The sequence below is a fragment of the Macadamia integrifolia genome, unplaced genomic scaffold (assembly GCF_013358625.1).
Source record: "Macadamia integrifolia cultivar HAES 741 unplaced genomic scaffold, SCU_Mint_v3 scaffold924, whole genome shotgun sequence".
In the NCBI taxonomy this organism is placed as follows: Eukaryota; Viridiplantae; Streptophyta; class Magnoliopsida; order Proteales; family Proteaceae; genus Macadamia; species Macadamia integrifolia.
In genome coordinates this window covers 112,712-239,233 of record NW_024870582.1, presented here as the reverse complement: position 1 = coordinate 239,233, position 126,522 = coordinate 112,712, and the positions used below count along the sequence as shown (strand labels likewise).

At 41.7% G+C, this 126,522-nt stretch overlaps 1 protein-coding gene across 2 annotated transcripts; it reads left to right on the top strand.

The window, feature by feature from the left end:
• Positions 1-21,422: 21,422 nt before the first annotated feature.
• Positions 21,423-66,059, top strand: LOC122070441 (afadin- and alpha-actinin-binding protein-like). Of its 2 annotated transcripts, XM_042634593.1 has the most exons (18): positions 21,423-21,581; positions 21,668-21,873; positions 42,915-43,172; positions 44,091-44,211; positions 44,296-44,324; positions 44,409-44,520; positions 44,625-44,722; positions 45,025-45,121; positions 45,233-45,322; positions 45,445-45,507; positions 45,906-45,980; positions 46,072-46,137; positions 46,387-46,464; positions 63,984-64,094; positions 64,176-64,253; positions 64,464-64,583; positions 65,540-65,583; positions 65,676-66,059. In XM_042634593.1, exons 4-18 carry the CDS (start codon positions 44,179-44,181, stop codon positions 65,743-65,745), a joined length of 1,164 nt encoding a protein of 387 aa, XP_042490527.1. In that variant the 5' UTR covers positions 21,423-21,581; positions 21,668-21,873; positions 42,915-43,172; positions 44,091-44,178; the 3' UTR covers positions 65,746-66,059. The 2 variants fall into 2 exon arrangements, with proteins under 2 accessions (XP_042490527.1, XP_042490528.1); XM_042634594.1 differs by lacking the exon at positions 42,915-43,172.
• Positions 66,060-126,522: the final 60,463 nt, after the last annotated feature.

Genomic DNA, 126,522 nt, shown 5'->3' with positions numbered 1-126,522 from the left:
CCTGAGCATGCAGTGCCGCCGGCACCAATGCATGCACCAGCATCAACCGTTGGCCACCCTGCACCCTAGTCACACACACACACACACACACACACACCCTGAGCATGCAGTGCCGCCGGCACCAACCTTTGGCCACCCTACACCCCAATCACACACACACACACACTCACACACTCACCCTAAGCATGTAGTGCCGCCAGCACCAACCATTGGCCACCCTACACTCTAGTCACATACACACACACACCCTGAGCATGCAGTGCCGCCAACACCAACCATTGGCCACCCTGCACCCCAGTCACACACACACACGCATAACCATAATCCACATTCTTATGCCACATCAACACTTTCCACAAGGAATAAGATAATAAAATGAAAAATGGCATGATTCACCCACATATGCGATATGATGCAAGCATTCCATAAAAACCTATAAAATCCCCTCACCTCGAGTTGTAGATGATGGTAGATAGTTGATGGTTTCAGGTTATGTGCCCCTGTCACTTCTCGATTCCACTCCTGGGATACAAAATGTTTTTAGCTTATTCGGTTATTCAAAGAGGAGTGGGACACTAGGACCCGTGCCCCAATAAAAGGATAAAAATATAGCTTTAAAATGGTTCACCAGTGGATGATTATCGGTGGATGCTCATCCGCTGGTGAGTTCACCGGTGGACAAATTTAAAAGGGGTTCGCATCCTGTAATATTTTCATCGGTGGATGGTTACCAGTGGATGATCATCCACCGGTGAGTTCACTGGTGGACAAATCCAAAAGGAATGAACATCCTATAATATTTTCACCGATGGATGGTCCCTGCCTTCACCGGCTAGCCAGTGACCATTAGCCAGTGAAGAAGAAATTGGGGTTTTATTACCTAGATCAGCCCTATTGGCCCTGTGGCCTCTGTGTATGGTGGTGGAAATGCATATTTTTTAGTGGGGTGTCATTTACCAACTCCATTCCTCCCTTCTCCCTCTTTTGTATAGTTTACAAATTGGGTTTTGTGATTTTTGGGTTGGTTTTAATGTAGGGCATCCTCACACACTTCACTTAGCTTAGGTTTAGTGAGATTAGTGAGTGGATCAACATTGGGTTTCAAGATACACCCAATTTCCTCAATACACAAGTCTAGGTTAAGTTAAATTGGGGAAGACTTAGGTTGAGCTCATGGAATGGTCATTAATGGCTCATGAAATCACTCTCACACACCATATGTAGGTTTAATTTCATTTACCCCAACTTAGGATTAGGTTAGGATGTTATGTCATCGAGAATTTACTCAAATTCCCAATTCCTAGGGTTTTGGTTAGAGGTTTCATAGGGATTTGTCCTTAGACCCAAGGTTGAGTGAATAACCTTGCCAATGTAGGTCTCTTACTTTAATTCCCTCCTCGCATTATGTAGTCTTTATGGTTGGGTAGGTGGGATTTGGTTGGGTCTCCATTACTTCAAATAAAGAGTGAAATGGGAAGGAGAGAGAGAGAGAGAGAGAGAGAGAGAGATTTATGTGTGTGTGTGTGTGGAGAGATGAGCATGTGGGCTTACCTCAAGAATGGAGCCCTAGCCTTCCTCCTTCCTTCCTCCCTTGCTCTCCTTCCCCTTCTTCTTCTTCTTCTTTCTCCCTTTCCTTCTTTCTATTTTGGTAGGAGAAGAAATGAATGGTAAGAGCCCTATTTATAGCCACTTAAGTCTCACTCAGGGCTGTTTGGGGAATTAATGGGTTTTTACCCAATATTGGATTATTCCGCTATTCGGTACTAATGGGCCCGCTTCGAGATGTCCCACCACATTAATCAACTCCCTAACACATTGTTCCATCAATGTGGATGGGTTTGGGGTGCACGATGAATAACCCAAAACTGGCCTGTGCACTCATCGTATGGTGTTCACCGGTGGATGTTCCGTGAAGGCTGAACTGGTCACTTTGTATGGAGATCTCTCCTCTGTCTAAGTGCGGCCTTCTCAAGGTGTTTTCGGTGTGTGGGCTCCACCTCTTGGTACATTTCACTAAGAAGGTTCGGGGAAATTCTCTTCAATGATAGAGTACATACCTTAACTCCTTCAATGGTTTGTAGTTCTTCCATGTAATGAGCTGGGAAAATCCATAAGTTACTAGTGGTTGTCACCTGGTTGCATCATCCATGTACAAAAGTTAAAATTAGCTCGGGTTTTTGGGCATGGGTATAACAACCCCCCCACCTTATAAGAATTTCATCCTCGAAATTGAACGGCTATTACGTGATTGGGAACATCATCGGGGAACTCACGCATTCCCGCATAATGTCAGTTCAAACGTATGTGGTGCTCGATATCAGTTCACATACCTTCAAAGATCCATACATATGCAACTTGGATATGGTGAAGATATCATATAATACCCCCGACTTAGGTAACCTGTCCAAAGTTCCTACTTTGTATATTGGGGTTATCTATGAACTTAGGTCATTGACCCATTTAACTTAACAACTACTCACATTTCTAATATAGTGTTCTAAGCTTCTACTATTTCTATATGGAGCTTAGACACAGATGCTGCTACAGAGGATAAAGTCAATAATGATCTATGTTCCTCGGTCCGAGGATGGTCTAACCAAATCTTCAGGAAATGCATTTAGAAACTCCTTCATTATCTCTATATTTCCTCTAAAGATTTGTTTATCTTGGTTGTATATACGATGGGTTCTAAGTAGGCTTCATACCCATAATTTAATAACTTTTATACTCCAAATGCAGATAATAACCAGCTTCCTATACTTCTTTATCCTTCTTTCATTTGTAAACAACTTCACTTCCATCTTGAGGTTTGAATGTAATGCTCTTCTCAGCACATAGTGCACACGCAAGATAGGCGGATAACTCATCCATACCTAAAATGACATCAGTTATATCCTATCCATAGACTTGTATGGGGTATGGCTCATACACTTCCTCCAAGACTACTTCATTCCTAATGAGTGTTTTGACAACTAATTGTGTGTAAAAAACCTTTAGTCTACCATTTATCTTAGCCATAATGGTCAGAGATACAAATGAACCTGATGTACTAAAATCCAGTAATAAATATGAGGGTGCAATCAATATCAACAATATACCTGTGGCTACCTCAATTGTAACCCCAGCCTCTTCCGCTATTATAGCAAATTCCCCTCCTTGCGCTTCGATACTTTGCTGTGTCTAAACCCAATGACTAGTTGTTGGTGTTAAGGGCATTACATATGAGTCTCCTGAGATATTTTGTGGACATAACCTAGCTATATGTCTAAGCTGATTACATATAAAACATTGCTTCATCCGTAGACATGATCTGGTCTTATGTCCAAGTCGTTTACATGCATAACACTATTGCTCTTGTGGTCTTACTTGCTGAGGTGTTGTTGCTGCTGGCCTAGACTACTGTGATGCTTGGCCAACTTCTAATCTATTGTATTGTGGTGTAGCTGGAGTAGTGTAGGGTTCTCTAACTACTCTAGTGAAATCTCTGCCACCAAATAGTGTCTATTCTCCTTGTTGCCTAAGCTTGATAATTATTTCTTTCTGTTTGTCTTATATAGATTTGGCTATTTGAACCACCTGTGCACAGATCTGCAAGTGGTGTACTACTAATAACACACTAATTGTTGGCCTCAGACCATTTTAAAACTTCTTGGCCTTAGCCCTACCTGTCTTCATATGCTCTGGTGCAAAATAAGACAACTCTTCAAACTCTTAATGATATTCAAGAATAGATTTTGGCCCTTGAGTTAGAGCTATGAACTCCACCTCCTTTATGTCCCTTACACTCTCTGAGAAGTAGTTCCCATAGAAAGCCTCAATAAATTGGTCCAAAGTAGGATTGGGGTGAGCAACTGTCGATATGGGCTTTGGGGATTTCCACCATGTATAGGCTTCATTCTACAACTATGGTAGCACATATTATCTTCTGTTCATCAGTGAAATCCAGTATCATAATTTTTTTTCCCCCACACCTTCTACCCATTTAGCTGGTGTCAATGGATCATGGGTTACACCATTAAAGTAGGGAGTAGTCCACACAGGCACCGTAAATGGGTTTTGAGAAATAGTCTGTCCAGGTGGTATAAAAACTTTTGGTACAGTCTGAGACGCTAGCTATACATTGGTATGAGTCCCTTGCATCGATGGTGGAGCTGACTGTGTAGTAGAAGGTGTTGGTTGCATAGGTAGAGGAACCATTAATGTCCTCTAGCTTGGGTGGCAATAACAATCTAAGTGTGCATCTCATTCATAATTTCACACTACTGCTGCCAAATTCTTTGCATTGTACCATTAATGATGACTACATCCTATGATCCTTGGTGGAGTAAGGGAAGGAACTCTAGGTGGTAAAGTCTCAGACATATCTTCACCTTCAGTTTTGGGCAATGGGGACCCATTTGGATTGGCCTTTGTGGTATGCTGTTGCCTCCCCAATTGCGGGTGATCACTGATATGGTTTTATTTTGATGCTATTAGGAAATCTTCCTGTGAGATGAACATTCTGATAAATTTCCCAAATTTACTGACTCATCCCATTTGACCACACAACATACTTTATACCTTGCATAATCATTAATTGAATACCTAAGAGATAAGGGTCATTTGCTTAGCCAACTGGCAGATGGCACTAGCTGACTGGGAAACCAACAACTCTAGCCTTTACAAATCCCTAGTTTTCAAATCCTAGTTTGTAGTATGTCCTTTGCACCTGTCTGGTTTTAGTTGTTATTGTCTTATAATTAGTATTATTATTTATTTATTTTAACTACATACAAGCTTATGCTCTTAATGAAGTTATTATTAGTGTTCAGTTTTTGCACCTAGGCTAGTCTCTTAGAGTGTGTATTAAGGCTTATGCATTTATCTTGAATGTTTAATTTTAATCCTAATCCATCACCAGTATATCCTAGGATTTTGTGCATTCGTGGATTAAGGTAGAGCATTACACTCTGATACCACTCTGTCACACCCCGCCTCCTCTATACCAAGGTATATGCCACTGGATACCCATATCCAGTCAGCCTCACCCTTCAGGATCACAGATACAGTACCCCAATCCGTAAATGCCCCAAAATCACAACTAAAATCAGAGTACACATATAAGATTTGTAAACTTTACTACTGGTGATTCACTAAATGATAATTACCATATATCAAAATTCATTTGAATTCTGATCCTAGGTATTACAAGATTATAAATAATACATAAGGATAAATAACTGACAATAAGGAAGTGATGTCCATTAACACGGTGTCTCATGGACACAAGCCTTACCATTGCCACTAAAGTCCTAAGCCTGCCTCTACACTGGTTCCACCATCTAAAAAGGTTGCGACAAATGGGGTGAGCTTCCACGAAGCCCAATGAGGGGTACACACCCATGCATCCACAACAATCAATAAAATAGAAACAAGTATAAATGCTCACCCACAACAATATTAATGCAGTTAGATGAATGCAATTAAATGAATACAATGACATGATTCAGTTTTAGCATACAATTCTAAGCAACTATTTCTAAATCCAAAGGGGTATAAGTGCTACTGTAACATAGGTGTTATCCCCAATCATGAATGTATGCTATCGGTCCCCAGGGATACAAGCTAGTTGCGAGTCAGGAGCGTGCCGATTTTAGAACCACATCATTTCCTAGAAAACCCCTATTAATAACCCTCTCATAATACCACTACATTGAATCCAACATCACATGTACAATATACCCATTACTGAATGAAACATCGTATGCAGATCTGTCATGAAGTTGGCATCTTCGCACCTCAGTCACCAAAAATCATCCCCAACCACAGACTGTCAGATGAGAGGATTAGCCAATACATAAACCCCTATTGGCAAGGGTTGCAGCACCAGGGTGGTTATCCTAGCCCATTGCATTCTAGTATGCCAAACACAATTCAATCACACTCACACACTCACACACACTCTGAGCATGCAGTGCTGCCAGAACCAACCATTGGCCACCCTGCACCCCAGTCACACACACATTCACCGTGAGCATGTAGTGCCGTCGGCACCAACCATTGGCCACCCTACACCCCAATCACACACACACACACACCCTAAGCATGCAGTGCCACTAGAATCAACTGTTGGCCACCCTGCACCTCAGTCACACACACACACGCACCCTGAGCATGCAGTGCCGTCAGCACCAACCATTGGAAACCCTGCACCTCAGTCACACACACACACACACCTTGAGCATGTAGTGCCACTGGCACCAACCGTTGGCCACCCTACACCCTAGTCACACACACACACACGCACAACCATAATCCACATTCTCATGCCACATCAACACTTTCCACAAGGAATAAGATAATAATATGAAAAATGACATGATTCACCCACATATGCGATATGATGCAAGTATTCCATAAAAACATACAAAATCACCTCAGCTCGAGTTCTAGATGACGGTAGATAGTTGATGGTTTCAGGTTGCATGCCCCCGTCACTTCTCAGTTCCACTCCTAGGATACACAATATTTTTAGGTTATTCGGTTATTCAAAAATGAGTGAGACACTAGGACCTGTGCCCCCAATAAAAGGATAAAAATATAGCTTTAAAATGGTTCACCGGTGGATGATTATCCGTGGATGGTCATCAACCGGTGAGTTCACCAGTGGACAAATCCAAAAGGGGTACACATCCTGTAACATTTTCACCAGTGGATGGTTATCGGTGGATGATCATCCGTCGATGAGTTCACCGGTGGACAAATCCGAAAGGAATGCACATCTTGTAATATTTTCACCGGTGGATGGTCCCTACCTTAACCGACAGCCAGTGACCATCAACCGGTGAAGGTAAAATCGGGTGTTTCTTACCCAGATCAGCCCTATTGGCCCTATGGCCTCTATGTATGGTGGTGGAAATGCATATTTTTCAGTGAGGTGTCATTTCCCAACTCCATTCCTCCCTTCTCCCTCTTTTGTATAATTTACAAAAGAGGCCACCACGTATATTTTGTATATTTTGTATGATCCCGATCCCCGAATTGGACCATCATCAAAACCCCAATCTCTAATGATTAATTTTACACCCTTATGAAATAGGCCACCACGTATCTCCAAGTGATGATACAACGGTGTGGGACCCACAAGCAAAGCACACATGACTTTAACAACCCTCCCCCTCACCACGAAGGTGAAGGGAGAGAGAGGAGAGAGGGCGGGGATCCATCTACGGCCACAACCCTCATAGGCCGGCAAGCAAAGCACACCATGACATGAATCCCATCCCCTCATAAGAAAGTGAAGAAAGAGAGAGGAGGGAGGATGAATGGATAGATGCATAGTCTATTTCTCCCGCCGCGACCCTCACAGTAAGTCCTCAACTTTAAAGTAGTTAAGAGATATTATCTGTTGTATTTTTCAACTCCGTCATAAATGAGCAAGATGACGGCAGTACATGCTCCGGGTGACAAAATGTGGTTGTTCCTTTCTTTGCCCTTCGGCTATTGGCACAAGCCTCGACCAAAGAGGGGCATTCTGTAGACACCCAATTTTGTCACCCTCCTTTGGCTATGATGAAATATGGATCTTGGACATAACTTCCGGCTTCCAATCAATAGAGATGATGATGGAAAAATTCTCCTACGCAAAACCATGGAAACCCCCACGCGGGAGAGAAGAGGTTCTAATTTTTACTTTCTATATACTAAGGAATCTGGTCAAGATGACCATATATAGTGCTTGGAAATATGGTTTTGATGATATATGGCATGTCAAAATTAGATCAACGGATCTCCCGTGATCATCCCCAAAAAATTACACTCTCTCGCACGTATACTGTGCACACAGACAATCCTGCTGGAAACCTGAAAAAATCCCCTACCTACCCCAAACACCTTAAAATTCATCCTCTACCCACCCAGATAACCCTGAAACACTCCCCTACCTGAAACCCTAGAAACCCTTGAGCATGAGAGAAGAGGGTCCAATTTTGACTTTTTATATACGAAGGAATCCGATCAAGATAACCGTACGAATGGATATTACTCGAAAGTAAGATTCTGACGATATATGGCATGTCCAAATCGAACCAATGAATCTCCCGTGATTGTCACTAGAAAAATTCATAAATCACACGTGCTTGCTGTCCATAGCTACTGCCCATGGTTGCTACCCATGGGCTACAGCACATGGTGCCATGTGCCATGCACCCTGCCAGCCCCACCCAGTAGCCCCTATCTCCATGTGCACAGGCCCATGCCCCCACCCTGCACATATACATGTTGCCTATGTGTGCTGCCCTTGCCGCCCATGGGTACTGTCCCTGCCACCTATTTGTGCTACCACTGCTGCCCATGCACGCTGCCCATGTGTGTTGCTACTGCTCGCACACCCATGCCACTGCCCCACATGCCATGCGCCGTACACTCATGACTGCCCGCACTCCTTGTACACATCACCTGCCCGCCTCTACTGACCATGCCTAGTGCACTTCGGCCCAATCTCGCGCACTGTCGTCAATGACCGGTGTTGATATTCCCTTAACCTGGTGGGTGAAGAAATTCCCTCTTCACCCACTTAAGACCAAAAAACCCCTTTTTTACTTAGGGTTCTCTCTCCCAAAAAACCCATTTTTTACCCATCATATAAAAGCCCTCTTTACCCATTTTGGTCCGAGAACCCCTTTTTACCCATTGTATAAAAGCCCTCTTTATCCACTTTAGTTAAAAAAGCCTCTTTCATCCATTGGACAAAGATGTCCCTCTTTCCCATTGATCGGAAAAACCTATAAATACCCCTCCTCCTTTAGATTTTACACACCAAAAAACCCCATCTCACTCCATAGTGAAGCTTTGCTCTCTCTCCTCCCCTCCCCCTCTTGATTTTCTTCGAGTCTTCAGAGCGATCTTCGTCAAGATCCGAAATCTCATTTGGATCTTCGAAATGTTCTTTGGGACTTTGAAGATCTTTAATCCTAGTTCTTAGTCCAATCCAGTTTTTACCAAAAATAGTGTGTTCTTCAACCCTCTCCTTTGAGTGTTCTGAAGTTTTACCAGAAATAAAAACCCCCTCTTGAGGTTCTTCGGGTCTACGAAGAGATCTTTATTAAGATCTAGAACTCTATTCGGATCTTAAAAGTGTTCTTCGATACTTTGGAGATCTTTAGCCCTTTTTTAGGTCAATCTATTTCTTTCCAAAAATAGTTTTTCCTAGCGGAAGCCCTGTCCGAGTGCCCCTAGAATCTTTTCAAAAATAGCCATTCCCAGAGGAAGCTCTGCCGAAGTGCCACCTTAGCCTAGCCCACCCCTAGCTTATCCCCAGCGGAAGCTCTGCCAGAGTGCCACTTCATCCTAAGCCTAGGAATAGCCTTCCCTAGCTGAAGCTCTATCCAAATCCAAAAATAGCCTTCCCTGGCAGAAGCTCTATCCAAATCCAAATCCGAAAGTAACCATTCCTAGCCAAAACTCTGTCCGAATATCATCACAATCAACATCCCTCAAGAAAGGAAGTTGGAGGTCAAGACCATCTTCGCTTGAGCCAGAAGAACATGAAAGACAGTCAAAGCTAGTACTAATAAGGGGCCCACCCCTCTTGACCCGAAACAGGGGTCAAATTCAGGTATAATCTCTCTCCTCATTTAAGCATAATGTAGATATCTAATAGACTTTGTTTTAATGTATATGGTAGTTTAAATTTAGTCAATGTATATATGTGTGATAACTTAGCCATGCAAGTCAAATAGTAATAATTGTGAAAAATGTTCATTCTTAAGCATCTAGTAGGAAGATCGATTGAACCGAGAAGATTGGATTCCTAATATCTTCCCAACTCTGTAACCTAACACTTACCCTAAATTTCTAGACCAGACCAATTATCGGGCCCTTTTCTCTAGAATTGGGCCCACCCCTGGTCCTAGGCCTATAATCCTAGGTGGCGACTCCAAACCCCTTTTTATGATCCTGATCCCCGTATTGGACCATTATCAAGCCCCCCATCTAAATGATGAACTTTACATTCTTGTGAAATAGGTTTCTATGTATCTTCGAGTAGCGATACGGTGGTGCAGGCCCCGCAAGCAAAGCACACATGACACGAACCCCTCCCCTCACCACAAAAAAGAAAGAGAGAAAAGGGGACGGAATCGATGCATGAGTCCAATTTCTAGCAACTACCCTCACACCCTGCAAAGCAGCCCTCGCACGTGCACTTTGCACCGTGCCCGAAACCTTCCAGAATCCATCAGTCCCCTACTAAAAACTTTTCAGTGGGCCTCGGCACTTACTTTACGGGGAAACCTACAAAATCATCTAAAATGGTGTATATACAAGGGGTGAGATCACTAGCTTAGTAAATGGAAACAAAGACGCAAACAAGCAGTCACATTTTCAATGATCCTATATGCATGCAATTCATTTTAGGCCTATTCGCCTAGGTAACAATGCTAAGTCATAGGTTACGTGCTACTCACAACCATAGTGCGTGTATGCCCCTGGTACAAGTCACAATTCTCCATCCCATTATATACCCATAGGGTTATCGAAGAGGGCTGGCCGTGAGTACCTAGAAAAGTAAATCGTGGTTGAACCATAGCATAAAAGTAAATTGTGGTCGAACCACAGTAGAAAATAAATGTAATATGCTTGGTCCTCTGAATATCACTAAGGTTTCCAATTATCCTAATGATCAGCCAAGCATACTTCTAACCACCACGGCAGTCTGCGACTGATGCTTCCCCCCAGTGATAACCCAACACCTAAGCCCATTGGGAAGGTTCGTAGCACAAGGGAATGTCAACCTAAACCCAATGCATCTATATGAGATAGTATGACTACATAGTGTTTTCGCGTCCGTTCCATGGTGCACCAATGCATTTGTTTCCAAGCTGACTACGGCGTCTAATCTAGCAATTCATCACATATCCAACAAATCATCATCATCCAATATTAAAATAATCCATGCTCATAATCCAAATCAAGTAACATGTATTTGGAAATTTAAAGACATAACATAACAATTCATAAATGCATCCTACAGTAGACAAGACATATGCATGAAGATGGCATTCATAAATGGCAAGATGATGTATAAAATGAAAATGACGAAATAAACACTCCAAAAATAAAACCAACATCCTCTCCACACTTACCTATTCACGTATAAGATTATGCACACACGGTATGAGTGAGATCTGACGTGCTTAGACGAGGGTCACAAAAACCTAACATAGAAAGGAAGCTTAGAATACGTCCAATCCGGGACAATAAAAATGATGAAAGACACTATCACAACACATTTAATAACACAAAGGAGGTTGTCAATGAGTTTGAGCTCGAACAGAGCTCATTGGACCACAGGTGGGTCATATAGGTGGGTAGGAGGGCCCACCTATGCAAGCTGCCCACGCAGACAGCACCCAGACCACACTAGCGGGTCTAGGTACTCACCGGTCATATCTGCCAGTAAGACCTTGAGGCCCAGCCAGGACCGCTGGGTCTAGGTACCCGCTAGTCCTACTTGCCGGTAGGCTTTGAAGCCTAGGCAAGACTGGAAGGTCACACTAGTGGGTCTAGTTACACACCGGTGCTACCCACTAGTGTCCAACGGGTTCTGTTGTCCTACTTTCCTTCTTCACCCCACCTTTTGGGAACCCAAGGGTGTTGTTTCCTTCTCATTTTCCACACATAGATCTAAGTTTAAGATTTGGGAACAAATCATACCTTTAAGCTGAAGAAACCCCAAAACCTAAGATCCTTCCCCCAACTCAAAATATCACTAAATGCTTTTAGATCTTGGTTGCTCCTCCTTTAAAACCTTCAAAGAAATCACATAAAGTCTCTCTTAACTCTTTGATTTGACCACACAAGAGGTTTTCACCAGATTCAAGGGATTGTGGCACTTACCTACCTCAAATTGTAGATCTCAAGGTGCCAATCAATTTTCTAGTGTCAAAATGGCGAGGTACGGCTTCGACAACAAGGGGAAACACTTTCCCCACACTTCCTTCCCTTCTCTTCCTTCTTCTTCTCCCTGTTCTTTACTCCTCACCACCAACCTTTGCTGAAATAATAAATGGGAGAAGAGTAAATGCTAGTTATAGTTGGGTCATAAATATCTACTAGGGTGCATTTGGTTTTTGACACTCTATGGCCTGAATCCCATTCAACCGTGATACCAGGAGAAGAAGTCAGAAATGTCAGGCACACATGACCCTACTACGATGGGGAACTTGAAACACATGTGATCACCCAAGTTGGGTTTACTGGGGCCTATATTTGCCGTACAGGTGGGTCGCACTAGAGGGTCATACCCACCTGTGACCACCCACCTGTTGGCCAACATATGGCCAACCTTACTGGATTTTAGTGGGAAATGGGTTATCAATGCTTTTTCACTCCCACCACTTATCGTGAACCAAGTTCTCATCATCTAGTATGACAACATACCTTCCCTACTCGTACATAGCCTTATAATACGTGCAAGGGCATGGCTTAGGCGTGCAAACCACAATGGGCATTGGATCAAATTTGTCCGACCACCCTAGCATTCGAAGTCACCATTGCTATCATATACCATAGGGCACCCGTATCAACCCTTGCCAGTTCGGACCCTACATGACTAAACCAACCAACCGATCAATAAGCCGGGTTTAGAGAGTAGTGCACTATATTTACCTCCCCTTTTTAAAAATTTCATCCTCAAAATTAAAGTTACTTGGTAGTCTGAATAGATGAGAGTATTTAGCCTAGATTTCATCTTCCTTCTCACAGGATGCCTCCTCAAGTGAGTGGTTAGCCCATTGCACCTTTACAAAAGCAATGGAGCAGTTGCAAATGGTTTTTATCTTTCAATCCAAGATTTCAACAGGCTGCTCTTCATAAGTCATATCAGTTTCCAGGTATTCTAATTCCACAACTAACACATGTGATTGATCATGGATGAACTGCTTCAACATTGAAACATGGAATACATTAGGAACGTTACTTAGTGAAGGCAGAAGGGGCCAACATGTATGCTACGGATCCATCTCGGACTCAACTTGCCCTTCCAGTGGAACCTATATAAACCCTTGGTAGGAGAGATTTTAAGAAATACCTTCTCCCCTATCTGAAACTCAATGTCTTTTCTGCAGTTGTCTGTATAGCTCTTTTGATGTGATTAGCCTTAATCTTCTCCTGAATGACATCAAGCTTATCACATGTCATTTGTATCATCTCCAGCCCAAGCATTTAATGTTCTCTCACATTATCCCAATATAAGGGTGTCCTGCACCTCCTGCCATGCAATGCCTTATATGAAGCCACTCCAATGGTGGCTTGATAACTATAAGCAAACTCTATAAGAGATTTGTTTTCCTCCCAACTACTACTCATTTCCATTGCATAGGCCCTGAGCATATCTTGTAGTATTTATATGGTCTATTCGGATTTCCCATCAGTCTGTGGATGGAAAGCAGTACCTAGGTTCACCTGTGTTCCCAAGGCATATTGGAGGCTCTTCCAGAATTTAGATGTAAATCTTGGGTCTCTGTCTAATACAATACTCACCGACAGCCCATACAAGAGAACTACATTATCCATCTAAAGTTGTGCCAACTTGTCCATGGTATAGGTAGTCTTGATTGAAATGAAATAAATAATCTTGGTAAGCCTATCAACTATCACCTAGATTGTAGCCATCCCCTTAGGTGTACGTAGTAGCCTAGTGTCAAAGTCCATAGTAATCATATCCCCCTTCCACTTAGGTACTGGGAGGGGCTAAAGAGTGCCATATAGTCGATGTCACTCCGCGTTGACCTTCTGACATGTGAGACACTATGACACATATAGGGCCACAGTAATATTCATCCTTAACCACTAGTAACTTTGTTTAAGATCCTTGTACATTTTGGTGCTTCTGGGGTGAAGCATGTGCTCTGAGCTATGTGCTTCCTTTACTATCTTGTCCTATACTCTAAGTCATTAGGCACACACAACCTGCCCTGAAACAATAGTGCTCCGTCACTAGCTATTGTGAAATCAGGATCATCCACTATTTGCTCTTGAATCCTAATTCTACTCTTCTGTAACTCAGGATCCAAGGGTTATTTCATGATCACCTCCTGCCTGATAGATGGTTGTACCTATAGATCCACCAGAGATCAAGTTAGATACTTAATACCATCCGGCTGATGATCGAGCTCTAAGGTTGCTCCCTCATATAAAAGGACTTCACCCATTAATGTTGTTTTCACTTAAGTTGTAGGTTGGTGGCCAAGTTCGCAAGTGATACAATCTGAGCTTTCTGACTTAATGCATCCACCACTACGTTAGCTTTAATCGGATGGTACTAGATGTTACAGTCATAATCTTTCATAAGCTCTAGCCATCTCTTCTGCCTCATGTTCAAATCCCTTTGGGTGAAGAAGTATTTGAGACTTTTGAGATCGCTGAATATCTCGCACTTCTCCCCATACAAATAATGGTGCCAGATCTTCAAGGCAAAGATGACTATAGTCAGCTACAAGTCATGGGTGGGGTTGTTCTTCTCATACTCCTTTAGTTGTCTAGATGCATATGCCATCACCTTACCATGTTGCATGAGAACACAAACCAACCCAATCTTGGAAGCATTAGTGTAGACCGTCATTCCACCCATGCCTTTTGAAATTGTCAATGCTGGAGCTAACACCAATCGACTCTTCAACTTTTGGAAACTATTTTCACACTCCCTAGACCATTCAAAACTCATTCCCTTTTTGGTTAAATTGGTCATTAGAGGAACAATTTGAGAGAAATTCTTCATGAAGCACCGATAGTGACTTGTTAACCCCAAGAAGCTTCTAATCTCTGTCACATTCTTGGGTGTTTCCCACTCCATTACTACTTTTACCTTACCCGAGTCTACTTCAATTCCATTCTCAAACACTATATGTGTAATACCCTACTTCTTAAACCCGGTCTGATTATACGGTTGACCCGGTTTAACTATACAGGACCCGAACCGGAGGGAGTTAGAGCGGGCTCCTTATGGACTATGATGGCAAGGGTGACCTTAAACACTGGCTGGCCCGACAAGTCTGAGCCAGTTCCAGAAGAGACGGGAGTGCCCAAGCCGTGTACATGCACCTACCATAAGGCCATGTACGGATAAAGCAGGTATTGTAGCCGTATATTAAGGTATATACGTATACTACATCGTATGCCAGGGGTGGGGTTCGCACCGAGGCCCGAACTCTGTCAAAATTTCAAGTTTGGCCCTCAGGTGGGCGGGCAGGTGGGCGGACAGGTGGGTGCCCCCACCCACCTGAGTGACCCATCCATGTGAACTATTTAGTTATTTAAGAAGTATATATATATAATTTATGATTTTCCTTTCTTTTCATTTATGACACTCGTACGTTGGTGAGGATAGTAAAGAGGAGAGAGAAAAGAAAAGGAAGAAGAAAGGAAGAGAAGGAAGAGGGAGAAGAGAAGGATTTCAGCGGTGCTAAAGCTTGATCTTCCCATTCCAGTGCCGGAAGAGTGATCTTCAACTCTAGATCTACATTGAGAGGTAAGCAAAGTTGGATTCCTTGAACATTCACCACGACCAAGCATAAACCCTTGATTCAAGTAGGGTTTCTTGAGATCTTGTAAATCCCCTTTGAAATGATGAATCTAAGGTTTAATAGATGATTTATGTGTTGATCTTGAAGGATTTGAAGAGGTATTGACAAGGTGGAAGAAGCATTGTGGTTTGAAGTGATTTGGAGGGTTTGAAGTTGTTCTTGAGCAAAGAAGGTAAGATGGTTTCCCATCACTTGAATCTAACCTAGATCTAGGTTTGAACCCTTCTATAAGACATTGAAAGTGTGAAGAATGAGTTGGGAAAAGTCCCATTTGAATCCCCAAAGAATGGAGAAAGTTGGGAAGAAACAGCAGTTTTCCCGCCAAGACCAGTGGGTAGGACCGGTGGGCCATCTGGCCCACCTGTGAGCACCCACCTAAGAGGGCAGGGCCTTCGGGCACAACCGGTGGGCCAGACCGGCGGGCTAACCGGTGGGCCACCCTACCCGCCGATCTTAGCAGGGCCCCCTGGCCCAACCGGTGGGCCAACTTGCCCGCCAATCCAAACCGGTGGGCCAGACCGGTGGGCCAGACAGGTGGGCTGTCTGACCCACCTGAGAGGCCCCGAATGTGATTCTTACGTCCAATTGGACCCAAATCGGACGTGCGACCTTCTTTTAACGTTCTAAACATGATTTTGTCATCGGATCTCGTTAATTTTTATTCCAAAATGGTGAAGTACTAACCCCACTCAATCATGTTAGGTTCACCAAATCCTACGCGTTTCCCATTGGATCTCACCCGTACCGAACGGGAATCCTTGTACACTACAAGTAAGTGGGGAGAGGATGTTTGGCCTTGTTTCAAGGCATTGTTTGGAATTCATTTAAATGTATCTAGTCTAATCATGCCATCATGAATATGCTATGTAGATTAGTCATCCTCACATTGTTATGCATGTGTGTTATGTTACTTTCTAAATGCCAAGTGATGAGATGCTTATGTGATGAATGTTGGCATCATTGTGCACAATGCATTAATAGATTAGATGTCGTAGTCAGCTTGGAAAAGAGTGCATTGGTGGCCCGTGGTATAGGACGCGGTGGCACTATGCAATCGTATTATTGTCATATAGGAGCATGCGGTTTAGGATTTTCACCATCCCGTGCTACGACCCTTCCCAATAGGGGTTAAGGTATTGGATTACCATTTGGGGGGAAGCAGTGGTCACGGTTTTCGTGTCACTGTGGCGGTTAGACATAACGCCCGGTGGGTCAATCGGACAGTCGGCAACCCCGGTGGTACATTCAAGAGGGTTAATCATACTACTTTTAAATTGCTGGAGTCAGCACCTTTAATTTCAATCATTTACTTTTCTGTTGAGAGCCGGTGGACGGCATTATTTTTACTTTTCCGAGTACTCACGGTGGGCCTTCTCCGACAGCCCTATGGGCGTATCACGGGATGGAGTTCGCGGCTCGTACCCGGAGTATACGCGCACTGTGGCTGTAGTAGCACTAAACCAAAGACTTAGTAATGTTGCTTAGGTGGATGTGATATAAAATGTATTGCATGGCATGTGGTGCATATGATTGTGTTTTGATGTGTGGACTGCTGTGTGGTCCATCTTACCATTTACTGAGCTAGTGAGATCATCCCACGTGTGCACCCCCTTTTTAGATGATTTTACAGGTCATACATCTGAGGAGCACGGGGTGGGTCCCACATTCGAGTTCCCTGAAGAGGACTGGTGGGCCCCTGAGGAGTTAGAGCACGGCATTGACTGCTCGTGCGAGAGTTGTGCGAGCTGAGCTCTAGCCTTTGATACCGAGCCAAGCTGTGTACCCTGATTATTTTGATGGTTTCCTTTATGTACTTGATATGTATCATGCCTTCGGGCCCACATGTATATAACTATTGTATCACAATTCGGGTATCAAGTATTATGGGATTAGTCATAGGTAAAACTTAGTCTTCCGCTGATCTGATGAGTTTATATTAGTTGTGTGTATGCTGTGGTGGAATACAGTATCAGATGATCCTGGTAGGTTTGGGTTAATCGGTGTTAACCCGGTCACTGGCCCGGTTCAGTGTGAACGGGGTGTGATAATATGTCCTAGGAATCCAATCTGCTTGAGCCAAAACTTGCACTTGCTGAATTTTGTGTACAGTAGTTGTTCTCTCGACCTATGGAATACCATTCTCAAGTGTAACACATGTTCCTCTTTAGTCTTGGAATAGATTAAAATGTCATTAATAAAAACAATGACCCACTTATCAAGAACATCATGAAATACTCAATTCATTAGATCCATAAAAGCTATCAGTGCGGTGGTTAACCCGAAAGATAGTACTAGGAATTCATAGTGATCATACCGAGTCCTAAAGGCCGCCTTTGGTATGTCGTTGCTTTTTATTTTGAGCTGGTAATAGCCAGATCTGAGATCAATCTTTGAGAATACCTTAGCACCTTGCAGTTGATCAAAGAGGTCATCGATGCACGACAACAAATACCGGTTCTTGATGGTTAATTTGTTCAATTCCTAGTAATTAATGCACATGTGCAGACTCCCATCCTTCTTCTTAACAAATAGAGCCGGAGCACCCTAAGGAGAAACACTCGAGCACATAAACCCCTTTTTTAACAAGTCTTGCAACTGTGTCCACAACTCCTTCAACTCAAGTGGTGCCATTCTGTACGAAGCTTCAGACACTGGGGCAGCTCTAGGAACCAAGTCAACAGCAAACTCCAATTCTCTGTCAGGCGGTAGCCGGATTAGATCATTCGGAAAGACATCAGAAAACTCCCTAACTACTTTCAATTCCTCTAATGGTATGACCTTCGTTTTCACATCTTGTACTAACGCTAGGTAGCCCTGACGTCCGCCTCCCAAATTTTCACCACCTGCAGGGCTGAAATGAGAACTTCTCTAGGTCATTTTGCCTTATTTGCTTGATACACTAGCTCTTCCCCTTCATCACTCACCACTTAATTTTTTTTTCGCGCACATCACTTTCACTCGGTGAGCTGACAACCAGTCCATGCCTAGTCTAACATCAAAATTCTGCATGTTGAATTTGATAAGCTAGGCATCTAGCTTCTTCCCACCAATTTCAACTGAGCATGGTCCATACACTTCATATAACCATGATACTTTGCCTATAGGTGTATTAACAATCAATAACAATCAACTTGCCCTCTAGAGCTGTTTGAGATTTTAAAATGTAATCGCAAGCGTATGGATCAATGTAGCTACTGGTCGAACACAGGGAGAGCAACCACTTTATTTTTTTGCTTCTTTTAACAATGTGAAAGTGAACCAATTAATAGTTGTGATCTAATTCTAATTACCGTCCTAAACATATGTATCTAAAATAACGTCCTAACCATTCGTCATCTAAGAATTTAAATACGCAAGCCACGTAATTAAAATTTAATATATAAATATCTAAAAATAAACACCCCACGCAATTAAAATGAAATAAAGAAAAAAAACTAAAATAAAAATAAAGTAAAATAAAGGGGATAAAGCTAGAGAGAGACTCATAAGTAGGTTTCTCTACTTAGCCCAAGGGATGCATCATAATATGAGCTTCCCTACTTGACCAGAGAGTCACTCTTACAAGGGTTACTCTACTTGGCTTTAGGGAAAAAGAGACAATTAAAATAAAAGAAATAAATTAATGGTTCTATGGCTAGGAGTGGCAAAGCCAACACATACACTAGTCATGAACCTTGGGGGAAAGGGATAGCAATAATGTAACGACTAAAATTAATATTGAAATTAAGAAAGAAAGGGTAGTCAGAAGAGGAAATGAGAGGGGGGAGAGAAGACTACTGAAGAAGCCTAGTTACTTGAACTTCAACCCTTGAATTGAAAACTTGATCGATTTGAGATACTACCAGTACTAAAAACCAGATCTGGAATAAATCAAATATGAAATTTCTAGTACTAGAGAAAACAAATCTGAAGAAAAAATAAAATGAACTTGAAAGACATGCTTCATAGCTTGTTCTTGTCACCTAGAACTAAGCCTAAAACTAGAACTTGAATTATTTAAACAATAAAAATAAAAAACTGAATCAAAAACAAAAATGATTTCATTAATTGAATAAAAAAAACTTACAAAGTGTTTAAAGCATAAACTTAAAACTAGAGCTAGAGAAAGAGAAAACTAGAGAAAGAGATAGAGCAACTAAAAAAAAAAAAAACCTAGAAGAAGAATGAAGTGTCTCCCCTCCTCTTACATGAGTTGTATTTATAGGGAATGGGGAGGTAGGGTTTCTCTTTCCTAAAAGGGAGAAACCCACAATTGGTAGTGAGATCTTTTGAGACCAAAAGTGCTAAGGTGGAAGAGAGAGAAGAGAGAAATAAACTTGGAGAAATTTTCTATAATTTTTTTTTGCTTATTTTCTTTCCTTTTTTTTTTTCTCTTCTTGCGCGGGAACCCCTTCCACGATTATCCTTGCTTCTAATTTGATGTGAAAATCCCCTCCATGCCCTTAGTGCTTTAGTGAGTGAAAAGTAGAAGATCTTCAACAAAATTCTCCAAAAAAAGACAACCATGAGATTCGAACTTGAGACCTCCAGGTGAGAAAGGGAATTTTTCACACCATAGCTCACCAACTACACTAGGTAGTTGTTGTTAGAGAGATATGACGTCCAATAATGCTTAAAGCCTTTAAAATACAAAACTTGCAAAAAGAGAGCAAAACCCAAGGTAGCTCCATTCTAAATATATAAAATGCATGTTTTATTACCCTAGATTTCACACATAAATGTGCTCATCAATGGCAGCCATGACTTTGGAGTCCAAAAAAGGGGCACAAAGCCGATCATTTATCTCATTACCAATTGCATTAGGGATGGGGGACAGGATTGATGCAATATTTGGGGGATGGGAAGAGAAGAGAGTAGAAAAATAGGACCTGACATGGTTTTAGAGCTTGGATCACCTTAGAAAGTCTTCTCCATTGATCAAAAACATAGATCGTGTTTACAATCCGTGAGTCATCATAGCTGGGGGAGAGTGACAAAATTAGATGTTTGCAGAATGCCCCCTTTGGTCGAGGCCTGTGCCATAGCCGAAGGGCAAAAAAAAGAACGACCATATTTTGTCACCCAGAGCATGTAATGCTCTGTCACCTTGCTCAAGGATAGCAGAGGTGCAGATGTGATGCATAATTGGATAAATCTTTTAACTATAGGAAGTTTAAGATCTAACTTGGATTAGTGGCCATGGGAAGGAAACTTTTGATGCTTCAATCCTGTAAAAACGTTAGTAAACATGCAATTTGATCTTCCTAGCCTAGGTCACCTGGGACCAAGGGACTAGGTAATGGATTTGGTCTAGGTCACCTGGGAATATAGGACCAGGTAATGGATTTGGTTTGGGTCACTTGAGACCACAGGACCAGGTAAACAAATTGGTCAAGGCCACTTAGGACCACAAGACTGGGCAATGTGAGTTTGGTTTAGGCCACCTGGGGCCACAAGACCGGGTAATCAAATTGGTCGGGGTCCATGCAGGACCACAAGACCGGGCAATCAAATTGGTCGGGGTCACTTGGGACCACAGGACGGAGTAATCAAATTAGTCGGGGTCATGCGAGACCACAGGACCGGACAATTAAGTCTAATCAAGGTCTTGTGGGACCACCTTAAAAATTTTGAATTTTGGTGGGGATGGTTTTAATAGTTTAAATTTTGAAATCATGGGTGGGGAATTGTTCCCTCCACAGTAGTTTTTCACATGGCCACCAATCATTCCCAAGGCCGCTACAGATTTTCACGAGGCCGCGAAAAGGGGCCCATCTATATAAGGATTGGTCCCCTCATTTGTCTCATTCTCCTATCAGAGTAAAAGACTCTCTTTCTGGTTTTTTGAATTTCTTTAGTTCTCTGAAAGTCATAAGTGAGCAGGGGAAGAAAAGGACCCACATGGGTTACATACTGGAGGAGTTGTCAAGGTGACACCCAGAGCCCGGGGGAGAGGAGGAGGGGCCGGCCTTTTGGTATGCTGGAAACACCCTTCGAGGCACACGGAAGCACATCTGCAGCTTTGCTTGGGGTCTTTGGGTAAGTCCTTTATAGCCTTTTATTATTGATTTATTTTTTTCTTTTTGGTTCTTGTATTTATTTTGCTTTTATTACTCCCTTTGTAGAAGCCCCCTAAGGGTGTCCCTCCCACCTTAGGGAGGTACAAATTTCCAAACAAGGTTCGGGAATCGTACCAAGAACTTACTACGGATCCGGAACAGCCGTCTACGCCAGTTGGTGGATTTGGAGACAAAGAAGATGGACACAGAGTTGATGAAGGCGATCATCGAGCGATGGTTGCTGAACATGCACTCCTTTCATCTTCCAGCAGGTGAGATCACCATTACTCCCTTCTGTTTTTACACCCTGACCGGAGTCCCATTTGGAGAGAGACTAGTTTCTATCTTTTGATATGGTTAATCAATGCCACAACATAATTCTATAGCCTATCAGTTAGCTTATAAAGCTAGAACTGAATCTATTTGTAACCTTGTATTACTGGATTTTCCTTCCTCATTTCTTGAATAAAGTTATATTTATATTTTTAAAATAAAAATAAAAAGTTCTTGTGCACAACTAGGGGTGGGAACTGATTGGGCTCGGTCGGGCCTAGTTGGGCGTGACCAATTTCAAGTCTTGCACTGTGAACGCACGTTTAGCTAAACGAGCTTAATTTTTGTGGGCATGGTATGGTTATAATCGGGTTGATCAGCCCTAGGCTATAATTGAACTGTCATAAATAGGCCTTAATCAGGCCTTAGCCGAATTTAAGTCTAAATGGGCATCGACCGTAGGGCTCTAAACGGGCCTTCCCTAATAGAAAGAGGGAAATTGGGGAAAGAGAATTAGGTTAGGCGGTTAAGGGTTTTTTCTTTTTCACATGGCCATTTGACTTGGGTAAGGGGTTTTATTATTTTAGGCTTTTAATCGTTAGTGTAAATGGTTTAGGCTTTTGGGTAGATTAGGCATTTCCCATTGGGAGGGTCGGGTTGGGTGATGGGTGTATAAGCTGGGCTCGGCTAGGCACATAATCAGTCGGCTTGATCGGCGCCCGTCGGTTCATACCCCTACAACCGTGAACAGGCTAGTAAACGGGGTCGGGGCTGGAATTTTACTAGCTGGGCCTGGAATTGACACAAATTAAAAAAAAAAAAAGAATCACTATTAGCGGTGATCGAACCCAGGTCACCTGTGTGACACGCTTGGATACTTACCACTACACTATAAATTAAACCAATTTTGTTAAAATAATTAATTTCTAAATTCATTCCCAAACCCTGACGATGTTAGAGTCGTCCAAACGTAGAGCAAAGGAGAAAACCAAGAAGAAAAGCTTTCACAAATCATGGTGTGATCTCTCTCACACACACAGTTACTTCTTTTGTTATATTTATTTGATTCTTCTAAATCTGTTCTTTTGTTCCTTCACCATCCCTTGTCATAAACCCTTACCTGTTTATAATGTTTTGAGGTGAATAATCACTTGTTTCTGCATATTGATTCAGTTTCACTTCAGAAACTGTTTTCAATCTCCAGCTATGGCAGCCGTTCTGCACCCCATGTCTCCCCTCATTTACCCATCTTCAGACAATACAAGAAAATCTTGTTGCTTCTTCTCTCAATTTCAAATCTTCAGATTCATTCACTGAACAAGGGGTTTTCTAGGGTTTTAGCTTCTGGGCACATCAATATATCTCCTATTGAGACTCTTTTCACTTTGCCCAATTGGAGGTATGGGAGAAATGATCCAAGAACCAAAGAACTCAAACTCAATGATGCATTTTCTTATTTAGAGTTCATGGTAGGTAAGGGGGAAAAGCCGGATTTAGTTCAGTCCACTCAGCTATTGCATGATCTGTGTAAGGCCAATAAACTTAGAAAAGCAATGAGAGTTATGGAGATTATAGTTACTTCTGGTAATACTCCAGATCCTGAGTCTTATTGTTACTTGGTGAACCAGTTGTCTAAAAGAGGGAATGTTGTGTATGCAATGCATTTGGTGGAGAAAATGGAGGAACATGGCTGTCCACCCAATGCAGTTACTTATAATTCACTTGTTAGAGGGCTTTGTATCCAAGGGAACCTGCAACAAAGTTTGCAGCTTTTGGATAAACTTATGCACAAGCGGATGGTCCCAAATGTATTTACTTGCTCATTCTTGCTTGAAGCTGCTTACAGGGAGAGAGGGGTAGATGAAGCAATGAGACTGTTGGGTGAGATAATTGCTAAAGTTGGGAAGCCTAATTTGGTTAGTTACAATCATTTTGGCAAGTTTGGTGGTTTATGAATCATATAACCGCCCATTAGAGATGGTAAGCATGTTGGAACAATATAAAGGAAGAGGAAGCACTTGAAAGTTATAAGCTTATAACAGGAAATAGTGTCTCTTTTTCCTCAATTTCAGATCCATAATAAGAAGAATGCTGAAGATGAATGGCTCGCAGCTTCACCTGATGGGGTGGTCTACCAGGTTGTTTGTGGTTTACCTTCTAGTGGGGTGTTGGAGATTAAGTGCCCATTTTTTGGTGGTGACATGCAGAAGGCTTTCCCATGGAAACGAATCCCTCTTTACTGCACTCCACAAGATCAGGGATAAATGGAGATATTGGATCAGGACTGGATGGATTTCAATGTTTGGACTCCTAAAAGAAGCAGTTTATTCAGATTAGAAAGAGATGTAGAGTACTGGAACCTTCTGAAGGAGGTTCAATCTGATTTTTGGTGGGAGCACGTCCAACCTGCACAGGAGCTCTGCAGTAAGTCTGAGATCGTAGATCCTCTTATTCAGTTGAAATCACTCATACCAACACCAAGGCATAGACTGTGTCCTGCCATTGTTTATGCTAGCAAATACCCTGTTGATGATTCCAAGTTATTATAGCAAGAAATTCATGGAAAACTTATAAACTAAGGTATCATTGAATTTTCTGTTAGGGATATGCCCACACACCTATAGTTGGTTTTGATGATAACAAACATATAAAGGTATTTCACAATTTGCCTTCAAGTATTGTTTTGTAGAGACTTCATATCAAAGATCGAATTTGATGAATGAAAGGAAGAAATGAAGATTGAAGCCATCAAATGAGGAGTATCAACAATTTGGTATCAATACTTGAAGAAGGTATCAGAAGAATTCAAGCTTCAAGTTGTCAAGACATGAAGCTCGAAGACTTGGAATTACAAACAAAAAGAAAAGAAGATGAAGTGCCAAAGAGTGGAAGGTTCAAGTGAAGAAGAATACCACTAGGATAGAATGGTCATTTTTAATGTAATTTGTAACTTCCACATATATATGTGCACTCACCACATGCATGTGCATTGCATCATACTAGAATAACCATAGAGCATACCTTGACTAAATATGGAAATTCTCTAAGTGGTGAGGAACATATTAGGAAAAATGTGTTCAAGTGAAATTCTGTGAAAACCACATTGACCTGACTCAAGGGCATTTTGGGCAATCTTAGAATTGGTATTAGGAGATGAAACCTTCATGGAAGTTTTCAAAAATTAAGTCACGATTCTAATGCAACTGATTTCAATTTAATCTAAGTTTGGACTAAAAAGTTATATTCAAAAAACTGATGATTGGTCAGTATGACAATAAATTTGTCAAAACAGAGTCTGTCATGTTGGCGGTCGATCGACTGGAAGCTCCGGTCGATCGAAACTATCTGAGACCATAGCCTATTGATTGGCGAAAAGTCTCAGATCGATCAGTGACTTCCTGGAAGTGCCCCAACGGCTATATTTTGCTATAACAGCTCTTTCCAGTCGACTGGTTACCTATGGCGTCGACCGGTGGACCCAGAATATGACTGTTCAAGTGAGATTTAATGCCTGAAATGCTCTCCTAAGCTCACCTATAAATACCTCTAATGGTACTTATTAATTAATAATTAATCTCAACTTTGGAGAAGCATTATTTGAGCATTAAAAGTGAGAATTGGTCTACACCATCTCTTGAGTTCAAGTTCTTCATTTTACATTCAAGAGGAACTCAAGACCATTTACAAGTCTTCGTCTACATCTTGGCATTTACATTACAAGCATCAAGAAGACTTCAAAAGATGCATTCATTCTATCATCATTGCATATTTCATTTACACCACACCGGAGGTAATCCTCTTTTATTCCACTTCTCCATTTTCTATTTTACATTAAGTTTAGACTGTACTTAGGCTTGTATAAGAACCCTCTCATCCTTAAGAGATTGTAAGGATCCTCTTATCCTTAAAAGAGTGTAAGGTGCATCTCTACCTTAAAGGAGATTGTAAGGTGCCTCTCTACCTGCAAAGGAGATTGTAAAGGTGCATTTCTGCTTGTAAAGGAAATTTGTAAGGATACTCTTATCCGTGAAAAAGATTGTAAAGATTTTTCTTCCCTTCCTACCATACTGAAAGGGAGAACTAGTGGAGTACCTTGCAAAAGGATTCTTGTAGGGAGTGGACTAAACTCGGATTGAGTCAAATCACTATAATTCTCGGTGTTGTGTGATTGTGCTAGTTTCATATTCATTCCGTATTTTATTTACAATCACATTTGGACCTATACATCAAAAAGAATTTAATTTCCATTAGTATAACCTATTCACCCCCTCTAGGTTATTTCATTTTCATGTGTTGAAACATAATTGAGTTGTGATTTCTAGAAATGGAAGGATGTTTATAAAACTTTCTATATGTTTGGAAAAATCGAATTGATTTCATTGAGACTATCACGCAACTATATAATGGAGAGCAGAGGCTACAAGTTGGATAGGGAATGGAGGGTGGGTTGTTAAGAACAGGACATATGATTTTCACCTCGTTAATTAAATGTGGAATTGGCTTCTCGGTGTCAGCTATTGAAGCATAAAAAAATTGATCCATATGAATGGTACATGATGATCTAGATGAATCCTATACGATGGGAAAGGTTTCCAATTTTTAAAAAATGGGTAAAAACTAATTTGGTTGATCTTACTATAGAATTCAAAGTTGCATCAGCAATCACTTTAGTGGATGGGGTCCTTGATGGCAAATGGGTGTCAGGACTCGGGAGAAGGAGAAATGGAAAATGGTTTTCACCTTGTTAATTTAATGTGGAAATGACTTTTTGTTGCAAGCTACTAGCTAGAGGACAAATTTTTATACAAATGGGATGTGATGGACAATGTTTCCTATTTTTGCAAAGGCACCAAAAGATAATATATTTGTTAGTTACAATGTTCTATTAACTGGCCTTGAGATGCACCCATAAGGAGGAGTGATTTGATTCATATTGAAGGAACTAAAAGGGCTAGGTGCAGGCCAAAAAATACCTTATAGAAGAAGCATTGAGGAAAGACATGCATAGTTTAGGTCTCCTCCCACGTATGACTTCGAATAGAGCTGATTGGAGGGCAAGGAACTATATAGCCGACCCCATTTAGGTGGGATTATTCTGAGTTGTGTTGTTGTGTTCCTCCTCTTTTACTTCACTTTTACTATTATTTCTTGTCTTTGCTTGGATCCATGTAACTAACCCCATTTAGTTGAGATAGAGCTAAGTGGTTGTTGTTGTTGATAGGGGGAGTGTCCCCTATCGTGGATTAGTACTTCTAACTATAGTTTTCTTCTTTAGTTGGGATAAGGCTGAGTTGTTATGGTTGTTCCTATTTCGGCTAGATTGTAGTTTCCTAGTAAGGTTGTACTTTTATTCTTCTTGCTTAACAAGGAATCTCTTTCCTTTCTATTCTTGCTATTGTGGAGATATATAAATATATGTGGGGGAGGACTACTGTGAGTATCAACCGTAGTTACTTGTCAGCAGTCTCTTTTTTCGCTTCTTCATCCTCACTTCTTCTTGGGTACATTAAAGGATCAAGTAGCATGAGTATATAAATCCCGTCAAGGATAGTTGGTTCTATCCTATTGCATCCACTACATCCTCACATCATGTAGGAAATAGACGAAAAACCCTTAGGAATGCCACAAACTAACTAATTAAATTTGCTTGAGATCTAACTAATTAAATTTTCTCAAGTGATTTTCGGTTAAAGATTCCTTCCCAAAAGTAAAAAATGTCACCTTGATGGTTCAGTATGTATAACTATGGGGTGATTCCCATTAAGTACGAGATAGTGAATCATCAATAAGATGCATTTTATAGATATCCGGAGGAAAGGATCATCAAGTGGGGTAAACTATAGAGAGCAGAACATAATGGCATATAATATTTTGTAAGAATACTCTTCATCGGGGTCATTGTATTTGTTTCTAGGTGCCTTGATATGGGCTTAACCAAGAACTCAAGTTATGGTTAAACCTTTATCATCACGTGAATTAATTTTTTTGTGAATCATTTGAGTGCTAAAATTAAAGACATTAAAAAAAAAAAAAAAAAAAAAAAAAAAAAAAAAAAAAAGAACTTAAGGTCAAGCCATTTTTGTGGATCAAGCACAATTCCACTTCTAAAAGATTTTTTGCCATCTATGTGGACTCATCAGGGTAAGAGGTTGACTCGCCTAAGTCCAACATCATCCCTTTTAGATAACTTTTATCAAGATTCAGTCTTAACGGAGCCTATTCTGAGAGATCAGGTCAGCAGTGATGCACCAGAAGCAGCATAGGTTCACCCAATAGAAGCAATGCAAGCCAAAATAACTGAACTCAAGTGAAATTTGGCACAAATCTTACAAGAGATTTGAAACCCACCTTGGGCTGACTCAATCCCTACTCAAAATCAGCATGTGATTCAAAACCCGATAAGGATAGGTTTTATCCCTACCATAGGAGAACCGAGCTTGCTACACCAAGGGGAGAATCCACAATGCCCAAGGCCTCCTATGTTTGTGATCGATGGGGCAAGGAGGATTTCGTTGCTCATGTCCAAAATGAACCTCTGGAGATGGAAAGAGAAAGGAGAATGAGAGAACATTTAGAAAAGCTGGAAAATATTATCCAAATTGGCAAGAATCAAGAAGGGTAAACCACAGATCCTAGTGAGATGAGCTTCTTCTCTAAAGCACGAGTTTTTAAGAATTTTAAGTAGCAAACCGATAGATTTGATGAATCAGCAGACCCCAAGGCTCACTTGAAAGTACTCGTGAGTATCACCAAATTATGGCAACTCATCGATGAACAGATGGGGTTAGGCCTTTATGCTAACTTTATTAGGACCAGCCATGAGATAGCTTACGCAATTGGAACCTACACTATCTCAGAGTTGGGCAATAGTTGTATGAGCGTTCACGAAGCAATACTGTTATAATATGGAGGTTGATGTGAAGCGGCATGAGTTGAAGACTTTAAGACAGCAGCAAAAAGAAGGATTCACAGTATTCCTAATGAGATTCAGAGATAAGGCCACCAAAATGGTGGATCGCCCATCAAAGGCGGAGCAGGTGGAGATGTTGATTGAAAATATCTCCAAGCCATACTATGAGGTCCTCTACTACCAACATTTACAAATTTTTGACGCTCTGATTGCCACAGGCACTTGTGCAGAGAACAAATTTTAAGGGACGCCCAGAATCAAGTAGTTTCTAAAGCTGGGGAAAGAATGTGAGGTTTGGGCAAGGCAAGGATTCATATACAAGTATAGTGGATGCGGTTCAGCAATCGGAAACATCAGCAACCACATCTCACCCTCAACCATTTGTGATACAAGCAAATCCTCTGACACAAAGAGTCCCTCGGCCAAAGAGGCAGTTCGCAGACGTAGGGATGCCTTTGGCTACAGTATATGAAAAGTTGAAAAAGTGAGGCCTCCTCGTTGTTGTTGTTGTTCCCATAGCTATCAACAACCCTCCACCACCTTGGTATAGGGAGCATGAGTTTTATGCCTACCATAATCGAAAGGCTCACACTACAGAGCGGTGCCTTAATCTGCAACATGCAATCCAAGATTTGGTGGATAATGAGACTACAGAAGTGAAGATCAAACATGCTCCCAATGTAACAACTAATCCACTCCCAAATCATTGGAGGGTTAATGTATTGGAAAACAAGGAGGCCGAGAATGATCCGACTCAACTCATCCAGCTAAAAGTCAAAAAAGGTCTCATGAATTCTCGTGTCTACAGGAAAATCATAGGAGACAGAGCATGAATGGCGAGGGATGAATCTGAAAGGGCCTCAAAATTCACAAACAAAAGAGTATTGGGATTAGAGGAGAATCACACACTTATCCATTAGCTCCATCCCCAGTCCTTTACCATTATCTTGGCCACTATCACCATCATCCGAGGTCCCAACATTTCACACCACTTTATATTTACTTGCTACACCAAAGCGTGACCCTTCCTATCACACACCTTTGCCACCACCACCATCATCCCCATCATACCACCCAAGGTCATATTCTTCATTACCATCTTACCATCCAATATCCCTAGCAGAATAGTCAACTTCCCACATAATATCCCTTAGCATCCCACTTCATATCCATCATCTCCACCGTATTATCCCAACTATCTCCACCAAATTATCCTAACTCTCAATCATCGTGGGGTTTAGGATTGGTATACGATCCCCTTTTTCATGATCCGAAAAAGGATGGGTGGATGGCTATAGTTGGAATGACATTCTTACATTATCAAAATCTTCATATTTTACCTCATCAACTGAATCGGTGAATGTTTTGGAAAAAGAAGGTCCAGGAATGGATCCTACCTCATTGAAACGTCCCATTGAGAGTGAAAAGAACCCTTTCCTAGTAATCAAAGAAGTCATAGATGAGTTGCATATGACACTGATAGCATTGGTAGTCAGTGAAAAAATCAAAGAAGAGGCTTGTTTGATCTATATGACAAGTGATACCGAGATGAATCCGACAATGTTATTAATGAACTCCAAGGATATGATGTAGAATCTGATACGCTCAGAGTATTACAAACATCTAGAGGTGGAAGGAATTACTGACAATAAAGAGACCAATGAAGCGTAGGAAGATGAGGATGAAGATGAAGGATTTGAAGAGGAATATGACAGTGAAGGCTACGAGGTCTGGAACACCGATAAGTAGGATGTGTTTGGATATTTTTTCATATGAAGATCCACCTGAGTACGTAGTATGTGCCATAAGAGGAGATGATTCAATTATAGATCCTACAAATACTATTCATTCAGCACTACCCATCCGAATAGAACAAGATTGGTCGGGCTCGAAGGAAGACCTCAATGGGGAGGATGATGAGGGCAAAGAAGAAGGAGATGTCAATCTTGAAGTAGCATTTGAGGAACGGATGATATGTGTAGTTATATAGTTGGGTATAATAACATACCATTCAGATGAGACTAAACAAATATTAGGTGATGTTACCATCAGTCAACGTTACTATACTGAGCAAATGGAACTTCTCAAGAGACAATGGAAGGGGACGCATTAGACAACGAACTTCAGTGTCTCTTAAATGTAAAGAAGATAGTGTAGGCAAGAGCCCCCGACATTTACAGAGGCCCTTCATGATTGAGAAATAAAGTAATACTGCAAGCGCACGGGCTGTGTGTAGCTACAGGTCGATCATAGGGAGGTGAGCTCTATAAAAAATTCAGTTCTAACCTAGGAAGAATGTACTAATTAATGGGGTAACAAATTAAACTAAACTAAACTAACAATGATAAAAGACAAGAATTAACTATGGAATTAAATTAAACATGCAATAATAAAGTGAACCTAAGATTAAGGGTAGAATGAATTAATGAGCCTAAAATTATGCAAGCACTAGAGAAGTGTGAAAATATGATGTGGGGAAGCACTTAGGAATTAGAATCCACCATGAGATTTAAGAACAATCTACAAACAATCTAGCCCTATATCGCATGCTTGAATAGGTGAATAGGAAATATAGATTTTTAAATCTAACATGTCCCATGAGTTATTCAACACATACATAGCATTAGATTATAAGCAAGACTGTATTGGAAGTTGATAATTAAGCATACGAAAGGTAATTAATAGCATATATAATTTTTGACTTTGCAATAGGTTTTGGTTACATGAGACAACAAGCATCAATTGCTTACAAGTTGCTCTTCATTTTATAGTTTCATCCAATCACAAAGTTGTAGGATTTAGTTACCCATAGGGATGAGGAAAAATGAAAAACAACTAGAAGATGGACAAGATATAATGTGAACTTAAATCTAAAATTAAAAAGAAAATAAAAAGAGGTACTTTACTGAATATGTATTGCCAAATCCAAGCTTAAAAACTTCAAACTTCAAACTTCAACTTCAACTTCAACTTCAACTTCAACTTCAATCTTTACTTACAACTCAAGAGAAAAGAAAAAGCTCTCCAAAATTTTGTGCTTCTCAAGTTGTGAATTAGGTCCCTATATATAGTCTAAGGAGAGTGTATTAGAAGTAGTTTAGGAACGGGAGAGATACTTGTAAGATAAGGGAGTGGAGAATTAGAAACCAAGTAGGAAAGAGAAAGATACTTGTAAAAGAGAGAGAGAAAGGAAGAATGAAACCAAGAGGGAATAGGATTTGGACATAGAGAGTTACGTCTAGGAGAGAGAAGAGAGATAATATAGTTAATTTTTAAAAATTCTAAAATTTAACTTAAATTCCAACTTAGCCCAAAACGGTTTTTGGGCTATTCTCTCCATGCTGACCCCGGATTGACTTGAACCGAGAATTAAAGATGCATCATTTTCAATTATGAATGCAACGAGCCAATATCCAATATGTTCTGATGAACTTCTTATCTTTCATAATTATCATTATGCCCCTACACTTGTGCAAGTCCTCCCGTGTCTGATTCTTTTTTGTTACTCAATCTCTTGGTCAAACTTCTAAATTGAAGTGAAATTCCTCACTTTCCCTTGATTGTTTCGATGAAACTTCTTCCCATCTTGTCCTGGATTACATGTGAATCGATCCATGGGTAAACCGGTGTCTAGATTGCATTAGATCCTCCCATTTAGCATCATTTTTGTGCATGATCCTATAACATGCAAATATGAGAAAATCACATTATGTAGTCACTTTTATCATTGATCTAGAATCAAAATGCTCAATTAAAATAGTTTTTGATGTATAAATACGGTCTAATCACACTCCCCCTCCAACTCCAAGCCGAGAAGGAGAAAAATTGAAGAATATGCTGAAGAGGACACCCCTATGGTTGGAATCATTACCATTACAGATAGTGATGATGAAGGTGATGGGTACCCCATGGAGATTGTTATCAAAAAGCCTATCCGATCTTTACTGGATATACTAAGGTTCCCAACCCCTTCCTCGGACCACAACTTGATATGAACCCTAACTCATGGTTGGACAATACGTATGGATTAATTTCAATTTTTATTTCAATTAGTGATGGGTCCTAGACCATCTAGGTGGCTACTCCTAGTAAATAGAGACCGATCGATCCCAAACCATTGTTCCACATAAGTGGGGGAGGAGGTCCATAAAACCCCACACGATCCTCACACCGATCGAGATCAACTGAGACCGACTCATTCCTTAAATAGGCATGTCATTGTGTAAGGGTACATGCCTACCAGGCCTGGCTAGGCCCAATTGAGACTGACCTGGCCCAACCAATTGACACCACTAACTGTAGTAATTCTTATTTTTTAATCAAGATAATTGGGATTAGAGTTGAGTCGTATTAGAATGATACTATACTCAAGGTTCGTAAATGCCCCTAGTACAAATCGGGTTGACCAATGCATTTGTGCATATAAAGTGCACCCCTTAATGCGATTACACAGGAATCCCGAAGGCTATACTTAGAATATTGGATACATAAAGAGACTAAGAAGAACTGAACATAGAGTTCGGAAGGACAAAAACATTTGTTAATTCCCCCTTGTCAAATATTCAAATCATCTACAGTTCATATAGACAATGTACCCTTTCACATATGGGTGTATCTCTGTACATAAACAAATGTCTCTATATGTGTACAAGAGATATTGTATATATGCCTATATGTGTATAAGCATCCCTATACACATACAAATATGTCTGTACACCTGTATATAGGTGTAGACCCATACCCACTATTACAGTCGTACCCAAATATGGTATAATTTGAACCTTTTATAATAAACAATACACTAGTTATTGTTAGCACCAGTGACTATTGGATTGCAATTATCTACTGTAAAGAGGGACGAGATGACCCCTCGTGCAAGTGTAGATGTTGTTGAGACAACCGAAAGGGTTTCAGACCTCTAAACCCTTGGTAATGAGTAACCTAACCTTACAACTTTATTCTACTCAAGTATGATAGGTATACCCCATTTATTATGCTCAAATCCTTATAGAAACCCCCTCCCCAACTGGGCAAAGGCACTAAATAAATTAGTTAAAACAAGCACAACAAAGTCTACCGGTTGATCATCTACTGGTGGATCTGTATTGTCCAAATCAGGTTATTGGTTGTGGGACCTAGTGTATCATGGTTGCACTTTTCAATATATTTCCCCATGTATGGAGCACCACTCCTGTCATCCAATTAATGTCTTATGGAGTCAAAATGGTGGGCCCACATGGTCTAATAAAGGAATTAAGGGGTTTGGGTATTGGGTCAGCCAAGGCAAACAGACGCTAGTTGCGTTGCCTACATAAGATAATGAGCCTTTAGGACTCACTATTTCTCAAACATAAAACATTGAGGGAGATAAAGAAAGGAGAAGAAGAAGGAGAAAGAAAAGAAGGAAGGAAGAGAGGCTGGGGGCTCGGCGGTTTCCATCCACACTTACTCAACCAAGGTAGGTGGTTCATCTCCACCTCTCCCTCTTCATTTTCATGTTTTAAAGTAGCATTGGTTTTGGGTTTTCGTTGAGTTTGGAGCTTGACGTTTGAATGGACACACCCCCTTGTGTTTGTAAAACCCTAATGCACACCTAGAAACCCAACAAATAAAGCTCAACCAGCTTAGGATAGGTGGTTTGGGTAGAAAAGCCATTTTTAGGATTTTAAATGGAGATTCAGCGGGTCTCCAGATTCCACCATTGAAAATGAAGTCCAATAGGTTTGAATGAAAGGTGGGAGGGACCCTCTACAATCTATATGGACCCAAAATGGCCTTAGCTAGGTGGTGATTTGGATTTGGGCTAAAATCCAATCTATCGACTGCCACATGTCAATCACCATCGGAAGATCTCTGACCTACCAGTGAGATCAACCAGTGGATAGATCATCAGACTTCTGAATGATCCATCCACAGGTGAGACCTACAAGTGGGACCTGATCAACTGGTGGCATCTATCGGTGGATCCTGCTGAGCTATTTTTAACTATAGTTCTAGAGATTTTTGGGGACCTTCTTAGGTACCATTTAAGACATTTTTTAACACTTGAATACCCTTGTATATAGGCCAGAGATAATCACTTCAGGTGAGGTCTGGTCAGGTTGCTTTGGGCATTCTTCTTTGGGGATTGTTTACCAAGTTAGTAGACGAGGTGAGTGGTGGTTTGATTTCTTTTGGAGTGTTTTAAATTTATAGAACTGTTGAATGCCATATCATACATGTGTTTTAAATTATGATCCCATGTATACTTTATTTTAATTATATCAAATGGCTATATATATGAAACTGTTGATGTAAACATGGGTTTCGTATCGCATGCTCATTTAGGGTAGGGATTGGGTCAGCCCAAAGTGGATTTCTGATTTCTTGTAAGATCTGTGCCATTCTATTTAAATTCGGCCCTTTCAGCTTGCATTTTTTTCAAGTGGTGAACCCATGCTGCTTCTGGTGTATGACCATTGACTGAATCTCTAATAATCGGCTCCATTCTGACTGAGTCCTAACTACCTGATAGAAAGTTGTCTAAAAGGGATGATATTGGACTTAAGCGAGTCAACCGGTTACCCTGATGAGTACACGGACGCTGAGAAATCTTTTGGAAGTAGAATCGTGACTAATCCACAAAGATGGTTTGATTTTAGATTTACATATATATTAGCAATCAAATGTTTCACACAAAGTTAATTAGCATGATGACAAAGATTTTAAGTTTCATAGAAACTTAATTAGCATGATGATAAAGATTTAACTATAAATTGGGCTCTTGGTTAAACCCATATCAAGACACTCAGAAGCAAACACAATGCTCCTGGTGAAAAAGAATTCTTATAGGAAATTCTATGTCATTAGGTTCCGCTCTTTATGATTTACCCCACTTGATGATTCTTTCCTCCAGAGGTCCATAGAATGCACCTCGTTGATGATTCGGCACCCCGTACAAGTTGATGAGAATCACCCTAGAGTTATACTTATCAAACCATCAAGATGACATTCTTACCTCCATGAAAGAATCTATAGTTGAAACCCACTTGAGAGAGCATTTTCCCAACTACTCGAATATATTATAAGAAAATTCCAACCTAGATCTCAAACAATCTAATTAGCTAGTTTGTGGTGTTCCTAGGGGTTTTCCATCTACTTTCTATGTGATGCAAGGATGCAGTGGATGTAATAGGACTGAACAGGCTATCCTTGATGGATATATATACTCAAGGTACGTGATCCTTTTATATACCCGAGGGTATGGTGTCAAGGGTGTAGCATCATTGCCCATTACTCATGACTACAAACAAGGTTAAACAACTAGCCATGGAGCTGGATGGAACCACCGTACCGTGAGTAGGTACAAAAAGTGTAATGTAAAAAGTACCACTGTTCGATCATAGAATGCCATAAAGTGCACAGACCTCCCCGAGGGTGCTTGCACAATAATGGACATCCTCGTTATATGATTGTGCTTTGAACATTCTTGTACAGGAAGTGGCTATCATATAATCTCAGAATACTTAGTATGTTAAGCACGGACCTCCTCGAGGGTGTTGGAACGACATGGAGTAACCTCGTCACATGATTTCACTTCGAGCACGATGCATGATGCAGTTAGTGCATACAATTACAAGAATGGATTAGCCAACCATGTCTTCAAAAACAAGATAAATTGAAGGGGAATATTCTTGTATTTAATGGTAGCATCTAATGCTGGAAGTTTGACAATTCCCCAGTGGAGTCACCACTATAAGGGTAGGGGTAAAAAATGGTCCCTTTTGATGGACCACATCCGTGGGCCCCACATCATTGTATCACTGCTCGAAAAATAGGTGGAGGCCTAATTCATAGAAAAAAAAGAGGCTCTTTCCCTTTTTGGGTTGTTATTCAATAATAATTTTATGGCCAATTCGAGGATAGGGAATCATAAAAAATTAGGGTCACCACCTAGGGTTAATGCCTAGGACCGAGGGTGTAGGCCCGTTCCATAGAAATGGACCCGAGATAGATTCGGTTTGGTCCAGAGATTAGGGTAAAAGTCAGATTATGAAGTTAGGAATGTGTTAGACACCAACCGGTCATCCTATTAGATGCTTAAATATGAATATTCCCTAATATATCCTTAAACACATGCATGACTAAACATTTAGTATATAACAAGTAAAATGTCTATATTATGCCTACTTTGTTAAGAAATTATACCTGACCTTAACCCTTGTTTCGTGTCAAGAGGGGTGGACCCCGGTTGATGTGTACATAATCCTAGTGAAAGCTCCCAACTCAAGTGGGAATAATCTCGGTTGCTTGCTCTTTTTCTTTAGAGAATCTAAGCCTTGATGACACCTCAAAGACCTAACAAGCTTCTCGAGAATCTTTGGAAGTTTCTCCAGAATTTCGACGTGAGGAAGTAAAATTCAGACCCAATAGGGCAGAACTTTGGCCTTGAATCAGACGTTGGGCTAGGCTAAAAATGGAAAGGGCTAATGGTTGGGTGAAGGAGCATAGTAAAAATGGCAAGGGAAGCTACTAATTTGGGAAAGGATCATTCTCTCCACACTAGGCTCGCTCACAAGGGAAGGAAATCATGAGACAGGGGGAGAGGGTCTCCATATTCCTTTCACACAATAAAAATGGTAGAAAGAGGTACTATTTATAGGTTTTCAGACCCATCGGTATGAAATGTGATGGACCTACCAACAATGGAATCATTTTTTACCAGTCCGCCAACAAAAGAAAGAGTATGTTTCACGGACCCGGCTAAATTTGGTAAAATTTCAAACAGAAATTTGGTTTGGCGGGCCTGGGAGGAATCTTGGTTCTTGGGTTGGTCCTGTCTATCCCAATCTAACTTTTGGGAGCTATTCTAGGAGATCCGATGGTTCTATTTTTGCGTATGATATATAGTTGAAATTGTCTTTCCAAGAACTATCCAATGGTGTGGGTTTCAAGCTCATTTTTGCTCGAAAAAAATTGAGATTTGTAAGGAAAGATTTTCTACCCTATTGTAAGCTGGGGGTTTTCCGAAAATCCTTATTCATGTCATTCCTGCACCATCAGAGGGTACTTCGAATCGATTCTTTAATATACAACACACTAATATCACGTGCAAAAAGGTCTAGGGCCGGATTAGGATTTTGGGCCTGATTAAGGTTTTGGGCTGAATTAGGGTTTCAGGTTATTGCTGGGTTTCAGATTGGATTAGGGTTTTAGGTTGCTGTCGAGTTTAGGTTATATTAGGGTTTGGGGTTGCTGTCAGATCTGAGTCATCATAAAAGGCCTAAATTCTCCTCTAATGTAGAGTAAGAACCGATCATTCTTCAAGGTGGATGGCAAAATTGGGTGCTTACACTCATCCAACTCACGAATACGGCACTCCAAACTCGTTTCCCTTTTGGGACAAATGACTTCAAACTGAGTGGGCTTTGTTTGAGCAACTCTCATGCTTTGGATCGCTCAAGGGATTGATGCACTTCATGCCTAGTCAATTCTCTCTTGTGGTCTTCATGACCACTTGCCTCTAGACAGTAATTTAGTTCCCACATGGTCTCTCTGGAGTTTGATGATAGTCACAACGTCGTGGATTTTCTTCTCTTCCTTGACATTGTTGATAAATGCTTTGATCCTGATCTGGGGCTCGAGGAGAACTATATCCCGAGTAGCTCGCTCTTCTGATCGGGCTAATCCTTAGTGGTAGATCAACCTTCTAGTATTTTCTTCTCCAGGTAGGTCGATTATGTGAGTAGGGCTTCGAGCCCGTGAGGCGGATCTTCTGACTGACCCATGCGGGGTCTGTACTTCTATCACTCGGGTTCCCTTGGTCTTGCCTTGCGAAGATTTGCTAACGGTCCTTGGGGTGTGGAGGGCTAAAGGTTCTACTAATGATGTCCACTTGGAGGTCCCGTGCAACTCCCTCATCTCCTTGGTGATTGATGCACATTGAGTTTGGATGATGATGTTTACAAAATTCATCCATCACATGTTGTTGCGGTCAATTGCTGGCCTCAGATGTTGTGCAATGGCCGACGCTTTAGCTGGTGGTCTCCCTTCGGGTATGGCAGACCCACACAGACAGAGAAATCTTCAGAACATTTCATTGGTTTGTAGCACTTGGAATTGTAAGTCATGTATGCATTGGTAGACGATGCCTCAGGGTTCCACAAAGTGAGCAATGTTAGTGGAGGCAAGGTCTCTCTTGTTGGTGGAACCTGACCATCCACCGATTGACGAGGTCCTTCACAATATGTGCTTGTTCTGCTTGATATTCATGGCCTCCTTGGCCGGTGGGAAGGGTAGATATAGAACATTCACTATGTAGAATCATTGCTTGAGCGGGTGGCTTAATAAGTAAGTCTTCCCCAAAATGCTGCCAATCTGTTGCGGCAAGAAATCTTCCTAGGCTGCTCTCGGAACTTACACAGAGGAATAAACACAAGAGAGTGAGCATTGAGCTAATCCAATGGGAGACTCTCTGATGCCTAAGTTAGATCTCTCTGCAAATATTAGTTCCAATAAGAATGGAAAAGTGTCAATCTCTTTTAAAGGAGTTTTACCTGCCTATTTATAGTTGAGGAATGACAGCAATGGAGAGAGCCCAATTTGGAGTGCTTCCCTAGTTCTAGTAGGAGTCCATATATAACAAGAGATGTACTAAGAGAGTGAATCTAGAAGACATCCTACTTATGGGAGCCCTTCTCGTCCCACTTATCTAGGGAGATATCTTTCCTTCCAGGGAGGATTTGGATTTCTCTTGAGCATCCTTCTCCAATTAGGACAGATCTGATCTTTGCTTAGGGGTTATATACTAGATTTGGATGGTTCCTCTCATTAAGGGCATACTCCGCTGAGGAATCTCACAAAGATCAAATGTCGAGTGACCTGTATTCGATGGCTCGATTGTTGACCTACTCATCCCCAGCGCCTGATGGTGGGTTACTTGTAGCTAGGTTCAAAGCGTGGCTATAGCGGAACCGTTTAATCTTTGCTTAGATAGCTCCTAGTTGTAGCTTCGATTTCGATATGGCGTGGCTGTCCATGCACACCATTCCTCTTATGTAGGTGTAGACCAATCGCTTGGTAATTGGTCCGATCACGAATGTGGGTTGATCGGAGACCAGTTGCTTTGTAACTGGCCCAATATGAATGTGGGTCGATCGGGTTATATCTGACCGATATGACTTTTGTCAACTGGGAATGTAGGTCGTCCATGACTAGGGCAATCGATTGGTCCAAACTGAGACCAGTCGTGCTTGATCACGTCGTCCTGCTAAGTCCAGATGTTGCGCTCCCAATGATGAGCACTTTTTGCCATAACAGTATGTTTTATGTTTGAATGACAAGCTGTCACACCGCACCTTAAGTTATCTAAAGGCCGGTGACTTGGACATGATCTCATATCCAAGAATCCAACCAGGATCTCCAATGTAGTACTTTAAGATAAAAAAATTCATGAAATGAACTAAAATAAAAATAAATTATCTAATACCTTTTCCCCTACTGGCAAGGGTTGTAGCACATGGGTTTGTTATCCTAACCCAATGAAATCTAGTATGCAAAATAAATCACATCACAATAGTAAGGTGGTTATGATTGGAATGTAGAATTATTATTACACAAGTCTAATAACAATCAAAGTCCAGATGGGTTCTTAGTGCTATTGCAACATAGGTGGTATCCTTGGTCTCAGAATGCATCATCAGTCATCCAACTATAGAAGCTAATTGCAAAACAAGAGCATACCGGTCCCTACATTTGTACTCCGGTACCTGGTAAGCCCTATTAATAATCCTTAGTTGCCTCAAAACCGGAATTACTATCGGCCACGTTGTGTATGTCTACCTCAACAACAATCACCTCATACCGCGGACGTGGTATTCCAAAATTAGATCATCGGACCTATCACATGTGGGATTAGCCAGTACCTTTTCCCATATTGACAAGGGGTTGTAGCACCTAGATCTGTGATCCTAACCATACTACATGATGTGCACAATTATCAATCATCCATAATCCATACAAGGAGACACGATGTCGAAAACCACCCTCGGCCACCCCGTGCTCCACAACAACATTCGTATACATCCACTCTCAATGAGATAACAATGTTGAACCATTAACACACACAAAAACGCACACACACACACGCACACACACACACACATACAACAATATACTTCAACTTAAAAAGGATTGCCATATAACATAGATTTAAAGAAACAACATGATCATGCATAAATAAATTAAAAGTAAATACTCCATAAAATGAAACACAACACCCATTCGCCTCTCATCTCCACGAGCCGTATACTATCGATGACCTCACGACACGTAGCCTCACCACTTGAAGGTTCCATTCATTGGAAACAAAAGGGGCTTTTAGGTCAAAATTGTGTATGCTTGTAATTCCCTTTTATGGTGTTGATTGTACCCCCAACACATGGTTTGCCTATTCTAAGGTTAGATTTTATGCATGCAACACATGCATATACTAATCATCTTAGAAATGATGTAATTAGTCACATATGTTACATAGATTTTAGAGTTTTGGTCATTTTTCCCAATTTAGGATTTTGTGTTACTCAATTGGGGGAAAATTGGTTAAGGTTTGCATATATTGGGTTTCTAAGCCCAAATATAGTCACCTCATTCCTCTAATCTATTCTTACATCAATTACCCAAATTTATAGTTGAATTAGGGTGGTATATCATAGGGATTTTAGTTAATTTCCCCAATTAGGGTTTAGGTTACCCAATTTAAAAAATTCGGTGAGGGATTCCATGGGTTGGGTCCCCAAACCCAAATGTGACCACCTAAATCCCTTAGTCTAGGTCTCCCTTCACCAATCCTCCAACCTACAGCTAAGTTAGGATTCTAGATCATAGGGGACTTGGTCAATTTCTCAAATCTACAGTTCAAATAGCTAAATCTAAGGTTTTAAATTGGGGCTTTTCTTTATTAGGTCTCCACACTCAAAGGTGAGTGGTTCAATTAGTTAGATTAGGTCTCCTACACAAAATCTCCACTTTAATTTGTAATTCAATTAGTTAGGAGATGGAGATTTTGGCTAGGGTTCCAATTAGCTAGCTTGGGTGGAGAATGGGGTAAAAGAGAGAGAGAGAGAGAGAGAGAGAGAGAGAGAGAGAGAGAGAGAGCAAGTAGAGGTAGAGGGAGAGAGTTTACTCACCTTAATGTGTAGGTGAGTGGAGGTGATCTCCTCCCTTGCTTCAAGCTCCTTCTTCTCCCTTGCTTCCTTCCTTCTTCTCTCTTTCTTCTTCTTTCTCCCTTCTCTTCTTCTCTTTCCTTTAAAATTTGTGAAACAAATGAGCTAATAGCTCCTTATATAGAAACTTAAGTTCACTAAAGCTTGTTTGGGGAAATAAATGGAGTTTTTCCCATTATTGGATTAATTCCCCAATTGACACTAGTGGGCCCACTTTGGGGTAATCTAACCTATTAATCCACCCATTTGTAAGTTGTATCACCTATTGGGGGTGGTCTGAGGTGCATGGGTGCGTGGGCCCAGGCCCCATGGCCAAATAACTTATTTTGTCACAATACTCCTACCGGTGTGGGTACATGTAACCACCATAGTTGGGACAACTTCACCTTGTTGCACTGGGGGTTTCTAGGGCCTGTACAAGGGTGTGGGCCAACCTCAGTGTGATTCAATTCTCGGGTTTAGGTGAATCCCCTTAATGACAGAAGACTTATTTTGACTTCCTTGGAGATCTATAACCCTTACAATTGCCTCAGCACGAGTAACACTTGCAAATAGGGTCATTCCTTCCCTCGTGTCAGAAAAATGATGCTAACGAGTAGTCCTTGACACTATACCCCTCTTGTGGTTCATCTATAGTCAAGCACACAAGATATGTTTAGGGCTTGAGTATAACACAAGCCATGTTAGAAGGAGGTGAAATAACCCATATGAAGTTACACTTCTCCTTCTTCCCTGTGGCCCTTTTTTCCTTTTTTGTGTTAGTTCATGGAATAGTTGAATTGTTCTTGGTCTGGTTATTGTTTCTTTGCACTTTCTTTTTCTTTTTTCCTTGGTTAGAAATTTTGATTCATATGCCTTTTTTTTTTTTTAATAAAATGAATTTTGTACATGGATGAATTGGATAAGTTGTAATCTTGATTTTTTTTAGTAATATATTTTTTATAGGGCAAGAGAACGCTACCAACCTAATGCAATGTATGCAAAATGCACGGGTCAATAGGAGGGTCCATAGGAGCATCTTCTATACATACGAGGGGCAACACTATCTTTTTGTGCATGCACCAATCTGGGAGTTCCCTGCGCCCGACTGGTAGGGTTTTGTCCCCCTTTTTTGTAACTTCAGTTTCAAGAAAGGGAGTAAGAAGTAGATGAGGATCTTGACTTTAGCGCACTCAAAAATGGCTTTGTGAGTAAGAAGCGACCCTTTAAATTTTTGTACCTTGTCTTTCTGTCCTCTGATTGATTTATATTTCCTTCTAAACAACATGTTGCAGTTATTTCTCTATCATTATCATCATATGTTGAATCAAAAACTCAAAGATATATATTTGATTGGATTGTTGCTGCTCTTTTTAGAGACCAATAAACCTTGTTTACATTAACGTGGTTGGTAATTCAGTGTACATTTAAAGTTTTAACAATAATTATAATAAGTACATAATACAAGTAAGTAGTGTAATCAAATTAATTGGAATTGATGGACATACATTAAATGTTATAATATCCAACAATAACTGTGCTTGATTCTTTTACCTTCCAATTGGGCCTAACTCATATTAGTCATAGGAGCTACTCCGTTTATATAGGGACGATAATGTATTAATGTATGTGAGAGAGAGAGAGAGAGAGAGTGTGTCGCCAATGTAATCCACTAGGAATTTGCTGAATCGCCGTTGCAATAAAAGATATGGTTGGAGATTGAGAAGATGAATCAAACCGCTTAGATAGAGACTCATTGATGCCTGACATTCACTACTATCACCACGTCCACCACCACTACAAAATATACAATATACTTATGTTAATATGCATTCCATACATGTTTTTATTCTCTTTTAATAGCATCAATACTTATTTTCCAATTAATTATAGAACCTTTTTTGTACAAAGGTAGTCCATATGAGCAGAAACGCAAAAAATATTTGACTTGTACTAATTTAAAATAGACATGTTGCCATACACACTAATCACCACTCTCGTCGTGAAATGAACAGCAGTTGACCACATCTAGTGACATATATATTTTATTTCCACATTAATCCATCCGTTCTATTTCTAATCACGATTTCAAATTTCCCAACAGTGACAACTTCTGTTCTTTCAGATCTTAAAAACGGAGGCTCGACCTTGTAAAATCCCTCTCTCATCGCTCTGTTTCTTCACGCGCCACAGCCAGCTTGAAGAGATTTAAAATGTCTTCAACTGATTCAGAATTCGATCTCCGGGTATGATCTTCAATACTCTCTAGCAATGGGTTTGAAGTTAAGCGCTTTGTTTCAGATTTGTGATTTCTTCCTAAATCGATGCAGGCTTCTATTCAGTCCGGATTTGGCATCGGGTAAGTCTTCCATCGTTTTCTCTTTGATTTTCTAGGGTTTTTTTTTCTGTATTTTTCTTTCCTAGGGTTCTGATTTGTTTTCAGGCAGTACACATTTGCTGATGCTGGGAACTTGGAGCATTGCGCAAAATATCTGAATCAGACATTGGTTACATTTGGATTCCCAGCATCTCTTGATCTATTTGCCACTGATCCGGTGAAGTTTACTGATTTTCTGGCTCTTCTTGCAAATATTCCGTCTTTTCTGGACTGTGTTGTTCTGATCGACTTGTGCTGTTTTCTCTATGGTTTGTGCGGTAGGTTTCTATTGCCCGTACATGCAATTGCATTTACTCTCTGCTTCAACAAAGACAACGGGATATTGAATTTAGGGAATCCTCGAATGAACAGAGACAAAGGTGAAAGCCATTCTAGTGTGTCCTTCGCAGTAAAGTAGAATTTTTTTCGTTTTGGGTACAATGTATGTTGCATTGTAGCAAGATCTTAATTTTCTCCATTATTAATTTTTACCACAGTTTTTTCAATTAAATCTTCTTTCAAGTTTTTCTTGAATATGAAACCTTAAAATTTTTTCCTTCTCATCATAAAATTCTATCTAGCTCATCCTGATCCCTTTTGTGCGTATCCCAATAGTCTTAGGACAGCATGATATCCTGAATTTCATTTTACTTACTAAATTTTATGGCATTTTCTGTTATAGGCTGTTATCTGACATATCAAGATTAGAGGCCAAAGTGGAGAGGCTTGAGGCACAGTTAGCTGCTAAAGATCGAGAGTTGGCCACTCTTGCTCGAAATGTCAGTGGCTAAATATTTTTTAGATTCAATTCTTTGTTTCAGTATTACTATCTATCATTTCATATAAGCTCTGTGTTGTGCTATTCCTCTTATTGTTTTTTATATAAACAGGAAGCCAAGGCCACTGCAGCTTTAAAGGCACAATTAGAAAAATTGCAGCAGGAACGGGATGAATTTCAAAAAATGGTCATTGGTAATCAGGTTAGGATCTAAGTATGCTTTGTTTCCTTCCTTACTGGCCGCATTATTTTCTGCTTGAAACATTGACATGAATGGGTCTTGAGTCCTGAAAATATTAACCTTGACCATTGATACTTATAAAGCAAGTACGAACTCAGCAAATACATGAAATGAAGAAAAAGGAAAAGGAGTACATAAAGTTGCAGGTACGATCCTCTCCATTTCCTTTCCATATTTTTCCTAAGTGACTTTATGTGTATGTTGTAACTGATGGGGCTCACGCAGTGAGATCATGATGTATGAATGGCAATTTGGCCGGTTAAAGTGGTCGCACACCCTGTTCTGCCCCCAAGGGTTTGGGTATGGTATGACTTTTACCGGGTAATGGTGGGATATCTTATTTGAGAAACCTCAGTTGTACCGCCTCCACTCCATTTACCCACCCTGGTTTTCTTATATACTTGGGAATCCTTGTGCATGTCTGTCTGGGTGGTCGGGTATGGTTTTGGTGATACTGGTTCTGAATCTGCTCCATTGTCATCCCTGTCGTGAAGTAATGAAGATAGTATAAAATGAATTCTTTACAAAGCACTCTGCTTTGCAGGAGAGATTGAACCAAGTGTTGATGGAGAAAAAAAAGGAATCCAGGTCAGGCATGGAGATAATGAATTTGCTTCAGGTATTCATTGGTCAATTATTAGTTGCATGGATATATTGTGTAGTTTGGAGAATGTGATGACATTCAATAACTGTGTTGATGATGTCTACAGAAAGAAGGGCGACAACGTGGGACATGGAATGGAAAGAAGGCAGACAATGACTTCTACAAGATGATTGTATGAAAGATGGATATGTAACATTTTCTTTTTTAAGCTTTAATTAATTTAGGAGTGGAAATTAGTGTGATGGCACAGGATATTTATGGGCTGGAATTAGATTTCTGAGCGGAAGTGTAATTCAATTTGTTGTATACATCTTAACACATGTTAGGGGTGCTCTAGGTGACTGAGCATTTATTGAATTTTTGTTTCTAGTGTTCCCATAAGGTCACACCATATGTGTCACACCATATGTTTAACTGGCAGGTGGATGCTTATGAGGTGAAGAAGCAAGAACTAATGGCAGAAAATGCAGACTTAAGAGCATTACTGCGTTCAATGCAGGTATTATGTGAATGTCTTTGCTGTTGTTATTGTTATTTCATGCATGATTCAGTATTTTATAACAATATATCTGTCAACTGAAGTATGTTTAAATAGTTGTTTCAAGCAATGGTCACTTTATGTTTATGGGGTTCCCCTTCTGATCATGAGAACATAGTTGTCAAGGAAGCTTGGCGACCCAAGGAAGTGGAGCGGTGCCTAGGCGCTCGGCTAGGCGTTGCCTAGGTTCCCTTTTCCCTAGGCTGCATTATACGTGGTATTTATGCCATAAATATAGTTATGATAGTAATGCAATATGATCAATTTAATGTAAATATGTAAATTCAATGTGATGTAATTATGCTAGTAATGCCCTAGGATGAGAAACTAACAAATAATAAAGGGTAATTTACATCCCCTTCCCCTGTATTTTGTTCTTATTACATCCCCCTCCCCTGTGTTTTCAAAAATTACATCCACATCCCTTGTAGTATGTTAAATTTTACAAGTAGGCTCACTCTGTTAATTTTTTACCGTTTAATTTGTACAATATTTTTTTAATACCCATATTACCCTTATTATTGTATTTTTACATTTTTACCCTTTACCCTGATATCATCTTTCCCATTTCTGAAAATCTAATTGGTGAGAAACCTCATCCCTTCCTTGTCGACGGCAATCGAAGCTCTGTTGTTGCCGAGACTTTTGGACCTTCGGCCCTTCTCTGTTTTTGTGGATCATTGGCAGATGACATATCTCTAGTCTCTACTTTCTTCTATTTAAGGTTTCGTCTTTCCCTTAATCCTTTGAATTACTAGTGATTGTCTGAATCCCCTGCGTTGGTATTTTTGGGTGGTATTGGCAGTGGAAACTCCATAATAGTAGTAGTATTAGTTGCCGCAGTAGCATTTGTAGTGGGAGTTTGTGGACTCCTAGTTGCCGTACTTGAAGCACTACTCTTGCATGGTAAATTTCTTAAATCGAGCATGGTTGTTACAAGAAGCAAAGAAAGTTGATCATAAAGTCACCATTGTTGACCATTATCCATAGTTATAGAGAATTTTAAGGGGCTCCTGTTATATTTACAAGAACTTGAAAATTGGAATCCATGCTGCTTGCTTTGGAGAGATGGGATGCTGTTGCAGAAATAAGGAAAATAGATCGAGAGATTGTTATTTGAAAAATATAAATCCTACACCACCAAAACCAACTCTATTTGGGTTCAAACCAGCATTTGATCTCTGAGTTAAGCTACCGTCATTGTTTCGGTCAAAGGAGCAAAATATCTCCTGTAACTCTGCAATCTGCTCATCATCGAGCTTCGCTGGCTCATTTCCGTTCATATCAGCAATTAACCAATCCTTCTCCTGATCTCCTGATCACTTCAATCAATCTCTTTCCTATCTTGAAAATACAATAATAAGATACAACCCATTCCAATCTTCGATTCTTCTGCAAATAATCCTTCCACAGATCACTTTCCAATGCACCTCAGTTGTGCCGATCAAGCTAAATTCTATAATTACCTTCCTTTTTTGTTTGGGTAATCTATGGATCTATCTCTGTTTTCTAGAAAGACCCGAATGATGAGCGATTTACCCAACTGATCTTCCAATTCGTCTACGTTTTCTGTAAATTAGACCAGATCTGGTCTTCTTGATCCAACTGATCAAATCCAACCCTATTTGGGTTCAAACCACCAAATGTTAAGCAAGTAAAGATGCTTGTGCCTTTGTCATATAGAATCACTGCCCCCATGAACCAAAATACAATAAAAAAGAATTAACAGTACCAGAAGAAGAAACTCAGAACGAAAGGAGAGAGAAAGAAGGAAAACACCTCACCGTCACCGTCGCCGTCGCCGTCGCCTGCAACTGTCTCACCTTCGCCGGAGATGGTGAATATCTCATTCACTTGATACGTTTGGTTTTCACAACCATTTTGGGGAAAATAGTTTTTAGAAGAAATATAAGGTTAAAATAGGTATTTGAATTGTGGTTGAATTACAAGAGGCTAAAATCGTCTTTTAACATCTAAAACTAACACCCTACTAATGGTGTCATCTGACAGGGGAGGTTTGTGTAATTTTTGAAAACACAGGGGAGGGGGATGTAAATTACCCTAAGCATATGAAAAAAAAAAAAAAAAAGCAATACACAAGATCATGATACAAATAATTAAGAAACAGAATTGTAGAGCATGCAACCATGTAAGTATGATTCCATTTATAACATGTGCTTCATAATCTTGTGCACAAACCAATAATAGGGTTAGAATTAGAATTAATTTTATATAATGTAAAAAATAAAAATAAAACACATCATAGAATATGACGTCTTCCCAGGCCACAAGGCAGGTCAAGGCAACACCCAAGTGACCAAGGCTATCGCCTTTCCTGCATCAAATATGGCGTGCTGCTGCCTTGGATTGGGCCTGGACACCTAGGCAACGTGTTGACAACTATGCTCGAGAACATGGAAAAGGTGTCTAGTCAGCTGAGCTATTTTTATTCAAAGAAATTCAGTCAGTTCGTTGATAATGAAAGATTGGTTTGGTTACATGATGGATTGATAGTTTTGTTAAAATGGTTAAATTGCCGCCATACACGTTTTCCTCAGACAATGCACAGGAGTCATTTGGTCATAAATTGTATTAGCTTTCTAACAGATGAATAATTTAATCTATGCTAGAAAATCCTTTGTGACAGGTGGAAAAAATCTGACATGTCTGACAAAGCAGGACTGTTAAGGGAGTAAATGAGAGTTATGAAGAAAAAACTAGCAATTAACAGGTTTCTGGATTTTGAGAAATAGCTCTGGAATTGATAACTGTTGCTAGCTTTTCTGAAAACAACATGATCATCTGAAGTTTTTAAATCCAAAAGGCGATCAATTTAAGTAAAATATGAACTTAATAAAGTGATTGGTTGGGTCAAACATAAATGGATAGACTGATCAATTAACAATCAACGTGATAAAGTGGGTATGACAGGAGCCTCTAGAAGAATCAATTTAAGAAAATAAAATAAAGAAAGGGAAAAGAAAAGAGAAAGAACTGGGGAAGTCCCTTGATCCCCTAGCGGACTGTATTGAACTCACTCTAATATGATCAAGGCTTAGATCATGGCCATCATCTAAAAGTTATTGTGTGAATTTGGGTGAAACATAATGAGTTTCCATTTAAAATGTTCATAATGATAAATGATAAATATAGGGATTAGGTGGTTGGTCAGCCTTTAAAATCTGACGTGATGTACTTTGGGGAGTGAAAACGGGTCCTGCCAATATGTTCAGTTCTTAGTTTGGTTTTCATCTGCCTTTTCTTTCTTATCGAAATGCTCTAATGCAGAGATCATTCCTTAGAAAGGCCAGGTCATGGGTCTCTGGTGCAGCTTTCTACTTCACTTGCTTAGCTTATGTGTCATAGATAAAATGTATCAAAGCGAATACCCTCTATGTAACACTGAGAAATCTCCCATTATGAATTGATCCTGGTTCTTCAGAGTCCTAACATCTAAGAACTCAAATTGAGTGACAAAGCACCGAGGGAAATAAATTAACACCAAATAAAAGAAATTAAGGACTTTTGTTAAGATATTGGTGTCAGTCCAGTGGGAAATGTAACCATTAAAATGAAATATTAATTATGCAACAAAGAACAAACACGCTCAATAGGTTTATCAGTAAACATTTAAATAGCTGTAACATCAAGGAAATGAAGAAAGGGGTAGGGAGAACATCTCATTATGTAACAAGGAGTGAAGGATAACATCTCATTCTCTTGGTGACCTGGAAGTGCAAATTCCTTGGCAGATGCTATAGCCTGGGAAGGGGTTTGGAGTGAGTTTGCATATGTAGGTCCATATCCAATTGTGCAGTGAGAGAGTGTATTAAAGAGATTCTGGTGTTGGGGCTCATGGAGGGCAGTTTTGGGGCTGGAGTTATACTTTGTAAGCTCATGTATATCACTTGTTAGATATAAAGTTCCTGTTTTGGCATAGTTTTACCAACACATCTATGTTAATTGATCAAAAAAATAATCTTTTTCTTTTTTTGGGGGGGGGGGGTGGGAAGAAAAGCTAATCGACATGAGCCATTTGAGACATATATGACAGAAAGCAGAGTAGAGCTTACTATTGCGAGGAAGATGGGATGAATTTGAAGAATTTAACTTGTAAAATCTTCATTGACATACTTATAGTGCTCAAAAGCTGAATCCTATCCAAAGGGCATTGCTGGTCCGATGGACCACACCAATGTGAAGCATGAAAAGCTGTCAGGGACTATAAATGGAGATTTCCATGCTCTCTTTTCTGGGTTCCCATGATATTTTAAAGATTTAGCAGCAACTTTTATGTCTGTCATGGCTGGTTGAATGGTTTGGGAAAGTGATGTTATTCAAATCTATAGCTTGATTAAGTGCAAGCTTGTTAGCTTTCTTGAAGAACAGATGATTGTGGGAGTTTATGGGCCGAAAGATTCCTATATGAGGGGTGTAATTGCAGCACAATTCAAGCAGTGGGAGTTTTCTGTTGTATCTAGGTGGTAATTTTAGTACCACCAGATTCATATATGAAGGAAGCCCCAATGAACCATTGCTATGGGGTGATGTTCTGGAAGGTTGAAACCCCATTCACCCATTTGCTGGGAGAGCAGGTGGCCATCACTGGGTTGACCTGTGGGTTAACTGCTAGTTTTTTCTTTGTACATAATTTTTATGGAAAAACTATGCTTCGGCACAATGTCAAAGTGTTGTCAACTACTGATACTAAGAAGATCATGGGCACAAACCTTTTTGGAACTTGTTGAATGGGGTAATGACTTGTGTCTAATATGACACCAGCCCTCTTTATTTATAACAATGGAGAGAAGGTTCTAGAGAATTATAAAGACCATTAAACCCCTTAGGGTCCATTTGGTAATTGACACTTTTCCTAAAACCCATAAAACCCATTATTACAACACTCCCCCTCAAGTTGGTGCATAGATATCACTTATGCCCAACTTGCAGATAATAGGATGAAACATCTTACTACTAAGACCTTTAGTAAATACATCAGCTAGTTCATTACTGGGAACAAAAGGCACAGTGATAAGGCCCATATCCAACTTCTCTTTGATGAAGTGTCGATCGATCTCCACATGCTTGGTTTGATCATGCTGGATAGGGTTGTGAGTAATGCTAATGGTAGATTTGCTGTCACAAAAGAGCTTCATAAGAAGGTGATGCAGTTGCACGATGGACATAGGAAAAAAAAAATCTTTTGATTTGATTCTCTTTGGATTTAGAAACAATTTCTTTTTGTATTAGTTAGCTTCTAATTTTATATTAGTTTCTATTTTAAATTAGTTACCATTTTGATACTTTGAGTTTTCTTTTATAAGCCATGTAATTCACTAGTAAGAGACAGAATTCAAGTTTTTGAAGAATTAACACTTGGTTGAAGAATTTTTGGGTGTAGAACCATGACTGCCAACTCCTTTTTCCTCCCTCTCTGAAATCTTCATATCTCTTCTATTCCTCTTCTCCCTCCCCATCGATCTGCTATTATTGCTATTTCTCTTTTCTTTTTCTGTTTTCGTTAACCGATACTACTACTCTATTTTCTGGGTGTTACTTGCAGCCACAGTTTTCTTCCATCAATCTGTCTTGCTACACTTCAGATCAGTTTGAGGTTTTAAGGGCTCATCCCTTTAATGGAAACGACTTACTCTACATGGATGCGAGTGAAGATTTGATCTTTGCTGGAAGTTCTAACCAGAACTTCACATTTGATTCTGTCTTTGCGTTAGACCTGAGTTGCAGAAGTTTTACTTTCTCTTTGGTTTCTGTTTGAACACCCATCGGTTGGAGACTGTAGATCTTGGAATAATCAAACCCTTCCATGAGTTTCAGCCCAATTGAAGGCCCCATTGATGAGTTCTCTTGTCTGGTTCGAAGGTTATTTCCACTGATTTCTGGTTCTCACAAGGAGAAGAAGCTTAAAGAATCGTGGACTGCTGTTTAGGGCATTTAACCCCTGGTTTGACCTTATTTCCCTTCACTTCCTCATTATTCTCCTTAGTCCTAAATTACCCTTTTACTAGCATATTGTAGCCTAGGCCTTTAGTTCCATCTAATTAGAAGTCTGCCACTCCCTTCTAAAGTTCTATTTATTTAGAAAACTGCCACCTTCATTGGAAACTTCAGCTTAATTACAATTCTGCCATTTAGTTGAAGCTTTATTTCAATACAATTGTTATTGGGTGTTGCCTTTGTTTTATTGAGTGTTTAAGTGGGCCCTAAGTGATTCGATTTCAGCCCTTGGGATTCGGATCTGCATCAAGTGGTATCAGAGCAAAATTTCCTGCACTTCCCTAACCATGACAGGTAACGTTACCAATGCTGAGTTGAACAAATTGTATCGCAAGTTAGCCGAGAACCAACAGAATACTGATGCTAGGCTTGAGAGGACTGAAGCCAAGTTTGATAAGTTTATGGAAGAGATGATTGCCTTTATGAAGAGATCCGACAAGCGAGCTGAAGAAGGATCCTCTACATTACCTCCTCAGCTCAACACTTTACGGATCGAAAACACCTCAAAGGTAGCAACTTGATTCAATTGTTCCCTAAGATGTTACCTGGCAATTTTCTGAGAGAGATTATGGCATCAAAGTTGAGGTTCCCGAGTTCAGTGGTGAAAAGGGACCTAAAAAATTTCTTGAGTGGCTTACCAAAGTGGAGAGAATTTTTGCGTATAAGTCTCTTCCAGACGTGAAGAAGTGTGAACTCATTATCACCAAGTTTATTGGGTATGCATGTTCATGGTGGGATGATGTATTACATGCAAGGTTTGTCAGAAGACTTAGACCCGTTACCAATTGGGAGGTCATGAAGCAAATCCTGACTGAAAATTTTGTTCCTCTTAATTATGAAAAGGTAATGTTCCATAAATTACTTAACTTGCAACAAGGGAACAAAGATTTGGATTCCTACACCCTCGAATTCCACAAACTGTTTCAAGGTGTTGACTTCAAGAAACAGACCAGCAACGAGTGATGCGATATATCAGTAGGTTAAGTACTGAGATTCGACTTGAGTTGGCTAACACTGATTTCAGGTCTGTTAATGTGGTAGCGGCTCATGCCAAGATAACTGAAGAGAAGTCCATTTATTAGAAGGGTATGCTCAAGACTTCTTCAGTTTATAGACCTCCACTATGTATGGAGGAAAAGAAGCCTAAAGCTCGCAGAGTTGAAGAGAAAAGATCAGAGTTCAACAAGGATAGTGTTGGGGTGAAGAATATCATATGCAATAGTTGTGGCGAGAAGGGTCACTATTCCAACAAGTGTCCCAACAGGACTCGTTTTGTGAACGTAGCTGAGAAGCAACCGACAGAGAAGAGTGAAGATGAATCTCATTTATATCCTTATCCCCTCGAGGACGATGATATTGTCAATGATGAAGATGAGGATGTAGAAGCTCATTCAACTAGCCTTTCATCCTTTTCGAATAAACTAGTTGATAAGGCTCCTCTCTTCAGACAGAAGGGTACTCTCCTGCACGGCTCCGACCATACTGATGTTCATGCAGTTGTTGATACTGGGGCAGAAGCAAACTTCATATCTGCTGAATTTGTTCGAGCACACAACCTTCCACAGAAGCAACTTTTCAAGAAGATTCACGTGCGAGGTTTTGGACCCACAGCTCGAGAAGAGGCCACTGCAGTTGTTCGAGTACACTTACAGTTTGGGCTGATACAGTACCATGTCATTTGTTTGGTCACCCCATTGGCACACTGTGACATTCTTCTAGGGTGACCTTGGCAGTGACATGCAGGCATTCTCTATGATGGCGCACAGAACACCATCAAGGTGAAGCAAGGAGGTCGTATGTACTTAATGAGGTCACACGCATTATCCGACATGCCATGTCATCGATTGACTCCTGCTCCAGTGACACGTCAGTCTACTTTCCTTCCTCTTGGTGTTATGTTTCCATCTCCTGCTTCGAGATACGTGCCAACTCATCAACGAGCAACTTACAAGGGTATCTTGGGAGCACTACCTAACTCGACGGAGTCGAGTTCTTTTAAGACCGGGAGAGCTGATGTAGTTGCACGATGGACATAGGAAAAAAAAATCTTTTGATTTGATTCTCTTTGGATTTAGAAACAATTTCTTTTTGTATTAGGTAGCTTCTAATTTTATATTAGTTTCCATTTTAAATTAGTTACCATTTTGATACTTTGAGTTTTCTTTTATAAGCCATGTAATTCGCTAGTAAGAGACAGAATTCAAGTTTTTGAAGAATTAACACTTGGTTGAAGAATTTTTGGGTGTGGAACCATGACTGCCGACTCCTTTTTCCTCCCTCTCTGAAATCTTCGTATCTCTTCTATTCCTCTTCTCCCTCCCCATCGATCTGCTATTATTGCTATTTCTCTTTTCTTTTTCTATTTTCGTTAACCGATACTACTACTCTGTTTTCTGGGTGTTACTTGCAGCCACAGTTTTCTTCCATCAATCTGTCTTGATACACTTCAGATCAGTTTGAGGTTTTAAGGGCTCATCCCTCTAATGGAAACGACTTACTCTACATGGATGCGAGTGAAGATTTGATCTTTGCTGGAAGTTCTAACCAGAACTTCACATATGATTCTGTCTTTGCATTAGACCTGAGTTGCAGAAGTTTTACTTTCTCTTTGGTTTCTGTTTGAACACCCATCGGTTGGAGACTGTAGATCTTGGAATAATCGAACCCTTCTATGAGTTTCAGCCCGATTAAAGGCCCCATTGATGAGTTCTCTTGTCTGGTTCGAAGGTTATTTCCGCTGATTTCTGGTTCTCACAAGGAGAAGAAGCTTGAAGAATCGTGGACTGCTGTTTAGGGCATTTAACCCCCCTGGTTTAACCTTATTGCCCTTCACTTCCTCATTATTCTCCTTAGTCCTAAATTACCCTTTTACTAGCATATTGTAGCCTAGGCCTTTAGTTCCATCTAATTACAAGTCTACCACTTCCTTCTAAAGTTCTATTTATTTACAAAACTGCCACCTTCATTGGAAACTTCAGCTTAATTGCAATTCTGCCATTTAGTTGAAGTTTTATTTCAATACAATTGTTATTGGGTGTTGCCTTTGTTTTATTGAGTGTTTAAGTGGGCCCTAAGCGATCCGATTTCAGCCCTTGGGATTTGGATCCGCATAAGAAGGGTAGCAGGAACAGCCAAATCAGTGAGAAGACCATGAAGCCATAGGAGCTCACAAATGCTTTGTGCCATAGCGCAGAACTCTGCTTTAGCACTTGAACGGGCAACCACAACTTGCTTCTTGCTACGCCATGTAATAAGGTTACCACCAACAAAGGTGCAATAACCAATAATAGACCTGTAGTCATCAGGGGAACCTGCCCAATCCGCATTTGTGAAGGCCTCCATTCTAAGGTGATCATGAGGAGAAAAAAGGATGCCACGTCTTGGGGCAGATTTCAAGCACTGGAGAATACACAACACAGCTTCCATGTGAGTCGAGTAGGGATCATGCATGTACTGACTAACCAGGTTGACGACAAATGCTATGTCAGGGCGTATATAAGTGAGATAGATCAACCACCCCACTAATCTCTGATATCTCTCCTTATTTGCCGGATCACCTTCCTTGCTACTCAGGTGACCATTTGCTTCAATAGGAGTGTCTGCCAACTTACACCCTAACATGCCTACCTCAGAGAGAAGATCAAGCACATACTTCTGCTGAGACAAGTAGATCCCACGAGAAGACCTGGCAACTTCAATGCCGAGGAAGTAACGAAGTTGTCCTAGGTCTTTGATCTCGAATTCCTCACTTAAGTATCCCTTGAGGCGAGAGATTTCTGCCAGATCATCACCAGTAATAACAATATCATCTACATAGACTGTTAGGATAACAATCTTCCCACCAGATCTCTTGATGAACAGAGTATGGTCGGCATAGCTTTGAGAGTACCTGTAACAACTATAGTCTAATGGAAACGTCCGAACCAAGCACGAGGGGATTGCTTCAGCCCATACAGAGCACGCTTCAGCTTGCACACCTTCCCTTGGGTTCTGGAGCAAGTGAACCCAGGAGGAATGTCCATACACACTTCCTCCTCAAGTTCCCCATGAATGAAGGCATTCTTCACATCTAATTACTTGTTATCCCAATCTAAGTTGGCGGCACAAGCCAAGATAACACCAATTGTGTTCATCCTAGCAACTGGAGCAAAATTCTCCTGGTAGTCAATCCCATAAGTCTGTGTGAAGCCTTTGGCAACAAGTTTGGCCTTGTACCGATCCACTGTACCATCAGCCTTTTGTTTTACTATGAAGACCCATTTGCACCAAACTGTCTTCTTTTGTGAGGGAAGACACACCAGATCTCATGTGTCATTCTTCTTCAGAGCCTGCATCTCTTCAACCATAGGTGCTTGCCATTGTGAGTCTGCTCTCACTTTCTGCCAGGTACTAGGAATGGACACAGAGGATGGAGAAGACACAAAACTATAGTAGGAAGGAGAGAGTGAGTCATAAGAAACAATTTTAGCAAGAGGATTTAAAGTACAAGACCTAATGCCTTACGAACAACAATAGGCAACTGAAGCGACTGATCAACAAAAGGAGAGGGAGAATTACCAGGGTCCAAGGGGACAAAATCAGGCTCGAGAGGAGACGACTGGCATGGTAAGGTAGATGCTAGATGTGTAGTGGTCTGAGTCTGCTCTCTGCGACTATACACATATATCTCTGGCCGAGGCGCAGTAAGAGAAGTAGGAGTGTCACTCTCCCCCTGAAACGGGATACTAGCAGGGATAGCAATTTCATGAGATGGAGGCACATCTTCCACAATTGAAGGAGACTCCCCCTAAAGAGGTGTCACAGTGTAGTATGACGTAGATTCATGAAAGACAACATCCATAGTCACAAACCAACGCTGAGTAGGAGGATGAAAACACCGATAGCCTTTTTGAGTAGGAGCATACCCCAGAAAAATGCGTCGGAGACCACGAGGATCAAACTTTCCATGAGGATGATGATTGCGAGCATAGCAAACACTACCGAATCCTTTAGGAGGAACATTAAAAGCAGTGGAACCTTGGAGAAGATCCAGAGGGGAGCAGAAGGCATAGACCCGAGAAGGCATTCGGTTGATAAGAAAGGCAATAATGAGAATTGCGTCGCTCCAATATTGGGGAGGAACATGCATCTCAAACATAAGAGAGCATGCTACCTCACAAAGGTGGCGATTCTTCCACTTAGCAACCCCATTCTAAGCTGGAGTATCCACATAACTAGTTTGATGAATCATCCCATGATCGGAAAGGTAAGCTTGAAAGGACCCTTTAAAGTATTCCCGGCCATTGTCGCTTCGAAGGATCTAAATGGTAGCACTGAACTGAGTCTGAATCATGCGGTGAAATTGCTAAAAGCAATAGGTCTTACCCTTGGTTCGCATCATATAAACCCAAGTCGTCCGAGAATGACAATCAATAAAAGAGACAAACCACGAATAACCATTGACAGACACAGCGGGATGGACCCCAAATATCAGAATGTATTAATGAAAAAAGAGTGACACTTTTATTTCCAGAAGCAGAATAAGTGATTCAAGTTTGTTTGGCCAAAACACATGCCTCACAAAAAAAACTGACTCGAATTACAATTTTTAAATGAAGGAAAAACTCTAGCTAAAGTTCCCAAAGGGGGATGTCCCAACTGACGATGCCACTGCAGTAACTTAGAGACATAGTTGTCATGGCGTCAAATCAATCCAAGGTGGTGGAGGGGTGGCTAGTCGATTTGGCGATGAATTACCCGTTACGGCATTGCCATGGCGGTCAAATCGCCCATGTGTCATTTTTTATTTTCCCTATTTTCTAAAGTTATTTAGTATGCTAGTTTTTTATTTCCCTTATTTTCTAAAGTTATTTAGCATGCTACAAGCCTACAATGTATACACTATAACATATAAAACCAACATTAAGCAACATCAAATCATCGAAAATCAACATAGCCCTATCAAAATCACCCTGCATTTTATAAAAAATCGACTGCTTAGTGAATCAGACATGACCTGGAATCCATGGCGGTGCCATGGCAACGCCTATCAGCAATGGCGATCGCCATTTGTGAGTTATGTAAATCGTAGTATTGCCATGAACTTCTTTTTCCACCAGGACGCCAAATCTCCGCCTTGGCGATGCCTAGGTGACACTATGACAATTATGCTTAGAGATGGGAGGTGACGTAGAAGATGTTTGAAGAGCCTGACCAAAAACCAACGTCGAGTCATCATCAAGTAGATACAGGCCACTACATACCCTACCAGAGCCAATCGTTGCCCCTGTCACCAGATCTTGAAAAACACAATGAGATGGGAAAAAGATGACTTTGCAATTAAGACTGGAAGTAAGACTCCTAATGGACAAAATGTTAGTGGGAAAAGAATGAACATCCAATACAGTATAAAGGGATAAAGAGGGGGTACAACCCACAGAGCCCTTCTCTAGAATAGTGGAATAAGTCCCATTAGCCAATTTGACCTTATCATTACCAGGCATAGTTGTCACGGCTCTAAGGCGAACCAAGGCGGTGGAGGGTTGTCTAAGCGTTTAGGCGAGAAGGTGCTCGCCTTAAGGCGAACAAGTGTTATTTTTTATTTTTCCTATTTTCTAACATTATTTAGTAAGCTATATATACCTTGTATCATAAAAAATAAAGATTAAACAACATCAAGTTATTAAAAATCAACAATTTGCCATATTAAATCATAAAAAATTAACATTAAGTCATATTAAGTTATAAAATATCAACATTTAAATAAATGCTCTTGTTCTATAATAAGTTTGACTGGTCAAATGATTTTATTTTTACATGAGACTTTTTGTATTAGTTATAACATAAAACCAACTTTCTAACAAGTCTAAGATTACTTAAATCTGAGTTGTAATGATAAAGTTATGCTCCAGTCAAACTTAATTTTAAGTGCGTGAATATTGTTAAAATCGCATAAATGAAAATAATTTTATAGATATCAAAACAAAAGATTATTTTACCGGACTTTTGGTTTTTAGCAATGTTTTAACATGATAGAATTTATAAAATTTTCATAATTGAGAAAAACCTCAGCATTTAAAAGTTGAAAATCGCCCATATAACCAAAATCTAGTTTTTATTCTTGGACTGGGGGGTTGACTTTTTATCCTTTTGGAATTTGATTTTTAAACTATTTTTATTGGATTCAAATAGGGGGTATTTGCTTATTTATGAATAATATCTTCAGTAAATACTTAAATGATATTTGGCATAAATAAGGGTAAAAACACAAGGCAACATGCAGTGCAACAAGGCAACTATCGCCTTGCCCCAGGCAAACCGCCTGGATGCCTAGCTAGGCGACGCCTTGACAATTATGTTACCAGGACAAGTAGTGTACTGTGAAAAAAGCGACAAACGGCCAGTCATATGATCAGAAGCCCCAAAGTTAATCTAAAGGGTAGAAGGGACAGACATAATATGGCCACAAAAGGAGATACCTGACCCATAAGGGGTGGAATGAGCAGAGCTCGCAGTGGCAGGTGCAGGAGAGTCTAGATATGTCAAGAGGCGCCGGAGGGCAGTAAGCTCGTCAAATGATAGCGAGACTACTGAGGAGCTAAGAGTAGAGTTAGAGTTAGGGCTCTCAATATGGTCGGTCTGCCCAGAAGTACCAGCACGACCTTTCCCTCTCCCTTTTCCAGATGTATCAGTAGGACGACCATGATGCTTTCAGTAGTGCTCTTTGGTGTGATGCTCCTTCTCATAGTAATTGCACTTCATTGGAGTCCTAGTAGAGGAGCCACCAGATTGTGGGGTTGCACCAAGGGATTGAGTGCCAAAAACAAGTGCAGATCTCTCAGTAGGAGTGGTAGCTTGTTGTGGAAGCATAGTGGTACGTCGACTTTCCTCAAGTTGGATCACAGCATAGGCTTGATCCAAGGTAGGAAAGGGGTCACGACTTAAAACCTAGGACCGCAACTAATCAAACTCCACATTCAGACCTGCCAGAAAGTCATAGACCCTGATTTTGTCCTCTCGCTTCTAAAACTTGGTGACATCTTTAGCGGTGGAAGGAGTATACTCATAGAAATCCAACTCAATCCATAGTGACCACAACTCATAGTAGTACTGTGACAGAGTGAGCCCTCTCTACCTCAGATCACGAACCTTCTTGCGAAGGTCAAAGACCTGAGCATCACTCCTTGCCTGGGAGTAGATATCTTGGACAAACTTCCAGATCTTCGCGGCAAAGTCGAGGAGATAGCCCTGCGAAAGCTGTGGCAACATGGTGTTAACAAGAAAGGCCATAAACAGACAGTTGGCACATTCTCACTTGTTAATCTAAGTACCTGTTGTGGACGCTTCGTGGTTCCAGTGAGGTACCCGTAATAGCCACGGGACTTGATGGAGATGCTGACTAAGCGTGACCACATAAGGTAGTTTGTGCCATCAAGCCTGATAGCACAAGGATGAAAGGTAGGAAGAGCCGTGGTGTCTCCGCCAGTAGAAGCAGATGAGATGGTAGACATGGTTGCTACTTAAGGGGGCTGTGCAAATAGAAGAGACTAGCCGGAGATAGAGAAACACCAAAATAACCAAAAAAAGCTAGAAAACCCAAAAATCGATAAAGGGTAAAACCCTGGGAAAGCGGTTTTGGGGATAACTCTAGAACAGAGACCTCAAACGAAAAACTAGTCGATATATACCACCATAAGGATAAGTGGCATCAATCGCATTAAACATCAAAACGATCGGAGCATTGAATGGGGACAATGAAAAAACGTTCTCAGGGAGAAAACCTTGAAAAAGTGATGAAAAAAAGGTTCTGGATCTCTCAAATCATTATAGAAGAGAGTCTGAGAGCCCAGGGGAAGGATGGGTAGAGGTTAGAAACCCTCTTGGTAGTTTAAGAAGCTCCCGCCACGAGAGAGAAGCAGATGAAGAGAGATGGAAGGTGGCACAGATGAAGGAGGCGCTGGGAGAGAGAGAGAGAGAAATGAGAAAGAGGCAAAGAAATGGAGAAGAGGGAGAGCCTTGGGGTTTTGGATCCTAAGGCTCTGATACGATGTTGAATGAGGCAATGACTTGTGTCTAACATGACACTGGCCCTCTTTATTTATAACAATGGAGAAAAGGTTCTAGAGAATTACAAAGACCATTAAACCCCTAAGGATATGTTTGGTAACTGACACTTTTCCTGAAACCCATAAAACTCATTCTTACTACAGAACTTAATATGAGTAAATTTTTAACATTTAGGTTACCACATATAGCATGTATATAATATAATATGGGAAAAAGAACTCTCTTTGGTTGCGTGGCCCCTGTCCTAGCATTGGGGCCAATGAGCTGGTGCACATGGGCATAAATAGAGGTGGTTTTTTTGTGTTTAATGAGGGTGGGGGGTCATTTTTTCACTCTCTGTGCTTGGTTACAGGGGCCGCACGTTCAGGGAGCATTCATTTCCCCATATTATATATCTTTTGTCTCGTTAACATAAACAATTTAAAGTTTGAGTCTTTAGTCAAGTCTCTCAATGAGCGGAATGAGCCAAATCCATTAAAATTTAAGAACACTTTGTCTGAGCATCTAGTTAGTTTATGATTGGGTTGCTTGTTTCAAGAAATAGTTATTCCTTTGACATGACAGGAGTAATCGTAGGGAAGGTTCTATTTCGGTCGAAACCTAGGAAATTTCGAGGAAACCAGAAACTTTTTCCTGGCTTGGTGGAAACCATGGTTTCAACCTCTAGATAGTGTTTTTTTGGTCTTATTTTTTGTGTACAGCCTACTTTTTACATTCCTAACCTAATCCATGGACTATTTTATTTAAAAAAAAAAAGGGTACTTGTGGTGTTGACCCAAGTTTTTTTGGTGTACACCGAGTGGCTGAGTACATTGTACACTATCCTACGTCTAGATATAACTTACATACTGAAATGGAAATAAGCTATTAAAACAAGAAAAACATATTTTAGATTTGCAAGACAAGCAATGATGTGATAGGGATACAACTCTCACCACTCAATTCCAGTCGAAGTTTTTAGGCGGCTCCAATCCACAAGCGACGTACCATTGCAGATATCGTAGCCGCTCATCTGAGTGCAACACATATGAGTCTCATGACATGTTTTGGGTCCAATTGTTTTCAAAGTCTGTTATTTCCCATTTATAAGACTCATCATCAATATCTTGAAGGTATCCCTATTTCCCATTTATAAGACTCATCATCAATATCTTGAAGGTATCCCAACCTAGGGAATGGCTCACTCAGATTAAAAGGATGTGGAGGTGTCACACATGGTTGGGCCGGAAATCCGAATTTGTTGTTAACAAAAGATGACCCACCACCTAAACCCCCTCCATGTCCAAATGAAGAAGAAGATCCCCATGCCCACCACCATATCCAAGTACTCTTCTATGGGTAAGATCTTCCTTGGTGATGCAAGATATGGGAGTAGAATGAAGGATTTTGTCAGAAAAATGAGTTTTTTTTTTTTTCTTCAAAGAGTTGTTTCCCACTTCCCAGTCGAAACCCACAAATAGTGGAGATAGGAGTTGAAATTTAGGGCTGGTCCAACTGAAATGGTTGAAACAATCGAAATTTTGTTGAACCCTCAAAAATTGGTCGTAACCAACTGAAACCAGGTACATTTACATTGTAGTACCTGGCTTCGTCTTGGAGTGGGTCGAACCGGGAAACCTTGCAAAATTTCACTCATAACCTGGGAGTTTTAGAACCATGATTTTAGGCTCAAATTTATGGCTCCAGCATCCAAGGGAGAAGCTGAATGAGTGGAATGAACAGGTGGTTCATAGAATAAACCAGAGAAGCTTACCTTTTAAATAGCATTGGCAATTAAGCCGAAAAAAACCCGAGTATTTTGTAATTAACAAGCTTCAACATAATCTTGGCCATACTTGTCATGGCGTCCAGGTGCCAAAAGGCGTTGGAGGGGGCCTAGTCCCAAGGTGACAACAACATGGAGCCTGGATGACCAGGTGATGCCTTGACAATTATGATCTTGGTACACTTAGTCAAACAAGGTGATACCTTGACAATTATGATCTTGGCAGACTTGGTCAAACAAACGGGTTTCAGTCTGTAGGTGCACCAAACTGGTTTCAGTCTATAGGTGCACTACTCACTTTGGTTCCATATATATATATATGTATGTTTTTCCAATTAATTTTTGTCTTATATTGTTATATTATGTCAATGAAATTTTATGTTATGTAGTTTAGTAATGTAAATATTTGTCAGTGGGCCCTGATCTAACCTTTACATTGTCCTATTAGGCCTCCCTGAAGTGTACTGATGCTCTTTATAGTTTATTTTTATGACTTCCTTTCTGAAACTGATTACTTTATGCACCTGCACTACATGTTTTCTTCTTGGATGATTATTCATCCTCTCCAATACTGTAACGGTTATAAGATCTTTAAGTTTGAAATGAACATCTCAAATTGGTTTTTGGGATTTTATTATTTCATTGTTTCTAACAGATGGATATGCGTGACTTTTTAAATGCTCCAAATGGGTCATCAAAGCAAACTTTGGCTGTCAATGGAAGACCTGATGTGGATCCCCCACAGTCCCCATTGGGTGGTAGAACGGTACAGCCAACTCCTCTTGAATGTTAGAAATGGGTTGTTCTCAATGTCAGATGTGACGCTGAGGTTTTCTTTGATTTACAGGATGTCTTTGACCTGCCTTTTCACATGGCTAGAGATCAAATAGAAGAGAGTCTGCGAACTAAGATGGCTTCTATAAAGGTGAGTATGTTTTTCATTTAGGAGTCATCCCTCTATAGTTTATATATTCATGGTTGCAACTTCACAACAACAACAACAACAACAACAACAACAAAGCCTTATCCCAACTTAATGGGGTCGGCCACATGGCTGCAACTTCCAATCCATTTATTAGTTGTTTTTGTGTATCTTTTAAATATGAGATTTAGTTATTTATCTTCTATTGTGAAGGAACGCATGATTCAACTGCAAGATGCACAAAAGGGATCGGAGGTCTCTTCTGAAGCAACTGAGAGAGAGCTTGAGCTTGAAGCTCAACTTGTTGAAGCTAGAAGCATCATCCAGGAACAGGTAACTCTTGTTTCTGGTTAGCAAGTTCTAAAAATGAAATTGTGCTTTTTTAAATTCCAATTTTAGTTTACAGGAACTCTGTCATTGGATCTACTGCAGTTATTGTTTGTTTTTTCTTTCTGATGAATGATGTGGTATATTGTCTCATCAAATTGCTCGTCATCTTCAGAATCTTGCTCTCATCTTTGTCACCTTCCAAGCTCCACATACTTTTAACTATTATGATGAAGAGATTCCTAACTTTCAGGATGTTCTAATCTTGTAAAAATTCAATGCATAAGTGAGTGTTTTGAGTAATGGCATAATGACCTGACTCTCTTTATAGTTGGATAATGCATAGTTGAGTTATATGAGTAAGAGCAACAAAAAGCAAATGAATGTTTTTTCTCTAATTCTTACGACTAGTTATCTTTAACTACTTACTATCTAGTATGTTTCAGGTGTTACTAGGGTATCTGTATTATTATGGTGCTTTTTGAGGGTTCCTGACCATCGCGATTTAGTGCCGTTGTTCTTGTACAACTTCTTTGAATCCTTCGCTCCTTCAAATGAATTAGTTTATTAAAAAACAAAAAATACTACAGACTATTTTCTTCTTTCAGTACTTTCTCCTGGAGAGAAACTGTGTATTTGATTTCAATTAGAATTATTCCACACAATTTTATATTATATTCCTTTTTTTCAAAGAATATATGAACTTATCCCATAAAACTTCAAGTTTGTGTCTTCAAGAAGGGTGTTATTAATGGGATTTCCATAATCCAACTCATCCCAGATAAAGAAATTGCTTTCTGCTGTGTCACTGTACTTGGTTGAATTCTGGTGCAACCAAACATCATTTCCAAGAGTTTTATAGGAACTTTTTTTTTTCTTTTTTTAAAGTTTTGAGGAGTCTTTTTTTATTTTCCTCCCGGTGTGGGGTAAGATCAGTAAAAGTAATTTGCTTCTAAATGCAGGCATCAATAATGTCCAAACATCTTGCAAAGTCTGAGAGGCCAAGGTATTTGTACAAACTTTTTGTGAACTTTTTCTTTTAGATTATTTTTGTTCTTCAGTCATGTATCTTGAACATTTTCTTATTTATTTATGCAGGAGAGTTAATGGACACTTGGATTCTGATAGGGAATCACTTCTCTCTTCACCAACAGAGGCCTGTACTTGAGAAAATTTCCCTCTCCCTTTCTGAGCTTTGCTTCTAGAGAATGATCGTCAAAATGACAACTATTTTCAAATCCAGCGGGACTATCACCAAGATATGCTCTCATGTCAGTGCTGTTGATTGAAGCCAGGTGCCCGGAGAGCCAGGCAGAAATGCTCTACCATCAGGCTGTTTGGTCTGAGGATCATGGTCCAACTCCATTGTTTGATTTGGAATCTCTAGAAAACTTGTCTTCTTGATTAATGGAAATTAAACCTGCATTTAGTGAGAGATAATTGGTAATTGATTACTAGAGTCAATTAATTCCTATTAGGCTATCACTTGTCTTTCCAAAATGATAATGTAGGTGAGTTAGTTGCCATTATTTCATAAATCATACGAGCATGCATGTTTAAAATATGCTTGAGGTCATTGGGCTTAATCCAGGATGGACTGACAACAAAACTGAGCCCTTTTTTGATTCTCTGTTGTAGTTGGGTTTGACAGCATTTAAGGGCCAGCATGATAACCATTCTGTTTCTTTATTTCTCATTTTTTTTTTGTTGTAAAGGAAAGAAATAAAAATCTTGTGAAAAATTTGTGTCTTCATCTTAATAATTAATATAATATGTAACTCAACCCTGTCTTAGGCTCATCGCATGGGGGCTTATGAACACTTGATTTTAGGCCTGTTGTTTTGCCGGCCTTATATACTGGATTAATCTGGCTGTTTAAATGGTTTATGTGGTCTTAGTGTAATTCCTGTCTGGGTTCAGATCATACCATGAAGAAATACTAGTTCTATGACAGTCCTAATTTAGGACTGTCAATCCAGCTGCTAACTACAGGGGATCCCATAGTGTAAAAAAGTGGGACCCAGTGGATCACTGGTCATAAGCTGTTGTGTTTTAGTACAAACACTCATCTTGCGCCATGCACATCCTGTTCCATGGTCATGTGCTCCAACTGGCTCTTCCAGTCCAAAATGAGTTTTAAAAGAATTGATTGTGGGTTGGTTACTGATGTAACAATTTCACTTGAACGTCTCTCAGATTATGTTTAAAGTGGGATCTTATCTATTCTACTCATGGTTTAAAGTATCTCCGATACCGATACGATACCCTCCGATACGTATCTTAAATTTTGCCGACCGATACGACACACACCGATACGATACATGGAATTTTAAAATCATTTCGTATCGATATATAACCTATGATACATATTGATATACACCAATACACTATCGATAAGTACTGATACTCTATGGAAAATATAAAATCGAGGTGAAATATATGTTTCGGTATGTATCGGTAAGTATTAGTATTTGTATGTATCGATTGGTACGTATCGATGAGTATCAGTACGTATCGGTGAGAATCGGTATGTATCGATCAGTACGTATCGGTGAGTATCGATATGTACTGATACAGTCGCTACGGTCATATCATGGCCAAGATGGGTATTTTTCAGAAAACACAATTTTTTGAGGGGTTTTTGTTCCAAAGTTGCTGCCAGCCATATTTCTCTCTAACTAAAGTGAAAATCAAAGTTGGGAACAAGGATTTTACATTTATGGGACAACTACAAACCTTGAATTCTTAGTGCGATACCCTCAATTTAGTGTTTATGCATAATACATGTTATCAATAGCTTTTTTTAATAATTTTTTTATGCAAAAGTGTTTAAAAAGGTGTTTCATATCCATTTATGTGCGTATCTTTAGCGTATCTTAGCGTATCTCCGACACGATACGATACCCTCCGATACGTATCTTAATTTTGGTCGACCGATACAGCTACCGATACTGATACTTTAATCCTTGATTCTACTCATTCCCGGTTCTCTAGTATAAACAGAGCATCTATTCAATGATCTCACCATGTTCGAAGAGTTAAATGGAAAATTTTACATAGGTTTACAAAAAAAAGTTTTTCCTTTTTTTTTTTTTTGGTTTAGAAGAAAAAAGACATTCATTAAAGGAAAGAGAGAAGAACATAATCCAGATTACAAGTAAATAGAGATAAATTCCTAATCATTGCCTGATAAGTTAAGAAGCCAAAAGAACAACCACTTCATTGTTGGGCCTAAGCCGAAAAGAGAGAGGGGAAAGTATCGTAAACATCTAAAAAATTAAAGAGGACGCTCCAAGGCCATAAGGTCGGTGTTTGGTAAAAAAAAAAGGTTGTAAAGTCCATCAGAATTTGTCAAGATTTCATCAATGCACCAACCCTTCATTTGTGCTTCCTGTAGCCCATTGATGGATTCCCTCGCTGCTGCTTCAATGGATTTCCCTATCATCAGATAATCAGTTGTAATAGTGATGCATTTCCCTCTATTAAGCACACAAGTTGCCCAACCACATATCCATGTCCGGCTTGGCCACAACCACACAAACCAATATGTTGGACTCAAAGAAAGGAAAGGTAATCTGTGGGGTTCGATGTGTAGATTGAAATACCTGATGTGAGGCCTGGGGGTAGGAGTACGGAGAGACAATTAATCCACCACATAGCAGGGGATGAGATATTGTATGTATTTGGTTTCTCATGTTTAAAAATAATAAAGTTTCTATGCTTCCAAAGGAAAAACCAAAAGATAATAAAAGTGAAAAAGAAATTATTAAGGGAATCCATCGGGATCACACTGAGTTAAAGAAGTACATAATCAAGTTCATAAAATAAGTAGCCAAAAGAAAATCAGTACGCAAACCAAGAGGGCTAGCTGCACAAATACACTTAGTAAATTCACGAGAGATGAAAATGTGCCATAGAGAATCATTATGAGTGTGGCAGAAACCACAAGTCTGGTCAATATGCATCCATTTTCCCAGTATATCTTTTGTGGGGAGTCCTCCATTGAGGAGTCTCTAGAAGAACTTAAATTTCGGGTGTAAATGGAGTTTCCACAGGTATTGCTACCAGTGCAAGCAAAGTGAGGAGTAAGCACACCTATTGGAGAATCTAATGGGGTTAGTAATCAAGGTTGGATTAAAAAATTTTGCAGTCAACTTTGTGGTAAGGATTCTTGTAAGAGGTGACAACACCAAAAATCATCTTGAGAATTAATTGGAATTTTCAAAATATCATTAGCCACAGATAATGGGAGGAAAGAGGTCAGCAGGCTGGTGTTCCAGTTCATTCCAGATAAGAGGTCATTTACCTTGTGGATGGATGAGTGAGGATGTAATTGGAGTTGCATAGTGTAGAGATTTGTGGTGACGGAAGGTATCCAAGGATCATGCTAGAGATCAGTAGAGCTCCCATTTCCCAATTTCCTATGAACTGTTTTGGAAAGAGTGGGGAGAATACAAGCAATACTGTTTCAAGTGAGGGATCCCCTTTCTTGAAAGTAGTAGGATGGAAAATAGATCTATTGGGGAAGTGTTTGGATGTTAACACTTTACCCCATAGAGAATCTGTCACACCCCGTTCACCCTGAACCGGAGCGGTGACCGAGTTAACACTGGTTAACCCAAACCTGCCAGGATCATCAAATACTGTATCCCACCACAGCATACACACACTAACATAAATTCATCAGATCAGCGGAAGACTTAGTTTTACCTGTGAATAACTCCCATATACTTGATACCCAAATGGTGATACAATAATTATATACATTTGGGCCCGAAGGCATAATATATACACAAAAAGAATAAGATTCAAATAGCAAGTATATACAGGAGATCATCAAAATCATCAGAGTACACAGCTCGGCTCGGTATCAAGGCTGGAGCTCAGCTCGGCATCAAGGGTTGTGCCCAGCTCGGCATCACATAGAAGAGCTCAGCTCGGCCTCAGAAGTGGAGCTCAACAAGGCCTCCAAGGTGGAGCTCAGCTCGGCCTCAGAACTGCTGTCCCGCAGCACAGCTCTCGCACAAGCAGTCAGCGCCGTGCTCTAACTCCTCAGGGGTCCACCAGTCCTCTTCAGGAAACTCGACTGTGGGACCCACCCCATGCTCCTCAGATGAACGACCTGCAAAATCATCTAAAAAGGGGTGTACACGTGGGATGAGCTCACTAGCTCAGTAAATAGAAAGGTGGACCACACACAACAGTCCACACATCACAACACATCATATGCACTACATGCCATGCTATACATTTTAAGTCACATCCACCTAAGCAACATTACTAAGTCTTTGGTTTAAGTGCTACTACAACCACAGTGCGCGTATACTCCGGGTACGAGCCGCGAACTCCCTCCCGGTAATCTATGCACATACGCAAACTACCATCCTTTTTCTTGACAAACAACACCGGGGCACCCCAAGGTGAAACACTTGGGCGAATAAACCCCTTTTCCAATAGTTCCTGCAACTGCATCTGCAACTCCTTCAATTCAGCTGGTGCCATCCTGTATGGAGCCTTAGATACTGGAGCTGCTCCAGGAGTCAAGTCTATGGCAAACTCCAACTCCCTATCAGGTGGTAAATGCATCAGATCATCTGGGAAAACATCGGGAAACTCTTTAACCACCTTTACTTCTTCTAGAGGTGTAACTCTTGCATCAACATCGATTACCGAGGCTATGAAACCCTGACATCCACTTTCTAGCAACTTTACCGCTTGGAGAGCGGAGACAAGGACCTTCCTCACCCTTTTCATTGTATCTGCTCGGTATACCCACTCTTTCCCTTCGTCATCTGTTACCTTAATCAGCCTTTCCGCACAGATCACATTAGCTCGATGAGCCGACAACCAATCCATACCCAATATAACATCAAAATTATGCATATTAAATTTAATGAGTTGTGCATCAAAGTTCTTCCCACTAATCTCCACTGGGCACGGCCCATACACTTCCTTCAACTGTGCAATTTTACCAGTAGGCATACTAACAATCATTCCATGGTCTAGGATCCTGGGTAACATCCCAAGTTTCCCTACAAATCTCTTAGATGCGAATGAATGAGTAGCTCCTGAATCAAATAAAACATAGGCTGGTATGCCCGATATGGGTAGGATACCTAGTATAACAATGTATATAATTTCAGCAGGTCATCAATATTAATCATAATGAACTTCTTAATTTAAAATGTACCTGCTACAACTTCTGTACTAGCCTCAGCTTCCTCGGCTGATAGGGCATACATCCTTCCCTGCGGTTGACTGCCTCGAGGTAAGGGAGGTCGCTAAGCAGAGGGCTGACTGGAGGGCAAGGCTGGTCGGGCCCGACAGTCTTTCGCATAATGCCCATAGGAATGGCAGTTGAAGCAACGAATCTGAGACGTCAGAACTGGAGCGGGGCCCCTCTGCACTTGACCCGCTGCAGATGGAGGTCGAGGTGGCCTTGGAGCTGTAGGTGCCACACTAGTGTTCGGGCGAAAAGAAGTAGAACCCGAACCACCAACTGGCCTAGGAGGGTAGCCAGGTGGCCTATAAGGCTGCCTGTACATAGGCCCAGAACTGTATGATCCGCGGTAAGCCTTGGAGGAATTTCCCACATCTGGGAATGGATTTGCTCTCTTCCACAGTCCAGGAGTGAGGGACTGTTCACCCTTCTGCTTATCTTCCATTGTTTTGGCCTTCTGTACAATCTGGCCATATTCGGTCAAATCCAAGACTTCAAGCACAGACCCAATAGATGCTTTCAGGCCTTTTAGGAACCTTGCTGCCTTCTCTTCAGCTGTTCGCATATGCCTTGGGGCAAAATGGAACAAACTTTCGAATTGTTGCTGATACTCAAAGACAGTCTTACCTCCTTGAGTTAAGGCCATGAACTCAGTCTCCTTTCGGTCTCTGAAACTGCGCGGATAGTGGTTGTCCAAGAATAACTCCTTGAACTGCTCCCAAGTAGGTTCTGGATGAGCAGCCATCAATATAGGCTTGGAAGCTTGCCACCAAGAATTTGCCTCTTTCTTGAGTTGCAACCCAGCACAAATAAGTTTCTGGGCATCCGTGCACTCAAGCACCTCAAATATCTTCTCTAATTCTTGGATCCATTGATCCGGTTCCAGAGGATCACTCCCCACCTTAGAGAAGACCGGTGGTAAGTTCCTCTTGAAAGACTCCACTACCCTTGACGTATTACTCGTCGCCGGGAAGTTAGGAGCATAGACAGGATAGTAGGGGTATGGAGGAGGCATCCCATGCTGAGGAATACCGAATGGTGGGTTTGGAGGTGTACCCACCACCTGTGGTCCCGTTCCCGACCCTACAGGTGGGTCCTGCGGAGTGAGTACCCGGGGAGGTTGACCCGGTTGAGAAAAATCCAACTGTTGCTGGATGGCAGTCATAAATGCTTGCTGTTGCTGAAGCATTTGTTGCTGGAAATCTTGTTGGGACTGCTGGATTATTGTAGCAACATCTCCCGGTGTAATGACCGGAGGAGGGTCCGAGAGTGCAGTCATAGGTGGGTTCCCATGTGCCCCACCCTGACCAAGGGTCTCTTGAGGTGGTGGAGGTGAGGTGTGCCCCACAGAACGGGACCCTCTGGGATTTTGTGGTCGACCGACCCGACGAGGACCCCGCGAGGTTCCTCGGGCATTACTACCGGATCTAGTACGTACCATCGTATCCCTGTACCTGGAATACATCACACACCATATTGGTTAAACACCATAGAATTGATTTAGGCACACAGTCATATGCCATTACATGAGGTGTTATAGTGCATGATAGCCTGTAGATAATCATAGCTCAAATCCGAGATACAGGCAAAGTCCACAGCATACATGCCAATGGTCCCACTTGACCATAGCATATTAATCATAGGAATAATATCAATAGTGAAAATTAATGTAATCATGCTAGGAGGTGAGAAGGGAAACAAGAGAAGAAGGAAAATTTTCAAAATTTTTAAAATCTTCCCAACTGCCATAACCGGTGGGATGAACCGGCGGGTAGGAGCCCGCCGGTTATACCCGCCGGTCTTCACTGCCTTAACCGGCGGGTGGCACCGGCGGGTAGGAGCCCGTCGGTTATACCCGCCGGTCTTGCCCGTGTTAAAACACGAACAGGGCCCTACAGGCCCTGTTCTGCCTTGTCTCTTTCCCCATTCCCTTTCTCTCTCTTCCTTCTTCCTTGGCCGATCTTGGAGGTCTCCTTGGCGCTTCTACTCGCGAGTTTACTCACCCACTCGGCGCTTTAGAGAAGAGTCAACTCATTCTCCTTCAAGTAAGTTTCTTCTTCTTCTCTTTTTTCCAGAATTTCCATTTGGGTGAAATGTATGAATAGGGTTTACTTTCTAGGCTTCCTTTCCCTATTTTTCACCATAGAATAGTCTTTCCATGTGTTTATGATGGTTCTACTGTAGTCATTCGTAGTTTATAGGAATTTGTTTCTTCATTTGGAGAAAAACCCCAATCTGTGCCCTAGGTTCCCAAATTTTGGGGTTTCTTAAATTTTTGATCCTTTTCTCCAATTGATGGTTCCTTTGTAGTACATTCCACTTGTTTTATGCTTAATATGCTTTAGATTGCATGAATCATCCATTATGCTTGGAATCCCCATGTTTTCCCATGAAAATCCCTACTTTTGGCATTGGTTTCCTTGATTTTCATCCATACTTGTATTCATAGAACTCCATAGTCTATTTGGGTATGTTCCTGCACTTTCATGATCCCGTTACTACGGCATTTTGCTCTAGACCTAGGGTTTCAAGCTATTCTCCATTATGTTCAAATTTGCACAATGGACTTAAATTTCCTCCTTCTATTTATGCTTATTGCTTTTGCTGTCATCCTGCTGTTTTGGCGTGTTTCTATGCATCGTCAACTACCGTGCATCATTTCATAAGTTTCCTGTCGTTCCTAGATTGTCGCCGTTCCGTTTTGCATAAATTGGGTTTTGGGTTCCCCTTTTTAATGCTGCTGTCTTTTTCTTGCTGTACTAATCCCTACTTCCTTTTCTTATTGCCAGGATGTCGTCATGCACCGGCAAAGGACCATCTTCCTCTGGCGTTAGACGCAAGACCACCGCTTCCAAGCGGAAGAGTGCGGAGACCAGCTCTTCAGCTCCTCGCACAGGGAGACCTGCACCTGCTCAGTCTGACCCTACAGACTATGATGAGGAGCACTTCCTCAGTGCCGAGGCCGCAGCCAACTGGCCCAACTTCCTGAAGGGGTCAGTGTTGATGGAGAAGATCGTGGTAGTCGAGGACTTCCACAAGGCCAGGCTTCAGGAGAGGTTCTCAGCATTGGGCTGGGACTCTATTCTTCAGGTGGACCGACCATGCTACGAGCAGCTCGTCCATCGGTTCTACTGTAACTTGGAGGTGTCATATCCGTACGGGGAGTTCACCATCAGCAGCTTGGTGAAGGGAGTGGATATCCAGCTGACGGTAGGCACCTTGGCCAGTATATTGGGTATATCGGCGGCGGGACACCGATACTACAGTCCCCCCAGGGGTAGGCCTCAGGGACCGTTCATGAGCATGGAGACACCGGACTTCATCTACGAGACCATGTGCGGCAGCAGCAGTCGTCCGGAGTCCGAGACATCCTTCTACCCTGAGGTTCGTCTATTTGCCCGGTTGATCCAGTTCAACCTGCTCCCCAGAGGAGGTCATCGGAACCAGGTGGGTTTCATGGCGGCTTTTATTGCCTTTTGTATCTTCACGGCCGCAGAGGGAGGCGGCGAGCACTTGTGCCTTCCCTATATCATTCTCAGAACGATGGAGCACCATACTTCCCACCCAGAGGATGGAGGATTTCCTTACGGCAGGATCCTCACTAGGATTTTCGAGTTCTTCGGGGTGGATCTGAGCGAAGAGGAGGGGAAGACTCCGGCTGATAGGTTTGACCGGAGAAACCTCTTGAAGATGGGTCTTCAGACCCTCATGGATTCACCTCCTAGATCGGGAACTCAGAGAGGTAGGGGTAGGAGGGCTGCCCCTATGGAGGATGTCCTCATGGAGGAGGAGTCCAGCGAGGAGGATGAGGACTACGTTCCTCAGGACGAGGAGGAGGATCTGATGGGAGGTGGCATCCCTGAGGAGGCGCCTCAGGAGTCGAGAGGTCCTGGTCCTAGTTCTTCTAGAGCTACAGCCCCACCACCTGGGAGTGGTGCCTACGACTTTGAGGGCATGACGTCCTCCATGCGGGCCTTGCAGGATGGCCAGGTTCAGATACTGAGGCGGCTGGATGAGATTGTCTCCAGGGAGGAACGCCTTATGGAGAGGCAGACCACCTTGGAGGATTCCTTCCTTAGGCTGGGTCAGGACTTGGACACCAGGGCCAACGCTATCTCAGCAGACTATGGCCGGCTTCGGAGGGAGGTACGGCTGGTGAACACGAGGTTCGATTATTACGATCACCGCTTCGACGTCAACTCCAGACCTCCAGTGAACATGGTGATCATCGACGATGATGACGACGACCAGTGAGGGCTCGGATCGCCCACACTAGCTGTTTACCTGTTTTCTCCTTTTTTGTAGACATTGTATATTTATTTATTCTCATTCCTTGTATATGTATTGTAACTGGTTTCATTTATGGAATAAAATATCTTTGAATAGTGGATTTTTGTGGTGTTTTCATATGTGGAGTACTTGTGTGATTTTGTTGTGATGTATTGTGCCATCTGTGATCTTTATTATATTTATTATCTGTTGTTTATCAGGTATCTGTGTAAAATTTTTGGAAATCCCATTTTACGCCGTTATGCTGCCGAAATTTCGTCGAAATAGTACTCTATAGGTTTCATCACCAACCTAATCCCCTTTTTATCTATACTCACGCATGCCATGAATGCAATATATAATGCAATCCATTTTTATACTTTCTTTCTTTAGCTTTTAATCTTTAAAGCTTTTATATTAGCCCAACCCCATTTTCCTATTATTGAATCTACGGGATCCTAATGGTATGCTGTGAGTGGAGCAGAGCATCACGCTCTGATACCACCGTTTGCCACACCCCGTTCACCCTGAACCGGAGCGGTGATCGAGTTAACACCGGTTAACCCAAACCTGCCAGGATCATCAGATACTGTATTCCACCACAGCATACACACACTAACATAAGTTTAATAGATCAGCGGAAGACTAAGTTTTACCTGTGAATAAATCCCATATACTTGATACCCGAATTGTGATACAATAGTTATATACATTTGGGCCCGAAGGCATGATATATACACAAAAAGAATAAAATTCAAATATCAAGTATATACAGGAAATCATCAAGAAAATCAGAGTGCACAGCTCGGCTCGGTTTCAAGGCTGGAGCTCAGCTCGGTATAAAGGGTTATGCCCAGCTCGGCATCATATAGAAGAGCTCAGCTCGGCCTCAGAAGTGGAGCTCAGCACGGCCTCCAAGGTGGAGCTCAGCTCGGCCTCAGAACTGCTGTCCCGCAGTACAGCTCTCGCACACGCAGTCAGCGCCATGCTCTAACTCCTCAGGGGTCCACCAGTCCTCTTCAGGAAACTCGACTGTGGGACCCACCCCATGCTCCTCAGATGCATGACCTGTAAAATCATCTAAAAAGGGGTGTACACGTGGAATGAGCTCACTAGCCCAGTAAGTAGAGAGGTGGACCACACACAACAGTCCACACATCACAACGCATCATATGCACTACATGCCATGCAATTCATTTTAAATCACATACACCTAATCAACATTACTAAGTCTTTGGTTTTAGTGCTACTACAACCACAGTGCGCGTATACTCCGGATACGAGCCGCGAACTCCCTCCCGCCATACGCCCATAGGGCTGTTGGAGAAGGCCCACCGTGAGTACTCGGAAAAATAAAGACAATGCCGTCCACCGGCTCTCAACAGAAATGTAAATGACTGAAATAAAAGTGCTGACTCCAGTAATTTAAAAGCAGTACGATTGGCCCTCTTGAATGTACCACCGGGGTTGCCGACTGTCCTACATGACTCGCCGAGCGTAATGCCTAACCACCACAGTGTCCGACAACCGCGACCCCTGCTTCCCCCCAAATGGCAACCCAACACCTTAACCCCTGTTGGGAAGGGTCGTAGCACGGGATGGTGAGAATCCTAATACCGCATACTCCTATATGACAGTACGACTGCATAGTGCCACCGTGTCCCATACCACGGGCCACCAATGCATTCGTTTCCAAGCCGACCACGACATCTAGTCTATCAATGCATTATGCTCCATGATGTCCACATTCAACATATAAACATCTCATTCAATTGGCATTTGAAAAGTAAACATAGCATATATGCACATCAATGTGTGGAATGACTAATCTATATAGCATATTCATGATGACATGACTAGATTAGATATAGTTATATGAATGCCAAACAAATGCCTTGAAATAAGGCCAAACGTCCTCTCTCCACTTACCTGTAGCGTACAAGGATTCCCGCTCGGTACGGGTAAGATCCGGAGCGAATCTGGTAGGATTTGGTGAACCTAACATAATTGAGCGGGGTTAGTACTTCACCATTTTAGAATCAAAATTAATGAAATCCGATGTCAAAATCGTGTTTAGAACGTCAAAAGAAGGTCACACGTCCGATTTGGGTTCAATCGGACCTAAGGATCACCTTCGGGGCCACACAGGTGGGTAAGACAGGTGGGCTGTCTAACCACCGGTTATGACCGGCGGGTAGGTACCCACCGGTTATACCCGCCGGTTGTACCCGCCGGTTTGGCCAGGGACCTCTGCCTTCTCAGGTGGGTACTCTCAGGCGGGTAGGTACCCGCCGGTTGTACCCACCAGTTTTGACGGGAATGACTCTGTCTCTTCTCCATTTTCTCCATCCTTTGGGGAATCAAATGGGGCTTTCCCCCACCCATTCTTCACACCTTTGAAGTCCTATAGGATGGTTCTAACCTAGATCTAGGTTAGATTCAAGTGAGGAAAACCATCTTACCTTCTTTGCCCAAAAATGACTTCAAACCCTTCAAATCACTTCCAACTCACAATGCTTCTTCTACCTTGTCAATATCTCCTCAAATCCTTCAAGATCAACACATAAATCATCTATTAAACCTTAGATTCATCATTTCAAAGGGTATTTACAAGATCTTAAGAAACCATACTCGAATCAAGGGTTTAAAGCTTGGGTATGGTGAACGTTCGTAAAACCCAACTTTTCTTACTTCCAACTGTAGATCTAGAGTTGAAGATTACTCTCCCGGCACCGGAATGGCAAGATCTAGCTTCGGCGCCACTGAAATCCTTCCTTTCTTCCTCTTCCTCTCTTCTTCCCTTTCTTTTCTCTCTCCTCTTTACTTTTCTCACCAAACGTACGAGGGTAATAAATGGAAAGAAAAGAAATCATAAAGCTTTATATACTATTCCTACTTAAGTGAATAGTGTTGGATGGGTCACTCAGGTGGGTGGGTGTACCCACCTGTTATACCTGCCTGAGAGCCAAAACTTGGGATTTTGACCGGGTTCGGACCTCGGCACGAACCCCACCCCAGGCATACGATGTAGCATACGTATATACCTTAAAATACGGATATAATACCTATTTTATCCGTACATAGCCTTATGGTAGGTGCACGTACACGGTTTGGGCACTCCCGTCTCTTCTGGCACTGGCTCAGACTTGTCGGGCCAGCCGGTGTTTAAGGTCACCCGTGCCATCATAGCCCATAAGGAACCCGCTCTAATATCCTCTGGCTCGGTTCCTGCATGGTTAAACCGGTTCAAATCACGAAATCAGACCGGGTTTACGAAGCGGGATATTACAGTTGAGGTGTTGGGTTATCACTTAGGGGGAAGCAATGCAGCGATTGTCGGGTCACTGTGGCGGTTAGACATACACCCGGCTGGTCATTAGGACAGTTGGCAACCTCAGTGGTATATTCAAGAGGGTCAATCGTACTACTTTTAAATTGTTGAAGTCAGCACCTTTACTTTTTTGTCATTTACTTTTATGTTGAGAGCCGGTGGTCGGCATGCTTTATTTTTCTGAGTACTCACGGTGGGCCTTCTCCGATAACTCTATGGGCGTATCGCGGGATGGAGTTCGTGGCTCGTACCCGAGGTATTCCCGCACTATGGTTGTAGTAGCACATAACCAAAGACTTAGTAATGTTGTTTAGGTGGATGAGATTTAAAATGAATTGCATAGCATATAATGCATATGGATGTGATTGTTGTGTGGTCTTTCTTTTCACTTACTGAGCTAGTGAGCTCATCTCACATGCGCACCTCTTTTAGATGATTTTGAAGGTCACCAGTGTCACACCCCGTTCACACAGAACCGGACCGGTGACTGGGTTAACACCGGTTAACCCAAACCTGCCAGGATCATCTGATACAGTATCCCACCACAGCATACACACAACTAAGAAAGTATTCATCAGTTCAGTGGAAGGCTTAATTTACCTGTAAATATTCCCATCATACTTGATACCCAAAATGTAATACATAGTTAAGTACATGTGGGCCCGCAGGCATGATATTTACACAAAAGAATACAATTTACATATCAAGTACACAAAAGGGATCATAAAAAACACAAAGGGTACGGCTCAGCTCGGTATCAAAGGTAGAGCTCAGCTCGGTATCAACAGTAAGCTTAGCTCGGTATCAAAGCTGCGGTCCAATAGCACAGCCCTCGCACGAGCAGTCCGTGCCGTGCTCTAATTCCTCAGGGACCCACCAATCCTCTTCAGGAAATTCAATTGTGGGGCCCGACCCGTGCTCTTCAGGTTGATGACCTGCAAAATCATCTAAAATAGGTGCACACGTGGGATGAGCTCACTAGCTCAGTAAGTGAAAAGAATGACCACACAGCAGTCCACACAACAAATCACAACCATATGCACTATATGCTATGCAATTCATTTTTAATCACATCCACCTAAACAACATTACTAAGTCTTTGGTTTAGTGTTACTACAACCACAGTGCGGGTATACTCCAGGTATGAGCCGCGAACTCCATCCCGCGATATGCCCATAGGGCTGTCGGAGAAGGCCCACCGTGAGTACTCAAAAAAATAAAACATGCCGACCACTGGCTCTCAACATAAAGTAAATGACAGAAATTAAAGGTGCTGACTCTAGCAATTTAAAAGCAGTATGATTGGCCCTCTTGAATATACCATCGAGGTTGTCGACTGTCCTAGTGACCAACCGGGCGTATGTCTAACCACCACAGTGACCCGATAATCGCGACCACTGCTTCCCCCCGAATGGTAACCCAACACCTCAACCCCTATTGGGAAGGGTCGTAGCACGGGAAGATGATAATCCTAAACCGTATGCTCCTATATGACACAGTACGATTGCATAGTGCCACCACGTCCCATTCCACGGGCCACTAATGCACTCGTTTCCAAGCCGACTATGACATCTAGTCTATTAATGCATCATGCACAATGATGTCAACATTCATCACATAAGCATATCATCATTTGGCATTGAGAAATAAACACAGCACACATGGCATAAAATATGAGGATGGCTAAGCTACATAGCATTTGCATGATGACATGGCTAGTCTAGATACAATTAGATGAATACCAAAAAAGCCTTGAAACAAGGCCAAACTTCCTCTCCCCACTTACCTTTTGTGTACAAAGACTCATGCCCGGTACGGGTGAGATCCGACGTGAGAAACGTAAATTTTGGTGAACTTATCATAAGTGAATGGGGTTAGTATTTCACCACTTTGGGGTCAAAACTAACAAGATCCGATGACAAAATCATGTTTAGAATATTAAAAGAAGGTCGCACGTCCGTTTGGGGTCCATTCGGACGTAAAAATCATGTTGGGAGCCTCTCGGGTGGGTCTGATAGCCCACCTGTCATGACCCACCAGTCAGACCCACCGGTCCTGACCGACGGGTAGGTCGGCCCTCCGATCGGCCCACCGGTTGGGCCCATTGGTTGGCCCCGAGGGCCCTGCTAGGACCGACAGGCAGGTTGGCCCACCGGTCGGCCCACCGGTTGGGCCCGTCGGTTGGCCCCGAGGGCCTGCCCTCTTAGGCGGGTGCCCTCAGGCAGGCCATTTGGCCCACCTGTTTGGCCCACTGGTCTTGGCGGGAAAATGCCATTTTTCCCCAAACTTTTCCCAACCTTTGGGGAATCAAATGGAGCTTTTCCAAACCCATTCTCCACACATTCAAGGTCTCATATATTGGTTCTAACCTAGATCTAGGTTAGATTTAAGGAATGGAAGCCATCTTACCTTCTTTGCCCAAGAACTCGTTCAAAGACCCCAAAATCACTTCAAATTACCAATGCTCCTCCAACTATGGAAACACACCTTCAAATCCTTCAAAATCAACACATAAACCATCTATTAAACCTTAGATTCATCATCTCAAGGGGGATTTACGAGACCTCAATAAACTCTACCCAAATCAAAGGTTTCATTTGGGTATGGTGAAAGTTGAAGGAACCTAGCCTTTGCTCACCTCTAAATGTAGATCTCGTATTGGAGATCACTCTTTCGGCGTCAGAATGGGAAGATCAAACCTCGACGCCACTGAAATCCATCTCTTCTTCCTCTTCCTTCCCTTTTCTTCTTCTTCCCTTCTTTTCTCTCTCCTCTTTACTCTTCTCACCAAACGCTCGAGTGTCATAAATGAGAAAAAGGAAAAAACATTATGATAGCTATTTATACTTTTTAAAACACCTTGTAACCTCATGGGTGGGTCACTCAGGTGGGCGGATGCACCCACCTGTGACCACCCACCTGAGGGCCAAAAATTGGCCAACAAGTGGGATTTTGATGGAATTCGACTCTCGGCACGAATCTCACTCTCGGCATAAGGTATATTATACGTATGTGCTTTAAGATACGGCTACGTACCTGCTTTATCCGTACATTACCTTATGATATGTGCATATACACGGCTTGGATACACCCGTCTCCTCTGGCACTGACTCGGACTTGTCTGGCCAGCCGGTGTTCAAAGTCACCCTCGCCATCATGGTCCATAAGGAACCCGCCTTAACCCTCTCTGGTTCGGGTCCTGTATGGTTAAACTGGGCCAACCGTGTAATCAGACCGGGTTTAAGAAGTAGGGTATTACAACCAACCTGAAGATCAAGGGTCGGGCCCAACAGTTGAGTTTCTTGATGAGGATTGGTGGGTCCCTACGGAGTATGAGCACGGTGCTGATTGCACGTGCGAGGGCTGTGCTGAGGGACCGTAGTAATGACACCGTACCAGATTTTACTTTTTGACTCTTTTGATGACCTCCTCTTTTTGTGTACTTGATACGTAAATTGTTATTTTTTTGTGTAAATATCATGGCTACGGACCCACATGTACTTAGTTATATACTACAATTTGGGTATCAAGTATATTGGGGATATTTACAGGTAATTTAAGTCTTCCACTGAACTTTTGAACACTTATTTTAGATGTGGGTATGCTGTGGTGTGGTACTGTATCAGATGATCTTGGCAGGTTTGGGTTAGCCGGAGTTAATTCGGTCACCGGTCCAGTTCTGTGTGAATGGCGTGTGATAGTTTCCACCATGGATGAGCTGGAGCTGGGGGAGCTAAGGGCCTCCTTCAGTATCTCGGACGCTTTCGAGCTCCGGCTACTGAAACCAACCGACCGAGCCAGCTATCGAAACTCCGAAGAGCTGTGCTTATATAAAGAGGCATTTAAGGCCGACCTTCGGCTTCCCCTCCATCCTTTCTTTGCCCAGGTGTTTCGGCACTACGGGATTTTTCCAACCCAGCTGACGCCGAACGGATGGCGACAGATGCTCAGCTTTGTCGTCCTTTTCTCTAGGCACCAGAGGCCTCTCTCCCTCCCTCTCTTCGTCAACTGCTTCCTCCTTTAGGCCAGTAAGGGGCTTTCGGGCTGGTACTACTTCAGCCCTCGGAAAGACCTTCGGCTCCTGAATGGTTACCCAACGTCGATCCACGGGTGGAAGGAGAAATTCTTCTTCGCGAGGTCATTCAAGGGGGTGCCCTTCGGCACCATTTGGGATATCCCCGATCTGAGGACGGTGAACTCCACCCCTGCCCTTTTTGGGGCAGACGCAGAGTCGATGGCGATGGTGAGGCGTCAAGACACCTGCCCTCCAGTTGAGTCCGACAGCCTTAAGTCCAATGCCATTTTGTTCAAATTTAGGCTTAGCCCGAGTGAGTCTTAGGCCAGCCCAAGTTTACTTGCCTCGGGTATTTGTATTTTATACTAACTCCCTTCGTCTTCATGCAGTGCAAATCTCTAGGGCCAAGGCTAGGGCTGTAGCTGCGGAGAGGCAAGTCCAGATAAGGGAGGCTAGGGCGCGGGATGTGCAGTAGTAGCAGAGGCTAAAGAGGAAAGAGAAGAAGAAGGGCCCCCCTCCTCCGAAGCTCCCCCACCAAAGAAAAGGTCCAGGGCCAAAGGACCCCGTACTGAAGCGATCCAGGCCCTCGCTGCTCTGGGCCATAGCTTAGTTGCCCGAGACTCTTCCCCTGTGGTAGATTTTAGAAGCCCGAGGGTTGGGAATGTGAGGGCCAAGGTTGGCTTCATCCCTCAGTGGTCGATCAAAGAAGACGACACTCTGTCCGTCAGGCATGTCGCTCGTGAGCTGGTACTGAAGGGTAGTCTCCCCGATATGCCATCGAAGCACAATGACAAGGGACGTCGGCCATGATAACTAGCGCTTGCATCTTCATGGCAGGGGTAAGCTTCGGTCCTCTAAACCTTAATTTATTATCATTGCAACATTTTGACCATTAGTGTCTTATGCAGGCCCAAAACCAAGTGGGTCAGCTGGCGATCCGAGCCAAAGCCATGGCCCGAGACCTCGAGGCTTCTGAACGTGAGAAGTCAGCCTTGAAGAATGAGCGTTCAGTTCTCCTCAAGAAAGTGGAGCACCTGGAAGCGAACCTTCTTCGTACTCGCCAGGAATATGATCGGATGCTTGCGGAGCTGAAGGGGCAGATAACAGCAGGGGTTTAAGAGGCCGAGGCCAGAGGGGCCAAGAAGTATAGGGCCTCTGAGGGCTTTCGGGAGGAGATCAAGCATGCCATCGCCCCTGGGTTCACAATAGGTGCTACTGAGGTCTGAGACTGGGTCCCTGAGCATTACCCAGAGGTCTCTTTCGAGGACGACGGGCTCATCTTCAAAGAGGAGTGTGTTGTGGCAGCCCGAACAGCCATCGAGGTTGTCGACGCCGACGGCGAAGGCTGTAGTGAGGAAGGTGAGGTTCAGTTGCAACGTGAGGTGCCTCTGACTCCTGGTCACGATGGCTCCGATCGGGAGACCCTCCACCATGTCGAGGACGAGGCCATGAACTTGATGGACGCCCTCTGAAGCCACCCTGTGTCTTACCTCAGCCTTCGGGCTCTCTCTCTCTTTTTGTGATATGATCCTTCGGGCCATTTCATGTAATCTCGGCCTTCGAGCCTTTTCAATGAATGAATATTTCCATTTCTTCGGATACCTTAGCCTTTTGCTTTTTTGCGTTTTCTTTCTGATAAGGGATCTTTAGCCTATAGGTAGGTGCAAGAAGGTCGAAACCCCTTGTTGGCAGCCCAAGGATTAATATGCCTCTCCTCTAGTAAGAGGCTTGGTTCTGCTCCATCGGCTTATCCGAGAGGGTTCCCAAGTCTGAGGGCCGTGGACTTTAAGGGATCCTGAACAAGTAAGATTTTCACCAAGTGTTGTGTTCCACCTCAGCTCCAGCCGAGGGGTCTTTTAACCTCTGGTTCTGGGCCGAACATCCAGCCGAGGGTAGTTCCCTCGGCCGTCGTCACATAGGTGAAGACCTTTGGCTGTATCCCTTTGGTAAATTTCCTTCGGCTTTGCCTTGATTAACAACCGAGGTAATGACCTTCGGTAGTGTCCCTTCGGTAAAGCTAAAGCCACCAAACAGGAGAATTCCTATCAATTGCCATAAACCAACTTACATATTTTTCATAAATAAAATCCTCCAGAGAGCTTAGGATGAGGAGTTACAACTTGAAAGTGCTTAGGAGCAAAAAATTATAAAATGTGAGTGTGCTTGCTACTTCACTACTGGTAGAATTTTATTAAGTTCTTCGAGTTCCACGATCGGGGTACCTTTTCTCCCCTCGTAGTCTCCAGGTGATAGGACCCTAGTCGTATTACCATTTAGACTTTGTAAGGACCTTCCCAATTTGGAGCTAGCTTTCCTTGAAGCCTCGGGTCTGATACTTCTGCCCTTCTGAGGACGAGGTCACTCATTCTGAACTCGTTCTTTCGGACTTTGGAGTTGTAGTGCCTTGCAACCCTCTACTGGTAGGCGGTGATCCTTTCTTGCTAGGTGTCCCTGACTTCAGTCAAGAGGTCTAAATTTTCTCAGAGTCCTTTATTGTTTTATTCTTCATTGTAGTACTGAATCCGATGGGTTACGGCCGCTACCTCCACCAGTAGTACAGCTTCGATGCCGTAAGTTAAAATAAAGGGTGTTTCTTTGGTGGTCGATCTCTCAGTTGTGCGGTAAGCCCAGAGGATGTTGTATAACTCATCTGCCCATAACCCTTTGGCATCATCCAATCTCTTCTTTATTCCTTGGAGCAGGGTATGGTTGGTTACCTCTGTCAGCCCGTTGGTCGATGGATAACTGACAAATGTTTTCCTGTGGTCAATGCCGAGGGCATCACAAAACAAGCCGAAAGTCGGGTTAGAGAACAAAGTTCCATTGTCCGTTACCACCACTCGAGGGATTCCAAATCCATAGACTACCGCCCTCTGGAAGAAGTTCCTTACATTCTTTTTGGATATCGTCGCCAGTGCTTCGGCCTCTGCCCATTTCGTGAAGTAGTCTACCGCCACCACTACAAACTTCCTTTGTCTCGTGGCTAGGGGGAATGGGCCCAGGATGTCCATTCCCCACATGGCGAATGGTATTGGGCTTGATAGGGATGAGAGCACGGTAGAGTGCTGCCTGGGGACGGAGGCGAACATCTGACACTTGACGCACTTCCTGACTAACAATTCCGTGTCCTTCCTCATTGTCGGCCAGAGCAGGCTCTACCTCAGCACTTTATGTGCCAAGGCCCGGGCTCCCAGGTGTTGGCCACATATCCCTTCATGCACTTCTCGGAGTGCGTACTCACTATCGGTGGGGTTCAAGCACTTGAGGTACGACACGGTGAACCCTATTTTGTACTACGTCTCGTCCTTCAGAAGGAAGCGTGCTGACCTCATTCGTACCTTCCTTGCCTCATCCCTATTCTCGGGGAGTGTTCCTTCCTTCAGGTATTCGGCTATGGCATCCATCCAACTATGGCTGTATTCACCTACGGGTAATACCTCTTGGGGTCTTTCGGTACTTGGTTGTGGTAGCACTTCAAAATACATCGATCGTCCAAGGTCTGTGAAGTCGGAGGTGGCCAACTACGACAGTGCGTCTGCACTAGCATTCTCTTCTCGTGGCACCTACCTTACCTCGAACTCTTTGAAGGTTGTTATTCTTTCTCGCACTGTCTTCAAGTACTCAGCCATCCTTTGTTCTTTGGCTTCGTAGTCTTCATTCACCTGTTGTACCACGATCTGTAAATCACTATGCACCACCAGCTCCTATACGATCAGAGCCCACGTCAGATTAATTCTAGCTATTAACGCTTCATACTCTGCTTCATTGTTGGAGGCATCGAAGTCGAACTGTAGGGGGTACTTGATCTTGAAACCTCCGGGGCTGACCAATATGATCCCTACGCTGCTTTCCACGCTGTTAGAAGCACCATCCACGTACAATGTCCAAGCCTTTTCTCCTCGGTCCTTGGAAAACTCCTGGGGATCATTAGGGAGCATCGTCTCAGCTATGAAGTCTGCGAGGGCCTGTGCTTTTATTGTGGTTCTTTGTTTGTACTGGGTGTCAAATTCTCTCAACTCTATGGCCCAGTTTACCAGGCGACCGGACATATCCGGCCGTTGCAGTATCTTCTTCAGGGGTTGGTCTATGAGTACGCATACTGTATGTGATTGAAAATAGGGCCTCAACTTTCTTGCCACTGTTACTAGGGCATATGCCACTTTCTCTGCCTTTCTATATCTTGTTTCGGCCGCCTCTAACAGGGTTCGGATGACGTAGTATATTGGCCATTGTTGCCTTCCTTCTTCCTTTATCAGTATTGTGCTTACCAACACTGCTGATACAACAAGCTACAACTGTAAGGTATCCCCAGCGTCTGGCTTCGTCAGCAGTAGGGGTGCAGCCAGGTACTCCTTCAATTGTTCAAAGGACTTTTCCCATTCCTCCGTCCATTCAAACTTTTTGGATCCCTTCAAGGCTTTGAAGAAGGGGAGGCACCTGTCAGCTGATTGAGACATGAATTGCCCTAGGGCAGCGACTCTGCCTGTTAGCTCTTGGACTTGCTTCACATTCTGGGGTGACCTCATATCTCGAATGGCTTGTATTTTCACCAGATTTGCTTCAATTCCCCTCTCCAAGACAATAAAGCCAAGGAACTTTCCCGATGCTACTCCAAATGCGCACTTTGCCGGGTTCATCTTCATGTTGTACTGCCTCAGCACCTGGAATGCCTTTTCTAAGTCTCGAATGTGTTGTTCCGCCTTCAGGCTTTTTACAAGCATATTGTCGACGTATACCTCCATGGTTTTGCCGATCATCCCCTTGAAGATTTTATTCACCAACCTTTGATAGGTGGCCCCTGCATTTTTTAGCCCGAAGGGCATGACTTCATAGCAGTGCAATCTCCCCTTGGTCACGAAGGATGTCTTCGGGACATCACCCTCAGACATCTTAATCTGATTGTACCCCGAGTACTCATCCATGAAGCTCAGCACCTTGTGTCCTGTCGTGGCATCGATGAGGTCTATTTTCAGCAGGGCTATCCATCCTTTGGGTAGGCCTTGTTCAGATCGGTGAAGTCAATGCAGATCCTCCACTTTCTATTTGCCTTCGGGACCATCACCACGTTGGATATCCACTCCGGGTATTGGAACTCGTGGATGAACTGGGTCTTCAACAACTTCTCTACTTCTTCATCTATTTTCTGCTGCCTTTCGGGGGCGAAGGTCCTCTTCTTCTGTTGTACCGGCTTCTTTTCCAGGTTGACACTCAGATGATGCTCTATTACCTCTCGATCTATTCCAGGCATGTCTAAGACCGACCAGGCGAAGACGTCAGAGCTATTTTGGAGGAATGAGATGGGTTTTACTCGTTGTTGCATTGCATTATAGCCCCGACCTGGAATTGGCGAGTGTCATCCCTCTCTTCGGCCTCAACTTGTATCAGATCCTCAGTCGGTTCCCCCCTTTAATAACTGGTGTCATTGCGCAGATCTTCTATCAGGAGCACCTCACCCGCCTTTTCTCTTCCCTATAAGGTAGTGGCGTAGCACCTCTGGGATGCCTCCTGATCGCCTCGACATTCACCGACACTGTTCTTGGTTGAGAATTTCATCTTGAGATGTGGTGTGGAGACGATAGCCTTTAGCAGGTTCAAACCAACTCTCCCTAGTATGGCATTGTATGCCGAAGTAATGCCTACTACCAGAAAGTTGATCATGACTGTTACTTTATGATCTCCGGTGCTGGCTCTTATCGGTAACTCAATCGATCCCTCCACTTTTACTGGGATGTCAAAGAATCCCTGCAATAGGTGTTCAAATTTCTTCAATTTTCCCTCGTCTAGGCCCATTTTCTGGAAAGCTTCAAGGAACAGGATATCAGCTGAACTACTGTCATCCACCAAGATCCTCTTCACTCTGCAATCGGCTATGGTCATGGTGATTACCAGGGCTTCGTCATGTGGAGTGTGTACCCCTTTCAGATTGTCATTTGAGAAGGAAATAACCGTCCCCATCCTCGCCTTCTTGTTCGACCATTCAGCCACATGTACGCTTCTCGCATAGGCTTTTGCTTTCCTGGCCGAGACTGAACTTTCTCCAGCGGCTAGGCCTCCATAGATTGTCGTTATAACCCTAATTAGGCTTTTATTCTCATCCCAGAGGTGATGGTCAGCTTCCTTGAGTGTTCGATCCCTTTGCCATTCCTGATTGCCTCTGCGGGCTAGCCCCCTTCTTTCATGGCGGCCTCTACCATCTCTACAACGGTTGTCCCTGCGGTCATTACCATCTTGGGCATCCTCCTTTTTGTGGTCCATGAATCGGCCTAGATATCCTCTTCGGATCATTCCTTCTATTTCCCCCTTGAGATGCCAATAATCTTCGGTGTCGTGGTCGTGGTCCCTGTGGAAGTGGCAATATTTGTCCATATTGCATCTCTCGGGGTGTCGTCCCATCTTCCTTGGCCACTTCATAGCTTTGGCATCCTGGGAGTCCTTTATCTGCATCAGCACATCCATTCGTTTCCGGTTCAGGGGCGCGTATTTCTTAAACTTTCTTGGTGGACTGGGTGCCCGACCATGCTCGGACTTTTATCTTTTGCTTTCTTTGGAAGGTTTGTCGTCGCCTCTTGAGATCCTTTTCCTTCCTGTCTTCTCTTCAGCTTCTTCATCATCTTGAAGGGTTTCTTCCATCTGGATGTACTTATCGCACCGAGCTCTCAACTTGGCTAGGTTCCTCGGTGTATGCTTCGCCAAAGACCTTTTCAACTCCTTATCCTTGACGCCTCCTAGTAGGGCTATGAACTCTTCTTTCGGGTCCAGACCTCTGATCGTTATCTTCTCTTGTTGGAAGCGCTTCATGTAGTTTCACAGTGATTCTCCTTCATGTTGCTTGACGTTGGTCTAGTTCAACATGGTCTTCTGAAGGGGTTGGCTACTGGAGAATCCCTTCACGAAGAATTAACTTAAATCGCTGAAGTTGTGGATCGACTTCGTCGGCAAACAGTTGTACCATAGCCTTGCTGCTCCTCTGAACGTTAATGGTAGGGTGCGACACATGATGTTTTTTGAGACTCGATGGAACTGTATAGCAACCTTGAAGCCTTCCAGATGATCGACGGGGTCCCTAGACCAGTCGTAGGTGTCATATTTGGCAGGCAAAAGCCAACCGGGAGCGGGTCCCTCATGACCTCATCAGCTAGAGCCATGTCATTAGTGAGGTCTGGCTCGTGAGCTCCCATCTGGTTTTCTGCCACCTTCCTGATCTCATCTTTCTGGTCCAGGATCATCTGCTTCAACCCCGAGTCCTCGTGTCTTTGTTCGTCTCCTGGTGTGTTTCCCCATGCCTGGCCCCGGCGGCACGCCGCTTCCTTTCCTTGGGTACGGGACTTTCCCTCATTGCTCGGTTTTGAGGATTATGACTGGACCTTATTGATCATATATTGCTCCGGTCCTCGTCTCGAGCTTGCTAGGGTTGGATATGGGGACCTCGCGGTGCTCCGCGGGTCTTCTGAGAGACATCTTTGGAGACCTCCTTCAATGCCTCGGCCATTCGGTCATATTTCTCCTGGAGGGCTTCGAACTGGTCCCTTGTCACATATTCTTACGCTCTAGGAGGGGGTGGAGGATTACTATCTCCGCGTACCAAATATCTGGTCGAACTCTGGTCCCTCGCAGAACCTTCCCGATCATCATTTTTTCGTTCTTCTCTGATTTTCGTCGAGGGAGGGAGCCCTCCCGAAGGCTCCTCCTCCTCCATGTTTATGTTCGACACTGCTCTAGTCTTTTTACGATTGTAGGTTCTCCCCACCATTATTGTCGTTTTCACGGACGACGCCAATCTGTTGCTATCAAAAATCCGTATGAGCTAATCCTGCACAAACACAGAAGGCAGAGGGCCGGAGGTTTATCCAGGATTAATCCTCCGACGCCCAAGTTAGAGATCGACCGCACAGTTTTTCACAAGGGTAATGGTGTGTGTCTTTTCTTGCTTACCTTTTTTCCTCCTCTCGGGCCCTCTCTTATAGTCCTTAGGGTTTAGGGTTTCTCTTTTTCTTGGAGGAGTCCTCCTCGGGTCCGCCTCTTTTCCTTTTCGAGTCCTACCCGGATACGTCCTATCCCCTTCTTAGGGAATATTCTCTTCATGCGGTTGGCGTGGTTAGAATCCTTGCAGTCTTTATCAGGTGGGCGGCACGTGTCATTTCCTTAGATACCACGTGTTCTTACCCTACTGGGCAATCAATTTGGTCATATCACATAGTTTCAAGTATTGGTCTTGGATCAGTTGTATCAGCCAAAACCAGTACTGATACCTAACTGATCTAGATCAATTATATCGTTAGGGGTAAAACCGTAAAAAAAAATATTTTCTTTGAAAAAATAAGGGCTAAAATGATCAATACATATCAATCCAATCCGACTAATACTAATACCAATAACTAAATCCGCGCAGACAGTAAAGCTCAAAGATTCCAATCCGATGGGTTTCGCAAATGGCTATACTGTTATATACTTGTTATATTGGAGCCCAGTGCATGAAGTGTTTCAATCTTGAATCCATCATTATAGGTCCCACATATTAGCTGGCTGAGTTTTATTGGATATTAAAGGTTAGATGGAGTCCAGCCAAATGCTTGTTTTGATCCTAAAATACAACAAGTGGATCTTCGTACTTCATAACTATAGTTTACCCATTTATACAAGATGTTTCACGTGGCAGTCAATAATACAAAAAATAGAAAAAAAAAAGGGATTTTAAAAGTATATGAGGGAAATTTACTATCACTCCCCTGCTTTTGGACTTTTATATCTCTTTCTCCTCTCCTCTTTTTAAATACCCAGATTATTCCTCCTTTTCCCTTGTAATCTATTAAATTTTTTGTTCAAAACATACTTTTACTAATATAAGAAAACAGCCAAATGACTTTGTCCTTCTATTATTACTTGGTTAAATGTTGCTTTGTTGATTGAGACTCAAACATCTCCTTGGCTCTTATACCATTATTTTTCTATTTTATATTTTTTGAATTTTTTGTTTAAATGCATTAATATTGAGTCACTTAAAGATATTATTTGTTTATTGGTTTTTGTTTTTGTTTTTGTTTTTTGTCTCATCCATCATCAAGGTTATTGTTTATTTATTAGTTTTTTTCTTTTGTCTCATCTATCATCACGGGCTTAGTATCTATTTTTTTTTTTATCAGTACTGGGTTGGTATCGATCTCAACCGATACTAATTCGAATCGATATTGAATATAATGTTACATTCCCCGTTAGGATTGTGACACATTGTTTTAGAGATTAAAAAAATTATGAAAAAAATTGATAAATATTGGATCTGTATCGTTCTCAACCAATATCAATGCAGACCACTTAATCCTTCCACAATGGAAAGAGCTTTAAATTTATGGGAACTCACCACCCTCTAATGGAGGAATGGGACCCATTAAAGTATTGGTTTTCATTCCCAATCAATTTGAACCAATCAATACGAAAAAAGTTTAATACGTTAAAATGAAAAGGAGGGGCAATCTGGGTATTTAAAAAGAACAGGGGAGAAAGAGATGTAAAAGTCTAAAAGCAAGGGAGTATTAGAGAAAAAGAGTAAAAAGTAGGAAAGTTTTAGTAAATATAGGCTAAGTATAGGGGAGTGATACAAAAAAGGTAAAGAAATGAGACTATATGTTCTAGCCTTTTGCCTCTTTAATAGAGAAAGAGAATAAAAAATTTGTATTCGATTTGTGTTTTTATCCATGTTTTTATCTGTTAAGAGAATCCATATATGAAAAATCACTTTTCAGAAATTATTTGAATTCGTTTGGAAATTTATTGGATATGAATATCTCAATTTTCCATTGATTATTATCTGATTGATTTAGTTATTCGACAACCCATATAGTAATATAAAGATTTCGTATGTATATATATATATATATATATATATATGTACACACACATATATATATATATATATATATATTCAAGATAATGGATACATATATACTATATAGAGTCTAACGAACCCATTTTTTGGTGGTCATTTGGGAAGAGTTTGATGGTACAAGTTTAAAATGCCAAAATGCTATGCCATTTTGAACACATTTAACTAAGATCATACTCCACCGATATTTTCGTATCATAGCCTCTTAATCTCTAAGCTTGTATTTTATCAAGGTTTAAGGACCTAGAATCAATTAGACAAGAAAGCAATAAAGATTTTCATACATATGTGATTTTTTTGAGTTTTTGATTTAAAAAGAAGCTCTCAACATAAGAAAACGTGATGGCATGGAATCCACTTGTATTTGTTTTCTGCTGCTTCTAGTTGGCTGCTGGGGAAAACACAACCCGGCCATTATCGGGAAATGTGGAAGGGGGAAGTCTAGTAAATATTGCTACAAGAGGTAAGTTCTACTGATTTTTTTTCCTCATAAAAAGGGTGAAATTTGAATATCCAAATTCTTTCACGATTGTTTCAAAAGAAATGTTTAGATCCAAACAACCGATTTAACAGATTTCAATCCAAATACTTAAACCATGGTATTTATTAGCTCCATTTTCACAGTTGATGCAAGACCCTTATTAAATACTTGAAAAGGAAAAGAAGGATAAAGCAGCTTTAATTAACGATTGATAATTTAGGTGCTTCTTGGGTCTTGCTCCAAGTGGGGATGTTGCACTTCTTGTTACTTAATTTGTTCCATTTTCATAATTCCCTTATTGATGATGAAAAAAGATTTTGGGTCCTCGCTCCTCTCCCACTATCTGTTAATTGATCTAAATAAATTATTGTTTGATCTAACGGTGAATCCAGAAACAATGAGTGGGTTTTCCTTTAATATTATTCTTTAAAGATCTCTCTCTCATCAGATTTAAAGATTGAAGTCTCCTCATATCCTTTTAGAGCCTAAAATACATGAGTGATTATTGTCTGTCGTAGTCGTGGGGTGTGGCGAGCATCGGATGGCTGAGACGATATTGGGACATGTGTCAATGTCGTCTCGACCATCCAATGCTCACCGCACCACCACACTCACGACAGAAGATGTTTTCACAAAATACATTAACTATCAGAGGGTCATCAAAAGAGTTTGATTCAATCCGATCAAGCACTAAAACATTTTCTTGGCGACAACTCCAAGTAACTAATCAACCGTTTGATTGGCATCTAACTATGGACTTGTGATTATGAAGGAGAAATCCATAAGTTATCTAGAGAACACTTATTAAGGAAAATTACAAGGGATTACCTTATTATTTAAATATGAGCTTCCTGGACAAGATACTTGGCTACATTTCATTCCTTTAACTAGACGATAACAATTCACTCCAAGCCTCCAACTGTCCAACAGTCACCCCTTCGCCCGGTCTCCTTCTCCTAAAAAAAAAGAAAATTTAAAAGGCAAAATAAATAAATAGCTGATTTGGTATGGTTTATATTTCAATTTTGAAAATTTTTGGGTTTGACTTTTACACCTTATTTCAGTGAAATAGAAATAAAAAGGAATAAAAATTTTGAAATAACTTAAGGAGAGGTAAAAATCCTTTTTTTTTTTAATTTTTCTGAAAGAAATTGAAATTGATTTCACTCTTGCTCTTTAATGAGCATGTAATTAATTTGATAGACAAAGTAATCATTTTATTTTAAAATCAGAACACCATCTTTCTTTTTTCCATGATGGTCTCATCACCACCGTCAGCTTCGGCCCTACCCCTACCCCCCACCTCCATCCCCGCTACCATCACCCTCTCCCAAAGAAATATAGAGAATATATTCTTAGAAATTAAACCACCAAATTGATTTCTTATTCTTGAAATATTTCAAATTGACGCAATCAAAACAATTTCAAATTTTCGACCGAAAATCTATTTGTTGACTATTTCATGAAATCAATCCAAAATTGAAATACAAGTCATGAAATCAATAGTATAAGTTTACATTTTTTCAGAGAAATTTACAGCCCACCACCTATAAAATGCCACTATTAGGGAGGCACCCCCTGCAGAACTGAGTATTACGCTCGGCTCCCTTCCATAAGTCTATGTTAGGGAATATACCTTAAATGCTAACATCCGTTGGTCTATTTTTTCCTATATATCAAAATACCCTTCTAAAAGTGAAGTACATAATGAACCCTCTCTTAACCCCTAATCCCAAATAGATATTGAGCACCTTCATCCCCAAATCATTTTCTCTCCATGAAAAGCATTGGCGGATGGAGAAGGGTGATTTCTCTTCGTGAAGAGTAGTGGCTACAAACCGACAACGAGCAACATCGAGAGAAAGAGGTTTGCACTGCTTCTTCTTCACCAAATCGGGGACTTAAAAGCTTTAAGATCGCAGACTTAATCAATGTGGGAATAACTTTCAACAAATCCATGAATAGATCAATACCGAAAGAAACGAAGAACCCCTCAAATGTAATTGATGCTTAAGAGTAATGAGATTAAATCAACTTACATTTTTTACCTACCCAAAAACCAAAAGAAAAAAGAGAATAAATTAAACTTACAGTGGCAGGAGACCGGCCTAGAAGGATCAGAGGAAAAAGACCAAGTGGTATTTTGAATTGAGGAGAAGTGAGCACCGAGAAGAACTAATCGTAAAGAGCATCGTTGGATCGTGGTGGAAGGGGTGGGTCAGTTGTGTTCGGAGGGGGTGTGCGATGCGGGGATGGTTGTGGTCGTGGCATTTCTAGTTTGGGGTCTTATAGAATCGCGGCAAATCAGGTCGGAGTCTTCGTTGTCAATCTTGGCTTCTTTTCTTCCCTTCCTCTTGTACTTTGTTCTTGCATTTTAGGGAATTTTGTTTTGTTCCCAGTGAATATTTCTATCCTCTGTTTCTGAGAGCTTGTTGGGTTTCAAATTTGTTTTTGTCATTTTTCCCAGGTTGTTTATGTCTTTAGGGATCTATTTCTCTCTCTCTGACGAGTTTTTATTCTTTACCCCTCACAAAAGCATCTGTTAGTTCTTCCTGATGTGGAAAAAATTTGACCGGATTATCTTTCCTGTAGTTCCTGGTGCTTTGGCCGACCCGCACAGAAGAGATGACAGGGGAGGGTCGGGCTAACCCGACGGGGGACTCTCCGATGCCTAAGTTAGACCTTTCCAAAACAAATGCTCAAGAGAGCTTTTACAGTATGAGAAGTGAGTAATCGATCCCTCTATGATGGAGGCTTACCTTGGTATATATAGGCTGCTGATGGAGGGTGAGTGGGAGACGATTGTGAAGAGTCCTGTTTAGGAGTGGAGTCCTTAGGAATATTCCCCCATTAACTCGGAAAGGCCAACTGTGTGAGTCTATGATGACGTGTAGTGGATAGAGTCCTGTCCTCTAGAATAGGGATTACGTTCCTTGAATAAAGGGGTGGACGAAAACACATTTCTGGAAACCTTATTTTTTACGTCGGGCCGAGGTGGCAGCATGGCCATATGGAGGCCGAGGTGAAAGCATGACCAGATGGAGGCCGAGGTGAAGAACGGCCTGACGGAGACCGAGGTGGAGCACGGCCTGATGAAGGCCAAGGAAGCAGCATGGCTTGATGGATGTCGAGGTAGAGCATGGCCTGATGGAGGCCGAGGTAGAAACACGGCCTGATGGAGTCTGAGGTAGCCGCTCGACTTGATGGAGGATGAGGTGATAGCGCGGCCTGATATATGCCGAGGTAGTAGCGCGGCCTGATATATGCCGAGGTAGCAGCACGGCATGATGGAGGCTGAGGTGATAGAACGGCCTGATAGAGGCCGAGGTCGCAGCACGGAATGATGAAGCCCGAGGTAGAAGCGCAGCCTGATGGAGGCCGAGGTAGCAGCACGACATAATGGAGGCCTCAATTTTTGAGGGGTTTGCTTCCATCCCCCTTTGCGACACTAGAATACCTAAGAATTTCCCAAAGGTAACTCCAAATGCACACTTGGTGGGATTTAGTCTCATCTGGTTCTTCTGCAGGACACCGAAAGCCTCCTTCAGGTCTAGCACATGATCAGTGCCTTTGTTGCTCTTGACCAGCATATCATCAACGTAAACTTCCATATTTCTCCCAATTTGGCTTTGGAACATCATATTCACTATCCTTTGGTAAGTGGCTCCTGCATTCTTTAGGCCAAAAGGCATTGCAGTGTAGCAATAGTTGCCTTGAGTGGTGAGGAAAGCAGTTTTCTCCTCATCTTCCAGCTTCATCTTTATCTGGTTATAGCCGGAATATGCATCCATGAAGGTCAGTATCTTATGGCCAGCAGTTGAGTCTATGAGGGAGTCAATCCGGGGCAAAGGGTAGCAGTCTTTGGGGTAGTCTACGCATATCCTCCACCTCCCGTTGGACTTCGGAACCATGACCACATTGGCTAACCAGGTCTGGTACTTCACATTCCACACAAACCCAGCAGCTAGGAGTTTGTCAACCTCCTCGTTGATGATGGTTTTCCTCTCAGTCGTGAATTTTCTGCGCTTCTGCTGGATAGGCCTGAAGCTCGGGTTGACATCCAGACTGTGCTCGGCTATGGTCCTGGAGATTCCTGGCATATCAGAAGCTTTCCACGCGAAAATATCAGAGTTCTCGCAGAGAAAGTTCAAGATTTCTTCGCGGCGCTGGAAGCTCAAAAGCGCTCCGAGCTGAACTGTTCTGGATGGTTCGGCCTCTGAGATAAGGATGGTAAGTAGCTTATCCACTGGCTCGGCTCGGGCCAGGAGGCTCTCATCTCGGCAATCAACAACCTCTACCATACACGCTAGGCCCAAGCACGGTTTTTTGATAGATTTTATGAAGTTGGCATAGCATTCTTGGGATTCCTTCTGCCTGGACTTGCATTCTCCGACTCCATTGCTGGTTGGGAATTTGACCTTCATGTGCCTAGTGGACACAATGGCCCCAAGACCATTGAGACCAGGTCGGCCAAGGATTGCATTGTAGGGTGAGGCGATCTTGGCGACCATGAAAGAGACCATGGTTGTGGCTGTCTGAGCTCCTTGTCCAATGGTTACAGGTAGGTCAATAACTCCCTCTAGCTCAGCTAGCATGCCTGAGAAATCGTACAAGGGTCCGGGTGTAGGTTTTAAGGCCCCGACGCCAAGCCTCAGTTTTACGAAGGCTTAATATGACATGAGGTCCACGGAGGCTCCCGTGTCCACTAGGACCCTGTGAAAAGGGTGGTTGGCCACCACTAATTGAATCACGACAGCATCGTTGTGAGGCCAGTTCAACTCTTTCAGATCTCTGTCAGAGAAAGTAATGGGTGGATCCGTTTTGAAGGCTTTGACAGGTTGTTCCATGACACATGCAAACCGCGCGTTTGCTTTGGCTTTTCTGACTAATTCTACTATAGGTCCGCCCATGATTGTTGGGATGGTCGGACCCATGAGCTGGTTGTCATATGTGATAGGTCGGTCCATTGCTGGATCCTTCGACGGCTCGGCCTTACCTTGGCTAGGCTGGACAGCATCTATCCTCAGCTCGGGCCAGCTCCCACCATATTTCTGCTTCACATATTGGTTAAGGTATCTGGATTGATTAGATCATCAATTTCCCTTTTCATAGACTTACAATCTTCAGTGTCATGTCCATGGTCTCGGTGGTATCGAAAGTACTTCTGATTTTGGATCTCTAAGAGCAGGTTTGTTTGAGAAAGATCAAGTTCATATCGCTCAGGTTCAGCTTTGTCCAGAGGCCGATCTGTTATGTTTTTCTTCTGCTCACAAGAGTCGTCCCTATGTCTCAGAGCCCTTTTCTTCTCCTTCTCTGCCTGATGACCCCTGTCAGCTATTCCGCGGGCGGCCAGAACTTCCTCCATGTTGGCGTATTTATTGCACCGTCTCAATAGTGCGGGCATCGTTTCTGGTAAGTTGAGGGCCAGGGACTGAACTAGATCAGGGTGTATTAACCCATTGCACAACGTGCTATACGCCACTCCTTCTGATAGGTTTTTTACCTCCGGGGTCGCCTTGGTGAATCGGGCAAGGAATTCTCTTATTGTCTCCCTCTCTCCTTGCCTCATGTTCATCACATTTTGCGTAGTTTGCTTCTACTTCATACTTGCTTGAAAACATGTGAGGAACGCTCTTGTCAGTTCTTTATAATGGTGGATGGACCGTGGCAATAAGTTTAACATCCAGACCAGCGCAGCTCCTTTTAATGAGGCTGCGAAAGCACGGCAGAGAATGTCTTCTGACCTACCATGAACTGTCATGGCCGAGTTGTAGTACAGCAGATGATCGTAGGGATCTGTGGTGCCATCATATCCATTGAAGACAGGTATCAATAAATTTGAGTGCAGCTTGACGTCAATCAGTTCATCGAAAAGTGCATCATGGGCCGGGGTTACAGTCATGTCTGCCGGGTGCCCCTACCTCTGCATTCCCTCTATTTGCTCAGTGAGCCACTAGATGCGGCTCTCGAGGTCATCACTTCTCTCCTCGGCTCGGCCATCAGCTGATCGACGTGCCCCTTCTCCTTTTTTGGGGCTTCTTCCTCTGCCTTGGTGACCCTGTCGTGGTGCACCTCTGATCGGCCCGATTGGTGAGCTATGACCATGGGGGGTCGATCTCGTTGAGCTTGCCTCTGGTAGTTCTCATGTTCTTCTCTGCACGGACGAGCGCCTCTAGTGAGTCTTTGAGGCGACGCTTGGCGTCCTCTTGCCCAGTGTGGGGATCTAAGAGTATCATGTGTCTCTGGGCTCCAATGATGTTCAGAACGACCGGATCTCCCGATCCGGGCATTGACGGGACCTCACCTATGCCCCTCTGTAAGAGATCGCGGTTTTACCGAATGAACAGTTCGCGAAGTTCTGGTCGACCCCCTTCTTGCTGTTGATTCATCACTGGGATTTCTGCTCGGAACAGGCCTAGGAGGCTCAGCTGCACTAATGCGTGGTACTGGAAGTCCGAAGTCGAACTGACGAATGAAATCCCTCACCAGTGCGTTTGTGGCTAATACCTCCAACTGCAAGCTCTACATCTGTTCTTCCATGTTCGGGTGAGTTACCCGGGACGATGGGACATGGCAGGATAGCTGAGGGTTCTGCTCGCGCTGATCCCCCTCTCCCTGGGCAACCTGTGCATCAAGCCTGGTTTGCTGGGTTCCTTCTGGTGGGGTCTCTGCTAGGACGTTTTCCTGCCCTGCTACTGGCGGTGAATGGAATGCCCAAGTGGTACTTCCCAATTGGATCTTGCTCGCATTGTCATTAAAGAAACGAACTTCTCACTCCTTAATTGCATTGTTCCAAGGTGACTTTTTGTAACAGTTTCCCACGGACGGCGCCATTTTGATTCCAAAAACATTTTACCATACTATCTTTCCTGCAGTTCCGGGTGCTTTGGCCTACCTGCACAGAAGAGATGATAGGGGAGAGCCGGGCTGACCCGATGGGGGACTCTCCGATGCCTAAGTTAGACCTTTCCACAACACATGCTCAAGAGAGCTTTTACAGTATGAGAAGTGAGTAATCGATCCCTCTATGATGGAGGCTTACCTTGGTATTTATAGGCTGCTGATGGAGGGTGAGTGGGAGACGATTGTGAAGAGCCCTGTTTAGGCATGAAGTCCTCAAGGGGAGTGGCTCTGTGATTCTGGGAATAGTCCTAGAATATTCCCCCTTAACTCAGAAAGGCCAACCGTGTGAGTCTATGATGACGTGTAGTGGATTGAGTCCTGTCCTCCGGAATAGGGATTACGTTCCTTGAATGAAGGGGTGGACGAAAACACGTTTCTGGAAACCTTGTTGTTGACGTCAGGCCGAGGTGGTAGCACGGCCAGATGGAGGCCAAGGTGAAAGCACGACAGATGGAGGCCGAGGTCAAGCATGGCCTGACTGAGACCGAGGTGGAGCACAGCTTGATGAAGGCCGAGGTAGCAGCACGGCCTGATGGAGGTCAAGGTAAAAGCGTGGCCTGATGGTTGTCGAGGTAGCAGCACGGCCTGAGGGAGGCTGAGGTGTAGCATGGCCTGACTGAAACCGAGGTAGAGCATTGCCTGATGGATGCCGAGGTAGCAGTGCAGCCTGATGGTGGCCGAGGTAGAGCACGGCCTGATAGAGGCCAAGGTGATAGCACGGCCTGATAGATGCCGAGGAAGTAGCATGGCATGATGGAGGCCAAGGTCACTACATGGCCTGATGAAGACTGAGGTAGCATCGCGGACTGATGGAGGCCGAGGTAGCAGCATGGAATGATGAAGGCCGAGGTGCAAGCGCGGCCTGATAGATGCCGAGGTAGAAGCACTTCATTATGGAGGCCGAGGTGATAGCGCGGCCTAATAGATGCTGAGGTAGTAGCACGGCATGATGGAGGCCGAGGTGATAGTGCGGCCTGATTAGATGCCAAGGTAGCAGCACGACATGATGGAGGCCGAGGAGATAGCACGGCTTGATAGTGGCCGAGGTAGCAGCATGGCATGTTTGAGGCCGAGGTCGAAGCGCGGACTGATTGAGGCCGAGGTGGAGCCTGGCCTGATGGAGCTCGAGGCAGAGCGCGGCCTGATAGATGCTGAGGAGATAGCGTGGCCTGATAGATGCCGAGGTAACAGCATGGCATGATTGAGGCCGAGGTAGAAGCGCGGATTGATTGAGGCTGAGGTAGTAGCACGGCCTGGTCTAGGCCCAAGTAGTGGCTCAGTCATGTTCAGGTTTGCTTACGTTCTTCAGCCGTGCTGAGGAAAGTGACATATTTTGCCTCATCACTTCCTTTTGATCTTGTTTATGATTCTTGAGGGATGGTTTCGACTGGGGGTTGGAACTGTGGGTTGCAAGGGGCGATGTTCAAGGACCACTCTCTGGCTGTAGTCGCTAAGGGCAGCACCAGTGTTATTGAGAGAGACTGTGTAGGTAGAGTGGCAACAACGGCAATCGCACAGTTCTCAGACGAAGGGAAGATGTGCACTGTGTGCGAGGGGGGGGGAGGGCAGAATGGTGGTTATATTCTAGTCAAAAGGGTAAAATCATCATTTCAAAACCTTACTTAACAAAGACTTGTGGTCCACACGTAATTGTCAGTTATGTGGGGAGTGTCTCTCTAATAGTAAAAAGTCATTACTAGAGAGAGGAGATATTTACATCATATATGATCAATAACATAAGTTAACTTACTACTCCCAGCCCATTACTCCATTCTAATAGCAATTGCCACAATAGCGTCATCCTTATAGGTAAAGGAGACAATCTAGAGGCATTTACCAAAAAAAAAAAAAAAAGATCAAGAGGCCAACTTGCTTGATCCTTCTGAATCAACCAAGTTGTAATGAGTCATCCAGACAAACTTTTGCTTCCTTGTACCCTTGTTCTAACTCGCATTGCAAATCCTTCATGAGTCGATAGGTGGTGCAAGACAACTATTGGAAATCAACCTAAAAGGAAACCAAGGAGACCTATAAGGAAACAAATCCCTTCAGATCGTGGATTATACGAGGATCCACCTCCCCTCTTTGGAAAAATCCTACCCAGACTCATTCTCCCCAAATATGGAAGCTAAGTTAGTCTCATAGCAGGAAGCATTCTCCAGGCCCAAAGATGGAAACTCATTACAATATGATCTCATCGGCAACCTCTACAAGGAAACCATCTCCAAGCATGGCTCTACTCTGCCCAATAGTATAAAGAGGGGGGCAAAGCCTAAGGTTAGAAGTTCCACAATCCACTGGCTACTATTGCTCTCATTTTTACTCTTCATTGTTGCATGGATCTGACTTAAACATCGGAGAGCCGCCCCTCGGAGTATGCATTGGGCCTCTTTTGTGTGATTCTCGTTGTGCAAGTTCTCATGTCAGATTCTGACAGTAACAACCTTTTTCCTAAGGATGTTCCTACCTCGACTTGGTGTGTCGTTAAGTTTTTCAATACCAACAATAACATATGTAAGACTAGTTTTGGATTTGGCAAGATTTGGTGCTCGCTTTGGAAACTGAAAGCCCATCATTGTTTTAGTTTTTCCTTTCGAAAGTCCTTGTTGGTGGCATTGTAACTAAGGGCAAATTTATTAACTTTTCCTCATTGTCCAATATTAATCCACTTGCCTTTTGTGTAAAAATAAAATTGAATCTCCTTGTCACACTTTTTAGGCTGCATTTGGTAACGTTTCTGCTCCAGAAATGAGGTTTCGTGTAAAAAAACCCTTAAATTGTTCTTTTTTTGTTATTTTTTTTTATTTGGAACGAAACTAGAACGACAAAATTGTCCTTTGTCGTTCCGTCAATTCTCGTTTTTTTCTGTTTTTTTTTTTCACTTTTTATTCAAAAAAAAGGAAAAAAGAAACACACCATAATGCACCAAACGCTTTATTCCTTTTTTTTCGTTCCCATAGAGCGAAAAAACTCCAGAAACATTTTTCTGGAATGTTACCAAACGCAGCCTTACTCTTGAAGTTTTCAAAACACATTATATTTTGTTGCATAAAAAGCCAGATTTATCATGAAAGTACATTTGCCCTTCCTAATTTCAGCCATTAAATTGTATTTTGTTGGCATAAAAAGCTATAAACATTGTTTATTGACAAGTTATTTTTGGCATATTAGAGGCCCCCTACTCCTCCAGGTTTAGTCGTGAACTTGGGTTGATTGGACCTAGGGAGTGAAATTTCAATTTTTTTTCCAGGGTCAGCATTAGACTAGGCAGGCTCATTCTTGAGTTTGCTTGGCTTCACTATCAAAACTTGGGAAAAAAATGTCATTTGGTCATATTTTGTCGTCTCCCAGTTCTGCTCCATATAGACACCCAATTTTGTCACCCTACCTTGGCAATGATGATTTTTAGGACGTTGACAACATTTACGCTCTCTTTTTAGAATAGGATCAGGAATTTTTAAAATAACCGTAACTTGATCCTAAACTCTAATCCAAACCCAAACCCTAACCCTAATTCCAAATCCTAATTCAAAATCCTAATTCAGCCTAAACACTACCAAATTCAACCAATCCACACCCAATGGTGTCTGATGTTTGCATGCTACATACTAACAAATTGATTCTTATGTTGTCTAATGGTATAAAAACTCCATGAAAAAAAAAGGTGTCGAAAATCCCTTAGTTGCTAAAGAATAAGACACCTCCATCATGAATCTCTTTTTTTAGTACAAAATGAGCTCAAAACCATACCATTGAATAGTATTCAAAAATAAGATTCTGCCGATATATGTAACACAAAAATTAGACCATCTGACCTCTCGTAATAGCTTTCAGAATATTCAACACCCAAAATTACCATTTGGCGCTAAGGGCTGGCGTAGCCACCAGAAATCCTAATTTCAAAGCCTTACTTAACAAAAACTGACGGTCCACGTGCAATTGTTAGTTATGTGGGGACTGTCTCTCTAATAGTAAAAAAATCATTACTAGAGAGAAGAGATATTAGCAAACGGAAAGAGACATACCTATTGGGATTTTTAGTCAAGAGATTTGGAGGGATGAAAGCATCAGTCAGCTAATTTGCAAAGTGCTCGTCTTCAACTGTTCGGCTAATGTTGATGAAATTTCTCGAGCAGTTAGAACATGCAAACCATTGATAAAATACTGGCCCGAAGGGTAACCCTGGGAAGAAGTCTCCGATGCCTAAGTCAATATTCTCATAAAAAGAGAAGGGTGAGTAGGAAAATCTCTAAGTGTTCTGAGTGTTATGATCCTTGACGACTACGAGCCACAAAACAATAGAAGCCAACACATAAACTTAAATTTAAATATGTTGAAATCGTATGAGCAATTAGTAAGAGACATACTTGTTGGGATTTTTAGCCAAGACAGATGTGACGAGCTGAAAGAACGTTCAGCCAATTTCCAAAGTGCTCGTCTTCGAGTGTTCGGATAATGTTGTTAAAGTTTCCCGCCCTCATTAGCACCTGTAAACCAAAGATAAGAAACTGGCCCAGAGGGTGACCCCAGGAAGAAGGCTTCAATGCCTAAGTTAGTATTCTGAAAAAATTGGAAGGGTGAGTGTAGAGCTCTGAGTGTTCTAAGTGTCAAAAATAGAAGCCGATACATAAACTTAAATCTAAATATGTTGAAATTGTATTAGCAATTGGTAAGAGACATGCCTGTTGGGATTTTTAGCCAAGAGGGATGTGGAGGGATGAAAGCATCATTCAACTAATTTTCAAAGTGCTTGTCTTTAAGTGTTTGGCTAATGTTGATGAAATTTCCCGCTCAGTTAGAACCTGTAAACCACAGATAAAAAACTGGCCCGGAAGGTGACCCCAAGAAGAAGGCTCTGATGCCTAAGTCAGTATTCTGATAAAAAGAGAAGGGTGAGTTGGCAGAGCTCTGAGTGTTCTGAGTGTTATGATCCCAGACGACTACGAACCACAAAACAATGAAGCCGACACATAAACTTAAATTTAAATATGTTGAAATCGTATGACCAATTAATAAGAGACATACCCATTGGGACTTTTAGCTACGATAGATGTGAAGGGCCTAAAGCACGTTCGGCTAATTTCCAAAGTGCTCGTCTTCAAGTGTTCGGCTAATTTTATTAAAGTTTCCCACCCTCATTAGAACTTGCAAACCACAGATATGAAACTGGCCCGTAGGGTGACCCCGGGAAGAAGGCTCCGATGCCTAAGTCAGTATTCTGACAAAAATAAAAGGGTGAGTAGGCAGAGCTCTGTGTGTTCTAAGTGTTATGATCTCTGACGATTATGAGCCACAAAACAATAAAATCCGATAAATAAACTTAAATTTAAATGTCTTTAAATGGTATGAGCAATTGGTAAAACACATACTTGTTGGGATTTTCAGCTTAGATAGCTATGGGAAGCAGAAAGCGTTGCTAGGCTAATTTCCAAATTGCTCATCTTTGAGTGTTCGACTAATGTTGTTGAAGTTTCCTGCCCTCAATAGAACCTGCAAACCACAGATAAGAAACTAGCCTGGAGGGTGACCCTGGGAAGAAGCCTCTGATGCCTAAGTCAGTATTTTGACAAAAATAGAAGGGTGAGTAGGCAGAGCTCTGAGTGTTCTGAGTGTTATGATCCCTGACGACTAAAAGCCATAAAACAATAGAAACCAATAAGTAAACTTAAAGTTAAATGTCTTTAAATTATATGAGCAATTGGAAAGAGACATACCTATTGGGATTTACAGCTGAGATAGATGTTGGGAGGTGAAAGCATCATTCGACTAATTTTTAAATTGCTCATCTTTGAGTGTTCGGCTAATGTTGCTGAAGTTTTCCACCCTCAGTAGAACCTGCAAACCACAAATAAGAAACTAGCCCGGAGGGTGACCCTAGGAAAAAGGCTCCAATACCTAAGTTAGTAATCTGATAAAAATATAAGGGTGAGTGGGAAGAGCTCTGAGTGTTCTCAGCGTTATGATCTCTAACGACTATGAGCCACAAAATAATAGAAACTGATAGATAAACTTAAATTTAAATGTCTTTAAATTATAAGTGCAATTGGTAAGAGACATAACTGTTGGGATTTTCAACTGAGACAGATATAGGAAGTTGAAAGCGTCATTCCGCTAATTTCCAAATTGCTCATCTTCGAGTGTTCCGATAATGTTGCTAAAGTTTTTCGATTAATAGAACCTACAAACCATAGATAAGAAACTAGCCCAGAGGGTGACCCTATGAAGAAGGCTACGATTCCTAAGTCAGTATTCTGACAAAAAAGGAAAGGTGAAAATGGTAACGCAGGCATTTCTTAAAAGGGAACAGAAGGAGAAATTACTAAATAAATTAATCAATTTCACATAATATGATTCACATACGTGGTTAAACACCACAATATGACTTAAATACAAGAATAACTAAGTCATCCATAGGTTTCCCTATAAAATGATTATACCACCTCAACCTGCTCTCGCGGAACTTATACGAAATCGGTGTGACCCCCATTTTGTTTCTGATTAATATATTCGTTACTTATCCCTCCTAGTCTTGATGCACATCCCTCATAACATCCTCATCTCTGCTACACCCAGAGATGAGGATGTTATGTGGGATCCTCATCTCTGGGTGTAGCAGAGATGATGAAGTTACGTGTGATTTGCGGTAAGATCAGGAAGGATAAATTAAGGAATGATTGCATGAGAAACTAAGTGGGGGTTGCACTGACTCAGGACAAGCTCCATGAGAGCCAATTGGGGTGGTATGGTTATATTCCATAGAGAGCTATATAAGCCTCAGTTTGGAAAAATGACCGAATGCAAGTAGAGGGTTCCAGAAGAGGTATGGGCAGACCTAAAATTACTATCGATAAGTGGTAAGGACATATATGCAGGCAGAAAGAGAGGGAGAGCAACAGATCCTCAGGTCAGGATATCCCAGACGGTGCGGAAGGGTACCCCCTTGGATGACCTCACGAAGAAAAACTTCTCCTTCCACCCGTGGATCGACGTCGGGTAACCACTCAGCAGCCGAAGGTCCTTCCGGGGGCAGAAGTAGTACCAACCCGAAAGCCCCTTACAGGCATGAAGGAAGAAGCAGTTGATAAAGAGAGGGAGGGAGAGAGGCCTCTGGTGCCTTGAGAAAAGGACGACGAAGCTGAGCACCTGCCGCCATCCGTTCGGCGTCAGCTGGGTCGGACAAATCCCGTAGTGCCGAAACACTCGGGCGAAGAAGGGATGGAGGGGAAGCCGAAGGCCGGCCTTAAATGCCTCTTTGTACAAGGACATCTCTTCGGAGTTCCGATAGCTAGCTCGGTCAGATAGTCTAGGCAGTCGGAGCTCAAAAGTGTCCGAGATACCGAAGGAGGCCTTCAGCTCCTCCAGTTTTGGCTCATCCATGATGGATACGATGTGGAGAGCCTCCACCTCTAAGGGTTCTTGGGTCTGGGATCAGGAATCGAGCATCCTCTCCCTAAATCCTGCACCATTTGAGTCACCCTCGAACCCAGACGGCGAGGCCACAGACGATGAGTCATGGGTAAAGGGCAAATCGGTGGAGTCCGAGGACATCCCTCGGAGCTCCCCTGGACTCCGACGCCTACGGTTAGACTTTGTCCTCTCAAAGGACGATGGACTGTAGCTCGACGAACAAGACATGGAACTTACTTTCGAAGTATTGCTAAACTAAAGGAAAGCTGAGACCGAGGGTAAGCTCTCCGAAGGAAACACTGAGACCGAAGGAAGGCTCTCCGAGGGAAAAAGAAAAGTGTCCCACAAATGGACCCCCACACTATATGGATGGAAGAAAAATGGTACAACTACCTGAGCATTAATGGCGCTGCCACATCACCGAGTACGAACCCTCAACGTTTGAGCCCGAACGGACCTGATCGAAGGCCCTTACCTCGGTTGGGAGTTCAGGAAAAAGCCAAACGGACCTGACCTAAGGTCTACCTCGGTTGGGGGTTCAGGAAAAAACCAAACGGACCTGACCGAAGGTCCTCACCTCAGTTGGGAGTTCAGGCAAAAGCCGAACGGACCTGATCGAATGTCCCTACCTCGGTTGGGAGTTTAGGTAAAAGCTGAACGGACCTGACCGAATGTCCCTACCCCGATTGGGAGTTCAGGAAAAAGCTGAACAGACCTGACCGAAGGTCCCTACCCCGGTTGGGAGTTCATGCAAAAGCCGAACAGACCTGATTGAAGGTCCTCACCTCGGTTGGGAGTTCAACCAAAACCCAAAAGAACCTGACCGAAGGTCCTTACCTCGATTGGGAGTTCAGGCAAAAACCAAACGGACCTGACCGAAGGTCCTTACCTCAGTTAAGAGTTCGTCCAAAGTCGAACGGACCTGACCGAAGGTCCCTACCTCAGTTGGGAGTTCAGGCAAAAGCCGAACGGACCTGACCAAAGGTCCTCACCTCGGTTGGGAGTTTGGCTAAAGCCAAACGGACCAGACCGAAGGCCCTCACCTCGGTTGGGAGTTCGACCAAAGCCAAACGGACCTGACCGAAGGTCCTCACCTCAGTTGGGAGTTCGGCCAAGGCCGAACGGACCTGACCGAAGGTCACCTCGGTTGGGAGTTCAGGCCAAGGCCAAATGGACCTGATCGAAGGTGTTTACCTCGGTCAGGGGTTCGAGCAAGGCTGAGCCGAACTGATCGAATGTCCACACCTCAGTTGGGAGTTTAGCCAAGGATGAACAGACCTGACCGAAGGTCCTCACCTCGGACGAGAGGCTCAGACAAGCCCGAGCCGAACTGACTGAAGGTCCTTACCTCAGTTGGGGGCTCGGGCATGGCCGAGCCGAACTGATCGAAGTTCTTCACATCGGCTAACCAAAGGTCTCGATCGCAAGCAGAACTAAAGCAGAAGCAGAAGCCAAAGCCAAAGGAATAAGGTTGAATGGACGTAAAAAAAAAAAGACGAAAGAAAAGGAGAAAGAAAAGAGAAAAGATGACGAAAAATTTGATTACTCCCACAAGAAGAGTCTCCTAGGGGAGTAAGGGGGCTCCTGATACGGCCAAATTGACTGCCCAGTAGGGTAAGGACACATGTCACGCACCTAGACACGTGTCACCCACCTGACAGAGCCTACAAGGACTCTACCACGTTAACCGCATGAAGAGAATATTCCCACGAAGGGGATAGGACGTATCCGAGTAGAACTCTATAAGGAAAGGAGGTGGACCCGAGGAGGACTCCTCCAAGGAAAAGGGAAACCCTAAACCCTAAAAGCTATATAAGAGGGCCCGAGAAGAAGGAAAAAGGTAAGCATTACTACCCACACCACTACTCCTATAAAAAAAAACTGTGCAGCCGATCCCTAACTTGAGCGTCAGAGGACTAACCCCAGAAAAAGCTCCGAGCCTCTACCATCTGTGCTTGTGCAGGATCAGCTCATACGGAATTTCGGCAACAACACTTTAATAGATCAATATTGCCACAAGCCCATCAGTTAATTGAAGACCTTTTATCTAACGATGTTCCTACTGCTGTCTTGAATATGCATACTGTTTTGTTGCTACGGTGATTGAATGGGGTTATATCTAAATTGAAGTGCTACCATTACATTCATCATTAATTTGGATCTGTGAAGAAAGTTATTGGTTATTGTTTGAAATGGTTTGGTGATTTGAAGAAACACACCTTGTCTGAGAAGGTGTACATTTATTGAAGACCAAGAAATCAAAGTGAGTGCATTATTTGTTTAAATCTTGATTTCTATTGAATGTAAATCTATACTCGGGGTGTTGGGTAGACTTGATGTTTTAGGGTTTCCTTTGTTTATTGGTGATTGGTTGTAAATGTTGTATCGTGGGTGCTTGACAAGCGTAGTTGAGGTTGTAGCTCCAAATACAATGGGTGTTGTATTGATTCTTGTTAAGGGGTCGGTGCTCCTGATTATGGATGCAGTCGAATTACAAAGACTGGATTTGAGTTGTAGCTCAAATGGTCATTTGCTTTGTGGATGTTGGCACACTGCCGAACCACGTATCTCTTTGTGTCATGGTTTGTGATTTGCTTTCAGGTATTAATTGACGAGTGTGCACGTGAAGCAACTTGTGAGCATCATTTTTTTTATATCACTGATTCACCCCCCTCTTAGTGATCCATTGGGTATAACAGCTACTGTCGCACCTTCATCTACTGCTGCTGCTTGTTGGTGAGAGCAAAGGCTAAAAGATGAAGCCTCTTGCAGTTGCATAAGGCTGCTACTGATACAAGCTATAAGGAAGGAAATTATTATACAAGAAGGTGGTTGCTGCCCATCTTTGGAATTTAGCTGTTGTCCTGCTACTAATCATGACTGAGGATAGTAATTCATGCACATGGAGCTTAGCAAAGCTGTTGTCCAAAAGTTTAGATGTTACTAGGACTGAAATTGCTACAAACTAGAGCAGATTCAAGCATGGAAGATTGCTACTACCCTGTTGTACATAGTGTTGATGCTGCACACAGCTAGGTTGGGCTGCTTGAACCTTCTTTCTGCTGTACACATACTCAATAAGATAAAATTCCACCACTCTAATTGCTATAAAGCAATTACATTAAGTAGGAATGAAACCCGTTTAGGGTTTCAAGTATATAGCCACCCAAAATTTGGGAATCTGGGACAGCATGCAAAGGAATTAGGTTAATTAAAGTAGAAGCATACTCGGTTAGGAATTAGAAGCATACTCGGTTAGGAATTCAGTAAATTAGGGACTAAAATTAGTCCCTATATACTTATTTTGTACTCAGTGGAAGAATTCCTAATTTTAGTAAGCTAGACTGTGGCTCATCCATACTTTTTACAATGTTCCAGCTCTAATTAAATCAGTATGAGATGTGGGAAATTTTTTATTATAGAATTATAAGGTTTAAGTATACAAATAAGGAAGAAATTTGAAAGGATGTTAAGGCAGAATTTTAACTCATGTAATTGGTGATTTTGTGGACTGTAAAATGACCCTAGGGACAACGAGATACTTCCTCATGTTGCCATGGACCATACCCATCGGCCATGGGCAGCCTAAGTCAGAGAAATTGGCAGAACCACATATGGAAGTGCATAAATTTTTATAGAATCTCTCCTACCGATTGGGCAAGTGGCCAGCTAGTTGTCTCACACCGATTGGGTGTTTTTCAGCCCAATCAGCCCCTATTTTGGTTGAATGGTACCCTACCCCTTGTGGGTTATTTTCTCTACCTATTTACCCAAATTAGCCCTATAAGTAGGGGTAACTCAGGGGCATTTTCGAGGTTTCAAATAAGATTTAGACATGGGTGGTTAAGAGTTGTTTTGGGTTCAGTAGTTAACCTATAATGATTCAATTCATAATATTTAACAAATAATACACACATTTGGTTATGAAACTAAATAATTGGGCATGGGTATGACGTCGATTGTGGGGATCTCATTGTACTTGCGATTTGGAAAACAAGGTGAGTGGGTGTATTTTTTTCTTTGTTTTATGAAGTGTTTATGCGTTATTGCTATTTTACGTGAATTATAGACATCAATGATATGTTGTTGGGATTTTCCGCTTAGATAGATATAGGGAACAGAAAGCGTTGCTCGGCTAATTTCCAAATTGCTCATCTTTGAGTGTTCGGCTAAGTTGTTGGAGTTTCCTACCCTCAATAGAACCTGTAAACTACAGATAAGAAACTGGCCCGGAGGGTGACCCTGGGAAGAAGCCTCCGATGCCTAAGTCAGTATTCTGATAAAAATTGAAGGGTGAGTAAGCAGAGCTTTGAGTGTTCTGAGTGTTATGATCCCTGACAACTATAAGCCACAAAACAATAGAAACCGATAAATAAACTTAAAGTTAAATGTCTTTAAATTATATGAGCGATTGGAAAGAGACATACCTATTGGGATTTGCAGCTGAGATAGAGTTGAAAGCGTTGTTTGACTAATTTTCAAATTGCTCATCTTTTAGTGTTCGGCTAATGTTGCTAAAGTTTTCCACCCTCAATAGAACCTGCAAACCACATATAAGAAACTGGCCCGTAGGGTGACCCCAGGAAAAAGGCTCCGATGCCTAAGTTAGTAATCTAATAAAAATATAAGGGTGAGTGGGAAGAGCTCTGAGTGTTCTTAGCATTATGATCTTTAACAACTATGAGCCACAAAATAATAGAAACTGATAAATAAACTTAAATTTAAATGTCTTTAAATTATATGTGTAATTGGTAAGAGACATACCTGTTGGGATTTTCAACTGAGACAGATATAGGGAGCTGAAAGCGTCATTCGGCTAATTTCCAAATTGCTCGTCTTCGAGTGTTCAAGGTATGTTGCTAAAGTTTCCCGATCAATAGAACCTTCAAACCATAGATAAGAAACTAGCCCAGAGGGTGACCCTATGAAGAAGGCTACGAATCCTAAGTCAGTATTCTGAAAAAAAAGGAAAGGTGAGTACATAGAGATGTGAGTGTTCTGAGTGTTAAGATCCCTAATGACTAAAAGCCATAAAAAAATAGAAGCCGATACATAAACTTATATTTAAATATGTTGAAATTGTATGTGCAATTGGTAAGAGACATATCTGTTGGGGTTTTTAGTAGAAATATATTTGGAGGTCTGATAGCATCGTTCGGCAAATTTCCAAAGTGCACTTCTTCGAGTGTTCGGCTAATGTCGCTAAAGTTTCCCATTCAACAGAACCTGCATACCATAGATAATAGACTGGTCGGGAGGGTGACCCCGGGAAGATGGCTTCGATGCTTAAGTCAGTATTCTAACAAAATTAAAAGGGTGAGTAGGCAGAGCTCTAAGTGTTCTATGTGTTAACAGTAGAAGCTGATATATAAGCTTAAATCTAAATGTGTTGAAATTGTATTCGCAAATGGTAAGAGACATACCTGTTGTGATTTTTAGACGAGACAGATGTGGAGGGATGTAAGTGTCATCCAGCTACTTTTCAAAGTGCTCATCTTCATGTGTTTGGCTAATGTTGATGAAATTTCCCGCTCAGTTAGAACCCGCAAACCACAGATAAGAAACTGGCTCGGTGAGTGTCCCCAGGAAGAAGGCTCTGATGCCTAAGTAAGTATTTAAAAAAAAATAAAGGGTAAGTAGGCAAAGCTCAGAGTGTTCTGAGTGTTATAATCCCTGACGATAATGAGAAACAAAATAATAAAATTCCATATATAGACATAAATTTAAATGTGTTGAAATTGTTTAAGTAATTGATAAGAGACATACCTGTTGTAATTTTCAGTCGAAACAAATGTGGAGCACTGAAAGCGTCGTTTGACTAATTTCCCAAGTGCACGTCTTCAACTGTTCAGCTAATGTTGATGAAATTTCCTGATCAGTTAGAACCTGCAAACCACAGATAAAAAACTGGCCTGGAGGGAAACCTCGGAAAGAAGTCTCCGATGCCTAGGTCAATATTCTGATAAAAAGAGAAGGGTGAGTAGGAAAAGCTCTAAGTGTTATGAGTGTTATGATCCTTCACGACTACGAGCCACAAAACAATAGAAGCCAACACATAAACTTAAATTTAAATATATTGAAATCGTATGAGCAATTAGTAAGAGACATACCAGTTGGGATTTTTAGTCGAGACAGATGTGAAGAGCTGAAAGCACGTTCAGCCAATTTCCAAAGTGCCTGTCTTTAAGTGTCTGGATAATGTTATTAAAGTTTTCCGCCCTCATTAGAACCTACAAACCATAAATAAGAAACTGGCCCAGAGGGTGACCCCAGAAAGAAGTCTCCGATGCCTACATCAGTATTTTGACAAAATTGGAAGGGTAAGTAGGTAGAGCTCTGAGTGTTCTGAGTGTTGATCCCTGACGACTATGAGCCATAAGAAAATAGACACCGATACATAAACTAAAATTTAAATATGTTAAAAATACAAGCATGAGCAATTGGTAAGAGACATACCTGTTGGGATTTTCAGCCGAGACAGATGTAGAGGGCTGAAAGCACGTTCGACTGATTTCGAAAGTGCTCGTCTTTAAGTGTTCAGCTAATGTTGCTGAAGTTTCCTAGCCTTAATAGAACCTGCAAACCACATATAAGAAACTGGCCCGAAGGGTGACCCCGAGAAGAAAGCTCCGATGCCTAAGTCAGCATTCTTATAAAAATAGAAGGGTGAGTAGGCAGAGCTTTGAGTGTTATGATCCTTGATGACTATGAGCCACAAAATAATATAAGTAGTTAAATAAGCTTAAATTTATATGTCTTTAAATTGTTTGAAAAATTGGTAAGAGATATACCTGTTGGGATTTTCTGCTGAGATAGATGTGGGGAGCTGAAAGCGTCATTCGATTAATTTCTAAATTTCTCATCTTCAAGCATTCGGCTAATATTGCCCTAGTTTCCCACTCAATAGAACTTGCAAACCACCAATAAGAAACTGGCCCGGAGGGTGATCCCAGGAAGAAGGCCTCTATACCTAAGTCAATATTCTGATAAAAATAAAAGGGAGAGTAGGCAGAGCTCTAAGTGTTCTGAGTGTCTTACTGTAAAAATAAGTCTAATCTTCTATATATCATGGTCTGTGTCTGTTCCCATTCGCTGGCTGGTTACTATCCTTGCTGTTGTGGACTCGTGAGCTTTTGATCGAGCGATCACCATTCTAGCTGAGGAGGCAGATATCATATATGATAAGTACACTCAATAACTTAAAAGTGCTGTAAATTATTTGAAAAGTACCCTTATTAACTTAAAATACGTGCAAATTATATGAAAAGTAATCCCATTAACTTAAGAAGCTCTTGCAATACTACTTATAAGAACGTTGCAAGATATGTGTCCAACCTGATACCAACCAATTTGCATATCGTCCGGCAACTAATTTTCCTTACCATATGTATATATGTCCTTACCACTTGTCGATAGTAATTTTAGGTCTGCCTATACCTCTTCTGGAACCCTCTACTTACATTCGGTCATTTTTCCAAACTGAGGCTTATACAACTCCCCATAGAATATAACCATACCACCTCAACTGGCTCTTTTGAAGCTTGTCCTGAGTCAGTGCAACCCCCACTTAGTTTCTTATATAATCATTCCTTAATTTATCCTTCCTGGTCTTACTGCATATCACACGTAACTACATCATCTCTGCTACACCCAGAGATGAGGATCCCACATAACATCCTCATCTCTGGGTGTAGCAGAGATGAGGATGTTATGAGGGATGTGTATCAAGACCAGGAGGGATAAGTAACGAATATATTAATCAGAAACAAAGTGGGGGTCACACCGATTCCTTATAAGTTCCACAGAAGGTGGTTGAGGTGGTATAATCATTTTATAGGGAGACCTATGGATGACATAGTTATTCTTGTATTTAAATCATATTATAGTGTTTAACCACGTATGTGAATCATATTATGTGAAATTGATTAATTTATTTAGTCATTTCTCCTTTTGTTCCCTTTTAAGAAATGCCTGCGTTACCATTTTCATATTAGCATGATTACGATAGGAATTATTTGGAGTATATTATTTATTTTATATCAGTTTGTAATATTAATGTGCATATATTTGAGGATTATGTTAAATACTTGTTCTAATTTATATTTGGATATTTGGCCATTATGTTTATAATGTTAAAAAAAAATTACTTTCTTGTCCATTTAAATTATGGAAATATTAATGAGCATTCTCTCTGTGTTGCCCTTCTGTATTAGGTGACGTACTGGCTCTCAGTAATTACAGGCTCCATTATATTTCGTTCAAACCTTTTGTATAGATTGTAAGTTTTCAATGAGAAAATTACAATTACGAGGAAAGTTCAACGGTATATTAACTTTCAGTATCATTTCGCTAATTTTGACTCCAAAGAGGAAAATTTCCTAAGAAACTTCAATATTGGTGAATTTTGGCCGAACTAATCTCATATTGATCAAATGCGTGTAGGTATATGATCCCTGACGACTAAGACGCATAAAATAAAATAAGTTAATACGTAAACTTAAATTAAAATGTGTTGAAATTGTATGTGCAATTGGTAAGAAAAATATCTGGTAGGATTTTCAGCCAAGACAGGTGTGGAGAGCTAAAAGAGTCATTCGGCTAATTTCCAAAGTGCAGGTCTTCGAGTGTTCGGCTAATGTTGCAGAAGTTTCCCGCCCAACAGAACCAGCATACCACATATAATAAACTGGCCCGGAGGGTGACCCCGGGAAGAAGGCTCCGATGCCTAAGTTAGTATTCTGACAAAATTGGAAGGGTGAGTAAGTAGAGCTCTGAGTGTTCTAAGTGTCAACAATAAACGTCAATACATAAACTTAAATCTAAATATTTTGAAATTGTATTAGTAGTTGGTAAGAGACATACTTATTGGGATTTTTAGTCGAGAGAGATGTGGAGGGATCAAAGTTTATTCATCTAATTTTCAAAGTGATCATCTTCAAGTGTTCGGCTAATGTTGATGAAATTTCTCGATCAGTTAGGACCTGCAAACCACAGATAAAAAATTCACCTGGAGGGTGACCCCGGGAAGAAGTCTCCAATGCCAAAGTCAGTATTCTGATAAAAATAAAAGGGTGAGTAGGCAGAGCTCTGAGTGTTCTGAGTGTTATGATCCCTGACGACTACGAGCCATAAAATAATAGAAGCCAACACATAAACTTAAATTTAAATATGTTGAAATCGTATGAGCAATTAGTAAGAGACATAGCAATTAGTAAGAGACATACCTGTTGGGATTTTTAGCACATTTGCTAATTTTCAAAGTCCTCGTCTTCGAGTGTTTGGCTAATGCTGATGAAGTTTCCCGCTCAGTTTGAACCTACAAACCATAGATAAGGAACTGGCCCGGAGGGTGACCCCGGGAGGAAGGCTCCAATGCCTAAGTCAGTATTCTAACAAAAATGGGAGGGTGAGTAGATAAAGCTCTGAGTGTTCTGAGTGTCTTACCATAAAATTCTGTTTAAGTCTTCTTTTTATAGTGGTCGGTGGCTCTTCCCATTGGCTGGCTATTTGCTATCCTTGTTGATATGGACTGCTAAGCTTTGGACTGTGCGATCACCATCTGAGCTGAGGTGGCAAATCTCATATATGACAAAGACACTTAATAACTTGAAACAACTATAACTATATGAAAAATAGTCATAGTTACTTAAAAGTCGTGTAAATTATGTGACAAGTAATCTAAGGAACTTAGGAAGGTCTAGCTAGAATACTTAAAAGAACGTTGTAGGATTTCTATCGATTTGTATCTTGATATGAAATAGTTAAGTTAGAGACATTTTAGAACAAACATGTTCTTCAAATTACCTATCGGAGGGACCAATATAAGAAATTAGTAAGAGAGCGGTAAGTATAAACAGAATATGATAACATAGGAATTGGGCTCTAGCATAATAGAACAAATATTCTCACCCTTAAATGAGCGAAGTATATATCGTACACTTGAAGTCTACCAATGATGTTGTAACACCCTAAACTGGAAGCAACTATCCCTAGTGTTGTAGCCTAGTAGGTATAAGAAGGTAGACTACTCTACTATGGATCCCTATATACAATAGTGGGAGACAGGGAATTTGGCTAATTTATGGGCTAAGGAAGGAGCATAAAAATAGCCAAAAACGAGTGGAACCAATCCTACAATGGGGGGATTCGAGAACCTAATTGTTAGGACAGCTAGTGGTGTAAAAATTGACAAACTGACGGGATACCCTACTGCCAACTGGCCAGCCGGTTCAGCTGGCAAAATGTAGGAAAAATTGAAAAATTTTTACTGGGGCTCACATGCCTACACCCACAAGCATCGCACTTACCCAAAATGTAGAGTTCATCATGCTGACCAAATCCAAATTAATAAGTTAATTTTTGGTGGGGTTTATTAAAGGGAATTAAATTTTGTGTAATTTTTGTTTTAAAAGTAGTTTTTAGAATTAAATTTTAGAACTAATTTGGTAGTTGGACTAGTTCAGCCAAATGAGCCTAAAGGACCCTTAGGGTTGAACCACAAAAGCCGAAAAAAATCGCCTCAGTTGTTCCATTATTCTGCTGTATACTACGGTGGAACAGTAAGAAGAAGAAAGAGAAGGAGAGGGGGGCTGTTGCACATGCACTGCAGCTGCTGCCCCAATTGCTACTGGTTCTACCAAATGGGCCCTAACGACCCTTAGGGCTGAACCTTAAAAGCCTAAAACTGCCTCTGTTGTTCCATTATTCTGCTGTATACTACGGTTGAACTGTAAGAAGATGTAGAAGAAGAAGAAGAAGAAGAAGAAGGAGTTGTTGAACATGGAGTGCAGCTACTGCCCCTATTGCTACTATCATCTATGTGTTGAGAATCATATTGCAACACATGTCTTATTGTAATTGGTGTCAACACAAGTGCCAAGATAATTATATGGTTCATCTCCAATTCAAGTAATTAAATGATTAAAATCTTGATGGGTCAATTTTTGTATTATAGGCTCAACATATTGGTTCAACCACATTGAATGGCCTTACGGATTTAAACTGGTTCAGTCTAATATTTAAAATATGATTGATCAAGGTTCAATGGTTCAATACAAACCAAACCAACTCTGGTTTTCTATAGACCATTTGAGTTTAACATTTTACCAGCTTGGTTTTTTAATTCAGCAGCACTTTATAAAGACGTCAGTCTCTTAAAGATATGAAGAATCTTTGAGTAGAGGGTTATAAGGTATTAGGACAAGTTTATTTGTTGAATCGAACAACTAAATAGTGGTGGTGAGTCAGCTTCTAGACTTTGATTCAATACAACATCACTACATAATGGTTCAGCAGCATAGCCAGCTCAACGTCTTTGATATAATTTTAGCCAAAATCTCAGCAAGTTAGTTGTGATTGAAACTCATATGCAGCAGGTAAATCTTTTCTATTCTTAATCTGATTATGATTCCCAACCGTGGATACCCTATGCTCTATAAAATGAAAAGAAAAAGAATTTTGTTATTTTTTAAAAGAGCTGGAGTCCAACAAGGAAGTAACCTTCTTATATGTGGGCAGCAAGAAGAGTTTTCACTGATATGGGACAGCGAGGAGCCTCTCTTCTTTCTAATATTTCCAGTCAAAAGAAGAATCCTCAATTCAGTTGGACTTCTAGAAAGTCGGCCTTGCTGGATCCGTTTACGTGTGCTCTTATTAACTCAGATTAGAAAGAAATAAGTAGAAAGAGAAAGCAGCCGATATCAAGAGTAGTCTCTTGTGCGTACATCCCAAGCATAGTTCAAATAAAAAGGGAAAATCTCAGATTTGAGATCAAAAGGAATTAGGAGAAGAACTCCAATATGTAATTACTTTTTGAAGTCTGTTATGCTAGGTATAAAAAGAGGTCTTCTTCATATGAAAAAAAAGAGGAAGGTAGGCAGAAAGAGAGGGAGAGCAACAGATTGAGAGAGTTTGCTGATCGTATCTTTTGGTTCGTTCTTACTGCTTTGACTCAATATTTGTTCTGATTTCCTGCTGACCAACGGAAGGAGGAAAGGGTTGGTTGTTGCCGCACTAAAGAAGGAGAAGAGGTGCTGCCAGTTATTGCTACAAGAACTATTACTGCATTGTTCTTAGGTTTAATGGAAGTCTACTGTTTGCGATCTCAGAATTCAGGTTCGGTTCTATATATATCAAGCTTCAGTATGAATTTTAAAATATGGACATTCATATCGGAGTTGATATATGAGGTTGCTTTAATAGACCAATATTGCCACAAGCCCATCAGTTAATTGAAGAACTTTTATATATTGATGTTCCTACTGCTGTCTTGAATATGCATACTGTTATTGTTGCTACGGTGATTGAATGGGGTTATATCTAAAATTGAAGTGCTGCCATTACATTCATCATTACTTTGGATTTGTGAAGAAAGTTATTGGTTATTGTTTGAAATGGTTTGGTGATTTGAAGAAACACACCATGTCTGAGAAGGTGTACATTGATTGAAGACAAAGAAATCAAAGTGAGTGCATTATTTGTTTAAATCTTGATTTCTATTGAATGTAAGTCTATACTCGGGGTGTTGGGTAGACTTGATGTTTTAGGGTTTCCTCTGTTTATTGGTGATTGGTTGGAAATGTTGTATCGTGGGTGCTTGACAAGCGTAATTGTGGTTGTAGCTCCAAATACAGTGGGTGTTGTGTTGAATCTTGTTAAGGGGTCGGTGCTCCAGATTGTGGGTGCAGTCGAATTACAAAGATTGGATTCGAGTTGTAGCTCAAACGGTCATTTGCTTTGTGGATGTTGGCACACTGCCGAACCATGTATCTCTTTGTGTCGTGGTTTGTGATTTGCTTTCAGGTATTAATTGACGAGTGTGCACGTGAAGCAACTTGTGAGGATTGTTTTTTTTTATATCACTGATTCACCCCCTCTTAGTGATCCATTGTGTATGACAACTATTGCCGCACCTTCATCTACTGCTGCTGCTTGTTGGTGTGAGCAAAGGCTAAATGATGAAGCCTCTTGCAGTTGCATAAGGCTGCTACTGATACAAGCTATAAGGAAGGAATTTATTATACAAGAAAGTGGTTGCTGCCCATCTTTGGAATTTAGCTGCTGTCCTGCTACTAATCATGACTGAGGTTAGTAATTCAAGCACATGGAGCTTAGCAAAGCTGTGGCCCAGAAGTTCAGATGTTACTAGGACTGAAATTGCTGCAAACTAGAGCAGGTCAAGCATGGAAGATTGCTACTACCTCGCTGTACATAGAGTTTATGCTGCACACAGCTAGGTTGGGCTGCTAGAACCTTCTTTCTGCTATATACATACTCAATAAGATAAAATTCCACCACCCTAATTGCTATACAGCAATTACATTAAGTAGGAATGAAACCCGTTTAGGGTTTCAAGTATACAACCACCCAAAATTTGGGAATCTGGGACTGCATGCAAAGGAATTTGGTTAATTAAAGTAGAAGCATACTCGGTTAGGAATTCCGCAAATTAGGGACTAAAATTAGTCCCTATATATTTATTTTGTACTCAGTGGAAGAATTCCTAATTTTAGTAAGCTAGACTATGGCTCATCCATACTTTTTATAATGTTCCAGCTCCAATTAAATCAGTGTGAGAGGTGGGAAATTTTTTATTACAGAATTATAAGGTTTAAGTATACAAATTAGGAAGAAATTTGAAAGTATGTTAAGGCAGAATTTTAACTCATGTAATTGGTGATTTTATGGACTATAAAATGACCCTAGGGACAACGAGATACTTTCTCATGTTGCCATGGACCATACCCATCGGCCATGGGCAGCCTAAGCCAGAGAAATTGGCAGAACCACATATGGAAGTGCATAAATTTTTATAGAATCTCTCCTACCGATTGGGCAAGCGGCCAACCAGTTGTCTCACACCGATTGGGTGGTTTTCAGCCCAATCAGCCCCTATTTTGGTTGAATGGTACCCTACCCCTTGTGGGTTATGTTCTCTACCTATTTATCCAAATTAGCCCTATGAGTAGGGGCAACTCGGGGGCATTTTCGAGGTTTCAAATAAGATTTAGACATGGGTTGTTAAGAGTTGTTTTGGGTTTAGTAGTGAACATATAATGATTCAATTCATAATATTTAGCAAATGATACACACATTTGGTTAAGAATTGGGCATGGGTACGACGTCGATTGTGGGGATCTCATTGTACTTGTGATTTGGAAAACAAGGTGAGTGGGTGTATTTTTTTATTTGTTTTATGGAGTGTTTATGCGTTATTACTATTTTGCATGAATTATATGCATCAATGATATGTTATTGTATTGTTATGAATGTTGTGTGCCATTATTAATATTATCTACTAACCTGTGAATATAAAAGATGAGGCTGAGAAATGGTTTTGGACTGTAGATGTAAGTGAGGTAAGTAATTATAGTTTTGTGAATGAAATCTATAGTTGAAATTTTGGTATTCACGGTCTGGGGCACGGTGTGGTCGAGGTTCTTTCCGGTACTGTGGGCCCAGAGGTTAGTAGTATAGTTAGCACAGATGTGGAGAGCTGGAAGTGTCATTTGGCTGATTTTCAAAGTTCTCGTCTGCGAGTGTTTAGCTAATGTTGCTAAAAATTTTCGCCCAGTTAGAACCTACAAACCACACATAAGAAACTGGCCCAGAGGGTGACCACGGGAAGAAGGCTCTGATTCCTAAGTCAGTATTCTAAAAAAAATGGAAGGGTGAGTAGGCAGAGCTCTGAGTGTTCTGAGTGTTGTGATCACTAACGACTAAGAACCATTAAAAAATAGAAGCCGATACATAAACTTAAATCTAAATATTTTGAAATTGTATTAGCAAATGGAAAGAGACATACCTATTGGGATTTTTAGTCGAGAGAGATGTGGAGGGATGAAAGCATCATTCAACAAATTTACAAAGTGCTCGTCTTCAACTGTTCGGCTAATGTTGATGAAATTTCCCGATCAGTTAGAACCTGCAAACTACAGATAAAAAACTGGCCCGGAGGGTATCCCTGGGAAGAAGTCTCTAATGCCTAAGTCAGTATTCTGATAAAAAGAGAAGGGTGAGTAGGCAAAGCTCTAAGTGTTCAGAATGTTATGATCCTTAATGAATACGAGGCACAAAACATTAGAAGCTAACACATAAACTTAAATTTAAATATGTTGAAATTGTATGAGTAATTAGTAAGAAACATACCTGTTGGGATTTTTGGCCGAGACGGATGCGAAGGGCAGAAAGCACGTTCAGCCAATTTCCAAAGTTCTCATCTTCGAGTGTTCGGATATTGTTGTTAAAGATTCTCGCCCTCATTAGAACCTACAAACCATAGATAAAAAACTGGCCCGGAGGGTGACCCCAGGAAGAAGGCTCCGATGCCCAAGTCAGTATTCTGACAAAATTGGAAGGGTGAATGTAGAGCTCTGAGTGTTCTTAGTGTCAACAATAGAAGCCGATACACGAACTTAAATCTAAATATGTTAAAATTGTATTAGCAATTGGTAAGAGACATACCTGTTGGGATTTTTAACCGAGAGAGATGTGGAGGGATGAAAGCGTCATTCAGCTAATTTTTAAACTGCTTGTCTTTAAGTGTTCGCTAATGTTGATGAAATTTCTGGCTCAATTAGAACCAGTAAACCACAGATAAAAAACTAGCCCGAAGGGTGACCCCGAGAAGAAGGCTCTGATGCCTAAGTCAGTATTCTGATAAAAAGAGAAGGGTGAGTTGGCAGAGCTCTGAGGGTTCTGAGTGTTATGATCCCTGACGACTACGAACAAAAAAACAATGAAGTTGACACATAAACTTAAATTTAAATATGTTGAAATCATATGAGCAATTAATAAAAGACATACCTATTGGGATTTTTAGCCAAGACAGATGTGAAGGGCCTAAACCACGTTCGGCTAATTTCTAAAGTGCTCATGTTTGAGTGTTCGGCTAATGTTAAAGTTTTTTGCCCTCATTAGAACCTACAAACCACATATAAGAAACTGGCCCGAAGGGTGACCCCAGGAAGAAGGCTCCGATGCCTAAGTCAGTATTCAGACAAAAATAAAAGGGTGAGTAGGCAGAGCTATGAGTGTTCAAAGTGTTATGATCCTTGACGACTATGAGCCACAAACAATAAAATCCGATAAATAAACTTAAATTTAAATGTCTTTAAATAGTATGAGCAATTGGCTAAACACATACCTGTTGCGATTTTCAGCTGAGATAGATATGGGGAGCTGAAAGCGTTGTTCGGATAATTTCCAAATTGCTCATATTTGAGTGTTCGGCTAATATTACTGAACTTTCCTACCCTCAATAGAACCTGCAAACCACATATAAGAAACTTGGCTGGAGGGTGACCCTGGGAAGAAGCCTCCGATGCCTAAGTCAGTATTCTGACAAAAATATAAGGGTTAGTAGGCAGAGCTCTGAGTGTTCTGAGTGTTATAATCCCTGACGACTATAAGCCACAAAACAATAGAAACCAACAAATAAACTTAAAGTTAAATGTCTTTAAATTATATGAGCAATTGGAAAGAGAAATACCTGTTGGGATTTGTAGCTGAGATAGATGTGGGGAGCTGAAAGCGTCGTTCGACTAATTTTCAAATTGCTCATCTTTGAGTGATCGACTAATGTTGCTGAATTTTTCCACCCTCAATAGAACTTGCAAACCACAGATAAGAAATTGGCCGGAGGGTGACCCCGACAAAAAGGCTCCGATGCCTAAGTCAGTAATCTGATAAAAATAGAAGGGTGAGTGGGAAGAGCTCTAAGTGTTCACATCGTTATGATCTCTAAAGACTATGAGCCACAAAATAATAGAAACAGATAAATAAACTTAAATTTAATTGTCTTTAAATTGTATGAGTAATTGGTAAGAGATATACCTATTGGGATTTTCAGCTTAGCGGATATAGGGAGCTGAAAGCGTCATTCGGCTAATTTCAAAATTGCTCGTCTTCGAGGGTTCAGGTAATGTTGCTGAAGTTTCCAGATCAATAGAACCTACAACCCATAGATAAGAAACTAGCCCGGAGGGTGACCCTATGAAGAAGGCTACGATTCCTAAGTCAGTATTCTACCAAAAAAGGAAGGGTGAGTACACAAAGATCTGAGTGTTCTGAGTGTTATGATCCCTAGCGACTAAAAGCCATAAAAAAATATAAGCCGATACATAAACTTATATTTAAATATGTTGAAATTGTATTAGCAATTGGTAAGAGACATACCTGTTGGAATTTTCAGCAGAAATAGATTGGGAGGGCTAAAAGCATTGTTTGGCAAATTTTCAAAGTGCATGTCTTCAAGTGTTCAGCTAATGTCGCTAAAGTTTCCCATTCAACAGAACTTGCATACCATAGATTATAAACTAGCCCGGAGGGTGACCCCAGGAAGATGGCTCCGATGCCTAAGTCAGTATTCTGACAAAATTAGAAGGGTGAGTAGGCAAAGCTCTGAGTGTTCTATATGTTAACAGTAGAAACTGATATATAAACTTAAATCTAAATGTGTTGAAATTGTATTTACAATTGGTAAGAGACATACCTGTTGTGATTTTCAGACGAGACAGATGTGGAGGGATGAAAGTGTCGTTCGGCTAATTTTCCAAGTGCTCATCTTAAAGTTTGGCTAATATTGATGAAATTTCACACTCTGTTAGAACCCGTAAACCACAGATAAGAAACTGGCTCGGTGAGTGACCCCGGGAAGAAGGCTCTGATGCCTAAGTCAGTATTTTTAAAAAAATAAAAAGTTAACTAGGCAGAGCTCAGAGTGTTCTGAGTGTTATAATCTCTGACAATAATGAGAAACAAAATAATAAAATTCTATATATAAACTTAAATTTAAATGTGTTGAAATTGTTCAAGCAATTGGTAAGAGACATACCTGTTATAATTTTAAGTCAAAACAAATATGGAGGACTAAAAGCGTCGTTCGACTAATTTCCCAAGTGCACGTCTTCAACTGTTCGGCTAATGTTGATGAAATTTCTCGATCAGTTAGAACCTGCAAACCACAGATAAAAAACTGGCCCGAAGGGTAACCCCGGAAAGAAGTCTCTGATGTCTAAGTCAGTATTCTGATAAAAAGAGAAGGATGAGTAGGAAAAGCTCTAGGTGTTCTGAGTGTTACGATCCTTGACGACTACGAGCCACAAACAATAGAAGCCGACACATAAACTTAAATTTAAATATGTTGAAATCGTATAAGCAATTAGTAAGGGACATACTTGTTGGGATTTTTAGCCGAGACAGATGTGAAGAGCTTAAAGCACATTCAGCCAATTTCCAAAGTGCTCATCTTTGAGTGTTTGAATAATATTGTTAAAGTTTCCCGCCCTCATTAAAACCTGTAAACCACAGATAATAAACTGGACCGGAGGGTGACCCCAGGAAGAAGTCATCGATGCCTACGTCAGTATTTTGACAAAATTAAAAGGGTGAGTTGGTAGAGCTCAGCGTGTTCTCAGTGTTATAATCCCTGAAGACTATGAGCCATAAAAAAATGACACAGATACATAAACTAGAATTAGATATGTTAAAATTGCATGAGCAATTGGTAAGAGACATACCTATTGGGATTTTCAGTCGAGACACATGTAGAGGGCTGAAAGCATGTTCGGCTGATTTCTAAAGTGCTCGTCTTTGAGTGTTCGGCTAATGTTGCTGAAGTTTCCCAGCCTCAATAGAACTTGCAAACCACAGATAAGAAACTGGCCCGGAGAGTGACCCTGGGAAGAAAGCTTCGATGCCTAAGTCAGCATTCTTATAAAAATAAAGGGGTGAGTAGGCAGAGATCTGAGTGTTATGTTCCCTGATAACTATGAGCCATAAAATAATATAAGTCATTAAATAAGCTTAAATTTATGTCTTTAAATTGTTTGAGCAATTGCTAAGAGACATGCCTGTTAGGATTTTCTGCTGAGACAGATGTGGGGAGCTAAAAGCGTCGTTCAGTTAATTTCCAAACTGCTCATCTTCAACTGTTCGGCTAATGTTGCTCTAGTTTCCCGCTCAATAGAACCTGCAAACCACCAATAAGAAACTGGCCTGGAGGGTGATCCCGGGAAGAAGGCTTCTATGCCTAAGTCAGTATTCTGATAAAAATAAAAGGGAGAGTACGCAGAGCTCTAAGTGTTCTGAGTGTCTTACTGTGAAAATAAGTCTAAATCTTCTGTATATCGTGGTCTGTGTCTCTTCCCATTCACTGGTTGGTTACTATCCTTGCTGATGTGGACACGTGAGCTTTTGATCGAGCGATCACCATTCTAGCTGAGGAGGCAGATCTCATATATGATAAGTACACTCAATAACTTAAAAGAGCTATAAATTATTTAAAAAGTACTCTCATTAACTTAAAATACGTGCAAATTATGTGAAAACTAATCCCATCAACTTAAGAAGCTCTAGCAATACTACTTATAAGAACGTTACAAGATTTATGTCCAACCTGATACCAACCAATTTGCACATCATCTGGCAGCTAATTTTCCTTA

Excerpts from the sequence above, each read along its gene's own strand:
- LOC122070441 (XM_042634594.1), top strand. The coding sequence starts at position 44,179 with ATGTCTTCAACTGATTCAGAATTCGATCTCCGG. Across the intron at positions 44,325-44,408 it reads CAGTCCGGATTTGGCATCGG|GCAGTACACATTTGCTGATG; the intron begins GTAAGTCTTCCA and ends ATTTGTTTTCAG. Across the intron at positions 44,723-45,024 it reads TCGAATGAACAGAGACAAAG|GCTGTTATCTGACATATCAA; the intron begins GTGAAAGCCATT and ends TTTCTGTTATAG.